A 144179-nucleotide genomic window follows, 5' to 3' on the forward strand; every position below is an offset into this window, starting at 1 on the left:
TTCCAGTCTAATGAACACCCCTTTCATCTCTTTTTGTTTGGTCCAATGAGTGTTCAGAATAGAGAGAGTCCATTGTATATTTAGTGGCTGAGTTTACTTACTTATTGGATTCTCCTTTTATTGTAAAGTAACTTTTAGTCTTATTTAATGGTTTGCTTTGAATTTTAAACATTAAATTTTGAACAACAGCAACATTGATTTTGGCAACTTTTGACATGCAAATGAGTTTTTTTTTTTTTTTTTTTTTTTGTTGACCGAATTAGCGAAACATTTTGACACTAAGAGAATTGTTTCTCGTTTGATTATTTCCCTAAACGTACGGAATACTCTGATTTGGGTTACAGGAATCAAAAATACTCAAAGAACGCCATAAGAAGGACAATATCATTAGAAAAAAATAATAAATGCAAACCAAGATTGCTAAGTTTTATGCCTGGACTAAGTTTAAGCCTGGATTAGGTATATAAATATGCCTAAAGTTTTATGCCTGGATAGGATTGCGCCCATTTGAATCGTCTATTAGAGTTTTTACCCTTGTAATGGGATTTTGTAGACTGTCGAAATTCATGTGTGTGAAAGAGAACTCATTTTTCAAAAATATATCCTTTCACTTTAATACAGTAAAATTTACAAAATCATAACTTCTACAAGATTTATTTGATAAGATGCATTATGAATTTGGGTTAAAAATTACTTATTAATAAAGTTGTTGAACGCATTTTCATCAAGTTCTCTTTTCTTCTGGTGGGAGCGGAAATTTTATATTGTTCTAATTATAATACTATACTATATATAATATAATTGGCAGTGCCAATAATGTTTGAGACCAAAAAAAAATTAGAACATGATGAAACCAAGTGGAAAAGTAAGGAAATGTGATAGAATTAATAGGAAAAATAATTTACGGGCGAGCTGAGTTCGGGAAGGGGGGAGTAGAGGGCTTTATGGGGAGAAAACGGTTTATCACGATTTTCGGCGAAACTACGAGTCATATCGAAAAAAAGTATATGACAAAGTTGTTAGTAATAAAAAGATCTACAACTTTTGTATTAGCACTTTTTTACATAACTTCAAAATCAATGTGAAAAATTCAAAAAACAGACTTTTCCCGAAACTTTGTGAAAAGTTACCTTTTCAAGTCTCAAACACACTGCTTTTTTTTAATTTAAAATATTTATTTTCCTTCTTTTTTTTTTTTTTTTTTTGGTTCAATCGAAAAATCTCACGTCAAAATATCTGATTTAAAAAAAAAATCGGTGTGTGTGATTTTTCTTGGAATCTCTACTTTCTGATGATATAAAGAAATATATACAGTAGCATGAGAAAATTTCGCAAAAAAAAAAAAAGAAAAAAGAAAAAAAAAAACGAAAAAGTTCGAATTTGAAAAAAAAAAGAAAAAATCGTTACGTTCAATTTTAAGCTATTTATTAAAATTTACACTTTAAATGCTCAAAAAAATAAGTTTTCATGTTAAATTCTTAAATTAAAAAATTAAAACTTCATGGAACATAGGGGTTGAAAAAACACTCGAAAATAGTTATAAAACGTTGACATACAAGCAGTATGATAATGCGCTTTTAGTGCAACAAAATCAGGCACATCTCAAACGAGCTACAATGTTTTTATCGAAATCATTCTGTGTTCTGTGTGTTTTGTTTTTGAATATATTATAAACAAATTATCTCTTCTATTGTTATTTTTAAACGATCGTATTTTTTCTTTTGAAATATTTTGAAAAAAAAAAAACATTGAGATTGGAAACTAAACGTGACTTTATTTGTTTCTTTTCCTTCCTTTGATTCTGTCTTAAAGTACAAAATGTTTAGCTATAGCAGTCTCACCAAAATGTTTAGCTATAGCAGTCTTTGGCAAGTTCGTTGAATAAAAGCTGATGTTAAATTCTCAATTTTTTTGTGTTTGTTATCGATCCTTTCCTTTAAGGTGACGTCAGAGCTTTCGATCAGTGATATTTGCTATTCTATATGTGAGGATAACTTATGTACTTGTATAATCTATAGAACATTGTATTCTTCAGAAAATATTTTGTACAGAAGTGGGAAATTGTCTAGAAAGGTCCCGACCTTACTATCTGCTGATTATTTCGTAGCAACTCGTTTGAGCAATGAAAGACATCATATATAAACATACACGTGCAGGCTAAGTTACTTAAAGAAAATCATAACGAATTTACTTGTTTAAGTTAATCTTTTGGAATATACATAGTAAGGTAAGGACTACGTGTATTTTAATTTGAATCAATCAGCAGTAAAATAAAAATAATATTATTTTCTTTCATAATTAAGTATGCCTAATGTGAAATAACCTAAAAAAAAAAAAAAAAACACAGATAAATGGGTGTTTTTTAATCAAAAATTTCTTTCATACTTTTTTTTTTAATATATCAGAACATTGAATATGTGAAGCTGTTAGTTTATTCATGCTACATTTTTTTAATTGTTAAGTTTAATCAGGAAATTCAATTGAAAAAACGATTTACGCAACAATTTGATATTATGGATATCTGTTTATAAATAGGTTTAAAATTTTTTAGAGTTCTGCTAGAAAATATTTTCATAAAACGTCAAAAAATTATAATTTCGTTTCTTTTGCACAAACAAATATTATTTTACTTATGATGAAACTATACGAATATAATTAAAATGATTTCGTCTTTTCAGGTTATCAGTATTGATGAATCTGTTTGCATAATCTGCAATAACGCAGATGTTAAGCAAGTGTGTATGAAGTTTTAAAAAAAGCAGCTTTAAACCGTTTGTTGGGGGTCTCGCAAGAAAAGAGTCGACAATAAATACAAAAAAGTTGAGAATCAAAGATCAACTTTTATTCAAAGAACTTGCCAAAGACGATATAATGATGAGACGGCTGTAGCAATACATTTCGTACTTGAAGACAAGACAAAGAAAAGAAAAGTCAAAGGAAAGAAAAGAAATAAATAAAGATGCTCTCACGTTTAATTTCCAATCTCATTGTTGTTTTTTTTTTTTTTTTGTTTTTTTTCGGGTAATATTTCAAAACAAAAATACGATCGGTTAAGAATAACAAAAGAAGAGATTATATATTAAAATATATTCAAAAACCAACCCACAAAACACAGAATGATTTCGATAAAAACATTATAGCTTGTTTGAGATGTGCCTGATTTAGTTGCACTAAAAGCGCATTATCATATTGCTTGTATGTCGATGTTTTGTAACTATTTTCTCTTTTTTTTTTGCAATCTCTATGTTCCATGAATTTTCAATTTTTTAATTTAAGAAATTAACATGGAAACTTAAATTTTTTAAGCATTTAAAGTGTAAATTTTAATAATTAGCTTAAAATTTTCCGTAATGATGATTTGTGTTTTTTTTTTTTTTTTCAAATTCAAACTTTTTCGTCTTTTCTCATTTTCAGTGAAATTTTCTCATACTACTGCATATTTTTTTACTAGTGGCACCCGCACGACTTTGCCCGTAATAGAAAAATTGAAAGGTCTTTCGGTTCGCCTATATATTTACAAATAATGCATGGTGAATTTTTCTCGCCATTTGGCTTGTGCCTATGTTACGGTTCCACGTTATGATAATTTCGCAATTTACTAGTCCATCTTATAATTTTTTGTTCTTAAAATTGGAACAGAAAAATAACAAAATCAAATTTTCAAAAAATCGCTTCGAGGTGCACACTAACTTTGTGCCAAATTTCATGAAAATCGGCCGAACGGTCTAGGCGCTATGCGCGCCACAGAGATCCAAACATCCATACAGAGAGACTTTTAGGTTTGTTATTTAAAAAGAAAAGAAAAGAAGAAAGATAAAGAAGTAAAGAAAAGAAAGATAAAGAAGGATAATTTTCAGAACAAATTCTTTTCCGTTTTTTTAAATTTCTGTGAAAAATGGGCTTAAAATTGGAATAGAAAAAGAACAAAATCGAAGTTTCGAAAAATCGCTTTGAGGTGCACACCCCCATGCTACAAACTAACTTTGTGCCAAATTTCATGAAAATCGGCAGAAAAGTCTAGGCGCTATGCGCGTCACAGAGATCCAAACATCTATAAGAAAAGAAGAAAGATAAAGAAGTAAAGAAAAGAAAGATAAAGAAAGATAATTTTTAGAACAAAATCTTTCCCATTTTACTAAATTTCTGTGAAAAATTGGCTTAAAATTGGAATAGAAAAAGAACAAAATCGAATTTTCGAAAAATTGCTTCGAGGTGCACACCCTTATACTACAAACTAACTTTGTGCCAAATTTCATGAAAATCGGCCGAACAGTCTAGGCGCTATGCGCGTCACAGAGATCCAGACATCCAGACATCCTACAATCATGATCCGGACAGAGAGACTTTCAGCTTTATTATTAGTAAAGAAGAAGAAGATGTATGGTGAATTTTCTCGTCAATTGGCTTGTACCCATGTTACGGTTCCACGCTATGATAATTTCGTATCTCGCCAATTGGCTTGTGCCCATGTTACGGTTCCACGTTATGATAATTTCGTAATTTACTCGTCCATCTTATGATATTTTTGTTCTTAAAATTGGAATAAAAAAAGAACTATATCGAATTTTCGAAAAATTGCTTCGAGGTGCACACCCCCATGCTACAAACTAACTTTGTGCCAAATTTCATGAAAATCGGCCGAACGGTCTAGGCGCTATGCGCGTCACAGAGATCCTGACACACAGAGATCCGGACAGACAGAGGGACATTCAACTTTATTATTCGTAAAGAAAAAAATAGATACCATCAGAAAGTAGAGATTACAACCAAAATCACACACACCGATTTTTTTAAAAAATCAGATATTTTGACGTGAGATTTTTCAATTGAAAATTATGATGTTTTTTTAATATTAAATCAAAAAAAGAAGGAAATATAAATATTTTAAATTTAAAAAAATGCAGTGTATTTGGGACATGAAAAGGTAACTTTTCACCAAGTTTCGAGGGAAAAAAATATTTTTTTGCATGGGATAAAAATAAAAAACAAAAAAGTCGGTTTTTTGAATTTTTCGCATTGATTTTGAGGTTTTGTAAAAAAAAGTGAAAATACAAAATTGTAGATCTTTTTATTGCCAACAACTTTGCCATTTTTTTTTTCGATACGACTCGTAGTTTTGCCGGAAATCGTGATAAACCGTTTATTGGCAAAACGTGTGCCGTAAACCGGATTGGCAGTGGCCTATAACGCGCTCGTCAATTAAATTCTATTTTTATGGGAGGGGAAGTGGGAATTTCATTTTGCTCCAATCTAAAAACGTATTTTAACCTGATTCTTAATAAAAGACGATATAAATCTTCGCGAACCAAATAATATTGCGAAGCAATCTTTGTGGGGTTGGGGGGGGGGGAGAGTCAGAAACTCCGAGTAGAAGAAAGTAAAAATGTAAGAAATAGAACTTACTTCAAAACAGTTTCACACAGAACTAAACTAACACATAAAAAGGATAAATTGCTGGAAAAAGTTTAAAAAAAAACAAATCATTCTTTAAACAAAATCGGTGACTTTTGAACAATTTTTGAAGTTGGGGCAAAAATGATGAATATAGTTATTTTTAATCATTAATCAAAAATGTGTATTAAAATTGAGACACAATTAACAACAATTCTTTCCTGAGTTGAATCAGTGATAAAAGCTAAATTAACCCCCCACCCCACCCCACCCCCACCCCCCAACGTTTTTCGTTTCCTTTGCTTCTTTACCGAAAATAATAGAAATTCTTCCCGAAAATCTGGAACATTCTGGTATTTTGAACATTAAAAATGCTGTTAATGCTTTATTTATTTTTTTATTTTCAAATTTTCAACTTACCTTTCTTAGGTTGTTTTTTCCCTGGCTTTTGTACTGCGAAGGGCACCACTTTAGGTATTGCTGAAGTAGCTAGATAAAGGAAACCTCAAATTACAATAAAGTTCGTGACCAAGAAGAAGGTTTTTTGTGTTAAACTCCTCGTATGGGGGGGGGGGCGAATGATGAAATGCAATACGAGTCATTCCATTTGAAATCAGGCGTGCAGGTATTAAGAAGGCCATATAAACATCAACGAGATATATTTTTTTTTTCAATTATAGTAGTACAACTAAGAGGCACGTGAAATATCCCAAATGGATTTTGCAAGAAAAAAGTTTTTCTTTAGTCACAGCCTACTAAAATTCTGCACAAAATCGACCATTTAGAATCACCCTGCATTTTTCAGGGATTCTCCACCTTTCAGACTCTACGCCTCCCCCCCTACTCTTTGAACACTAACATGACGTCACGCCCCCCCCCCCCCCCGCCCCCTGTGTACAATAGGAAACTATTTAAAATAACTAAAGCTAGCCTTTGGGTAAAAGTCAAGATAATGTCACACATAAAATTTAACTTCATTTTGAACATATCATTATTAGAATGCATAAAGCCCAATAGAAATGAGATAAATACAATTCGTTTGACGTGATTTAGGATCTAGTTGAGGTTGTCACTTTCACAGCATTAATGAGAGAACTGACACTTACTATTCATAAGGGACCACAAAATTGAGTAACACTTTTTATTTATTTTTTACACACACTTGCTTCTCCTATGAAATTATTCAAGTAATTCCAAGGGGGTACATCCCAAATGTTGAGAAGGAGGCTCAGGCTTCCACGACAACCTTTAACTAATACTCATTGCTTGTATGAAATCCGAACGATGGATCCATAATTGCAGGGGAATGTGAGACAAAGTGAAATCTCTACGTCTACATAGTATAAAATGAAGTCTCCAAAAGGCGTCTGTTTGTTTGAACTCGCAAAACTCGAGAACTACCCGGTCGATTTTGCTGAAATTTTCACAGTTTGTTCCTTTAAGTTCTGAGAAGGTTTGCAGACCAGTTCGAAAACAATTCGAGGAATAGTTCTTTTTTTATTCCGATTTAGGCCCAATTTTCACATAAATTCCCGAATATGGGGGTGAAAAATTACTCGCAAATAGTAATATTATATATCGTTGGAAAGGGAAGAATTTTCCGCGTTCTACGCAATTTGTTCCAATGCTCAAACTTTATTGAGGCGGGAGTTTTTTACGTTTTTAACTCGAATTTGTTTAGGCTTAGCTGAAATTTAGGCACTACTTTCTTCATTAAATGAATCAATAAAAAGTGAAGGAATTGTCCTACAGTTTTCTTTTTGACAGCATTTGAAAAGCGACCTTTTTGATTCCAGATCTAACTCGACCTATGGTCGAAAAAATAAGCTTTTATTTCGAAAGGAAAAAAAGTTACAAGCCTTTTAAAATCAAGTTTAAGAAATCTCGATTCCATTCAAATTGTGAACCATTTTCTTTCGCATTTTAATTCCTTAAACTTATTTTATTTTGTGTTTCCATGGTTACGCATTTTAAATCCATCTTTCTGGATTTAATTTCTTAAAAGTATTTTAATATCCGTCGTCATTGTTTGGAAAGAAATCTTTTTTATTTATTTTTTACGCTTGATTGTTGAATATACGTCACTTGACACAATTTTTATTTTCAAGGTAGACCGGGCAAAGCCGGGCAACGCAGCTAGTCGTTAATATAACTTACCTTTTCAAAATAAACAAATTGAAAATTTGCTTTGAGACTTACAGTACATTAAGAAAAAACAGTGTCTTTTACAATAAAATTTGAATTGAAATAATATTTTTCAATTTTGGCAATAAGGTTGTACCTTTGAAAATTGGAAAAAAATTTCGCATTACTTTTTAATGCTAAGTAAAAAGAAAAATGTTTTTCTAATGAAATATTTTCTATTACATTCTCAAAATTATGTTTCGACAAATGAGTGAATAAAAAGCGAATTTATAAATAAAATAAAAAAAGATAAGGAAGTCAATAAACGAATAAATAAATAAGTTATTTAATTAATCGTATAAGAAAAAAAATGAATGAATAAAATAGCGAATGAATACGAAAATAAGTGAATGAATGAATAAATAAGAGAATTAACAAGTAAATTAAGGTAGATGATAATTGATGGTTATTTAATAGGTGAATGAATAAATAAACGATATGAACTACTTCTAGTACCCCCCATTCCCTTGCCACACTTGACAAATTGTATTAAGCATTTAAAGTAAAAACATTCCTATATCAAACGAATAGGTAATAAGGTGATTCGAAAAAATCGACATTTTCCTTTCGGAATCGCGTTACCTCTCGAAAGTTGTAGTTTGGTATCCTCAATAGCGGAAAAATGATTTTAAAAAATTCGAAGTTGACATCTTTAGTTCGCACATGAGGCTGAAAGTTTGAATAAAATATGCTAAAAAATAAATTTTTCAAAAAATAATAATAAAAAAAAAATTATATTTTTATAACGCAACAGCCATAAATTGTCAGTATATAGCGTAGTTTGAACCTAAAAATATATTTTACAACTTTTATATAAGATCTTTCGTTTGCGCATAAGCCTTAAATTGGGCTAAAAATCTCCTGCCGAATCTAAGGCGCATGAGGGAGCTAAAGATCTTATATAAAAACGATTCGCAACTCCAACAAACTATAGGGGGCACTGCAACCACCGTCTAATGGCGGATGAAAAAGGTAAAACAAACGCAAGCCGTAGCTGTAGAAAATTCTAATAAGCCTAGTAATTTTTGTTTGTATGCATGACTTTTTTGTTTTATTCTCTTTAAATTAATTTTTAAAGTTTTGTGGATATACTGGCTCACGTAGAAAGAAATGAGAATTCAAGAATCATTACTAAACATTAGAAATTAATGCAAATTTCGTAGTTCGTAGTTGCAAGCAGCCATTTCCCCGATGTTGAATTCGATATTTATCAATTCTTGATAGAACTACATTTTCATTGTGGGCATAAGAGTACTATAAATATTTCATGCAACAAAACCTTTGTTTACCAGTGTTATCAAAAGAGGGAAATGATACTACTTTGTCTTGTTTGGCTAGCGCAAATTGTTTTACATTTGTAGCTGAGCTATTTCTCAAATTGCAGATTCGGTTAAATTTAATTCTTTCTGTTTCGTATGTTTCTAATTTCTGAGCTATGATTTAATTCTGTCATGCATCATCAATAAAATTCTCAGGGATACATGGTGGTGGTTTTTTTTTTTTTTAATTGATTTTCCATTATTTCTTTAAAGTTATCGAATTCTGTAATCTTTCTACCATTTTAATCCACAGATGATAAAAATTGAAAATGGTTTACAACTGATACGCGAAATCTCGTCAAGGGTTCTTTGCTCGCACAATACTAAAACTATAACCCTAAACTATAATCACACTATTTTAGCGAGAAAAATCCTCAGAGTTAAATATTTTTCATTTCGTTCTACGATAATATATTCAAGAAAATATTTTGCATACTGCACATTCCAACTAAATGCTACAGTAAAATAAGGTTAGTTAAATTATTTTTAAACTAGGCAGAGATGAAAGCCATTATTCTTCGGCTAATGTCATCAAATCCTTCTTTCGAGCTCAAGATTTTTAAAAAAAAAAAAACCCATATTCTTACAAATTCACACAAAACAATAAAAAAAAATTACCTGGTATAACGTTATTCTCTTTCAAAAAAAAAAAAAAAAAAATGCATCGAATAGACGAGCATATTCGTTAATAATTTCATGTAATGCGTTAATAAATACTCATAACAAACTACCTATGTTTACCAACAGACACACGTGGAACGCAATGCTTTACCCTTTTCTTTAATTTTGTAAATCACCGCAAGGTAGCGTATTCGAGCGCTGGAGTTGCGAATAAAATATTTCTTAGGTTCACAAACTATGCTGCATACTGACATTTTATGGCTGTCGCAAAATGAAAAAGTGCAAAAAAACTTGTTTTATTATTTTTTGAGAAATTTAATTTTTAGCATATTTTTTCAAACTTTCAGCCTAATGCGCGAACTAAAGATGTCAACTTAGAATTTTTTTTATTATTTTTCCTTAATTGAGAATACCAAACTACAACTTTTGAGACGTAACGCGATTCCAAAATTTTAAAAAAAACAAAAAATCGATTTTTTCTAACCACCCTAATAGTACTGCACTAGACATCAGTAGATCTCAATCAATACTTAAAATGTTAGTTGCAAAACTTTTATCATTTTATGATGCCCAACAATATTTGTGTAAAGATTTGAAATTACATTTTTTTCCCTTGATCTTTAGAGCTATTTATTTTTATGTTTGGAATCAACTATATATTTAAGAACATAGCTAAAATATTTCTTGGATAGTATTAGGTAGTCTGACCACCGATTATATGGAAAGTCAAACAGCCGGCTTATTGACGGAAATGGACGCATCTATTGGTTTACATGGGCGGTAGTTTGTTCGTTACAGATGTGCGCTTTTGCCTCTAAATTCTTAGAGGCAGTCTTGTAAAAAATGGCAATTTGTTGACGACAATATTTTGTTTTTCTAAACTATATTCGATCTATATTCTGATACGGCAAGATAATTTGATACAGTCGAGCCCGGTTATTAGAATACCGGTTAAAAGAATATCCCGTTTAAGGGGGTCCGGAACACAAAAATCCTCAAATTTTGCAATTTTTTTTTTTTTTTTTATTTGAAAAATTGCTCCGTTTTTTTCTGCTTAAGAGGACGTTTGAATCTTGTTTCTACCTTAAATAGAACGAAAGTTATAGTTATTTTTGTTGCATGCATCTAACGAATGTGTACATAACTTTAAAACTTTAAACGCGTTTTTCTCCATGATGCAATTTTTCCCGATTTCTTGCATTCAAACTCTTATAAGTCAGGAACCGATAGAGATAAAGTAATGAAACTTGGAGCATATCTTTTTCAAGCAATTTACTTTGATTTTTATTCGGCGAATTTGAAAAAAACGTTTACTGCAAAAATTATGATTTTTTTAAAAAAAAAGTATCTTCGAATTTTTCGAAATTTTTCTTCAAATATTTTTTATTTTTTTATTGAATCAATATTTTTAAAATCGCCGAATAAAAATTAAAGCTTAGATATTTGTGCATACTTTTGTGAAAAAAAATTGAAAATTGACCAACAATATTTTGAGTTATGGCAATTTAAAGCAACCCCATTTTTTTGAAAAAAACTAATTATATTTAAATAAAAAAATAATTCTTTTTCATATTTATGTTATGATTTTGCTTATTAAATAAATGATGAATCAGTTCAAAAAATTTCAAAACGCTAAAGTACATAATGAAAAAAATTTCAAAATGTGTCCCGGACCCCCTTAATATAATACATTTTCTAAGCACCAAACCAATGTTAATGTGTTATTTTGATTCCGGTTAAGGGAATATCCCGCTTATTAGAATATATTTTCGTGGCAAAATGGCTATTCCATTAAGCGGGTTTGACTGTAATATGTTTTGGTAATGTTTAACACGCAGGAAAAGACTTTGTCGTGACAAGGTTGAACTCGATCCCGTAACTAAACTGTTTTAATGGTAAGATTGTGTCAGTTCAGAGGAATGAAAAAACGATAGAATGGTCAACAATGAACGCTACCTACTGGAGTTTAGGGTTAATCCACTGGAGTTGGGGTTACGATTTCAACTATGAAAATATCACCAAACAGGCAATGCACTGTAACAAAATTCCGAAACGTTACTGGTTATTTCCGTGGAACGTTTCGTGATTTCAGAGGTTTTCCCCTATTTCCCCAAAAAATCAAGTATCTTCGCAAAAAAGTTTCCTGAATTCCTGAAAGATGCACGAATGCAGACCTTGCACTGGTGTGAAAAATATTTTTTGCTACCAGTTTAAATATTGACGGAGCGTGTTTATTAAGTGTATCGGCTTTAGATTGTATATGGCCCGTCCGGATTGACTAAGCTTCCAATGGGAGCAAATAAGTCACTGGATAGCTACAGCTTTGCGAGGCAGGAAGTGCAGGCAAGGAATATGCTTGGTTCTTGCTTGCAATTTTCGCTTATCTTGGCCGTGGTTGCTCTAATACTTCTGGAGCTTTCTTGGAAAAGCAGGAAGGTTCTAATTAAATCTATTTAATTTTTCTAGAAGGTTCACGACTGGCTTTAATAGGGGAGATTTCTTAATATCTCAGAAAGGTTACTGACTTTTATCAGAAAACGTTCCTGGTTTTTGTAAGACATGTTACTGACTGAAATTGGGCACATCAGCTGCCTATTATTTTTCAGGAACGTTTCTGAATCGTTTTTACAGTGTGGCTTCGTTCAAATGTAGAAGCAATTTTCACCCGTCATACCTTGACGGGCGACTTTCTAGTAAAGTAATAAGGCACTAGCGACATTAAAAAAAAACGCGTGCATCAAATTCTCATCGCTATTATGCTTTCTCCCCTGCTAGATTCCTTCAGATGGAATCGTCTTAACTTGACCGATTGCCAAATTACACATAATTCGTGGTCAAACTCTATATAATGTTGCAAACTGTGAAAATATTTTACCATTTTACTTTGCTTCACAATTTCCCTTTACTCCACATTTTCTCATTTCTACAAAACTATTGTTTCTTCCTCATATTATAAATTTATAAATTTTAGAATCTTATTGTTAGTTATCATTCAAAAATACTAAGAACTGTCTTGTATTTTTCTCATTAAATGTATCTAATTTGCATGTAAAAAGATATACTCAAAAATAATAGACAAACGCAAAAATACCCCCTTCCCCGAGCAAATAGAACTGCCCGGGAAATAATTGTTTCAAAAAAATTCTAAGCTAAATTTTTTCCGACTTTAACAAATTTCAAAACTATTTAGACTTACCGGCAAAAACTCTAGTGTAGTGCACTTTGCCCCTTTTTCAAATTGTGCTTTTTTTACCCAAAAAATATCTACACAACATTGTAAATAACCACCATTGTAAATATTCCACATTGTAAATAACCACACTGTAAAAAGGAAAATGTTTACGATCATGCAGCAAAATACATGAAACCATAGTAAACTGTGTTTATCCTCTGTTTCATAAATTTAAATTCCGTTCTTAATATTTAAATTGATTTCATTACACCTTTTTCCAAAAATATTATCAGATGCAACATCTGCATCTATAGAATATTATCTCCAAATTCATTAACTTTACAGTTTAAAATCAAATTTTTAAAATACAATGTTTTTTTTTTTTACCGTTCGACCCAGTCTTCAGATCTTTAATTTTTCTTCCAACTGACGTTCCAACTGATTTGGATTTCATGAAATTCGGAATTTTTGCCGACAGACCTAAAATATTTCAAAAATGTACAGTAAAATTACAATTTTTTTCTGCCTTTTCAGCTTCTGAAAGTTTAAAACTTATCATTTATAGAATAACAAGTGGTTAAAGAAGTAATTGAAACGTTAGAGGAAAAAAATCATTTTCAAACTAAAAAAATTATTCAGTACATCTATAATTTCGGGAAAAAAAAATAGAAGGTAAAAAAATATACTACAAAGAAAGATACTTTTAAAAAAGAACAGCCGTTCCATGTAATTTCAAAGAACCTATCTTACCTATAGATATCAAAAACTCATAATTTTGCTTGAGATTAACGCAGCGGGATTTTTCGTAATAACCCATGGAATCCCATTCTTCATTATTAAAATAGGGCTTAATATATTTTTCGTCGATATCCATTAGGTATCTTGAATCTTCAAACTAATAAATCTTAAACCACCGTGAAAGTATCACTGAAAGAAAAAAAGTAAATAAATTTTCCTTAGAACTTGCAAAACGTATTGCAAACGATATTGAACTTAAATACATAAAAATCGTCTGCTAAATAAAAATGATGCGCAATTTTTTTTTTTTCTTCAAATTAAACGCAAACTTAATGGAACTATTTCGTAATAAATGCAATATCATTGCTTTATTTATTAAAAATAGTACTTGAAAATTGCGATAATTATCATATCAAGAAAACAACAAATAAAGCATAGTTTTCCGACTATTCGGAACTCCAGCGCTCGAATATGCTACCTTGCGGTGATTTACAAAACTGCAAATGAAACTTAAACATTGCCGCGTTGCGTTCCACGTTTGTCAGTTGACGTAAACACAAGCAGTTTGTTCTGAGTATTTATTAACGCTATCGATGTGTCTTAGTTTGCTTTCAGCTACAGAAATTAATTCGTCCCTTAGTAGTATTCTCGAGCTTCTCAAAATAATGTTAGTTTTCATTATTTCCTTAATAATTGGTGAAAACGAAAATTCTGGATTAACAAACTTGGATAACGTTATACAAGGTAAAAACATTTATTGTTTTGTATGAATTTGTAAGAATATGGGGTTTTTTTTAATCTGAAATCTATATATATAATTCTCTTACGTGCCGGCAAATGAAGGGGTGAATTTCTAAACCTCTGTTGGCAACACTTCGCCGATAAATCATGTAAACAAACTTCTACGTTGTTTTGAAATCTTGAATCACAGAATACTCAACGAACTTTTTTTTTTTTTGAGATGAGTTTGAGTCGGGCTGTGGCCCATTTCAACCTTAATCAGCAAAGAAAAGCTCAAAGAAGGCAGGAAACCGTTCTTGAATCCAATTTAAGACGAGCCATTTCCAGAGTTGTATTCTCTGATTCGCTGCCGATAATTTTTAGCGGCTGGGGAATTTTCAGTCAGCAGTTCCTTCAACAGATCAGGTGCGTCACACAATGCCGGTAACCGCACCTTTCCGTCATGGCAACATTTAGTATATTTATTTGCAGTATTACGCTCTTTCTGCCAATAAAGAGCACCACAAAATTCGCATTCTTCACACATTGCTCCACAATCATGTTCATCGGCAATGTTGTTTTGAACGCGTAGGCGCTTTGAGCGTCGTCTATTCTCTGCTTCAGTACGACAGTTCAGTTCAAAATGAATAACCGAGAAAGAATTTTACTTTATTCCTTTTATTCTCAGCTGAAAGGTTTCGCCAAATTTGTTTAGGGTTATAGTAGTTTTAGTATTGTGCAAGCAAAGTAGCCTTGGCGAGTTTTCGCGTTTTTAGTTAAACCATTTTTTGTTCGTGACGTGGCAAGGATTCAGAATAACAACAAGAAGGACAAACGTTTGAGAAAATATGTTTGGTGCTCTCTGAGCCTGTTTTTAGTCATGGCCAGCTCTATGTGGCATTATCAAGAACAAGATCTTTTGAAGCAGTGTCAGTTGTGGCTCCCAAACGGGACATTTTTAATTGTGTATATGAGGAAGTTTTCTCAGATTAGAATATATAAGAGTGTAAATATGTAAATATATAAGAGTGTAAATAATGTAAATACATCCCTCGGGGGAGCCTGTAACCCCTAGAGGGCGCGTCCCCAGGTGGCGGATAGGGGAATGCCTTCATTGGTTTTCCAATGGGTGGTAGAAGGGAAATAAAATACCTTCCGCGGACCAACAGGTAGAAGTGCAATCTCTCCAAAGCAATGACAGACACTTTTGTATCTATAATGGTAAAGTTGTGCACATTGCCAAGGCAGTCATCTTACATACAGCAAAGTTAAACTGTCGAAAATCTGGCTAAAGCAGACAAATTAACATTATGAACGTAATTTTCATATTGGTTAAATGGATGGTGACCTAAATGCAATTACCAACTTTAATTTTTACGGAAAATTTTAGCTAGGCTAATGTATTGGCATACAGCGAGCGAGCGAAGCGAGCATGGATCGCGAAGCGATCCACAGGGAACTGCGTAAGCAGTTCCGGGGGTTGGCGAGCGATAGCGAGCAGGGGGCGATAGCCCCCTAGTTAATTAAACTTACCATATTTTACAGCAGCATTTAGTTGGAATGGACAGTGTGCAAAATATTTTCTTGAATATATTATCGTAGAACAAAATGAATAACCGAGAAAGAATTTACTTTATTCCTTTTATTCTCAGCTGAAAGGTTTCGCCAAATTTGTTTAGGGTTATAGTATTAGTATAGTGCGAGCAAAGTAGCCTTGGCGAGATTTCGCGTTTTTAGTTAAACCATTTTTAATTTTTATCATGAGTGGAATAAAATGGTAGTAAGATTACAGAATTCGATAAGTGAAAGGAAATAATGGTCAATCAACTGAAAAGAAAACTACCACCATATATCCGCGAGAATTTTGTTGATGATTTGCATAACATGACACAATTAAATCGTAACTCAGAAATTAGAAGAATCGAAACAGAAAATTTTTAAATGAACCGATTCGGGAATTCGAGAGAAATAACTCAGCTACAAATGGAAAAAAAATAAGCGCTAGCCAAGCAAGGCAAAAAAGTATCATCTTCTTTCGATAACAATTTGTAATGTCACATTGAATTTTCTAGCATTAATTGTTATTCTTGTCAGGTCACAATTATTACTTAGTTTTATCAAGAATTGATAAATATCGAATTCAACATCGTGGAAATAGCTGCTTAGAACTACGAACTACGTAGTTTGCATTAATCTTTGACGTTTAGTAATGCTTCTTGAATTCTCATTTCTTTCTACGTGGGCCAGAATATCCACAAGACTTTTAAAATTAATTTAAAAAGAATAAAGCGAAAAAATCATACGTACGAACAAAAATCACAACACTTTTAGCATTTTCTTCGTTACCATGTGCGTTTGTTTTAGTTTTCAATTCCGCCATTAGACAGTGACTTCAGTGCCCCCTATAGTTCGTTGGAGTTGCGAATTTAGGAAATCATACAAAATTTTCTAATATTTTTTTCGCTACTTAATCTTCTGTATAATAAGACAGACGATATTTTTATCTGTTTCGGTCAGAAGTTGTGTGTTTTAATGAAGTGAAAAAATACGCTTACAGTTCAGGTTAAATTATTTAACCGAATTTTAATTCGCAACTCCAGAGCTGGAATTCGCAACTCCAATCAACTATAGGGGGCGCTGCAGGCTCTGTCTAATGGCGGATGAAAAAGGTAAAACAAACAAATGCCGTAACTTATTCGCAACTCCAACGAACTATAGGGGGCACTGCAGTCAGTCTAATGGCCGACTTAAAAACTAAAACAAATGCATGTGGTAACGAAGAAAATGCTAAAAGTGTTGTGATTTTTGTTCGTATGTATGTTATTTTTCGCTTTATTCTTTTTAAATTAATTTTCAAAGTCTTGTGGATATTCTGGCCCACGTAGAAAGAAATGAGAATTCAAGAAGCATTATTAAACGTCAAAGATTAATGCAAACTACGTAGTTCGTAGTTCTAAGCAGCTATTTCCACGATGTTGAATTCGATATTTATCAATTCTTGATAAAACTAAATAATAATTGTGGCCTGACAAGAACAACAATTAATGCTAGAAAATTCCATATGACATTACAAATTATTATCGAAAGAAGATGATACTTCTTTGCCTTGCTTGGCTAGCGCTTATTGTTTTGCATTTGTTGCTGAGTTATTTCTCTCGAATTCCCGAATCGGTTAATTTAAAATTTTTCTGTTTCGATTTTTCTAATTTCTGAGTTACGATTTAATTATGTCAAGTTATGCAAATCATCTACAGAATTCTTACGGATATATGGTGGTAGTTTTCTTTTCAGTTGATTGACCATTATTTCTTTTTACTTATCGAATTCTGTAATCTTACTACCATTTTATTCCACTCATGATAAAAAATAAAAATGGTTTAACTAAAAACGCGAAATCTCGCCAAGGCTACTTTTCTCGCACAATACTAAAACTATAACCCTAAACAAATTTGGCGAAACCTTTCAGTTGAGAATAAAAGGAATAAAGTAAATTCTTTCTCGTTGAAACATTTTTCATTTTGTTCTACGATAATATATTCAAGAAAATATTTTGCATACCGTCCATTGCAACTAAATGCTGCTGTAAAAGATGGTTAGTTAAATTAATTTAAGATTAAAAAAAACTCATATTCTTACAAATTCATACAAAACAATAAAAAATTTACCTTATATAACGTTATCCAAGTTTGTTAATCCAGTTTTCGCTTTCACCATTTTCAATCAACTCATTTTAGAAGGAAATAAGGAAAACTAACATTATTTTGAGAAGCTCGAGAATACTACTAAGGGACGAATTAATTTCTATAGCTGAAAGCAAACTAAGACTCATTGATTGCGTTCATAAATACTCAGAACAAACTGCCTGTGTTTACGTCAACAGACACACGTGGAACGCAACGTGGCAAAGTTTTAGTTTCATCGGCAGTTTTGTAAATCACCGCAAGGTAGCGTATTCGAGCGCTGGATTTCCGAATAACTCGCTTTGACGCTTAGTGAAGCAATTTTTCATCGTGTTTGTGGGAAGATTTCTTTTTAATTCTTCTGAAATTACATTACACCAGAAACTGTCTGAGGCCCAAAGAAAACACGTCGAATGGAATGTTTTACCTTTTTCGGTAGTGGTGCAAGGAGTAAGGGTAGCGTATTCAATCTCTAGAATTGCGAATACGCTATCTTGTGAAGATTTACAAAATTGCTGAAAAAGATAAAACAATGCGCTCTACGTGTTCCATTTTGGGCAAAAGCAGTTTTTTTTTTTTTTTTTTTTGCGTAATTCATCATTTGAAATTGTCATTCGCAACAGCGTAACATCAAAAAATCTGCTAAAAAATTGTGAGTATACATTTTATTTATCTTGTTCTGAGTGAATTTGAATAAATATTAGTTTTTCATTTCGATGAAAAAAAGCAGACTCAATAACATTCGCAACTCCAACAAACTATAGGGGGCGCTGCAGTCACTGTCTAATGGCGGATGAAAAAACTAAAACAAACGCACGCTGTAACGTATAAATTGCTTCTAAATTTACGAAATGAGAGAAATTTTTGTTCGCATGCATGATTTTTTGTTCTTTATTCATTTGAAAGGATTTTTCAAAGTCTTTTGGCTATTGTGACCCATGTAGAAAGAGATTAGAAATCAAAAAGTATTACGAAAGTAAAAAATTAATGCAGAACACACAGTAAGTTATTCTGAAGCAGCCATTTTCACGATGTTGAATTCGGAATTCATAAATTTTTGGTTCGCTTCGAACAGCATTTTCATTTTGTACCGTTTTTTCTATACATTAGTACATATTATGTCCAGTTTCGTGACATTTCCGGCATTTGTTGACATTTTTGTCATATAGTGCACATACGTGACAGACTGTCAAGAGTAACATTTAACAACTAGATAATTTATTTCTATGACTATATGATTGAATATCAAAAGAAATCATCATGCATTTAATTCTATCGTCATGGAAATTATTTAACTGATATGCGAAATCTTGTCAAGATACATTATTCTTTCACACAATTTTAAAACCATAACCCTATAAACAGATTTTTGGCGAAACTCTTCCACCGATAATGACAGCTTTTGCAGAGCAATAAAGTTAAGTTGGCGCGATATTTTAGCGATAAAAATGCCAAACTTTTATTTTTTATTGTTCAAATTCTTAACGTTCTTTCTGGATTTTTCAATCTGTTCTGCGATAAATATTTTAAAGAAAATTTATTTGCATACTGTCCATTTCAGTTGGATGCTGTAGTAAGAAAGGTTATTTAAATCATTTATGTGGAATTAGGTTAAGGAAAAGAGTAATTTTTCAGCATGGCTCTAGTGTCCAGTCAATGTTGTTAAGTCCGCTTTTTTTCATCGAATTGAAAAACTGATATTTATTCAAATTCACTCAGAACAAGATAAATAAAATGTGTACTCACAGTTTATATCAGATATTTTTGATGTTTCGCTGTTGCGGATGACGATTCCAAATGATGAATTGCACAAATAAAAAAAATACACATAACAAATTGTTTGTTTTGCCCAAAATGAACACGTGGAACGCATTTTAGTTTTTTCGGCAGTTTTGTAAATATCCGCAAGGTAGCGTATTCGAGCGCTGGAGTTGCAAATTGGCTGGACCACGTTGAAACATTACTGCTTTTCCTCAACCTAATTCCCCATAATTGATTTAAATAATCTTGTTACTACAGCATCTAACTGAAATGGATAGTATGCAAATAAATATTCTTGAAAATATTTTTCGCAGAACGGATTGAAAAAACCAGAAAGAACGTTAAGAATTTGAACAATAAAAAATAAAAAATTGGAATTTTTATCGCTAAAATTTTAAATTTACTTTATTGCTCTTCAATAGTTGTCATTATCGGTGGAAGAGTTTCGCAAAAAATCTGTTTAAGGTTATAGTTTTAGTATTGTGTGAAAGAATAATGTATCCTGACAAGATTTCGCTTATCAGTTAAATCATTTCCATGACAAATGAATTAAATGCTTAATGCTTTCAAACAGAATTGCCACTATATATCCGTGAGCATTTTGTAGATGATTCACACAGCATAGCAGGACAGAATTTTATCATTTAGCTGAGAAATAGAAATACATGAAACAGCGAGAATTAAAATAAATCGATTCGAAGTCAAACTCAATTTCAATGATTTCGAACTCAATTACATAAATAAATTAATTCGCGCCAGCTAAATAAAAGAATGAAGTATCATCTTCCTCTTTTGATACTCAATCATATAGTCATAAAAATAAATCATCTAGTATTGAAAGTTGCTCCGACAGTCTTACGGTCAGACAGCGTCCGCACATCATGTTCCGCCACCTTACGTTTTTCGAAAAGGGAGAAGCATTCATGCATTGCGAACGCCAAAAAACCACATGTCAGTACTCTCACCCAATAAAGAGAGCACGCTCATCTCGTTGAGACCAATGAAATGCGACTCCTAACTTTACGGACGTCAGATATATGGATTCTCGTCCCGTCGACGGGTCCCATACAATACGGCTTGCTGTCATGGCAACGCCGATCGAAAACTGGTTTTGGGGCGAAAAAAGCGGAGCTCACGTGCCGTACAGACGCAGTCTGAAGCGTAAAGCGTAATTCTGACACCGTCGGTACATCGCGTTCGCCACGTAAAGCGGACAGACTTACGTTTTCCGAAAAGGGAGAAGCATTCATACATTGCGAACGCGAGAAAAGCACATGTCAGCACTCTCACCCAATAGAGAGAGCGCACTCATCTCGTGGAGACCAATGAAACGCGACTCCCAACTCTACGGACGTCAGATATCTGGCTTCTCGTCCCGTCGACGTGTCCCGTACAATACAGCTTGCTGTCATGGCAACGCCGATAGAAAACTGGTTTTGGGAAGAAAAAAGCCGAGTTCACGGGCCGTACGGACGCAGTGTGACAAAAATGTCAACAAATGCCGGAAATGTCACGAAACTAGACATAATAAGTACTAATGTATGGAAAAAAAAACAGTACAAAATGAAAATGTTGTTCAAAGTGAAACAAAAATTTATGAATATCGAATTGTACATCGTGAAAATAGCTACTTCAGAACTATTTACTGTGTGTTTTGCATTATATTTTTTACTTTCGTAATACTTTTTGATTTCTTATCTTTTTCAGCATGGGTCAGAATAACCAAAAGACTTTGAAAAATCGTTTCAAAAGAATGAAGAACGAAAAAATCATACATACGAACAAAAATTCCTGTCATTTACTAAGCATAGAAACAATTTATACGTTACGGCGTGCGTTTGTTTTATCTTTTTCATCCGCCATCAGACAGTGGCTGCAGTGTCCCCTACAGTTTGTTGTGGATTTGCGAATTAAATATGAACTGTGATTCTGCCAATATTTAAGTAATACAGTCGGAGTTTAGGTTAACGGATGTGTAAGCATTTTAACTAAATAGTAGAGCACTTTTTCCCCTTTATTCTTTTAAACGAGGTTTTCAAGGACTAGTTATTACTCCATTTATATGTCACTATATTTGTTGCAATTCGCAATTCTAGTTTGCATTCTCGTAGAGCAACCGGTTGACCGCGGCTGGTTGATCTAAAGTGCTAAATCCTTCACGTCTTCAGGTTGATCACATAACAGCTAAGGACGTCAGTGGTTATTAACCGGTTGTTAACCAACCGATGCTCCATCGAACGCTTTTGGTTGATAAGCGGTTACTTAAGAAAATAATTTGTTTTAACTGGCCAAAAATGTTACATGGTTCTGTCAACCAGCTTTTAATTGGTCAAAAATGTCACGTGGTTCTATCAACCAACTTAAATTGAGGTCGACGTGTGGATCTACCGGTGGAGCTGTTAGAACAACTTCACCAACAACCAGTTAACAGGTAGCTCTGTTAGAACGCTACTGGTTACTCACCGGTTAAAAACCGGTACCAGCTGCTCATTCCATATGAACACCACGCTAGAACCTGAATACGTCACCTTGCGCTGATTTACAAAATTAGCCTAACTGGCAAAACATTTCAATTTTGCATACAACGATCTAACTTTCCAAAGACTGCAGCGCCTCCTTTAATTAATATTGCCGTATTGCAAAAAAAAAAAAAAAAAAAGAATTACTTTTATAAAAGAATAATCTTGATATTTGTTTCCTTTCTTTTTACTTTATTTTTATTCAAGAAAGTACATAGTAGGGTGGTTCGAAAATATCGATTTTTTTATTTAGGAATTCGTAACTCCACACTGTAAAAACGAGTAACCTTTCTAATATTAGCCTTGCAGCTTTCTGGAGAATTGAGAAATCTCCCCTGTTAAAGCCAGTCATGTCTCGGTATCTTTCTAAAAAAATATTTAAGTAGGTTTACTGTAATTGATTAGAACTTTCCTGATTTCCCAAGAAAGTTCCAGAAGCATTAGAGAAACCCCGACCAAAGCAATACGAGAATTGCTAGTAAGAACCAAGCATATCCTTTGCCTGCAATTCTTGCCTTGCAAAGCTGCAGCTATCCAATGACAAATTCGTTCTAACTAGGAGATTAGTCAATCTGGACGGGCTGTAACCGAACTGAAGCCGATACACTTAATAGACACTCTCGTTAAATCTTTTAAACTGGTAGCTAAAAATATTTTTCACACTAGTAAAAAGTCTGCATTTAAGAAACGTGTAGCAATTCAGGAAACTTTTTTTCGAAATTACTTCATTTTACGGGGAAATAAATAAAAAGCTGTGAAATCCCGAAATAATCCGCGGAAATAATCAGTAACTTTTCGGAAGATTTTTACAGTGCAATAAACTATTCGCAACTCCAGAGCCCGAATACACTCTTTGCGGTGATTCACAACGCTAAAGTAAAAGGTAAAACATTCCATTCCACGTGTTTTCTTGGAGGTAAATTACAGGCTTCAGACAGTTTATGTTGTAATGTAATTTCAGAAGAATAGAAAAGAAAGCATCCCACAAACACGATGAAAAATTACTGTCATTCACTAAGCGTAAAAGCAAATTATAAGTTACGGCATTTGTTTAACTTTTTCACTCGCCATTGGACAGTGGCTGCAGCTCCCATTATAGTTTATTGGAGTTGCGATTAGGGGGAGCTTACCGTTTTGAAATAAGAACAAGTACAAGATAAAGCAAAGAAATTTATTGTACAAAAATATACTAACCTTACGCTATTTTTCGCCATTGCTCTCGTGATTTTCCAGGCATTTGTCACAGCGTGGTTTGTATACCTATTCGTAGAAAGTTCCCGCCTGTGTAGTCAACCATGGGGTGGCATATTTATTCCCTGAGCTCATCATAGATGTTGTGCCATCGACCGCCAAAGAAAGACTTTAGATGCCAAAACAAATAAAGGTTGTTTGGAGTGAGGTCGGGTCAGTCCCCGGAGAATGTTCAAAAACATTCCAGCCAAAGCTCTGCATAAATCCTCATGGTTGACTGCACTAGCGGCAACTTTCTACTAATAGGTATACAAAAACTTGTACCACGCTACGACAAATGTTTGGAAAATCACGGGAGCAATGCCGAAAAATAGCGTAAAGGTAGTAGATTTTTGTGCAATAAATTACTATGCTCTATTTGTACTAGGGCTGGGCGATATCAGATTTTTAATACCGCGATATATCGGTCTCCTAATATTGAAATTTTCAATACATCGATATATTTAGGTCGTTAAATTCAACATTTAATGGAGGGGGAGAGGTTTGAAAAGCGTATAAATGCAATGCCTAATGTCTGCAACAGAGAAAAGTCATCGGCAATCTTGGTAAATAAATTTTTCAGCAATTTATTCTAATAATAATAGCTGCAGAAAGGATGCTCATGTGTGTGTGCGGGAGGGGGGGGGGGGATCATGAGGCAGATTATACTATTGAAACTTTTAGAGGAATTACTTTAGAAGGATTTAAGTCTTTTTATTAGTGGATCGCAATTCTTGGGGGAAAATGCGGGCATGGTAAAATTGAGTTGTGCCATCGCAGTTGGGGGTAATGGGTACCCCTAGTTACATCATCTGCATACCAATATCTGCAACAGGGAAACGCCATTGGACATCTTGATAAGTAAATATTACATCCAGTTTTTCGAATAATAATAGCTAAAGCAGGCGTGCCCATTTGGGGGGGGGGGGGGGGGGATTCATGATGCTGAGTATACCTTTAAAATTATCAGATAAGTTATTTTGAAAGGAGTTTAGTCTCTTCAATAAAAGAAGTTTTGCAGTAAGCGCGATAAAATTGAGGGTGCCATCGCAGTTGGGGGGGGGGGGGAGCAATTATAGCTGTATCATGAGCTTATGGATGAAAAGACATCCTACAAAAACTTTTGTCGGATGTCTTTTCATCCATACGCTCATTACATTTAAGCACAAAGGTATTTATTTATCTTAATTATCATGTGGTTCGCACTATTTCCCATGAAGCAGTTGTTAGGACTTAGGAAGCTTGTTTAAAGTTATTAAACTTGTTTATTTTCCTAGTGGCAAACGAAGAAAAAAATGCTAACCCGTAATCCGGATTCAAGTTTTTATAAAAGCTGAAATTTTTCCTGACTTTGTAAAGTCTGTTTTGAGATGCAGTATGCTTCAATGAAAAAATTTAATTGGCTTCTGAGTTCAAACATAATTTCATATGTTGCATTTTGAGTTGAGGACTTCAAAAAATATATCAAATGTATTTTATAAAATTATTTTTTTTATGTAATTATGTAAATATAAAACACAGTAAAGACACATATGGTACAAAAATATAATTTATTCACAACGAATGTCAATGTTAATAAAAATGTATAAAAAACAAGCTCGATTATTATCATAATTGAATCTTTAAAATGACTGCTTACATTGAAAATTCAGTTGAATATACAATTAAAATATTTACCAGTTTTGATAAAAGTTTGAAACATTATAACTACACTAAAAATTCCACAATTAGCAGTAAAATTGTAGGCACGTGTATCGGAGTTATGGGGAGCTCCCATTCGAATGTCTTCATCCATAGGCAATTTTTTTTAAATTGCAATAGGGGTTTCCTGTAGCCCCGAAACTAGCGTCTGCAATAGGGAAGTTGCAACCTATTAAATGTTCATATTTTGGCTATTGGATATTGTTAATTGACCCTCAAAACTAAAAAATTCACCATCGCCGAATTTTAAAATCACCGCGATTGATTTCTTATGTAATTTTTAAAAATCCACGCGCAAAAGTGCGCTCTTCTGAAACGTCACGAGCCTACGTCACAGGGCGCTAATGGGCAGCCTTCCGCCGAAGATCCTTTGTTTCCGCAAGGGACATTTTGAGCGCGCTGATATTTTTATTTTTTAGAAATTTCAATAATCCTTTTGAACACACTATGGAGGCCGGATTCCTTAAAGCACAATCTGAATAATTTTCCTCAAGTAACATCAATGATGATATTCGAATATTTCTGAGAGGGTAAGAGGTTTAATGTTAAAGAAACGCGAGGAGTTAAATGCGAGGAGATAAGCCTTTTACGGTTTCGTCTTCGAAGTCGAAGGCACATGCTTCGGCTTCTCCCCAATCGGAAGAGCACATGACGTCACTTCCTATGCCATTTGACGTCACAAGCGCTTGAACTTCAAAAATTAATTTTAAAAAAACTACTTATCGTATCGTAAAAATTTATTCACCTATGATGTTCATACATGTTACTCTATCATGTAAAAATACAATTGAAAAATCGAAAATTTCCCTATTACAGCTGCTCGGGCATTTTTAAAGATGTTACAATGTTTTTAATAAATACATCCCAGCAATAGGGTAATTTAACGGTATTTTTGACATTTATGTAGAGTTTCTGCAAGCGTGACCTTTTTTTTGCCATATACTTTTTGATTTACTGTTTGATTTGCAAATTATTTGAATATGAGTTAGAGTGTTGGTAGGAGAAGCTCAAAATAAAATAATATGCTAATCAAACAGTAAATTGAAAAGTTATGGCAAAGGAAGGTCACGTTACGGACTCTACATAAATGTCAAAAATACCGCGAAATGACTCAATACCTTTTGCTGAGTCGATACCATCTAGAAAAACAGAGTGCATTTTTGCAACCAACAAATTCTTAAGTTTAGAGTTAAATTGACCTTTAAAACAGTTATTTTTTTCTTTTCCTCATTTGCTTTGTTGTGAAGAGGGTGATTCACTATTGACCGGCAAGCCAAACAAGTCGAAAATATTAACATCTTGAGCAATCCTCATATACAGGATGGTTATAAAATAAAGTGAAGTGTTCAGAGACGTCTAGCGAGTGAAGTATTGGACGAAACATTGCCAAATTTCATGGGTGTACACAGTGGAACATGGAATTTCGATTTCTGAAATAAAAAAATTAGTACCAAATATCGTCACCAGGGAAAATTTTGGCGTTGTAATAGGTATATTACTGTAAATATTGAAAAATAAAATGTTAACTGACAAAATATTTATCAATTTTTATTCACTAGATATTATTTTTACAAACAAATGATGTTCAATATGACCAACATAGAGGTACTTTCCATTTACTGCATACAATGCAGAATATTTTTCAGACATCCGGTAGGGGGCGGGAGGGATTAATGTCTCCTACCTGTAACGTTATTCGAGTTTTCAAAGTTAGTTAGTTTATTATGGGAACATGTCGTAAATACACAACACCATTAGGAAATCCACATGGCGAAACGTCACAAGGTGAAGATTATGCGGCCATGGTGGCCATACCGTAGGAAATGCATTACTAATAAAACTGCTATCAAAGAAATGTTACCGCCATACCTCAGTACCTAAAGCCTGACGTGGGTAGGTAGCGCACCCTGTTATTCAATTCAAGAAAATATTATTCAAGAAAGAAATCTTTGTTTTCGCGCCGAAATTTCTTCCTGACGACTTTCGGTATTATTCTTCTCTTGTTACAAATTGAAATTTCTTGTTGGTTTTATTGAACCTCATTGGTAAGCAACAATTATTTGTAGTAAAAACCTTGATAAGTACTGCGCTTTTTGGCATTTATTTCTTTAGTATTCGCAAGTAATACGTTTTTGCAGCGCCAAATTTCCCCCTAGTGGTGGGCTTTTTTGGTACTATTTTTATTGCAGAAATCGAAATCTCATGTTCTGCTATGCACGCACATTAAATTTGTCAATGTTTCGTCCACTACTTCACTTGCTAGAGGGCTCTGAACATCTCACGTTATTAACCCTGTAAAACCTATAAAACCACCCTCACGCTCATGATTGCGAAAAACATAATTTGAATTCAAGATGCCAAAAAATTCAAATTTTTATACAAATTTTAAATTTAAATTTCTCAGCAGTTTCACTTTTATGAATCATGACTGATCTAAGTTCCCCCCCCCCCCCCCCCCCGTCAGTGCATTAATTGTGCATCTTTTCAAGAATTCTCCAAGGTTTTATCAGAGACCGCATTATACATTAACTTAAATAAATGTTTTTTTTTTTTTTTTTTTTTTTTTTTTTGAGCAGGAGTTTTTTTCTTTGTTCTGCATTGATATAAACGCCAGGTTTAAGCCACGATTTTTGCTGAATTTTTAAAATGTTGAGCACATTCGCTGAAAGAACTTTTCCATCCCTTTTAGGTTGGGTATCAACTGTTGACGTAAAATGTGTATTGTTTCAAGTTATGAAACAAAATTTTGTACAATCTGCTACATCTACTGGACAAACAAGAAGAAAATCTTCCTCATTTCATTTCAGCATAAATATATAGCTATTTCATTCAACCCAATCGCTAGTTTCATTTAGCAAAAGTGTAGAATGTCGCCAATTACGACATCGTTTGTCCCCAACAGCGATAAAACCATTATATCGCCAATGTGCCACTATTTTATACTCCAGAGCTGCGAGATTATGGACTTTATATGTGTGAATTCAAGTATGACTTTCATGTCAAGGACTTCCCACATTCACCACTGGTAAAAGACAGTATCTTTGGATGATGATTGGTAGCAAACACTTACTGCAGGATAGACTAACCTATAAAAGAAATCTTTAAAAAACATAAAAATTTTAAATAGTAAAACATCAATTAAATGGGGAAAAAAAGCACCTTGTCCTGTTGAGACTTGTGAATTTAAGTTACGCCTGGATCTCTCTCACGAGGTTTCAAAGAAAGTCACAGATCCTGTTATTCTAGAGCCCTTGCTTATGAGACCATAAACACTTTATATCCCGAGCCAAATCGGATCAGAGTTTATACGGATAGCTCCCGTTTACCGGAGAGACCAAACGCAGGTGCAGGAATTTTTTGTCCCCTCTTTTCATTCGCAAGCTCAGCAGGTGTTTATGCAACATCCTTCGACGGTGAGTTGCTGGCTATTAAAATTGCTCTCACTCAATTGACCTGCCACTTGAGTGGTTTTGATCAGGGCTGCGGAGTCGGAAGGAAAATGGCCGACTCCGACCCCGACTCCTGGATTTTGAAACGCCCGACCCCGACTCCAACTCCGACTCCTGATTTTTTATTTTTATTTTTAAATTGTACTTTTTCAATTCTCTCTCTCCCTTTAGGAAAAGGGGAAAAACCTGTAAACAGAGATTTAAATATTAATTCTTTTTTATGAAAATTTCGCATTTTGTTTGTTATTGTAAACCCAAGGCGCATAAAACGTTAGAAATTCAATTTAAAAATCAAATTTTCCAATAGTTACGAGTTTTAAAGTGAGATGACTTAAAAATCCCTTCAAAAAATTGAAAAGGATTAGCTGTAATTTGCCCCTTCCCCCCTTTAATGTTTGACAAATAGATATTGATCAAATCGTGTGCTTTCAATTTTTGAAAGCTGTAACTTGAGAGAAAAAATGCTTTTATTCAAAGTCCAAGTTCTTGAGAGGGGGTGGTTTGACCCGGGTGACACCCGTCTGGTAGGTGACACCCAAAGTTAATTTCAGAGTTTATAAAAAATATAAATATTTTAATTCTGAAAATTTTCCCGAATATATTTTAAATTATATTTCATCAATAAAATTTCAACAAAAATAGGGCACATATACGTAATTTTACACAAAATGTGGCGGTATACAAATTTGTACGAATAGCTTTTACTATACCTAATTTCTTTTCGCTAAATTTTTAATTTAAATTTTATTGGCTGCTTTAGGAAGATGTCTTATGAAGATTTTAAGATTAACTGCAATTATTGGGTGTTGTAATCAAGAAATTATTTACACTTATTTTGTTTCATATTTTTAGTGAGAAGCAAGCTTATAGAAATAGTCTTAATAAAGAAAAAAAAAACAGATTATTTCATCGGATCTTTTGGATTCGTGCTTTCCCGCCAGACCTTATTTGAATTTGCCGATCTCCCTTAAAAGTTTCCACCTGAGTTACGGGCCTCGACTAACTAAATTGTTACGTTCCTTTTACTATTTTATAACTGAGATCGAACAAAACACTATATTTCTATTTTTATTTCTAAGTGAATACTTGAAAATGTTAGGCAATAAAACCGTTTGCTGACAGTTGCTATTAGTTAATTAAAAAAGCAAGCAAACTGAGGGACGGCTACAGAAAGTTCGGTAAGCACTCAAGCTAGCTGATTGCCATAATGGCAGTTATTTTCTTATTAGTAGTTTTTTATACATGTTTTGTTGCCTAACATTTCAATTGGTAGTCAGTTTTTACAAAATGCAAAGAGAGTCAGTGAAAATGAAAGAAAAAAAAATCCCGGAGTCGGAGTCGGCATGCATTATAACGACTCCGACTCCTTTACCCCAAAATCAGTCCGACTCCGACTCCACAGCCCTGGTTTTGATAGAGCTGTATTACTCAGTGATTCAAAGGCGGCCTTGCAAACATTGGGAGCATCATCATGCTCCACGTCATCTGTAGTCCTGGAGTGTCGAGAACTTTTGCAGAGACTAGATAACTGTAACAAGGACATAGTCTTGCAGTGGATCCCAGCGCACTGTGGCGTTGAAGGAAATGAGGTCGCCGACTCTCTGGCAAAAAAGGGTACCATGATCCAGCAAATTGATAGGCATGAAGTACCTTTTGGCACTATTAAACGAATGATTAAAAGCAAGATGTCGGAGGAGTTTTGGAGCAGTCTTTCCTCTAGAACTTCATCAAAACCATGGAGAGACAAACTCCCTCTCCTATCAAATAAACACAGGTATGGAATGGTGCCCGAGTTCAGGCTGGCCACGAGACATGATTGCCTACCCAAACACCTACATCGTTTCAATATCATTTCTAGCCCTCTCTGCACGCTCTCTTATCTGGGATATATTTGGGATAGGGACCACCTCCCCTATTGCCCGGCGTTAATACAGCGAACTCTAGTAGACCGCAACTGGGAGGCGAGGAGCCGTTTGGTTTCATAGGCTTTTTACTGCAGCTGTTTGTTAATTTTTGTACTTGTTCTCTGAGTTTTTTTGTTGTTCTTTTTTCTTTTGTTTTATTTATTCATCGGCTGGAGTGGTCTTGTAAACTTTGCCACTGGAAATAAAAAATAAATAAATAAATAGAAAAAAATATTTAAGCATTTTTATAGATTTTAAATTTCTTTTAACAGCTCTATTGCAAATTTCACTTACTAGTTTTTATTATTGATTAACTTCCGAACAAAAGTTATTTTTAAAAAATATTTATCAATGCATCCACTTACCTAAGCTTTATACTAGGTAAAATGTGCAAACATAAACCAAAAGAAGAAAAGTTGAAATAGAAAAAACGAAAGATAAAAGATTTAAAATATTTTAATGAAAAGTCACTCCCGTAGTTATAAAACAAAACTTGATCAAAGGGTTCAGGAAGCAGAGTATTTTTTTTAAAAAAAGGGGGGGGGAGGGTAAGATATCCCTCCAATTCAGTCCAACATCTTTTTCAAAAAAAAAAAAAAAAAAAACTGAAGCCACAGCCACCTGCATTTTAAACAAATAAAGACTTTGGGAGGATTGTGGAAAACGAAACTAGTGTGGAAGATTTTTAGAAAAGAAAAACTGGTATGGTTTCCCACACTTTCATTGAAAATAAATTTAAAAAAAAATGAGAACGTAGTCCAGGAACGGGGAGGAAAAGGGTCCCCAAACCAACTCCTTTTCTTTTTACGCTATCAACGGTAGTTTAAAATTGTTTTTAGAACTTCAATTCTAGTAAATTTCTGGGTGAGAGTTCCAGAATCCCAGTTCCCTAACATCATCGAAGATCAAATAAAATTGTATGTTTGGAACTTCGATTTCTAAAAATTTCCCGCAAAAAATAAAACGACACATTGGAATTTTTCAATTTCCATTTTAACGGTGACAAAAAATTTAGTTCTTAAACTTTGATTTCGAAAAATTGCCAGAGCCGAGTCCTTGCACCTCGTGCATTTCAAACTTTTCTGAGGGAATGTATCCCGTTCTCTTCAAAATATCGTCTAAAAGTGCACGTTTGGAACTTCAGTTTCGAAACTATCCGGGAGAGATTTTCGAACCCATTCAATAAACACAGGATTCATATAAGGGTGTCAATAAAAAGCACAAAATCGGCCAGGAATAATACACCTATAGGGCAAAATCGTTACTGATTAATTTCATAAGGAATGGAAAAAAGCAGTATTTCAAATGTTAACTTGAATTTTTTTAAATGATTAGGGAAAGGTAGTATGTACACCTTGAGCAGTTTTTTTTTTTTTTTTTTTTTTTTCAATGCTAATTTTTAGCATGTTAACGAAGTGAAAAGCAAATGGTTTTTGATTCTACTGGTTCTCTTGCTTGGTAGCTTTCTATTTGAAATTTTGAAAAATTTTGATTAGGTGATTTTAATTTTTTTTTTTTTTTTTCAAAAAAGCGATTTTCTGCCCAAGGCACAATCAAGAGTTGTACCTTGGGCACCCTTGATTGTACCTTGAGCAACAAACTAGTCAATCACTTTTTGTGATTTTATCTCATATTACATCTAATAAAAAGTGATCCCATCAAAAGTAATGTTAAATTGGATCTCACCTCGCCTGTGGACCAGAAGTTGGGGTAATACTTTTATAACATCTGCAACTCTCACTCTACAAACGTCTTCAATCGAATGTCATATACAAACCTTTTTTCTGGAGTCACACCATCTCATATCCTCATATCAAAGTGGATTTAGGCGTGGCAGATGCACAATAGACAATCTAATGCTTCTCGAAACATCAGTAAGAGAAGCATTTCTTAAACGAAAACATCTCGTGAGCGTATTTTTCGATATAAAAAAAGCATACGACCGTACTTGGAGGTATGGGATCCTCAAAACCCTGCACGAGTATGGGTTGCGAGGTAATTTACCCATCTTTCTCTCCAATTTTCTGAAACATCGTCCTTTTCGTGTACGTGTCAAGTCTGTTCTGTCGGATACCTTCATTCAAGAAGAAGGAGTACCCCAGGGAAGTGTACTAAGCGTAACTCTATTCATTATAGCAATCAATAGCTTAATTGACCAATTGCCTCCCGGTGTAAAAGGTACCATGTTCGTGGATGATTTTCAAATTTCTTTCTCATCAACGAGCATGAGTATCGTTGAAAGACAACTTCAAATTGCAATCAATAAAGTAACCTAATGGGCAGAAGAAAATGGCTTCACTTTCTCTGCTCAAAAAACATTCTGCATTCATTTCTGCCGTAGAAGAGACCTTCACCCTGATCCGAATCTTCTCCTCAATAATCAACCAATAGCTGTAAAAGATCAAGGAAAATTCCTTGGTCTCACACTTGATAATAAACTTAAATTTATACCGCATATACAAGAATTAAAAAAGAAATGTTCATTCAAATTAAATATCCTCAAAGTCTTAGCGAACACTTCTTGGGGTGCTGATACAGAGTCTCTGTTAAGAATATACAGGGCTCCGATACGCTCAAAACTTGACTATGGATGTCAAATTTATGGCTCCGCTGCAAAAACCTATCTGAAAGCTCTTGATCCAATACATAATCAGGCACTGCGCATCTGCACAGGAGCATTTCGAACTTCGCCTATCAACAGTCTTCATATCTTTGCACACGAACAATCTCTGAACGATAGACCCCTCAAACTTTCTTTAAATTTTTACTTCAAAACAAAACCTTACACCAATCACCCCCTACATCTCCATATTTTTAATCCATCTAATATTGCTTTATTTCTACAAAGGCCTTCGATGACCCCAACATTTGGGATCCGAATGCGTCGGGTACTCTCAAACCTGCAGCTATCAAATTTCAAAACTGTCAACACAATCAAACTAACTGAACTATGGTGCGAAGCCAAACTGTCTATAATCAATGATTTCTCAAAATTCCCAAAACAAACTACTGCTGATACAGTTTATCAACAAGTCTTCTATGAGATCAAAAGCAAATATTCTGGTTATAAACACATTTTTACTGACGGATCAAAAGTAAACGATCACGTCGGTTTTTCCACAATAATGAATGATCAAGTTACGGCAGAAAAATTAAACACATCTTGCTCGGTATTTACTACAGAAATAAAAGCTATATTTACATCTCTTCAATTAATAGCCCAATCCGTTTACAAAAAGTGGGTGATATTCACTGACTCAAAGAGTTCAGTGGAAATCATCACTCACTGCAATAATAATAACCATCCTTTAGTCATCCAGTCATATCTTTTATACAAAAACCTTATGCAAAATAATTTTCAAGTTACCTTTTGTTGAATCCCTAGTCATGTGGGCATTGCAGGCAATGAGGCAGCCTATTCAGCTACTAGAGCTGCAAGTATCCTGGTTGATAATAGTGTCCCTTTCGACGATATTAAAAACGCCATCGTTGTAAGCCTCAACACGTATTGGCAGCGGACGTGGAATTCAGAAATCCAAAATAAATTGCATTCAATCCAGCCCTCCACTAGAGGTTTCGGATCATCAAATATCACCAGGAGAGAACAAGTCTTATTAGCTCGACTTCGCATTGGACATACCAGATTCACCCACAAATATCTCTTATGTCATGAACCAGTTCCAACATGCATTACATGTGATGTAAATCAGACAGGGTTGCACATTTTATGCAACTGCCCAAATTTTAATCTAATTCGTTATAAATATTTTAATAATTTTAACCCATCTTTGAAGGAGTTGCTGGGGGAGCCACCCCATCGCAATTTGTACTCCTTCCTCCAGGAGATTGGTTTCTCCTTTTTAATTTGGTATTCGTCTCGTCATTATGTGATTTCGTCCTTTCCTTAATTTTTCAAAATATTATTTCGTCCATTTTGTCTTTATCTTCAAATTGTTTAAACGTTTTTATCGGCTGCACTTTTTAAATACTATTACTTGAAGTTTTATGCTTTCTTCTTCAAAATATACTTTTATTTACTAGACTTTATTCTTGAATGAAGAAATAAATAGCATATAATAAAATATCGTTTCGCGCAGCATAGCCCTCAAGGGCTCTTGCGCCATAAAAATCAAACAAACCAACCAACAACAACCAAACTTTTTTTTTTTTCCTTTCATTAAAATTTCACAGTCGTTCGGTCGTTGTGGTTAACTTCAAGCACCTGGCCCCCGTAAAATTCTGGTACATTTGCCGTCAAGAACAGGGCCGCCGTTTGGGTGGGGATACCGGACCTATAGTACCGGGGCCCGGAACTCTGGAGAGCCCGTCATGAAACTGTTTTTCCAATAATTCAACTCATTTTCTTGCACCGTCCAGGACTATTGAAAGCACCACTCGATCGTTTGTATATAGAACTTGCTTTACAACTAACCGAAAAGGCATTCAATGAAGTACAATACAAGAATGAAAAAAATATTTCAGTTTTTTCAAGAGCATGCTTATGTCTTCCTTTTGATTATGTATTGACAAACGTACCGTAATTATTCTAACACGTGGAATTTCACTGGACGTGGAACTTAATGTTTTAAATGATATCCATAAAGACCTTCAAAAGTGCAAAAGATGTCTGAATGCTGACCCAGATCTAAGTACCGGCAGGATCCGCAGGGCGGGGGGGGATACGTTCGTAAGGGGATAAAACGGCTCAGGAAATTGAAAAAAAAAACTAGCACTAAGACTTATTAACGTTGGAAATATACACTGCTGGTCTCTGAGGAGGGCCGCAACAGATTGTGCTGCAGGGGGGCCGAAACATTATAGATCCGGGCCTGTGTGAATGTCTGTCATCAAAGTATGCAAAAGACTTAAATAATATTCTTATAAATTAGATTATTCACATTAGAAAGATTCATTCGTCAGTGTTTAGTGAAGTAACTGAACTTTTTCCCTTGGCGCTTTTGAATGCGATATATACGACAGGAGGCTTCTAACATGTGCAATAGGGTGGAGTAAAAAAAAATGAACTTGAGAAATATGTAAAGCCTGTATGCGGAAAAGTTGCCTCTTACCAAGTCTATTTATCATACAAAATTTCAGTTGAATCAAATAATATCTTAAGCTGCCCATTTGACTTTGAATTTTAAGTAATTAGACTGATTTTTCACCAAACTGGCGAAAATGGAATGACAAATACATAATTACCTCTTGTTTGAAACTTTGAATGCTTGAAATAAAACTCTTGAAAAATTAATACTTTTTATAAGTACAACTGAATTCCAATCAGTTAAAGTCAAATAGTTGTCTGCATTGAAATTTATTGTAGGAATCTTGAATTCTTAAACATAGTTATCGAGTTCAGCTATTTTTTCCTTTTAACGCTGTTGAAGGCCCAGCTCCCTCGCACGTTTTATATTGTTGGTCAGCAATGAGAATAGAATATTTTCTTGGTATGACTGCATTATTTTATTATACTGTACATTGTAAAAGTATTCACTTCCAATCCAACGTGATAATTTAGATTTAATATTATAGAACTCGTAACAACATATTCTGTTGAAACTTTCACGTTTTCTGGCGGGCATCTTCTCAAAATATATAACCGAAAAGTTCTATTTGTTGTCGTTAACCCTCTGCACTGACTATATTCTATCCATGGAGATATAAGCTTATAGACTCCTTGATTCTATCTCAACAAGAAGAATGAAATATTTTCGTCTGAAATTACATTCCACATTTTGTAGACATACCATTGATCATTGATCTGTACTAAGTTCATCAGGCGCTACCTCTGCCAAAGATACATCTACTTTTTAAAAGTTAACTACAGTCATATTTTCACAGGACTGTAGTTTCAAAACAGTATCTTTTTGGCCCAGCGGTTATTTCCATTCAAATGTTGGAGTAAATGGCGCAATTATAGTTCATTTGTATGAAATTAATAAATAAACCATTGCAAAGAACGTCCAACAGAAATCTCAATTTTCCTTATGACTCCACTTTAAAAGACTGTATTGACAACTGTTTGCACTTAACCTACAGCGCGTTGCTTAGAAATATTAATAATTCTCGTTTAAAAAAAAGACCTATGAACTCAATTTTCCCTAACATCGTCCAAGATACGTTTTTGGAACTTCAGTAACGAAAATTTTGCTAGCGGAGAGTCCCAAAACCCTATCTCTTTACCGAACAAAACTAAAAATAGCTTATCATTACGTTTTATACTTCAATTTCGAAGATTTTAAGGGGAAGGGCTGGTGAGCCTCCTTTCAACTTAAAAGTCCGTCTGAAAATATGTGCAAGGAATCATTTCAAAATATTTCTAAGTTGGCGGGTGAGCTCCGGGAAACCCTTTTCTGAGCTAAAATTAGTTACTAGATTTATAAATCTTTCTTCGCATTTATGACGCTTATCTCCTGACTTTTGTTCTGATATTCCAGTAATAATAAGTAGGATCATATTAGTGAATTGTTCAAATTAGTGTACTATTCCACAGTGAGAGAGAGATCAATACAAGGTCCTCCAGATTAAGTAGTGTTTGGAGACTAGCTAAATCATAAACCGCTACGACCTCCACGGGTTGATGGCTGCGATATGCATGTTGTTCTTTTCAAACACTTTTGCTCTTTAAGCCTCGTTGCCAAGCGCGGATCCATAGGGGGGTCTGACCCCCCCCCCCCCCCCCCCCGAGCGACGAAATATAGCCCAAATCAGTGTTTTTTGGGCCTGTAATTCAAAAACTTTCCCCAGACCCAGTTTTTGCCCGAAAATTGCACTTTGACCCTTTCTTAACCAGAGGCTAGTTCCGCCCTTGATCATTGCTATAATTAAGAAAATAACGCAAGGAATCAAAGAAAATTGGAGAACTACTGTCTGTTCTCGAACTCCGCGACTAGCAGCTGCGAACGGTTCCAATTGAAAAAGGGGTGATGGTTTAAGGAAGCGCACTTCCCGACGCGTTCAGTTTTTGCTTTCTCGTTACTTCCTTCTTGCTATCACCCCTGTTTTGATAAAAGCAGAAGAGACCTGACGCATGCGAAAATTCCAGTAAGGTTTCGAGTTAAAATATCGGACAGTAGTTAGACCCGAGATAGAAACTATGCCAATTAGGTTTCAATATCAGTCACTTTGATAGTTTAGAAAGATCGAACATTCACGTTAAAGATATATAAGGAAATTTTGCGATGTTCACCAGTATTGTTTTTTGGTTGACTCCTTGCATTATTTTTCAAATAAACAATAAGGCTTAACGAGAAAATTGTTCGACTGCACTACGTTCCTTACGATTGCTGTTGAAAAAAATACATTTTTTTTTCTTTTGGTAACAATAACCTCTTTCGAAACAATTTCAAAAAAAAAGAAAGAAAAATAATTCAAGAAATAAAACAATTCTGCATAAGTGAAAAAGAAAAAAAAAATTCAGAAAAAGCAATGAGAACAAAATAGAGTAATAAGAGTATTTAAAACAGGAATGATAGTGGACTCAAGTAAACTGTTCTAGAGACATTGAAATTTTCGGAAACCGAGAGGAAGCCCCCCACCCTTCCCAGTAAAAACTCTTCAATATGCATTAAAAAAAACCCTTGAAATCATTGAAAAAAAAAACTTCTTAAAAGTTTTTTTTTTTTTTTATAAATAATTTTTCAGTTTTAAAATGATTTTCAGAAACGGCAACTCGAAAATTTTCAGTTCACCAACACCCCTAGTATAAAGCAAAAGTTGAGAGTAAAATAAAACAGAATATGAAGGAATAAAGCTTAAGACTCAGAAATTTTCTTAGTGGCCAGTGACCACTAGACTCCAAAAACTTAGTGGCCACTCGCCAAGTTATGAAACACAAATTTTGGGGGGAGGGGGGGGGGAGTTTTTGCAACTTTCATAAAAAAAAAAATAAACTTCGCACATTCTAAAAGAGAATTATTCAATACTTTTTTACACATGGAAAATATAAGTTAAAAAGGAGCTTTGATTTTTGTTCAAAAAAATGAACTGAGAAGTCGGCAAGAAACTGCATTTTAGGTGAAATAGTTTCAGTGAATAGCAAAAATTCCATTTTTGTTGACATGAGTTTCCTTTAGGTTTGTACTCAAGGTGCTTGTTTATGGGGTTGCACCACATTTTAATTAAACATCTTATCATTTTGCAACAGAATCATAAGGTTTTCTTTTTTTTAAAATAATTATAAAAGTTAATAAAAACATTACTGCCGTGTATATTTCAAATGCTACTTTCTAACGAACTGAATTTCCATAAACAAAATTGCTGTAAGTGTTCCTTTGCTGGTCAGACTACTGTAACTCAAATGTTTTCTGCTTCTTTTTGTGAATAAAATCATAATAATAAAAAGAGTTAAATAATCATATTATTCAAGAATATTTACTTTTGCTTTGAAACTTCGTTTCCAAACAGCACTTTTGATTTAGCAGTCTGTTGATTTTCAAAAGATTCTTCTGCTTGCTTTTGTTTTTTACATTAAAAAATTAAACAAATATTCTTCAAACTTTTATAGGTTAGTTTGAGAAACTGCTTAAATGTAAACCTGAACAATATTCATACAGAAAGTTATTGAGTAGTTGAAAATTTGCCTGGCTAACTGCAAATTAAAAAATTAATTATGAAGTGTGACCCTTGGTGAGAAATGAAAAAGACTGTATCCAGCTTCTTGTTTGAGTCATTTTCAGAAATGGGGGGCGGGGATTAAACTACACTCATGACCAAAGATACGGTAACAAACATAAAATATGCAAAAACTGAAACACTTTTCAGTGTTGCCATGAAATTTGGCAGAGATATATTATAATGGGAGAAAGAACAAAGAAAAATAACAACATGGAAAAGATTTTACTTGGAAATTGAGAAACAGGGTTCTTCAAAAACAGTTAAATTATTAATCAGTGATATCGAGAAAAGCCTGTATAACATGGAGTGTGACCACCACACACTGAAATACAAGCATCGCAACAAGCTTCCATGCTGTTTATGAGGGTGTCAATAAATGCTTGGGGCAACAAAGCCCATTCTTCCAAAATCATGCCTTTTCACTCTTGGAGGGTATTATGAGGTCAGTTATGCTGTCTATCCTAGACCAACCCAAACATATTCAGTAAATTACCGCCCATTAGCCAGGGCAAAAATACGTGAAATACACCGCCAGCTCAGTCATTTCCAGCCGAGGACTGCAGTTTCGTGCTTATTAGCACTTATCAGCCTGGCATGGGAAAGTGACTGAGCTGGAGATGGAAAACCTCTTAAGAAAGCCAAGAGTGCGAAACAAACTGGTAGCTAATATAGAATTAGCAGACCAGACGAGTGACCGAAGCAATGGTTCGGTTCAACTCGAAGATTGAACGCAAGGCAAGGTATATTCAGTAAATTACCGCCCATTGGGGCAAAAATACGTGAAATACACCGCCAGCTCAGGGCGGTAAATTACTGAATATACCTTGCCTTGCGTTCAATCTTCGAGTTGAACCGAACCATTGCTTCGGTCACTCGTCTGGTCTGCTAATTCTATATTAGCTACCAGTTTGTTTCGCACTCTTGGCTTTCTTAAGAGGTTTTCCATCTCCAGCTCAGTCACTTTCCTATGCCGGGCTGATGAGTGCTAATAAGCACGAAACTGCAGTCCTCGGCTGGAAATGACTGAGCTGGCGGTGTATTTCAACCCAAACATGTTCAATATTATTGAGATCCAGAGACCTTGAGGGCCAGTCAATACTGTGAATTTCCTCTTCCTCCTTCCTCAGCATGTTTGTGATCTTAATTTCGGACGTGTGTATATTTGGGTGCTCAAGGAGGGTTCTTGAACCGCCCTCAACCCCCCCCCCCCCACTATCTGAATCAATGCTTAGAAGGAGGTCAATTTTTTTTTTTTTTTTGAGAGAGAGAGAGAGAAAGAGTGACATCATCTGTGGACTACCCCAACCATACTTAAGTTAATTGCAATATATAAATGTTTAAACAATTATCAACAAGAAAATACATCAAATAAAAACCAAATATTTATTATGAATACAATGACATGGTTACAGATAATACTATCTCATAAGAAAAAAAAGATACAACTTTACATATAAAAAGAATCATATCATCTCCATATTTATTAAACTGGTTTGAATTCTCATCCTTATATCTTCCTTTCATCATCTTCTTTTCTTTCTTCAGAACTATTCCCAATGATATCAGAACCATCCTTGTTTTCTTCTATAATATCTGAAACTATATTTAATAAATAAATACATAAATTATAAAGATGGAAAGAAAAAAAAATGAAATTTGCAAAAGGTTTTTCATCATACGTTTCCTGCACATCTTTAAAATAATTATAAAAGGGATGAAAGATTTTTTTTTTTTTTTGATAAATAATAATTTAAAGAAACAAATAATAATTATCAATGATAAGCACCCAATTCACAAGATGCAGGCTCTTCCTTGGTATTTGTTGAAACTATGAGCTTGTCAGGTACAGATTCTTCCGTTTTCACATCTAAAATATGCAGAAGAAACATAAAACATTAATATAAAATGATTTCAATCATTTTATTAAAAGCTAAATATATTGTTACCATACATATAATTTCTTTTCATATACACAAAAGTTTTAAGCTTAAAAAATAATAATAAGAGAAAAATTTACCGGCATCAACTTTTGCCAGTTCATTTTTGCAAGTTTCATTTTTTTCACAAACATTTTCTTCTTGAACCTCACACACTTGAACTGCACCTGTAAAAGGAAAAAAAATGGTAAAAATTCATATTTCATTTCATACATCTTAGACACTTCATTTAAAATGACAAGTAATTTTTTTAGCAAACTACTCATACTACTAAATCTGTAGTATTTTATTTCATAAATGATTAGTAAATTCAAAAAAAAATTTTTTTTGCTTACAATATTGAATGAAAAAAATTACAAAATTCTACAGACATGAACTTTAAAAATCATTTACAATATACAAAACATTGAACAGATCTATGAGACTGCCAAGTAAACTAGTACAATACTTGACCAGAAGCTGAATTTACACTTGTACATACACTAGAACCCCCATTACAAGTGAGAAAAACATGCCTTTCACATTATAACATTAGTATTGTAAGTAATCAATATTCTAAAAAATCTAGACAAAACAGATTACAGATTTTAGCTCCATTCTTTTTAACAATTAAATATATATCTTGAGAAAATTTATCATTAAAAAATATGCCAAAAACATCATTTCAAAAACCAAGTGTGAACTAGGGACTGTCAGTCATCCAAATGGATGGAAATTTAAAAAAAAAAAAAAAAAAATTTGCTTCAAAAAGTGGCAACACTACTGTAAAAGAAGCATTTTAGTTGATTTAATCTGACACAAGTTGCATTTTCATGCAATATGCTTACTAGTGACAACTTTACCTTCATTTTTTCAGTTAGTGATTTTATTCCCTGCCATCCGCACAGTTTTTTGAAAACCAGTAAAATGTAAATTAAGATTTGATGATATAAGAGGGGATCCAAAAAGGAGTAGTGGGGCAGGAGGACAATGAGTTGCACTATACACTCCTGGCAGATGTGAGAGAGGAATTTTAACTACACTACAAGATACTTTTGTTTAGTACACATTTCTGCTGCCAGGAGTGTATAGCGCAACTCATTGTCAATTCAGTGCCACCTGTGCTGTTGACCTGACTCGTTCTGCTAACCTGCAGCGATTGTTTTTGCTAGAGCTGTTTTGTTCTTGCTTTGTTTTATATGATGGCAAGCTTAAATAAACTATGTACAGATGTGAAATTTTGCTTTATGTTTGATGAAAATGGTTACCTTAGAGCTTGATTTAGCAAACTTTAACCGAAGATTTAGAAACAAAAGGGTTGCTGCTAAGTTTGTTTCTCGGGCTCAAACTGACAATCAAAAAGATTGCAGAGTTGAAACATGTCGTTCGTGGTAAGGTGCTGCCTCACGAACCTACTCGCCTGACCTGGTTCCGCACAACTTTTTCTTATGTCCATGAAAGGAAAGAGGCATGAAAGGATACCGATTTGACAACATTATTGAAAAGGTCAAGAAAAAAAATAAGAAAAGAGATGTCAGCCATTTCTAAAGATCTTTAAAAATTGTTTCGAAGTGTAGAAGCAAATGTATTAGTTGGAATGGAGATTTTGAGGGGAATACGGTTGTTTTGTAAAAAGTTTAAAAATATATGGCTTTAAGAAAGTAATTCCGGTTTCTTTTGGGTCCCCAAAAATTATTCAGATAGTTTAAATGAAATTAATTTTTTGAAACAAATGCACCGCTAGCTTTCCCGTCTTTGTAGAGTCACCCACATAGAGATTGCACTTGGCTAGAAATGAGTAATGAAAAATGATTTGATGCAAACAAAAAAAAAAAGAAAATGATATTGTTGGCTACTGAAATTTGAAATTGCAACAACTAAAACCAAATGTAATGTGCAAAATAAAAAATAATATACTATAATATGCCATAAAGTGGGGAGAGAAATATTTACACCTCACAATACGCTCAGAACCGATACAGGATTAAATTTTAGAAGTTCATAATGAATATTTTGAAAATGTTTCACATAGATTCTGTGAGAATCTTATTAAATATCACCTAACTGACCCAGGGCTTGATATCATTTTTGGAATTAATAATGTAGGTAAAGATGAGCCATAAAAACTCAGCCATGTTTAAAAAAGACTTTTGGGCTGAAATTTGAGAGACAATTTCAGACCAAATGCAGCACAATTTTGTAAATATTATACTTTCTTCCTACCAAGAAGTAAAGAAAATAGTGAAAGGAATAAACATGGCAGAGCAGCTCATTAAAGAACTTATAGCTATCTTTAAGGACTTTCGAATAGAAATTAGGTCTTTATAAGGACTCTTAAAATCTTCAAAGCAGATGACTGTGCAAGGTTTTCTTAAACCTTGAACAGTAAACCTTAAATACAAGGAGAGTGTTAGTAGACATTGAATCAAATGATGTTTCATTTTATTGAAATTATGCTCTATATTATTAAACCTAGACCATATTGGTAAACTGAATTTAAACAGAAAATATACGCACAAAAGAAAAGTAATTTTAGCCAAGAAAAGCTAATTAAGCAAATACAGACACTATAATATATGAAAAAAGTTGAACAGAAGAGGCTCCATGGATTTTTTGCCGAAAACAAAAGCAAGATTCAAAAGTATATTTCTTAGAATATTAAGAGACATGATGGTATCTGTAGAAAATGGATTCAGTGATATACGGAAGCTTGGTGTAAGGGGGCTCTACAGTAATATCAATAACAATACTTTTTTTTTTTTTTTTGTAAAGGAAAGAAGAAAAAAAGCATATTACAACAGTGCAAAGAAGCAGGTAAGATTAGGTGAGAAAAAATAGTTTTTATCACCAAGATTTTTTGAAAAGAAAAGCTGAAGAGTCAAAAGACATTTATGACAAAATCGTTTTAGATCATATAATTAATTTGTGCAATTACATAGTGAAAACATAAAAAAGAAACATTTTGGTTATATTTGCAAAACATTGAGAGTCCCCCCCCTCCCCCTCTTTTTACATAACTGGTTCACAATTTTATGAAATGGAAATGGGAGAAAAAAAGTAATTGTTACAATATATGGTTCAAAAGACGAGTGTGCAGGAACAAATTTAGACATTTCTAGTTTAAATTTATCACAAGATAATGCTTAGTTCTTTTCTATAATGTTTAATTATACCTGAAAAGTACATGAGTAACGAAATTGAATTCAACAGAAAAAAAAATGCATTTGTTAAGTTTGGGTGATTTAAAAATAAACAGAAACATTGATTAAAAAACGACACTTCATTAAATTTCTAAAATACCAACATAGTGAAAATCATTTTATCTATGTATATACTAGGGTTGAACAAAAAAGATAAAGTCTACAGTCCCCTCTCCTCAAGAAAATGATGAAAAGAAAAAAAGAAAGAAAAAGGTGCCCTTGAGTGAAGCACAAATTTAAATCATGGAAACTTTAATTTTTGTGAGCCATTTTTTTTCAAGGTAGCATGAGTGCTTGCATCGATCATCAATGAGGAACCTGAGTAGCATTAGAATACCCTCGCAGAAAGTAAACCAATAGTAATCTAGATTAATAAAACTTTTGTGCATGAAAATTAAATGTGTCATTAGTAATACATAAGTGTTTGACATGTTTACTTTTTATACTAAAAACGTTTGAATTTTTGTACTGTGATATTTGGTTCTTGTACATATGCTTACAGTAAAAATAAAAAGTATAAGAGTCAGTTAATGGAAAAATAAATGAAATCGAATCAAAAATGTTTACAAAAAAAAGGAAGAAAGAAAAAGTTTAGTTTAAATTAACATTTAATAGGTTATTTAATATATTCATTGAAATACTGTTTCAACGCGTTTCAAGGGGCTGGCCGCAAATTTCGTTTCTTGTAATGGAATACAAGTAATGTATTGGAAATTAAATCGGGACTGAAAATCTATTTCGTTGAAACGGATTTTTTGCTGTATTGATATTCGCTACAATGGAATTTCACTATATTATTATCAAAATCCAATTTTTTATTTGTTCCTAAATTATACATCGTGAAATTTAATATCAGAAGTTACTTTCGTCCACAGTTTAATAGCAAACACATGTAAAATAGTTGCAAACATAATTTTACAAAAATAAAATAAATAAATAAATAAATTTGCATTTTATTCTTTAAAAGTAGCTTTCTAATAACACTTTATGCTTATAGTTTGAATCATTACTTTATAGTAGTGTGAGAAAAAATACAATTACTAAAACTTATTACTTACGTAATGTTACAAACACAATTTTATAAAACAGCAACAAATAGTGAAAGACGGGTTCCTTTAGTTATTAAATTGAAAATATTAAAAGGAAGCTATTGCTAAAGTATTTTTTTGAAAAATAAATGTCTTCTGAAACGAACTTTTTAGCACTATGAAGTAATTCTTCATACATTTGTGTGAACTAATACCTATTTAAAATGTTTTCATTAAAATACCAACTGGAAAAAAAAACTTCCAGAAAAAGCAACTGTTTCAAACAAAATAGAATTGATAAGGGGGAAATAAACTTACTTGATTCAACAATTTCATTTTTTTCTGTCTCTTTCTCAACTTCATTACCTAGATGAAAGAGTTTTCTGTATTACATCTTATTTTCAAGGAAAAATTAACGAAATAGAAAGCAAGATCATTTGATATTGTACACAACATGTTAAGTTAAAAGTAGCCGAAGGAAAAAAGCAATATCAATATGGTTTAACCAATGACATACCTTTAGCTTCATGAACTTGAGACACAGTTTCAGACATGCAGGTTTGGTGGCTTACACTTTCACTTTCTATTATATAAAGTAATAACTGATCAATGCATGGTATTTCATGTACTCTCCAGAAAACAATAAAAGAAAACGGGTGACAAATAAAATGTAACTTGAAATTACAATCAACTAATATTTGTATATGAGGACATTTTGGATGGAGTTTAATTATCATATTTAAAAAGATGGGGGGAGGGGGTTACCTTTAATGTCGATTTTACAACTAAACAAGGTCAAGATTACAAATAAATTAATAAAAATTATTGACTCAATGTCTATATATATTTCGAATATAAAGTAAGTACCTTAAAGTTGGTCGTTCAACACAAATAAAACTTTGTGCAAAAGCAGTTGATTCACAGTTTGATGTAGAGAAACAGTTTAAAGATTATAAAAAGGGAAATTCAGAAGCATAAAATTCCTTGTGAATTAATTTCAGATTTTTTAAAGAATAAAGTAGTTCAAACACTTATATTTGTTTACTTATGTTTAAGTGATTATCAACATAACAATTTACTTTTGAAAGGGAAAAAAATAATATTTTTCACACAAAAAATTGATATTCCTACCTCTAAAAACATTTCCATTCATATTTTGCAAGGATTTTAGGCTTGTTAACAAATTAATATTCAAAACCCCAACTTTTTTTAATACAGACCTTTTTACACTTCAGAAAATTAATAATTAATAAAGGAAAATAATCATAAGAATCATATTTTCGAAGAAAAAAAGTTGGTGAGGGTGGAAGCCGTATTGCGGTTTTCTCAGAAAGAAAATACGAACTGTTAATTGTTATTCAAAGTATAGAATAAGCTAGTTTTCAAAGAGATTTTCATACTAAGTATTTTGTAAAAAGATAAGTCCAATAAATGAAATTTAAAAAATAATAGTAACAATTTTGAGAGTCACGGTAATTTGTGTGCGTGTGTTAATAATGTTTAAGTGCATACAAAGTAGGTTAAAATGGTGAAATATGTGGCAGAAGGTACCAAAGAAACATCAATAAGTAATAATGTAGAGCCCATATAATGACACAAATCAATTAAGTGCAATAATAGAAGCAAAACAATTCACCAATTCATTAATCTCAATTTTTCATAAGCATTCATTCACAAAATACAAAAGGCATATAGAATATTATCCATATTTTTTAATATAAAACATTGGGAAGAAAAACATACATCATGCAAAAACATACTTATATACTTATTTTAATGCTTTTTGTACAACACTATTTGTTTCTTGCAAAAAAGGATCTGATCAACTCCATATTATTACATCAGGATAAAAAGATTTATTGGGAAATTAAAAGAAACTAATGACATAAGATTTTAAAAAACAGCATGTTAATTAATGTCGAAGTTCAATAAAGGAAATTCAAAATTGCACCTGTTCAAATGTTTACTTTTAATTTATACAGCTGAGCATGTTTTAAGAAAGCATTAAAGATATCAAACGACACTTAATGGATGGGCAGCACAAAACTAGGGTTTTACCATTCTGAGAGGTAACATGTAGATTCACATATTGGATTGAATTTTAATTTAAACATGAAACAGCATATCCTTAGACAAAATGGTTGGTTAAATCTGAGATATTTTACTAATTAATTTCTGCAAAAAATGTCCAGAAAGAAAAACAACCATCCATTAAATGTTAAAATGAACAAATAGAGCAAAAGGAAAATTCTTTAAATGTTGAATCACATCTCTCAATTTTACATAGTTTGCAATTAAGAGCCATTTAATTCCGATGCCATTAAAAAAAAATCTAAATAAGTACATCACTCAAAGATAGGTCAAAGAATGATGCTTTATGATAAGTGATGTATTTAAAAAAAAAATTTTTTAAAAATTGAGATATATATTTTAACTGTGTACAAGAGCTTAGAAAACTTCATGGGTAAAAAATAACAAGTCGATGCAAAAACTAAAATATGTGTATATAACATTAAAAGTTAGAAAAAAAAGTACAAAAGCCTAAACCAATCATTACAGAAGAAAACCACGAAAAATAGCATCATTATCTCAAATTTTATGAAAGGCAGACAATTTCTTAAACAAAACTCGAAAGGAAATGGGCATTATGCATAATTGTCTAAATAGGGAAGTTTTCGATTTTTCAATTTTATTTTTATATGATAGAGTAACATGTATGAACATCATAGGTGAAAAAAATTTTTCGATTCGATAAGTAGTTTTTTTTAAATTAATTTTTTAAGTTAAAGCACTTGTGACTTCAAATGGCATAGGAAGTCATGTGCTCTTCCGATAGGGGAGAAGCCGAAGGTCAGGCATTCGACTTCGAAGACGAAACGTAAAAGGCTTATCTCCTCGCGTTTCTGGAACATTAAACTTCTCATCCTCTTGGAAATATTCGAATATCATCATTGATGTTACATGAGGAAAATTATTTAGATTGTGCTTTAACGAATTCGGTCTCCATAGTGTGTTCAAAAGGATTATTGAATTTCTAAAAAATATAAATATCAGCACGCTCAAAATGTCCCTAGCGAAAACAAGGAATCTTCGGCAGAAGGCTGCCCATTCGTGCCCTGTGACGTAGGCTCGTGACGTTTCAGAAGAGCGCACTTTTGAGCGTGGATTTTTAAAAATTCATTAAAAATTAACCACGGTGTTTTAAAATTCGGCGATGGTGAATTTTTTAGTTTTGAGGGTCAATTAACAATATCCAATAGCCAAAATATGAACATTTAATAGGTTGCAACTTCCCTATTAAACATGGTTGAAGTTCCAGCAGTACTTAAATAAGCTGTTGGATTACATATTACCAGAGTATTTCATTTTGAGTTGGGCAAAATTATGTTATTTTGTTTCACAGATCTATTTTTTTGCACACACACATTTATTTATTTATAACTTCTTATAACTGCATGAAATTTTCATTTCACACTATAGTTGGGGTAAACCTAACCTGGCAGTATTATATGAAGGCTATACAAACCCTAATCACAGCATTACAATGCTGCCAGATAAGATTTGTTCCAACTAAAGTGTCTCACATAGTGTAGGTTTCCTTTAAATGTACAGTAGGTGAAAATGCAATTATTTACAAATTGAATACCTGTGTTCAAAAAAATCAGTTTTAATATGTCCCATTACAATCTTTATTCCTTCAATACCAGTATCATTGAGAAAGGAATTGAATGATGAGCGGTACAAGGTTGCAGATTTTTTCATGGTTCCTGTGTTGACATTTTTCCTGGTCTGCAAGTAATACAGCTTTCTTTATCCATGCTCTCCTTTTCTTAAAAGCTAAATGGCATACATTTATGGTTGATTGTACATCAGTGATCTTGTTTGAATACAATCTTCTCCACATTCACCTGTCTCAATTTATGACAACAGCAACTTAAACAGAGTAGTTCTGCTGCTCCTAGGTCTTGATTAGACTTTTGTATTCCAATTGTGCCCGTCGTTTCTAATTTTTCCAAGGGAGGATAAAGGATTGATAACAATAGGTATTATATTGAAAACCAACAAAAACTAGTGTGTAGAGTAGCAAGCCTCCACGTGGTGCAGCCCGAGTAAAGCTAAATCTGCTACAGCCATCAACGAGGAGACTCCCGCCCACATACACGTGATGCATTTGATTTTTTAAGCCAGTAGTGTTAGGAAGGGGGTGGGCAATTGCCCCCTCCTGAGAACCCTAAATGACGGACCTGGTGAGCTCCTGAGCACCCTAAATGACTTCCTATTGATCTTCAATCTCCAGCTCTTCTCATTGGTTCATGAAAAATCTAAATCCACCGAATCAGCACACCTAAGCTTCAGTGCAAATAATTCTACATAAAAGTAAAATTACACACTTTTTACGGAAAAAGGTGAAGATAATTCAGTTACTTTCTTACTTCCAGTGTGAAAAAAAAGAAAAGAAAGAAAACACAAAACTGGAGAGGTAGGTTGTCTTTTTTTTTTTCCAATGACTAATTTTAAAGCTTAGAATATGGGTAGCTCTTGCTACAGATGTCTAATCAACCTAAATTTCAATGTTATGTCACAAGTGTTTCTTAATATCTATTTTTATTCAGTGGTTAATGATAACATAACAAAATAAGAATTTTATAAAAGTATTTAAAAATGACAACTTGTGATTGGAGCAATAAATATATTTAGCAAAAATAATGGTAACCAAATAACTGCTAATGTCTCATATTAATTTAGATTCATAAAACAAAAAGAACGAGATTTACCTTTTTATAACTGTAAAGTGTCTAGTGTGTTAAATTTAATAAAAAAGAGCATGGTACTTCAAAGAAATGAGTGAAGGGTATTTATTACATTTGAATTCACATTAACAAAATGGCATTTTAGGTAGCAAATATATTTTTTTAAACTCATGTAGTTAGTCATTATTTATTCATTTAGTTTAACATTATTTTTACACTTATTTGTTTATTATTATCATTATAATTATTCTTTTTATTTATTTATTTATTTTTTTAAGAAAGGCCTAAGCATTAATACCAACTTCGTTACAAGTTTATGTGAGGTATCTGTCTCACACATGACCATCCAATTTGTGCTTCAAACTATCTTAAAATGCAACATTTTAAAATGTAATGTTAATTTTATTATGTACCTTGTTCATAAAATATATTTATTTATTCTCAGAAAAATTGTGCAAGATATTAGCACAGATCATGTGTTGCTCATTGCATTCAGCAAGGCATAATTTGAGATAAAAAAATTTTAATCCACTGTTCTTGACATTTTTTTTTACATCAATGTCAAACCAATTAATTCCAGGAAACAAAAGGTACAGAGAAATGAAGAAGATGGTGGCGTCGTTAAATTTTAAAATGCATGTTCACTAAAGATGTACTTAACCAAAACGTAATTATAAAATTACATACATGTTAATACAGTAGCTTTAGAGCTGCACTAAAGAAACATATCAAAAGGTGGAGGTAATTGGTTTAATACTGGGACAATCATACAAGTTTATGACACATATCTTCTTTTGTCTCCCTTCAACAGAACGAGGTTTTCTTGAATATTGAGGAATTTGAAAACATTTGTACGATTAAAAACCAATCCAGGCACTTATGGCAGTGATATTGAAAATAATAATAATAATAATGCAAAAGAGTTAATTTCTTGACCTTGATCATGCTACATACAATCCACTCATTTGGTTGAGCCCATGTATATCATCACAATTGATATAATTGATTTAAAAAAAAATTGTTTCTGACAATTACTGCAGCAATCAGTTATTTTATAATAGTTTTATGCAAAATGTTCAAGACACTGATTTTTAAAGGGTTTTTTTGTTTACACCAGTGTACACAGCAAGAGTTTACATTTTTTAAATCTTTCTTAAGCTTTTGAGAAACATATGGTAGTTGAATATTAGCTAACTGATGAGAGTTCTCTTCAACTTAACAGTATTAGCAGTATTGCACAAAAAAATAAATAAATAAATAAATAAATAAATAAATAAATAAATAAAAGAAGTTCCCCTTGCTGACAAAGAGAAAGAAAGCTTCTGAGTGATAAAACTTTTTGTTTTGGACATGAATAATAATTAATGCTAAAAACAACACAATGTTATTGACTCCTATTCACTAACAATATGCCACATAACAAGTGTTTGCACGAACAAAAGAACAGTCCAGTCGAGCTACCAAAAGAAAGAATGTATGCAAATGAGAGAGAAGAGTACTTCCAAAGCACGTAACTCAAATCTATGGCAGACTTTTCGACCATGTTTTTCATTACAAGTTAAACTTACATTTTTGCACACATTACGTAATGTTGGGGGAAAAACGGCTTTACATTTAAAAATCAAAAAAATAAATAAATAAAACTTACAAAAAGCCAGCAAACTAACATAACTGTTTAATGAGCGATCGCATCTCAAAGAAGCTCCAAATGATTGTTATGGTGATTAATATTCAATTGCTTTTTCAGCATTGTTCAAAATACATCTCCAAATAAAATTTTTTGACAATTTTCACTACAGTCAAGATAGGTGAATAAGATTCAGTTCTCCATGGTTCAGTTATCCACTGTTGGTAATTTAGTCGTACCACATTACTGCAAAATTCACGAGACCATAAAAAACTATTTCATGCTTATTCGATAAATTATGAAGCAATAGTTTATTCACTGTACCAAACAAGTATTTCATGTAAAGCAATATTTCGGGTTAAGCAATTTCACATTAACGATTTTTGACTGTATTTTCTACTTCCTGTTCTTCCAAGCCCGTCTCCTGGGGTAGGCAACCTGCGCCACCCACCGCCTTGGGCGGCAGATCTTAAGGGTGGCAAATTTCATGATGGCAAAATGTAAGGAGGTAAAAAAAAGTGGGGAAAAAATAAACACTCAAATTTGTTTCTTAGTTTTTCTTTTTTTGCAGCTCAAATTGCAGCAATATGTGTGAGTATGTTCCATGATTTAAAATTCATATATATATATATATATATATATATATATATATATATATATATATATATATATATATATATATATATATATATATATATATATATATATATGAAAACGTATTAAAGAGGAAAAACTAGAATACCATAAACCATAAGCCTAAAGATGTGCAAAGCAGCCAAACAAATAAGCCAGGTAAATATAAACATCAATAGAACAACATTGATGTTTACATAATATATATATATATATATATATATATATATATATATATATATATATTATTCAATATTGCCTGGGGCAGCAAAACTACTAGAGCTGGCCCTGTGCTCTAAACAAATAGAAAACCAAGGCAAAAAACTGAAAATAACGTATCTAGCGAGGCACAACTTCGTGAGATTGGTAGTTATAAAAGCAATTTGGTTTGAACATCAATGACTGTAGTTTATTCAGCTGTAACTGCTTGTTAAAATAAAATTTCACTAAAAATGAGAATAAAAGGTGATACTGACAAAATAGGATGAAAGAATAATTATTTGTTTTGGTAAGAAGCAAATCCACATGCCCACAACACTCCTTTAAAATGTTCTTATGTGTTATACTGATATACAAGAACTATTTAAGTGCCTTACAAAAAGAAAATTTTGATGCTTTTGCAAAAGAACTTTCAAATCTATAGAATACGTTGACAAAAAGATTACTAGCATTACTGAAAAAGGAAATGCGATCATAAAAGTAAATAGCCTAGAAAATGTCACTCTCTTTAATTCCCTCCCAAACAAAAATGAAACTATTGCTTTCTTCCACATAATCAACTATTGAATGCATTCAAACTGGAACAAGCCATGGAGTTCTTGAGAAGAATCTTGAGCAGAGGCAACTCTTGTTTAAAGAAAAAAAAATCAAGCAACGTCTGACCACAGAATGTACAGAAAGGTAAACATCCGGATTACAGGCGGAAATGGATGCATCTATTAGATTTTAGAGAGCTCAGTGTTTGCACATGTATGTTAGCCTCTAAATTAAGCAGAGTCTTATTCAAATGAGCGGAATGTGTGCATCAAATTCTTACTTTTCCCCCTCATTCAGATAGATTCATAAACTGGATGTCTTAACTGGACGTTTGCCTATTCCATGCAATCCGTGGTTGGACTGTACACAGGTTTTAAAGTTTCATCAGGAAACAAGCATTGTGGAGCAAGATGATGCTCACACATTCCAAATACACCTTTTTTTGCTAAAAGTGTTCATTAACGACTTTATTACGTATCAGCGAGACTGTGAAGAATTTTAACTGCAAAAAAGAACTACAGTATAACTTCGATTTAATGATACTTGATTTTGTGGTTTCCTCAATTTAACTATACATCTCATGCAACATTCACATTGCGTCCGCACATCCGTCACTGACGTATGCTTTTCTCCCGAAAACCAGTTTTCAGCCGGCGTTGCCATGACAGCAAGCCGTATTGTACGGGACCTGTCGACAGGACGAGAATCCAGATTTCTGACGTCCGTAAAGTTAGGAGTCGCATTTCATTGGTCTCAACGAGATGAGCGTGCTCTCTTTATTGAGTGAGAGTACTGACATGTGGTTTTTTGGCGTTCGCAATGCATGAATGCTTCTCCCTTTTCGAAAAACGTAAGGTGGCGGAACGTGATGTGCGGACGCTGTCCGACCGTAAGACTGTCGGAACAACTTTCAATACTAGATGGTTTATTTCTATGACTATATGATTGAATATCAAAAGAGGAAGACACCAGACGGGACAAGAAACCAGATATCTGACGGCTCTGACATCCGTAGAGTTGGGGGTCGCATTTTATTGGTCTCCACGAGATGAGCTTGCTCTACCTATTGGGTGAGACTGACATGTGCCTTTTCTGCGTTCGCTAAGTATGAATGATTCTCCCTTTCCGGAAGACGTTAGTTTGTCCGCTTTACGTGGCGAACGTCATGTGCGGACGCTGTTTGAATTACGCTTTACTAGTCCGGATTTGACTGCATTGAATGTCTATACTCCTCGATAGTGACCTTGATTTAACGAAAACTTTACCGAGTCCCCTGACAATCGTTAAATCGGGGTTATACTGTATTTTGCAAACATAAAGGTATCTTAGTTACTACTGTCTGACCACCAAAGATATGGAAAGGAAAACATCCAGTTTAAGAGGGAAAAGGACCCATCCATTAGTTTGCAGGGATGTCAGCTCTTGCAGATGTTTATTCGACTCTGAATTGAGTAGTCATATTGGAATGAATGAAACTCAAGCAACAATTTTTTCCTTTTCCCCTCTCACCCAGATACACTCATCAGTGGCGGCGATTGGGGCTTATAAGGGGGTGGGGCAGGGAGAGGGGGGCAAAAAGTATTAGACAACTAAAAGACATGGGAGTTTTAGCAGCAGCAAAAAATGAAAAAAAAAAAGGAAAAAAGGATAAAATCTTGTTAGGGCTGCACTTGAGGGTATTGAAGCAGATAAGTGGAAATTGATGTAAGTCTCACAACTTAACTCACATTTTTCTTAAGATTTTGATGAATTTGTATAGAATAACTTTCCCTGACAAAATACTTAAACATGAATTATACTTACATTAGTTACCCTGAAGCATTTAGAGTTGTCACAAACACTTGGCAATAATTTCATTAAACAAGTTGCGTTTGCTTAAGTAAAACAATTGATTTGACTAATATTTAAACAGTGAATGCATAAACTAAAAGATATTGCATGTGTTAAATAATGTTTTGTAACCTTGTTCTAACCCTGTTGAGTTAACCTGAGAGCAATATTTTAAGCCTGTCTGTTACTGGCAGGGTCGAAAATATGTTTTCGAAAATATCCGATATTTTAATATATATCGAATATTTTGATATATATCCGATATTTTCAATTAGCACTAAGTAAAGTCTTTTAAATGCATCCTCAAATCTCTTTTTTTTATATTATAATTAAAATACATAAACTTAAAAATAAGGTTTCTTTCATTATTTATATCTAATATATCGAAAATATGTTTTCGAAACTATCCGATATTTTAATATATATCGAATATTTTGATATATATCCGATATTTTCAATTAATACTAAGTAAAGTCTTTTAAATGCATCCTCAAATCTCTTTTTTTTTTAATATTATAATTAAAATACATAAACTTAAAAATAAGGTTTCTTTCATTATTTATATCTAATATTTCGTTTTACATTTCTATCAATTTTAATGGACTTAACTCAGCATTATTAAATTATTATAATGCTGAGCTATTATTAAACTATTAAATAGCTGTTTTACTCATTTTTCTTCTGTTGGCTACTTTTACAGTTGTATAATTCATCAGAAATAAATTTTATGCATTAGTCAGTGCACAGTCATACGACATTTACTTTTTTTCTGAGCAATGTTTAATATTTAATTAGGCACTTTTAATATGAATTCAAATTGTTACATTACATGATTGTTACATGTTAATTTTATCAATATAAAATACAAGTTAAAAAGAAATATTGTATTACTTTGTTATATTAGTGATGTATTAATACATGTTAACAATCTAGTATATAACTTTTTAGTTATTTTTAATAATAAAATGAACAATAATAATAGTAAATAATTTAATAATAATAGTATTTAATAATAATAGTAAATGAATATTACTATGATTAATACACTTTTTATATTGAAAATACCATTGTTGAAAAAATAAATATCGAAAATATCAAAATATCATATTTTCAAAATAAATATCGGATACATATTGTGATACACAATATCATGATATATATCGACTGATATATATCAGTGAACCCTGGTTACTGGTGCATAGTAAATAAGTACGTAATAAAATTTTAGTAACTCTTGTTTTTAAAACACACAACAGCCCACAGGAGAAAGTACATAGCAACCAGGGCCTGATTAACCTCTAAAGTAAGAAGGAGCTCAGTGTCAATTTCAGGGAACCCTACTTTTTGTTTGGAGATTTCTTTTTCGAACTCTACATACATTGAAAGCAAACTCAATGGTGTTACATATTTACAAAAGTGGTCCAGCAGAATTTAGGTTCAAGATTTATGCCCCCTTCCTTCACCGACATAGAAATTCTGTATACATTGTCTATGGTTGCGTTGTAATTCTACGGTTAGTTGCTGAATCATACGAATGGACAGGAGCAAAGTTGTCGCAATATTTATGTTTTAATGACAGCAAGTCACTGCAGTATTTTTCTCTTGTTTTGACAATCTCTCTCAGGAAAAGAATAAGCATTCAGAAACAGAAAGTGGAATTTTTAATCAAAGTTTTAAAGCCATTTTTGGTCCTTCCAAAAAATTCTGAAAGGAAGCTCAAGTATTTTCACTGATCGTATCACCGTATTCAATTCCTTTCAGTAATTAAGCCTCAACAGCAATCCACCCATTTATTTAAATAAGTAAACTGAAAAAGGAATAAAAAAATCCTGTGCAATAAATACAATGCAAAAGTTCATGTTTTCAAAGTCCCAGAATTTCTGCAGGAATTCTTTCACCCCTATAGTTCTATTCCTTTCTGTTGTCTAGAACTATAGGGGACATAACTTACCATTCAAGTCTTCCAAGGCTGCTTCCCTTTCTCCCACAAAATTTCATAGATAGCAAGGTCCTTCATCATTTTGATTAGTTGAGTGTCCTTAAAGATTATCTCATTGATTTTTGCTGCATGCAATCTGTAGAATTTCACACTAAGATAAAGGAAGACTATCTTTGTTCATGGCTTTCACGAAGCACTTCATTATTCTTCACAGATGGGCAGCGATTGAAGCAGAATGCTCTGCTAGAACAAAGGTCTCCAACTCTGAGCCCAAGGATACCCTAATGCCCATCGATTGTTTTACATGTGCCTGTCACTAAGCCATCATGATAAAAAATAGTTCAGTTTTCAACAAAATGCTTTGAAAAAAATTCTCTCACCCCATCACAAAAGTAGAAACATTGACCAACACAGAGAGAAGCAGAACGGGGTTGCAACCAATCTTCTTGCTCCTTTTGCCAAATCTTTCATCAAGTAAATTCTTATTTTTATAAATAAATGTTTTTGTACGTAATTTGTATGTATTATTATGTGCAACTGTTGATAATACCTTAAAAAATAATGGTACCCCCTGTCCGATTGGTACTCTGAAATGATCTCTTAGATACAGAAAGGTTGAGGGCCCTTGCACTACAGGTGTATTTTTGACATGTCTCTATCAGAAATTCAGATTTCATGAAGGTCATTAAAGCCAGTAAGAAGAAAGGGAAAGAAAGAGAACATTTTCGAGTTTTGAGTAAAATGCATTCAAAGATGCGGTTCTAGGTAGGTTTCCATTGAAAAGTTTTTCTAAATCATGCTATATAGCAGCTTCTACCAGGTCAACTCGTAATAGCTCTTGCCCCAAGGCAGAGGAGAGGTTCGCCCACCATTTGTACTGGTTATCACCAAATTTTTAATTTTGCCACTTCACTTACATCCCTTTGCTTCTCACTGCCTCATTTGTGTTTCATGTAGTGTGTTCGTTCAGTATCTTGAAAGCAAAAGCTAATCTCAACTTTTGTAGTGATATTCATGTTAAGCAAGATAAATTACTTTAAAAACAACCAAAGCATTTTGGTGTGGGTGGTGAAGTTGTTTTATACTCTTTCTTGACTGTATTGGGCTCCAACATAAAAACTGTTGGAAGTATGCCTAGGCCTGGATCAGGTTTAAAAAAAAAAATAATAATAATAATACGAATACAAAAGTGACGACCAGCAACAGGCTCTGGGCCCAGCTAGGCTGGTCCTAGTCAATTTACAATCCCCAGTGAAGATCAATGGCCCTCTTAAAACTATCTACTCCCTTGCTCATTACCACCGCTTCTGGTAAGCTGTTCCAAGGTTCCACTACCCCGCTAGAATTATAATTTTTCCTAATATCCATGTTAGCCTGAGATTTAAATAGCTTAAAACAATGACCCCTTTAGCTCCATCAGGGTTAAAGCTGGGTTCAAAAGTTCATTAGCATAAAAGCTAAAATTTAAGGAAAAATTTTAGCAAAATGCTAAAATGTTACACATACTCATATATTTACATATGCCTCAGTGTGTTTCGTCTTCAGTTGAAAATAAAACTCATATTTTATCTGTGACATCTTTGAAGAAATAAATACAGCACCTATTTTTTTAAACGCAAAATTAAAAAAAGAAAACAACATGATTGGTCTTTAGAAAGTTTCAGTCCCTCCTCCTAATAAAGCAGTTATTGGGGGATATAATGCCGGATGAGACAAAGTCTCATTGAACTTAATAGCTGTTTAATCATCTTTGCTAAGATTTAAAAAGATTAAGTTGATCATGGCCATGCATGCTTCCTCTCTCTAGGATCATACATTTCTTTTTTTTTAATGAATTTTTTATTTCAGCAAAAAAGCAAAAATGCATTGCTTTGTTTTCGCAATTGAGATGGTGTTTTCGCATTCTGCGAAAACTGCGACCATAGCGGAAACTCTGGCCCCATAACATCTTTCATTTTAATAAATTTAAACAACAGAATTGTGTCCCCTCGGTCTCTTCTTTGCTCAAGACTGTACATTTTTAGCATTCTAAGCCTGGAATTGTAGTCTAAATGAGAAAGTCCATTTATGAGAATTGTAGCCCGCCTTTGAACCCTTTCCAATACATTAATATCTTTCTTAAGATAAGGAGACCAAAACTGAACAGCATACTCCAAACGAGGTCTTACCAAACTTCTATATAAGGGCAGAAGAACTTGTTTCGATTAGTTTGAAATAGATCAATTGATAAACCCAAGCATCTTATTGGCTTTGTTACTAGCTATGCTGCACTGTTGACTAAACTTTAAATCCTGCCTTATTAAGATGCCCAGATCAGTAACTTTTTCTGCCTGACTAATGACTGAACCTTGTAAATAATAACTTGTACACTTAATTCCATGCCCTAAATGTAGCACTTGACATTTCCCAACATTAACAGCCATACCCCATTTATCAGCCCACTCCGTAATATGATCTAGATCCTCTTGCAGCTGATTTGCTTGTTCTTCATAACCTACAATCCCCATAACTATGACACCATCAGCAAAACAATTCATGTTCCCAGAAATATTTTTATGAATATTGTTTATAAAAACAATGAACAAAACAGGCCCTAACATTGATCCCTGAGGAACCCCGCTTAAAACCTCACTCCATTTAGAATAATTTCTCCTTACAACTACCCTTTGTTTCCTTCTGGTCAGCCAGTTCTTTACTCAAATGAAAGTTCTCCCTCCTATTCCTATATCAGTTAATTTTCTAAGTAGAGAAACATGCCGTACCTTACCGAAAGCTTTTTGAAAATCAATGTAAACAACATCTACAGGCTTATTATCAATACAGCTAAAATTTCACGTCAAGCTGAGGCAGTGCTCAAAATTTAATTTGTTGTTGAACTGAGTTAATCATTGCATTCAGGAATTAGTTTCATTCACCACATATCTTTGGACAAGAAGGAACTTGTATAGTGAAAAAGTACATGCCCATTTTAAAGATGTGGCTGCATGAACCCTTTCAGTTTATAAACCTTTTATCAAAATACAGTAATCTCTGTTGAATGTGATTTCAATAGAAATAAACAAATCCCAAAATTAGTTAAATTTACTAATTTGATTACCAAAGCTAAATTTACCAGATACTGAGTTTCAAAAGCAAGTGAAACAACTCATCTTACATTTTTGTACTGCATACTGCCATTATAAAATAAAAATTACACATAATTTAACAACACTGCATATTGTCTAAAATGTTTCAGAAAATCATTTATAAATTGCTCACAATCAATATTTTTTAAAGCCATCGGTTTGCTGTTGTACTCCACTCTTCAATGATTTCAATGTATTTCTCATTCATTGGCAGGAGATGGCTCAACATTCTTCATCTGACTTAAACGTTCCATAATCCGTCCATTTTCCAGCAACAATTAACCATCTGACAACTTCACAATTTTATTAATGCAGAAACTACATAGATATTTTGATTAACTTCCCATTCATAACTTGGAACTCTTAAGATGTTATATCAGAAGGATTTTTCATCACTTTTTCAATGCTTTTTTTGAAAAATCTAGAGTAAGCAAAGCAGTTTCTGATCGTTTCAGCAGAAACCCAATGTAATGATCACATAAAGCGATAATTTTAACATACAAATGAATAGACAAAATCAAAACCGAGTGATTTTAATAACAATAAGTGATTGATAACATAACCCACAATCACGTTAAGCAGAGACTACTGTATTGAATTTCTCTTAGAAAGTTCAACTGATTAGAAATGATTTAGTTTAGGGGAAAAAATGTAGAAGTCATTCTGAAAAAAAAAATAAGAGTTGAAAAAAAAAAAACTTACTTGAAAGATCATCTGAAATAGGCTGCAGAAGCAATTTATCATCTGACTTCAGCAAAAGAGAAACAGTTAAATCTTCACTCAATGCACCTTGTTGGGAAACTGAGTTAGCATTTTCAGCAACACCAGGTGCATTGACAACAGCTGGATTACTTATGTTTTCATCAGTCAAGCACCTTTCAGCAACAGTTGTCGCTTCTTTATCAGTGTTACTTAAATCCGTTGGTATGGATTTTATCCCTGATAAATCAACTGAAGAGAGTGCGTTTGGAGTCAAATCAGGGATATTTACAACAGTCTCCGTGCCTGAAATTTGCTCATTAAGTGCAGAGATGGAGGGTGATGAATCAGCCGAGCATTGCATAATATTATCAGTAGATGTTTCATGACTGTACAGCAGGTCTTTTTTATGGTCACTCTCAGACTTCGACTTCTCTTTTAAATTCTGTGATTTTTCCACATTGACCTGCCCTGTAAGAATATGTACATTGTCATTTTGATGCTCATCTTTTTCATTTTCTTGTATGTCCAAGGTTGTAGAGTTTCCATCAGCTGTAGAATTTTCTTGTTTAGAATAATGGTTAGAGCTTGAAGTTATGCAAGCTGAAGACAAAGCACATGCATCATCCAGTACAACTTCAGGAACTTTCAAACTACTTGGTTTTTCACTCACAACTAGGTTTTCGTCATCAATTACACTTTCAGGAGGGCAAGAAAAATTGGCTGAACCTAGACTTTCTTCAAGACTTACAGAACCACAATTGTGAATTTTTTCACCCTGTTTTTCAAGTAAGTTCTCTTCCTGTTCTGGCTCTGTAGCTGCACTTAAATCAGAGCTAGGGTGTTCTGTTTCGTTTTCAGAATGATTAAGGCCTGCACATTGATCCTCATCAGTAGTACCTTTTGATTTATAACTAGATGAAAATTTCTCATCCAAACATTTTGATTCACATAAATTCTTTACATCAGTTGCATGAAGAACAGGGGGAATTAAATGTTGTGATTGAGCTTCATCATTAAGTACTTCTTTTTTATCATCAACTATTTGTTGATCATTAGTTTCAACATCTTTTTTGATAAATGTAACATCTTGGTCTACAGTAACTGGTTCAACTTTTGGTTCAATATCAGAAATGCTAGAAACAAGATTTGTCCTCTGGTCTAAACAACTTGAGGATATATTTGTTTCATTTGAAATTACATCAGAAGAAAGTTCAGATTTAATATCAGACTCTGTAATCAAACTGGATTGACTTGACAAATGTTGAATGTCTAAATTTGAATTGTGCTTTTCATTTTCAATATTGTGAACATCAGGTTTATCAATAGGTTTATCTTCAGAAAGAGAAGGTTTATCAGATGGACTAATGTCTTTCTTATTTTCTTCAGTAACATTCAAACTACAAGATTCATCATTTGCACATGCATCACTCCTTTGACTGATGGTGGTACTTTCACTACTTTGTAAAATTATACCTTCACTTCCTTCAGATGCGTTTACATCAAATTTAACAACAGGCTTATTTTCAGAAAGAGAAGGTTTATCAGATGGATTAATGTCTTTCTTATTTTCTTCAGTAACATTCAAACTACAAGATTCATCACTTGCACATGCATCACTCCTTTGACTGATGGTCGCGCTTTCACTACTTTGTAAAATTACACTTTCAATTCCTTCAGATGTGTTTTCTAAAGAACTGCTAACTCCAGAAAATTTACCATGGTCATGTGACTTTTCAGAAGAATTTACTTCAAGAAGAGAAATATTTTCAGTGTCTGAAGGTTCAACTGTTCTGTTCTGAAAAGAAGCAGACTTTGCATCAGAAGTTATATTTATACTTCCCAAATTATTATCTTCTTTTTGAGCAGATGAACTGTTATCATTTTTGTAAGATGTACTTAAATCTTTCTGTGAGTATGAGTCTTTAGCCTTTTCTTTATCCTCCTTTAGATCACAGAATTTTTGGTCACTGTTTGTATTTTCTCTATTTGCTGAAACTGGAATTTCTGTTCCATCAGTTGTAGTTTTTGACAGACAACTGCTGTCCACAGTTGCTTTAGGAAGGTTACTACCTTCAAGTGATGGTTCAGATGCAGATATATTAGGAGGGTCAATCAAACCATTATCTTTGCCAGGAGATTTAGGCTTATCCGACTGAAATCCACTACTGTTAGTACTCATACTTGACAGTTCACATTTTCCTTTCTCTGCCTCAGAGTTTTGGTTACTGCTCATTTCTTTATTTAGTGAAACTGCAATTTCAGTTCCATCAGTTGTACTTTTTGAGAGACAACTGTCATCCACAATTACTTGAGGAAGGTTACTACCTGCAAGTGATGGTTCAGACTCAGATATGTTAGGAGGATCAAACGAATCATTTTTTCCAGGAAACTCAGGCTTATCCAACTGAACATCACTACTCTTTGTATCAAAACTAGCACTCACACTTAACAGTTCACACTTTCTTTTCTTTGCTTCCGGCACTGAAGAAGACACACTGTTCTTCTCAGCACAAGAAGCATTTTTGATGCACAGCTCTTCGTCAACTTCACTATTTTCATTTTCTACATTCTTTCTCTTTTCTCTTGTCATTGATGACATTGTAAAGAATGCTCCGAAATCCACATCTGTAGAAATTATTTTGTCAGGTTCATCAGAAATTTCAGGACTTGCTTCTTGTATTTCCTTTTCTAAATTATTACCAGTTTCTGTAGGTAAATTACTTAACTCTGAAGAAACTTGAGGTTTCGGGTCAACTGCATTAATTTTCTTTGATTCAGTAGTAGATACAGAACTCCCAGACATTTTGGATTCATCCGTGTTAGCTCCAGGCTTAAAAATTTTTTTGGTAATATTCTCATTCTTTTTGGAGGTATTAGAAGATGTTTGAACACACATATCATGTTTAACTATAGAACTTGGTTCTGATTTACCAGATTTAATGCTATCCTTAGAAGGAGTAATAGCTTTATTGCCTGTTTTTCCATCATTAGCACAATTTTTTGTACTGACATTCACCACTGGCAAATTGCTATGTGAATGATGTTCTGTTTTAGTTGGCGAGCTTTGATCAAAAGAACTTTTAGCATTTGACATAGCATTTAAGGTAGGAGCAAAAGGAACATTTGAAAATTTTTGGGGAGATGTAACAGAATATTGAGAAAGATTGTGTTGGCCTGGACCTGGTAAATGAACATTACTCTGTGCACATTTTAGAATAACATTAGGAGGTGGCACCTGCAGAGGTGGAGGAAAAGGTGGAATAGGCAAAGTGGACTGCACAGCACTCCGACAGGTTTCCGGTGGGGGGTATGAAGGGTTGAATGCTGGCACAGAAGATGATGTATACTGTATCACATGAGGAGCACTTGGGGCAATGTTTACAGGAGACATACCTTGTGCACTGTTAGGAGAAAAAACTTGAGATGGTGCACTAGAAATCCCCTCTGAGTTTTTTTGTGTGATTGCTGACTGCATTGAACTGGTATTTCTTGTTGTGTTGGTATCCCTGGAAGGACTTGCAACATTTTGAATCAAATTAGCTGGTGGCGGTTTTGGAACAGCTAATGGTTCAAAATCATTCCTATTAATGCCCAACATAAGAAAATCCTTCTCTTCTTCGACGGAATGCTTTGCAGGATGGATGTTTGTCTTGGTAGCTTTTGCTTCTTTCTTTGATGACGGTGCAGGTGGAAGTTTAATTTCAGATAACTGAACAGTTGAGTTTGAAGTAGTACCAACATTTTCTGCACTTTTTTTAACAGGTGAGTTATCAGTTTTTATAGATGGTAGTATTTTTGCAGCTTCTTTGGGTTTATTTGTTTCCTTTTGTGATTTTTCATTTTCTAACTGATTGGGGGTTTTAGGTTTGATTACAGCACCAGTTACAATGACTTGAATCTGCTTTCCTTCCTTTTTAGATTCTGCTGCATTTTTTACATCATATGGGGAGCCTTCTGTATGCGATTTGGTTTTTAAACGAGACTTATAATTCGGAGCTCGCCCAATGAAATTAGGTTTGGCATTAGTCTTAACTTGTTTGGAAATTTCTGAATTTTTCTCTTCCACCAAATGCAACTTAATGTTAGATGTTGCATTATCGTTCTTACTGCGCTGATTGCTTACATTATCATCGCATAATTCTGTAACTGTTTTCTCATTTTGTTTTTCAGTCTCGATTTGTGATTTTATTTCTTTAACTTTCTCTTCTGATACCTTTTTACGTTTTATAGCTAAAAGCTGTTTTTCTTCTTCTTCACGTTTCCTTCTTTCCTTTTGAAAATGAGCTTGCTCGAAACTTCTAACTAAAACCTTTATATTTTCATAAACTGGATTTTCTTTTATATGAGTCTAAAAAAAATAAATAAATTTAAAAAAAAACATATTATTTTTTGTACTGACTGAACATTTACAATTATAATGTTATGAAAATTATAAACTGATAATTTGATTTCAAACTTTTTTCAGGCATATTACTAACTTCTAAAATAATATTTAAACTGAAAATTATTGATATAAAAATCATGCAATGGAAAAACTGAAGCAAATATGAGGCAGTGAGAAACAAAGGGGCGTAAGTGCCGAAATTAAAAATTTCAGAGATAATCAGGGCAAATGGTAAGAGAACCTATCTTCTATTTTTGGACAAGAGATAGCACAAGTAGTCTAGGTAGATGCTGCTATACAGCATGAATAAGAAAAAAAATTTCAATGAAAGCCTACCTCGGTTCTAAACTTGCAACGCATTTCACTCAAAACTTTAAAATGCCTACCTACATCCCTTTGCATCTCACAGCCTCATATATGTTACACAGAATATTAATTTAATGCAAAACATAAGCACGAAAGCTTTGTAAAGGGCTCAATCTTTTAAGAGATCACCTGCCTGTAAAGGAGCTATTTCTCTTTCCTGAACGTTTCAAAAATCAGCAAAAGTATCTAATACTTTCAGATAAATATTACTAAAGAGATTAGCAATTATTTCAAGGAACCATAATGAATTATACTGACTTCACACAAAAAACTCTAGATTGACTAGTACCAGCCTGGTTGAGCAGAAAACGTATTGCTAATCTCAATTCTGGGCAGGGGTGAAGTGGGGCCGGAAAAAGCCACAACGCCGTTTGGGTATTTTTTTTACTGGGCAGAACACCAGCCTGGCATACCATTCTGCCTGGGTTTAATTCCAGCCAGTCAAAGACCCATTGCCTTCATTAATGCTGCCTGGGGAACACTAAATATGCTCGTGGTCAAAGTCCTCCAAGTGAACCGATACCTCTGGGGGGTGCTGGATCAGGGATTGCTCCGCTTCTGATCTGGATTATAAAATCAGAGCTGTCTTCAGGGTCCCATCGAACTGGTTAAACCACGAATAGTGGTAGGTACGGGGAACCTTGGAGTGAAAAGCCTGGCAGACCATTTCATGGCATAGATAGTCGAGCCTCGTTAATGTGAAATTCATAGAAATATGCCGCATATTACCCACCTTGTATTAAAATCATTGTCGTGGACCAGAAGCTTGTAAAATTTTAAAATTGTTCTAGATACATGGGAAATAAAAGAAAATTACAAACCAAAAATTGTTATCATTTCTAGATGCTTATTTTCTTTAAAGCTAAGTTTGTATCTGTTTTTAAGAAACTAATGCTTGAGTGTTTGTCTCCAAATCTGCAATGTAATGACAAATCGTGATTTTTGCTTTGTAAGTTGAACAAGCCAACATGCCACACGGATTAGTTTCACGGGCCGAATGTGGCCCACAACCCGTAGGTTGGGCATCACTGCGATAAACTAAGTAACTGTCAATTCAAGGAACCAAACTAGTATTTCGTGTTAACAAGGTTTGACTGTATTTTTATTTCATTTGAAAATCTCAATTTCTCTTCAAAACATACTGACATTACTCAGTTCAGATCTCAAATCTTCCGAAAATGGTCACTTCTAAAGACTTTTTCAAATTATAAGTAATTATTTGAAAAATTAATGCATGCAGAAGAAGAGAGATCACATGTAGCTACTTATCAAATGTTAGGTTTTTTTCATTTCAATATTATTTAGTATCCAATAAATAATGCATGATTTTTTGATGTATCAAATGTTAAAAGTATCGGCAATGTATAGAAATTTTACCTATTTACATTGAAAAGGATTCAATTCTTTTTCCTGAGAATCTCTCGATTCCCCTTACAGTTTGTTGAATAGAGCACATTGGTGGTTTAATTTATATCCCTCATCCATTCTTGCTTTATGGTAAGAAAATTTTTTTAGCATTACAACACTGATAATGGACTCAGTGTTGTAATGCAAAAGTTTCCTTTGAATTTCAAGAACATTTCAGGATACAAGTATTTGTGTAAGGAAATTCAGGGCGTGTTTTTCAAGTAAGGTCCGTTTTGTTTCAGACATCAGTAGTTTCACGCGCGTACCGCAACGAACGCATGCATCGTGTATTGGCATGCCTCAGGAACAACTATGTTCATTTTCAGCTCTGTAGCTAACCTGTACAGTTCTGTTCCACACTTTCATAATGTTTAAGACTATCAACTGGCTCGCCGCATGTGAGGTTCGCTCAGTGATATTTTTTTTGTTAGCAAGGAACCTGTCTGCTGCAGAAATTTGTTCAAAAGATTTCATATCACTGAAGCCATCAAATGGTGTGTAATCAAAGAAGGGTGACCAGAGCACTCCTCATCATGGACGTTGTCACATCCATCTTTGAATTCTTTTACCTGTTTGAGCACTATGCTTTCACTCATAACAGTATCATCGCACACTTTGCAAATCTGTCAATGAATTTTTGCAACAGACAGGTTCCTTGCTGAAAAAAAGCGTATCACTGAGAGAACCTCACATGAGGCGGGCAAGTTGATAGTTTAAACATTATGAAAGCATAGAACAGAACCGTACAGGTTAGCTACATAGCTGAAAATGAACATAGTTGTTCTCAAGGCATACCGGAACACAACGCATGTGTTCGTTGTGGTATGTGTGCGAACTACTGGTGTCTAAAACAAAACAGACCTCACTCACTTAAAAAACACCCCTTGTAGTTTAAAAATTAATATGACATAATAAATTTACCAAACATACCTTTACTAAGTCTATTTATTTCTTTTATTATAATTATTTATCAAATCGCCATTTAACTAAAGAATCTGATTTAAAAATCATTGTTATTTAATAAATCCAGGGACAGTGTTTTCAAACCAAGAAAAATTGTACTCTGACAAAAGATATATGAAAGCAAAAAGTAAATAAACGGAACATTCCTAACAGAATCTGATGCTAAGTCGAAAGACTTGCAGGTATTAAAACCTTTTTCAAACATATTTTTGTTTTATACAGTAAAATTCTGCTACATTGAATACCAATACATTGAAACTTCCGTTTCAACAAAATAAATTTTCAGTCCCGATCGAATTTCCATACATTACTTGAATTCCGTTGCAACGAACAAAATTTGCGTTCCCTTGAAGTTCATTGCAACAGGATTTCACTGTACATGGATATTTTTCTCATATCATATAATGTAAATATAACTTGACAGTTTTAAAAAAGGTTGTCCTTTTGCCTTTTTTTTCTGGCTAAGCAAAGCCATAAGGTTATTGTTTGTTTATTTATTCTGTTCCTGAGCTTTTTGGGGCATTGCAAATTGTATTTTGTTTACTGCTTTTTACAGTTGCAGGACTCAAATTTTATACAGTAATCTTATTTCAACTCGATGTGCATAACAACACACAAGTGTAAGAAATTTCCTGGTCATTATCACCAAAGGGCATCTATGCAGCAAACAAGCATGTAGTCGGTGAAAAGTGACAATTACAAATGAATATGGAATTATTCCTGGTAAGAATAATTCCAAAAACTGATAAAAATGTAAGTGATCACTATCTAATCATTAAAGTCAAAATTTACTGCCCAACATTTTCAAATACCCATTGTAACATTTTCATGCCTAAGAGCTCCTAAAAGCAGTATAGCTTGTGGCTACATAAGTTGATTATTTCATCACCTATTATCGTTTCGTGAAAAATTATTAAATTGAATTTTTCAAACTATTTTTAATGTGTAACATTATTGAACTAAAATAAATTATAAATGTTTTGTGTATGCCAATACAGTTTTTGCTTTTCTTTTAGCCTACTTTACTGCATAAGTTTTTAACAAGAAGCATGACAGTTTAATCATGTTTAGCGTGTTCTAACAATACTGCCAAAACTAAAAGTTTTAAATAAATGTACAAAAATAAAGAGTTGGAAAAGAGAATCTTGAGACAGGAAATTAAGTCTGTAGGTCAGTCTGTCTGCATTCCTCCCCTGAGTCAAACAAAAGAGGCTTTTTCTTTTTTCATTTATAAGATCTTAGCCAAGACAATTCATTCCACTATACCATCTTTCAATCTGAATGTTCAAGTTTGAACAGCTCAATAAAAAGAAAGTATTAAGGTGTAAGGAAAAGTTTAAAAGTATGTATAAATCTCAAACTGCTTCAACAGAAATCTATGGAAAATAAACTTTCTGCATATTACATGTAGAAAAATATATGTTTTGACTTTGTTTTTTCTAAGACATTTCTGAGCAGTTCAAAACAACTGAACATTAGCATCAACAAGGAAAATTTGATTTGTACATAAATCATTTAATAGAAAGTAGATTTGATTTTTTAAAAAGAGGTACAATGAAACCTGTATTAGTTGACCACTCGCGGTGTACTACTTTAGTCGGCGGTCAACAAAAAAAGCGGTCAACTTAGACAGGTGGTCAACTTTACAGGTTTTACTGTATTGAGAAAAGTTTTTGAAATGGTATTTTTTTTGAACATTTCATAAAACAGAAAATTAGTTCCCACAAGAAAGTTTGAAGAGTGTATAAATCTTGAACTAAAAGACAGATTTAAATTATATAAATTGTATAACAAAAAGTTTTTAACATAGAATATTTCAATCAGAATAACTTTTGAAGGTTTAACATGGGGTTCCAAGTAAATTTCACTGAAAGTCGCTGACATTGTCTAGCTGACACTGAATTTAGAATTACACTTTTGACACAACATTTCGTACGATATTGTTAAGTGCATTTCTAAGTCTATTAATTTCCAGATCATTTTTTGTCATTCCTAATTATAGAAGCGGTCTTTTTCAGTACTCAAAAAACTAGATAAAAACAGCAACTGATAGTATGAGACATACCATATCATAGGGTTTTGAGCTCATTTTGGAATTGAGCCTGTGATAATTAGTTAGCTGTGTTTTAGAAATACAGTCTACTCTCGATATCTCGACTTTGCTTAACTCGAATTTCCTCTTATGTCAAAGTTTTCGGATGGTCCCAAAGTTGTGAAATGTTCTACAATGGATTTTTTTTGGGGGGGAGGGAGGTTAGCTCAAAGTTCACTCCCCTTATCTCGAAGTCTCAGACAGCCATCTCTTAACATTCATTGTACTGATTCTTAGTAACGAAACCAACTTCTTCAACCCCTTGAGAGAGGGCTAAACTAGTTAGTGACCCACCAGTTGAACTCAGGACCAGAATATCTTTTCTGTGTGGTCCTGAGTTGAACTCCTCACTTGAAGAAGCTTCGCTGATCTCAGATTTTTAGCACTCCCAGCGTTTAGTGAGTGGTTGCATGCTCAAAGTCTTGAAAAATGAGTAAGAGAAAGCTAAAAACTTTAACTATTGAAAAAAAAATCAATTTAATTAAAGATGTAGAGAGTAATCCTACCGTTAAGAAAAAGGACACGGCCTGAATTGAAATTTCTGAACACAATAGTTTGCCAACAAATGCAGATGTTGGTAACGCAATATCAATTATTCATTGTTCGATTGAAAGTCTGGGAAATACAGTGGGACCTCCATATATCGAATTTCCACATATCGAAATTTTCTATATATCAAAAATTCTAGCACGTTTCCACGTTCATTACATAGAAAAATTGTTTCTATGTATCGAAAAAATCTCAATACATTGAAATTTTTCTCGAGACATTCCACTTTATAATGTTTTTCTCATGAAAAATGAAAGCTAGGGGAGAAAATTACGTTCACTGAAGGTTGCTTAGAATCTCATACGGAATCTGGGGCTAAGAAATGTGTAGATAGCTCGTTGTTCCATTCTGGAGTTCTTAAATTCCGTCAAGTTCATTTCAAATCTTATTTGTGACCAGTAACACTGTAAAATCAGTTTCAAGTTATCCCTTTTATTTGTTGATTATCATTTTTAATCTTTTTAGCTTCAGTAAAAATCATTCAAGTTAAGTAGATTGTGGTTTTTTCTTTTTCTCTCGATTACATTGTCAAAACGAAAATACCCAAATGTTGCGGATCAAGTTGAATTGCCGAAGAATGAAGATGTGTGAAGGCCCAAAAGTGTAATTTCTGTTAATTTTTTAATCCTTAACTTTTTAATCTGATGCTCGTATAAATTAGAAATTGGGTTTCATACACAAAAATCAGCTTTAATTTTAATGTTTTAGGAGATTTTTATGATAAAAACAGATTGTTTCTATGTATCAAAATTTCTATATATTGAATTTTTTTCCGACAATTTGCTACTTCGATATATGGAGGTCCGACTGTATTCCAAAGGATATATTCAATGCCATATCTAAAATTAATACTTCATACATAGGAGAAATATTAACTCAAAAAAAAAAAAAAAAACAAGCAAGCATACAGCAATATTTAGTAAATTTGAAGTAAGAAATATGATTTTTCATTAGTAATACTATCTCTGCTTATGTACTTTAAGTTTTACAACTAATATCACTTTTGTATTTTTTAGAGAAGATAATACAAGTTTTCTCTCCTATATGAGTTTTTGTGGGCTTTTTTGTTTAATTACTGTTACAATTGTCTCAAAAGGGAAGTAAATATGATTAGATCTCCGTGAGAGTGCCTTCAGAGATAAATTCTGATTTGTGCAAAAGGTTCCAGTAACTTCATTCAAGAGAGTTCTCAACAGCTTGTTATATATATATATATATAAGAACTATGTTTCAAATTTGTTTCTGAAGAAACAACTTTATACCGTCCCCATGTCAATCTCATTTAAAAAATCCCACAGCCATTGACAGTAGAAATTTCCAAAAATATAATTCACGAGAGTTTGAAAAAAGGAATTTGATATTTTGATACTAACAGTGCTGGGTTACAGGTTTGGGGCCTCGTAGCGGGACATTTCTGGGAGTCCCTTAAGAAGAACAGTGCACTGTTAAATATTTTTCATATGCCCTTTTGAATTTCATTCAAGGCCAATATGTTGGTGGGGCCCCTTGCAATTGCGACATAGTAAATCCGCCACTGCTAATAGCCTCCTTTTCACATAAAGAGGTATATTTTGTTTTCACAAAAATGTTCTATTGTGAAAAAGGTATATAGCGTGGGACTAAAATTTTGGAATCCCGAAATTTGAAGAAACAAAACCCAAAACTTTTCCCTTGATTTAACAAAAATTTTTTTTTTCTTTTTTTCCCCTCAATATTCAATTTTTAAAATTGTTAGCATTCAGTTGTAACTTGTTGATGCTTTTGAAAATACATCTTATTTTTACATTTTTTTTATGCCATGAGTAATGCTCAATATTAGCCTTCTGCTCTAATTGCGCAGTAATCTTCAAGCATCCGCTTTCAATTTATGCTATTTCTCTCACTTCTATACAGTACAAGCATATTGAGTAAAGATACAAAACTACTTCACAGTAAAAATATGATTTATTTACAGTGTCGATTGGCATGTTGTGTGCTGGATAATAATAAAAAGCAACATCCGAGGATCACAGGCCAATGTCAACTATCTCAGACTTTTTTTTTCCTTCTTTAGCCTACTGAAGCATGCTTTCAATGAGATAAAGAAAAAATTGAAATGCAGCTAACATTGGCAAAATTTAGGAAAAAACATGCCAAATAGCACACTATTTTTCGAGTTGGCATCTAAAATCCGGAAAGGTCATGTTCCCGAGCATTTCAGATTCACCCCTCTAAACCTTAATGTGCCGGAAATCCAGTCATGAGGATATCCTGCAGACATCCAGGAGTAAAAGCGTTAAAATCATCAATCATCACCCATCGCAGGCGGCATTGAGCTACCAAAGCTGCAGGTGGCGAACAGGGTTTGGCGAGTGAAACAAGCAGACAGCAAAACCAACTTGTTAAGTATTATGCATAGGAACTGACAGTATTCGTTAAAGCAGGACTGACAAGCTTGTTCCCGTTCAATCTGCAAGACCTCTATATTCCCAACCATTAGTCCTAGATCAATATTTCCAACTGCGAAAATGGTCAAAATAAGGTGCAGAGTTAAGTTCTTGAAAGTTTAAAGCGAATCAGAAAATTAGTTTAAAACACAAAATTAACTTTTGATATGAATCCTGTGTCCTCTAACTTATATTTAGGGAAATAATCTCCATTGACAAACAAGTCCAACACAAAAAATTTTAAATGTTTTCGACCAAAACTCAAGGAGATACTCGAGTTAAGGGACTGTGCAAAAGATGAAATTAGAAATCATTTCCTTTTCAGAGGAATGACAGGTTGTCGAAGTAAAAAAACAAAATATTTACATTTTTCATTCCTATTAAAAAGTGTAAATGTTATGCTATGATATGTAAAAACACACTACAAAAGTTATACAATTTGAAACACCACACTCAATGCACACATAACTTTCAAGACTTTGTTTTCAGCAGCTATATTTTATCCCAAAAGATATTACTGCTGCCAGTGTAAAGTAGTGTACATTACAAAATGTTGAGTTTCATATCTCTGTGAATATTGGTTGCACTAATGTCAAAGTTATATTTGAATTCATGCTTTTGATTCTCCTTAATTCAGCATAGGAGATTTAGGGGCTATATAAAAAGTTAGATTTCATATCAAAAATATTACTATTTTCTTCCTCTTCACACTTTTCATACCTTAACTTTGCAACTGATTTTGATCATTTTTGCAATTGGAAGTATGTATCTAAGTCTTATGGTTGCAAAAATAGAGGTCTTTTAGGTTAAATGGGGACATGCAGTACATTTAAGGGAAGGTTTAACTACTTTTCTTTATTCTTATCCTATGTACAAGAGATTATATTAAGAATTTCGTAAATGCCAAAGCAGTTCGGGTGAGCAAAGAGATCTTTGTAAAAATACATCTAAATGGTTAAACATGGTTGGAATTCTAACTACTACTTTCAGTTCAGTTAAAGTTTTTATTCCTACTGATCTTGATTTTAGACAAGTTTTTCGTGTTCTCAGGATTTACTTTGATTATGATTCAGCTTCCATTCCATATTTACTTCCAAGTTTGCATTTTTTTTTTAACTTGCTAGTTAATTGCTTATTAAACTGGCAAATTATATGAAGAAAATTTTTCAAAGTTTTTCTTCTTTTTTTTTCTGTTATTTAACTACTTGAAATTTTTTACTTATTTCTTTTTATACTTTTATTTAAGTTCATAAAAAATAATTTTGTATGAACGCTTTTATTTGTTTTTAGCCTCATGTTTGGTTTTAAGGCTTTCTGAAAAGTTTTATATGCATTTCTGGGCAAGTTTTGTAAGTGACTTTGAATCCTATTTCTTGAATTTCATGCTATATTTCAATTTATCTTTGTTCATTTTAAGTGAAGCTTAGTTTTGCTCTCCCCCCTCCCCTTTGTGCTCTTCTTTCTGTTGTACTGTATTTTGAACTCTCTCTCTCTCTCCCTTCTAATTAATCATAATAATTAAATTATTTTTCACTACCAAATCAACATGTCATCTGAATATGTAATAGGCTTTTTTTTTTTGCAATGTTTCTGATTAGTCAATCAACTCTGCTAAATTTTCGACTATCGACTGGCTCTTTTAAGCTGCTAAATTTCTATTCATTCTGGAATTTCTGGCTTTAATCTTTTGCTTTTTCATGCTTCACAGTGACAACTGCTCCAAGTTTTCTGGAGGAAAGAAAGATTTCTTGTCACACAGCAAGATCTGTTTGCAATAAATATATTTAATAATTCTGTGCATTTCTAGCAATGTTTTCCCACATGAAAGTAAAGATTTACACCTTATTTCCCTAACATTTAAAATGCTTTTTAGAAATTAAAATAAATTTTCTTCAAAAATTATTCTCCAAAACGATTGATGGGTTAAAATAAATTAACAGTTGACTCTAAAGTTAACATACCCTATTAATGAATAGTAATTAGTGTAAAAGTAAAGTAATTTCATGCTTATAGCATGATAAAACTAAGTCGGTTCGAACCACAAACATGCATCTCCAGAAGCTTCAGTCAAGTTCTAGAGCTAAGTTATGTTACTCTCTATGGTTGGCTTCAAAATTCACAATGCGCTAAACTTGTTGTTAAAATCAACTTTAAAATCAGAATACCATCACCAGTGTTGTTACTCAAATCTGAGAAATAAATATTCCTTCTAATTCCTTGTTCAATTTATAAACAATAATAATTCAATCACTAAAATTTGTTAAGACCTATTTATATCTTTTAATCAAATATTTCTTCCAGATGCATATAAAAATAATATATTTTGTTTTGGGGAATTTTGAAAACTCAAAATCATTGGTATTCTTTCGATATTTTTGAATAAAGCCTCCAAAAAAATAGAAGAAAAAAATCGAAATTTGAACCTCTTGAAAATTGGTTTTTATTTAGATTCCTCCATTAAAATTTAAAATACTATTAAAGTTAAACATCTAACCCTTTAGACTTAGACTAAATACAACTCTTTCGAACTTGCGAAGACCTCCTCCTTGTTGATTATAATATATCCTAATTTGTTTTATTTATGTGTTTTCTAGTAAACACTTAGATCATCAAAATGTTTCACTTTATTTTTACCTAACTCAGAAGCCCATATTCAGAAGGGGATGGCAGACTCTTGCCAAAATTTCTTAGTTTGTCCCCTTGAAAAGACTGAGAAAAAGACTCCTGTTTAAAGAAGATTCCAAACATTTTCATGAAACTATAGGATGGTTGCTTTCTTTGTCTGTGTGAGTCAGGGCCGGATTTGGAAGTGTGGAGGCCCCGGGGCAACAAAGGAGGGGAGGCCCCCTAATCAGGGTTCGAAAAGATCATCATATTTTCGAAAATATCCGATACTTTGACATATATCCAAACATTTTGATAGATATGTATATATCCGATATTTTCGACGCGTGAAAGTTAGGATAGTTTGAAAATTTTATTGTGGGAGCCCCTTTGTTGTGGAGGTCCCGGGGCAGTAGCCCCGCCTGCCCTCCCCTAAATCCCGCCCTGGTGTGAGTGACAATTTTGTCACATTACTAAAAATACTTTAACCAGAAAATAATTTTGACTCCGAAATGCATCATCAATGATCAATGGCATATATTTTTTCAGTACAAAACCTATTTTCAGTGAAAGAATTTTTCTAATTCAGCCTTTACTAATTCTTTTAATACTTTCATTAAAATTAACAATCTATTCTCACCCTTGGCAGGTATTCAATTCTTTTACGAAGGAAAGTCCTTAAGATGAAAAAATAAAAAAATTAAAAAAAAAAATTACCATTATAATCCACTTGGAAACAATTTTATTTTTTTACATAATCTCCAACAATGTTGAGGCACTAGTCCAGCGTTTTATCAAATCCAGCTTTATAAAATTCTTTGGACTGCTGCCTCATCCACATTAGGACTTCACATTGTCAGTTGTCTTAATGTGGGTGAGACAACAATACAAAAAGTTTTATGCAGCAGAAAATGGGGCTATGGTAAAATGATCGGATAAAAGCATCAACATTGCTGAAGATGATGTGGGAGGAAAAAATTACTTCCAAGTGATATCACCATGGTAAACTTTTTTTTTTCTTTGTTACCTTTTGCCACTTACTTAATGATTTACGGTCTTACTTAACATGCTTTTTTAAAGTGTGGATGAGTGCTTTTGATATTATTTTACTCATCAGTATGAGTGTCCTCAAATAACCATGTTCTGAAAAAATAGTATTCAAGTGCCAATCATTTGTCCATCAATAGAAATGCAAAAATAAAGAGGAACATAGGTTTTTTTGTTTGTTAACAGGGGCAATGGTAGGGGGGAGATAAATGGGCCCGGGCTCCATTTCGAAAAAAAATTTGAACTTCTTGTAAATAAGAATTTTAATCACAAACTTTCATTTGAGAAAGTCTCAGATAATTTGGCGTGGGCTCCTCCTGAAATAAATGTTTATATAACCTACTGAACAGTAGTGCCTCAGAAAGGGAGACAAATAATATGGTATGGAAAACCTAGTCAATAATTAATTCTGCTAGAAGAGAGTGTCAAACATCCTAAGGTGTGATTTGATCAGAATGGACAAAAAGATGCCTTTTATTTGTATAAAATTGCTTTACCATGTCGTAAATGTCACTATTGCAAGGGGACCAACTGACCATGGGGGCCTCGAAGAGGATTTCAAAATTGCGAAAGATTTATGTAGCGAATTATTATGTTTGAGAAAGAATTATGTAAAGCTTGCTTTACATAATTCTTTCGCAATGTTAATTCTGAGATTGACAAAGGGACCCCCAAAAATGCATTGTGATGGGCATCCAAATCTATAAATACGCTTTTGGTTCTATGCCAGGAAAATCCTCTTGGTTGAAAAAAGTTATAAAAGCAGATCTATCTCAAATTCTGCTAGAGCAGAGGTTGACAACATATGGCACATCATCTTATACAAGTGGCACACAAAAACTTGTTAAAAAAATTTTTAAAAAATTTTAACTTCATAAACTTTTAAACACAGATTTTGAAAACATGTCTTTAGCATAAGAATATTTTTCTGCATGCTGATAGTTTTTTTTTTTTTCTTTTTTTTTTTTTTGTACATGTTCAACAAAGACTCAGTGATTTTGATCTTATCTGTTGTCATTTTGCCTATTTTTTCATAAATAAAATTTTTGCAATGTGTTTTAGCACTTATTTTGAGGACTTCCTGCCAACAAAGGATTTGAAATCATTCTCAAGGTTGACATTTATGCCTTGAAATGTTTAATAAATTCAACATGTCATGGCACACAGTCAAGTCTTGCCAATTTGAGATGTTAACAGAATGTAAACAAAGCCCAATGCAAACAAACTAAATTGTGGTTACAGTCAACTTCTCAACAACCCTTCTGATCTTTTTTTTTTCTCAGTAATTAATGTTACTCAAGTAATTTCAAAGTGCTTTTTAAATATATTTAATTTTTTTAGTTTGTCAATTTTATTTTAATTAACAAATAAAGCAATTTTTTCATGTTAAAATTGCAGCACTATGTTAAATTAAGACTAACTGTTAAAATCATGCATATGTTAAGGTCAACAAAGTTATTTGAAAAATAACTTTTTTCAAATAAAATTACTCAAAAAACTGATATGGCTGGTGTCCAAAAAAAAAAAAAACAGATGGAACAGAAAAAAGGAAACATGTTTCTAGCATGGGTAATAAAAAAATATTGTATGCTGGTTCTTCTGTCAATTTTTTAGCAAATGAGTTTGGTTGTGGGGAAAGAAAGAACTACAGGATGCAAACTGAAGTTATTGAAACAAACCTTAAAAAGTAAAAAATAATAATGAGAAAAACCTACAATGTTTCATGCAGAACATAAAATGCAATTTTGGACAACATATTAAACTTAAAAATCCTTTTTAAAACTAAAGATTTTAAAACTAATGTAATAATTACAATATGAAACAAAAAACTTTTCTCTATTGTCCTCAAAGTCTATGGTCCCAATCAGTGAAGATTAGAGACTACTGTATGTATAGCAAAAATAGCATGCAAATGATGCAGCATTGCAAAGAGAGAGAACAAAAATGGAGCTATGCAACAAAAGTTGCAAAATGGCGTTTTCTGTAAACACACAACTCCATTTTCTTGGGATTTGAAAATACATGAATGCATGAATGCATTTGGAAGAAAATGTAATTATCCAATAAAAGTTCCCAAACTGGGTATTTCTAATGTCACATGCAACCATTTCCTGGCAACTCACTATAAAATACATATTTATCCTTTTCATTACAAATTCATGCCTTATCAGTTAAAAGTTCAAAATTAAAAAATAGAAACAAATTGTTTAAGTTTATGTTTAGTGCAGTGGAACAAATCAATGTGATTTTTATAGCAAAATGTGAAAAAATGGGACAGTGAAACAAACAGACAGAATTCCAACTATTGAATTTCAAAACATGTGGGCATTTTTAGAAGAATTTATTACATATTTTTCAAATTATGTTTTTCCTACTATGTACAAAAAAGTGACAAATAAACATTTTAACAATTTCCATTCATTCATAATTTTTGTCATGTCATGAACAATTGGTTTATTTTTTGGCAGGGTTGGATTTTTTCTAAGACAGTGGAAGAAACAGGAAAAAAAACTGAAGAAATGGCAGGAGTCGGACAACCAACACGAACCAAAGCCATTGTAAAAAATTTAAATAGATTAAATTCGCATAAATAAATTTGCATAATAACTGCATCGAATGCGAAGATGGATAACATCCTTAACATTATAAAAAAATTGGGGGGGGGGGGATAAACTACTACTTTTACTACAGCATTTACAGAAAATATTTTTCAGTTTCTTCTCTAAAAAAAACCAAATAATTGTTATAAAAATATATATATTATAATGCTATTATATTGATAATTTACGCTAAAAATTTTGTCCTTAAAAAAAAAATACATATATTTAATCTTGCATTTGCATTGGAATACTAATTTTAAAGTACTATTGTTCTAAAAGTTTAGAATATTTTTCTACCTTATATCAGTATCACCTTATAATGAAGCATGTGTTTTAAGGATAGTAAATGATTTTTAACGAGAAAATATTCTTCATTTTTATAATGAAGTCTTTTTAGTAAACTGGTAAATAACTATGAAAATGTAAAGTTTTTTTAGCAGCAGTCGAGACTTTCACTGTCATCAATACTATCTAGAATTTCGTTCCTCCAACTTTTTTGATCTGCAGACCGGCAGTTGCTTTTGGAAAAAAAAAAAAAAAGTAGGCTGGTGATGTTTTATCCCCCTTATTTGTTCTTTCTTTCATTTTTATGCAAAAAAAACTTGCATTTGTTGACCGTTAACAACATGTGATTTTTTTTAACCGACTGATTGATCTTTTTTTTCTTTTTTCTTCCTTTTGCAAATAAACAAAAAAAAAAAAAAAAACTTTGGACTCTGCGTCCATCAAACATTTTGCAAACGACTTAGGCTTTTTTCTCTTAATAATTAGTTAATAAATAAATAAATAAACTTGACTGGGTATTAATAACTGTTATAAAACATATTTAAATTTAGAAATATAACTAGTAATTATAATAATATACATAAATAATAATATTTCTGAAAAATCATATAAAAGTATGAAAAGTAATTACAAAATTGGAGTTAAAGATGTCATATAGGATATTATTATTGTTGTTATTATGGTGTTTTATTTATTTTTTTGAGTGAGAGAAATTTTTTTAATGCTGAAAAGCAAAAATCTCTGAGGACCAGTCAAGTTTTTCAGTAAGCTGGTACCAGTCCGCCGGACCACCGGTTCAGAACCGCTGATCTAGAACCTCTACTTTTTTTTAAATGAGTTAATTGTCACACACTGTATACTGCTTAATTTGAAGTTAATAGTAGTATAATTTAAGTTAATGACTAATTTATTATGCATGTGTGTAATCAGTGATGGATCTTTAATTTTACTGAGGCGAGGCAAAACCTTAAAACAGCCGCCCTTATCCGTCTTCCTTCAACTCTTTATTTCGAGTTTCAACAAAATACAGAACTAGAGGGAATTTCCCACAACCCTAAAGTTTATGCACAGGCATCTCCCCCCCTCCTTTGGAACTGGAGTTTATGTTTGTAGGTCTAACTAAGAGTACTTAAAATTCCCTGAAAATTATATTTACTTTATCATATATAATTGCAACTTGTATGGAGAATTTTTAAAACAAGTTTCTTCCATTTCCTTTATTTAAATTAAACTTATTTCTTCTGGCCGATTTTTTTCGTGGTTTCTTCCGCGGTTTTTTGCGCTTAGGAAGAAACTTGCCCACCCCATTCATTGGCATACCAACCTTATATTTCAGAAAGTGATCATGGCTCTTTACATGCTTTTCAGCAAAATTGGCATCTGGAAAAGTTTTATGACATAAGGAGCAGTAAAATCCAGAAACAGGAACTAAGAATTCAACTCCTAGAAAATATAAATTAAACAATAGTAAATTTTACGCAAGTTAACAGATTAAAAAAAAAAAACATGCGCAGAAACAAAATATTAATTTCAATATAAGTTGGAACAGAAAAATATTAACATTTTCAGCCAGTAAATTTGAAGGGAACATCTGCTCAAAAAAAAAAAAAAAACTATTACTTAAACTCTTATACAAAAACCTAAAAATTCACTAGTAGAATTTGATTCTCATATTGGATGCAAAGAGATCACATTTTTTTTTTAAAGTGAAGACAACAAAAGTATAAAGACGGCTAATAAAATAATTAATTACTGTAAAATAATTTTAGAAGGGCATTTTAGCAGGTCTACATGAAGAATATTGTTAATAATCCGCGACATACTTACCGAAAATTTGGTGTAAAGAGAACCAAATCGGAGCGAGGAGATAAAAGCATAACAGATAATACGGAACTTCCGGTTTTAACAGACGGAAAAATATGGCAATTGCGGTGTATAACCAAAACAAAATTACTCGTTAGCATAAAAAACTCAAAACCTATGCAATTTTCTCCTAAAATAATGTTAAAACAGGTGGCTAAAAAGTTTAAGGTCATGCCCTGAATGGCAATAATTTTAAAACTGATAAGCTTACCTGAAGCAATCGCATTTAACACCCACCCCTAGCTATGGTTTTTCACTTCTAAGTTCAATTCCCTGATATGCTATTATTTCTATTTTTTGTTTTAATCATGAACAGAGAGGAAAGTCAAGTCTTTCGTTGAAGTTTTGCAGTGCAGGAGAGCAGTGCCTTTTTGGAGAAACCTATCACAACAACATCGCTGCAAGTCATTTTGATTCGGCAATGATAAAAAAAAGAAGCAAAATTATAAAACAAAACAACGGACTTCAGTTGCTAATTTCTTTTAAAGCAAACTAACATCAATAACAAGTCCTATATTTGCCAGTATTAGTGATTTATCGCTTGAGCAAGTACCAAAGAAGCCAACACATTTTTTTTTTGCAAAATAAGCAGTTATGTGTACGAGCTGATCCCCCTAATCTTAACTTCAAAAAAGGTTCCAAAAATTATTGGCTGAAACACGAAAATATGCGTTATTTTGATTTCAGATTAGCTCTTTCAATAAATAATTTGTGAAAGGTCCGTTTTGGTTGATCCGATCTTTATGACCAGGGTTCGGCAACGGACCCAAATATCCTCAAGCCAGACTCAATATGTTTTTTTTAATTTTTCCCACTTTATTTCGTATTTTGATAAAAATTTATCAGTTGTTCACCTTTTACTTTTTTTTTTCTTAAAATCCAGTTTTAGGGTATTTGCCCAGACCTAGTCTAAATATAACCAAAAAATATTAACGAATCACTGGGTATTTACCCGATCCACATCACTGATTGGAACTCTTAGTAATAAAATTTCTTCCACTTTTAATCAATGTTCAAAATAAGGACTTGACTTTTCCTGATGAAATTGACATTATTTCCCGTGCGACTAACATCCACTGCACTAAGACAAGCCTTCTTTATCTTTAAAACAAGACGCTCGCACAAGGGGACAGAGAACATGATCAAATGCTTGCCTTGCATAAAATAAAGTTTTAGTGATTCCCATTTTAAAATTGAAGAGTATAGTTTTGAAGCTGGTTTAGGATGTCTCAGCAAGAACATGGTGGAACAATTTTTGAAAAACCAATGATTTCGAAAAACTCTTGGATGACTTGACATCTAAAAGGTCACATCCTACATTGGTAAAGATATTCTTTAAAACCCTGAAACACGTAGTTGTTAAATTTTCTTTTAACTGCATAAATGTATTTTCTTTACTTCTTAAAAAACAAAAGTCTGAAACATCACAAAAGTATTGAGACATTATACTGAAAATAATATAATATATAATGAACTTACCTTTCACTGATTCTAACTTTGCATCTTTTAATTGGTCAGGATTAGGAGATTCTTTTTCTTTGGAATGCCAAGGTTTTTTCATAAAATCAAAACACTTAAGAGGTAGAAAAGTACAAATTAAAATTAATTGGAATACAAATCAGTAATACTCAAAATACAACAGTTCAATACAGTGAAGAATGATTTGAGGCTGGCTATTTTACTTTTTTTAGGTAACTGGAAAATAGAAAAAAAAACAGCAAAAATAGATGGAATAAAAAATGTATTCTGATTTTAATGCAACAGCGCTGCGGTTCAGAATCCTGTAGTGAGTTCAGATTAATTATATATTCTCGAAAATTTGGATTAAAATCAACTCAACAGAAAAAAAGTCATCCAAAAACGACAAAACCTACAGTAGGAACAAACCCATGCTGATCACGTTTCTAGCACGGCACTCTAACTACTTGAGCCATACACCCCCTTCTTGTGGTGCGCTGTGCATTCAAGAAGTATTTTATAGAAACAGAATTAACCATTTTTACTAAAAGCCACCACAAATGGGAGTTTTCTGCTTTTTTTTTTTTTTTTTTTTTGCGGGAAGCGATGAAAAAATAATCTTTAAAAGGATGCCTTTCATATGAGCGAATGAGAAGCAAAGGGGTGTAAGTGGACAGCCTCACGATTTTCGTTAAATGCACTAAAGTGGTTTCCTTTTTCCTAGGTAAGCTTCGTTGAAAAGTTTTTCTAAAAAGTGCTGTATAGCACCCCCCCCCCCTGCCAAAGACACAGGAGAAATTAACCTACCAATTTGTACCGGTTATCTCCAATTTTTAAATTTTGGCGCTTACATCCCTTTGCTTCTCACTGCCTCATAAGAAGCTTGATGACTTATTAGCAAAGTTTCTGGAGTATCACAAAAAAAAAAACACCTTCGAGAAATAATGTATGTATGATGTAATTGTATAATTGATAGCTCTCAAATTACTGCTGTTTTCATAACATAGCAAAATAGTATTCACTCATTTGCACAGGTTTAAGTTGGGAGTTGGAATATTTTTGGGGAACATTTTTGCAAAACTATAACAAAAGTAGCCCAACTCAAATCAGTATCAATTATCCTTCCCTATTATACGAAACAGAGGTATAAACATTCTCAACTTATCAGTGCCCCACTATACAATAATTAGCAGACCCCGACAGAAAAAAAAATTAAAGATGCTATCCCAACAATCTCATTAGAAATTTTAATGCTAAATTTAATTTTTACAAAAATCTTAACTCACTGCTATATGACTTCAACTTTATACTTGAAGTCAATGGATTATTATGTGACCTCATAAATCTAACTTTGCATCAAATTTTTATTCACTTTTATGTTTTGAGCTACAAGAAACTAATAATGACTATGCTAAGTCATATTTGCTACTTCCCAAATTAGTTTATGAGAATATTTTTATTTATTTTTATCATTATTCCTACTAAATGAAGAAAGCTACTATGATTTGTGAGTTATACACATCATAGAAGCTTCAAATACAATGCAAAACATCAGTTGAACTCTTAAAATTTTAACAGAACCTTACATCTTGCACCCTCAACATAATCAATGGGTGCCTCCTCAGTTTCGCGGACACGAAATTTCCATCCGCCCAGTTTTTCAGTTTCAATCATACCTTTGATATTATTTAAGGTGGGAGGAAATTTTAAATGTCGGCAAAACAGGGGGCAAACCAATCAATGTAGTCCACTCCAGTGGTGTTCCCATAGGGTATACTCACATAGGGTATATACCCATAGGGTATATGCTGTATACCATCAAACATTTTTTAGACATATAGCGTATACCCTCAAGCTTCATAAATTTTCAGATTATGACATACTATGATATGATCACATACAAATTGTGCATAATGGATTATGGGGAGTATATTTTCAGAAAAATGGATGGGAACATCACTGGTCCACTCTCTCAAAAAGTTTGTGCATCACTGATTTGAACAATATTTAAAATATACTTATAGCACAGTTAATGTGACAATGGAAAATTGCTGAAAACCTTGCTTGCAACTCTTGTAAGGTTACGTTTTTCAATCATGAACAATATGATTAATATTTTTAAGGGGGGAAAACCAGTTTCAGAGGCCGGAATTTTAGTGTTTATCGTAACTTTTTTTAACAAGGATGGAATAATCAAAATTTGTTCAAACTTGGAGGATATTTTATTCATGTTTTGAAGTACACTTTGTAATTTTTCCAAGTCATTTCTGTCAGAAATAGTGGAGTTAGAAACTGCTGTCCATGGATGGTCACCATCAAAGCTTGATGCTCAAGGTCATAACGGAAGTCATAACTTTTATCTGTAATGATTACATTTTTTTCGTTAACATATTTTTCAAGAATATGAACCTAAATTTCATCAAAAGGTTGAGAACTGCATGCTTTTGAGGTGATTGATCACAATGTCATGCGTTTCTACCTTTTTTTCTTTTTCCCCTTTTTGCATTAAAAAAAAAGATTTTTAATAATAATATAATCCCAGAGTTAGGTTTATTTAGATTGTAATTCAATAAAGCATATTCACACAAATTTTCATAACCATTGGTCAACAATTTTTTAAGATAGAATGCTCACCAGTTGAAAAAAAGACGTTACAAGAAAAATGTTTGAAAAAAAAGTAGCGAAAACAAGCATAGGAATTAATTGGATTTTGCAATGAAATTTTGGCAACATGTTCTTGAACAGTGCTATTAACATTTTATGACATAAAAAGAGTGGAATTTTAGTCCTGTCTTCACTGGTTTCCTTCCTTAAATGACATTTACACTGCTTGAACATTTCGAGAGAGAAAAAAGGATCAGAAAAAAATGATCTCCGTCACTTATGTTGAATCAAAAAAGTACTAGTCATTTGAGAATAAAACAAAAATATTTACCGGAGGATGACCAGGAATATGAAAGTGCTGCAACAACATTGGAATAGTTGCAAAGGCTTTATTGCAATGTTGACACCAATGATTTCCGGAATCAAAGAAATTGTATACCACAGATGATTCCGGTTCCGACTCCGTAGTCTAAATTTACAAGAAAAAATAAATTACATCAAATAGTAGAAATGAAAGTAAACATAATGTACATTTTACATGAATTGTATGTTCATATTAAGTACTTTTAATACATTGCAACAAAATTTTTTGGGTAATTAGATTAGAATATAGTGATACATTGAATTGTAACAAAAAAATTTGAACAAGTAATTGAAACAAAACTTTTATCAGACTTCACGTGTAACTTAAAACACCTGATCTAGAGAAAGAAATTACCTGGCTGGAAAGAGTTCAAAAGAGATCAACAAGGGTAGTGGAAGTGTGGACTTTTTGATTTAAACTTAAACTACTTAATATGAACTATGTACACTCTACAGAAAAAGAGTCGAAAAAGTTGTGATTTAGTAGCTTGACATTTAAATAAAAAAGGTCTTTATCTGTATTTATTGTAAATGTACACTTAGCAGTGATCATCGACACATTTTTGATTTTAATTTTTAAAAAAAGTTTAAATGCTTACAGTAAAATTATTTTCAGGGTATTTGCTACATTTCAAGTTTTGAAATCCATAACTTTCCCCGACTTTTGCTTGTAACTTTCCATGACTCACGGGATGCAATTTTTCCAGAATTAAACATTGATTTTTCACAAGAATATCAAAATTTGTGAAGTCTGAAATAACAACGTCAAAAAGCAAATTACAGACAATCTGCAATTCGTGCTTTTTGACATTGTTTTTTCTGACTTCACTTTTCAGTACAAGGGTATTTGTTTAGCTTATCTAAATTTGTGCTTTGTGAAAATTAAATTGCAACCATCTGATCTATGCTTTGGTTGTATGTTTATAAAAATTCAAATTAAAGTGAACTAGCTCCAGCTACTATTATAACTAAAATACAATTTATTATGCAACAATGACTAGTGATAGATGCGAAATAATTGAAATTTAAATTTGATGATTTTGCTACCATTTAAAAATCTAAAATTTCTGGAAAAAATTTTTGGATTCCAGTAAATCATACAAAAAAAATTTTATGTAAGAATTTGCATGAAAACATATTTATTATTGTTTCTCAGAAGAATATGATGTGACACACAATAATTTTTCAATCACTAAAAATACCAAAAAAAAGTTCTAGTTGCAAAATGATTTTTCAAAATAAAATAAGCTTCAAACATGCAGCAAAAATGATGTGAAACTACTGGTGAACTGCAAAGCATTTAAGCTTGATTTTTTTTTCTCTCTCTCTTTTGCATTTTTTAAAATAAATATTTTATTTTGAAAACAATTAATGAATTTAAAACTTATTATTCTTTATAAAGTTAGTAGTTTTCTAAAAACATCTGACAAGCAATAAATTAGTAAATACTAAAATTATGTTTACAAGAAATTAAATGAACAAATAATCAGAAAAAAAATAAATATTAAATTAAAGAACTTAATAGTTAACTTTCCAGACATTACCAGACATACTACCGTCAAAGTTTTAGGATAGGCTACAAATATCAAAAAAATTCCCAGTTGAAAATTCCCTGATTTCTGTATTTTATTGATACCCTAAACGTCCTGAATTAATTCTTTAGACCTCAAGTCAATTTTCTAAAACGTTCATTAACTTAAGACACTGCTGAAAATTAATGATGATTTTTATGCTTCTCTTGTATCAACTTGGATGCAAATGACTTAAAATTTTTAGACTCGAATAAGAGTGGAAAAATTAGACATATACCCTCAAAATAAGTCCCCAACTACAAAATTAGACAAATAGGGGTGGTAAAAATAATGCTCAACACAAAATTATAAACGTCCAAACAGTGGAATAACATTGTAAACATAAATGAGCAAGTATTATACCAGAGGATGCAATCGGATTTCGAATTATAAGAAGAATCAGGACTAAAGGGTAAAAGTGTAAAAAATGGCTAACGTAAATTTTGCACTTAATTTGTAGAATTGATAAATATGCATGGTCTTGAACCCAAAATCCATGACCAGAAGTCAGTTTTCATGACTTTTGAGCATTTTTGGCTGAAAATCATGACTTTCCATGACCATTTTCGATCAAAGTCGAAATCCATGACTTTCAATACTCGAGAACACCCTGAATTTTCATTAAAATTAAAATTTTTTTATCTAAATTTCATCCATAACAACATTTGACTTTGTACAAAACAAAATTTCTCTAAACTATGGATTAATTAAATCTTTTAGAAAATCATTCCAATTAAATTGATGAAAATCAAAATATTTTTGTGAAGGTTGTCATTTTCGTGAAAGTGCCTTTCACCGAAAATGGAGACTCGGTGAAAATGCAATTTTTTATAAATGAAATAGTTAAATAAAAGCTGTGATTCTTTTTGGTAGGAATATATGTGAGGTTTTCAACTGATAGATACTGAACTGGGATTTGTATTTTAATGAAAGTGTATTTTCTTCAAAGGGGAGAGGGGGGGGTCTTTTCATTTGTTGTAACTACAACAATCATTTCATTTAAATTTCTTTTGGATAATTAGTAATTTTTATTTTGTTATAACTGCACTAAGTATTTCAATTAAATTCTTTATTCTTTTGGTAGGGAGATTTTCACTCGATTCTGATTTTTTGATTCAAGATTGGTTGTTGTCGTTACTTTGCCCAATGCCTGACGTTTGTCAAAAGCAACTGTCTTTGTGATTAATAGATATGTAGTCACATGATCCTTTGATGTGTAGCCAACAAAATTTCTTTGCTCTACTTAAACATTATCTGCTATTTTTCATGAATAAATTTATTTTTATTGATTTGTTTTGTTTCATTTATTATTAATATTTTTAGACTATGAATCTCAACTTAGTGATATTTTTATATATATATATATTCATTGTTTTTTTTTTTTTTTTTGTTTTATTTTTATCTGCAACATATCTAGAATTGGATAGTTGCAAGCTATTATTTTGTTAAAGCTTAAATGCTTATTACAGAGGATTTGATGGTTTTTTAAAACATATTTAAATTAGATGTTTTTTTTTCCTTTGTAAGAGGATAATTTTAACTGACAGTTGTCATCATTAAATTTGGATTTTTATTACTTTCTGGAATGCGCTTGGAGCTTAAGAAAAATTTTGTGAGTACATTTTAATTAACAAAACAGAATCCTTTTACTTCACTTACATTCCAAGTCCCTTTTTACTTCCTTTTACAAAAAAGGAAGTATTGTATTGGCGAAAAAAATTTCACTCAAAATTTGGCCTTAATTTCCATTTCGCTCACCCATGAATTAATGTTGAGTTTTTTTTCAATCTGACCACATGCAGATACGCGCCTAAGAATGTATAAAAACACGAAGTATCCATTTTGACATTCCCCAAGTTAATTACAACTTTTCTCATGACGTCCGTATATGCATCGCATAACTCGAGAACGGTATGTCCTAGAAAGTTGAAATTTGGTATGTACACTCCTAATAGGGTTGTGCAAACCCCCTTTTGGTTGCGTTCCGGTGTTTCTAAAGGGGTCTTTTGCCCCGTTTTTTTTGGGGAAATCATAGTTAATTTTGATGTATACTCAAGTGGTGTTATAACTTGGCGGACACTTGGCGATATATCAGCCATCTTTTGGCGCCTCTTGGCGCCAAATTTGGCGGGGTTTTTTTTTTAAATCTGGTTTCAATTTGGCCATTGTTGGTGATAGTATTTCTTCTATATGAAAATAACTTGTCTTCTAAATGCACATAAAGGTTTAATAATTTGAAAATAGAATGCTTATGGTAGTAAGAAAACAGCATTCAAAAAAATCCTTTTGTTGAAAAGTAAAAAGTTTAATAAACAATTTTATAAATTCAGAAATTTGTTGCAGACATGTGCTTCTAGAATTCAAGGAACTCTTTTGCAATGAAAAAGTTCCAAGAAACCCTGAAACATGTGCTTGTAATTTTTGCAAATCTGTGCATTTATAAATGTTGTTTATTTAATATTTGATTGTGATAATTTTTAAGGAACTAGTGTCATATATCCCACCCTTGGCGACTTTTTCCTGTCGGCATCAAGAAAGCATCGCCAAGAAAACGATGTATGATGACATATGTCATACATCGTGCTTAGCGATGCTTTTTTAGCATCAACAGGAAAAATTCAGATAAATAAACATGATCAAAGGACTTCAGAACACTATATATATATATACATAAAAACAACAAAAAACATCGCAAATATACACTTTAAAAATACTAGAAACTAGATAGTTTTTGTACAGAGAGAAAAACTACAAGAAAAAATTTAAAATGCTTAAATTAACAAATTATTATAACAGCTCACCAATGAAATATGTACCAATAGAAATAAAAGCTATTTTCCAACGTGCATTTCATAAAACAAAAACTTTTCTCATACTCTGCTAAAAAAGGGCAAAGCGATTCAAATTGCGATGTTTAAAGCGGAAATCATCCCCAAAATCAATAACTATTTCAGCCAAAAAAACGCTTAGTTACTCAAATTTCGATGTAAGAAAAGTAGAAATATCTCAACAGAACATCCCAAACATAAAAAATACAAACAGGGTTCATACTCTATTTGGATGAAAAAATTCCTTGACTTTTCCAAGACTTTTTCATGACTTCAATGAAAATTTTCATGACCTCGTTAAACAAAGAGAATAGCACTATTTAATCTCAAACTTGGTAATATTTGGAAATGAGCATTAGCAAAATGTCTATATGAATGCCACAGCCTCATTGAAGCACTTACTCGTAATGGAAAAAATATATGTGCACACTTAAAACACTAAACTATTCTTATTTGTCTTCATCATATAAATTTAAGTAAAGTAAAAATGCAGTGAAGCGAATATGATGATGCTTAAATGTCTGATATTGAATGGGACAAAGGTTGAATGAGTCATCACTAAGTTTCAATAAATTTGCTTCAAAAGTTACCTTTTAGTGTCAACAGTGCCTTTAATCAACCACATAACTTGACAGTATTTTGATTCTTTGAAGTAAAGCCACATAGTTTAGTTCTTTATGCTTCTAAATCAGATCTTTTTTGAAACAACCATTCAGTAATGAATCAATCTTCTGATTCAAAAGTATATTTGTTTTGTTTATAAATTTGCATATTTTCAAATGCTTGTAAATTAATAGGTTCAGAAATTCCAGAACACGTTTAATTCCCGACATTGAACGCAGCTGTGTGTTGCATGGATTAGTTTTGCGTACCGTATGTTGGGCACTACTGTTTTAGAGCATTAAAATTCCTCTTTTTCAGTATTCTATTGCCTGACTTAAGATCTTTATTTTCTAAAACGTTTCAATTAATTAAAATAAACTTTGATATATTTAATAATAAAGTCCTTACGAATGATGGAATCGAACTCATATGCAATTGAATTGCTTTTTTTTTTTGAGTGGGCGTGGCAAAACTAAGAACGTGAAATTTTGCTACTACAGAATATGAAACGTAAGAAGTGTTGAAAATAACAGAAAATTTGAAATAAGTGATGTCCAGGCAGTAAAATCACATTGCAAAAAATGGCAAGCGGCTGCGACAGAAGTGGATGCAATGAGATTTCAAAATTCAGATTTGATTTTTGGATCGTTCAATTTTCCACTTTTAATAGCTTTTATGAGCTATACTGTTAAATCACTCAAGATTTCTAATGCTCCTTTAGCTACTGTTCCTTTCTCTTTTTCCAGGAAATTTTTCCATGACTTGAAATAAATTTCTATGACTTTCAATAAAGATTTCAATTTTCCATGACTTTTCCAGGTTTGAAATTCTGTTATTTTTTTTCCATGACTTTCCAGGATTTCCATGACCCGTATGAACCCTGTACAAAAATACCATACATTAAATTGCTATCCAGACATGCTTTCAAAATACCTATTATATTTTACATAAAATAACACCTTCATATTTTTATAAAATGCTAGAGTTAACTTATTTTCAGAAATTCAGTACCTGAAGGAGGCACGTTTATAGAATGTCTAAATAATTCATGGCATCAATAAGAATTAACTTTTAGAATAAAATAACCATACTATTTTTGTAAAATTAATTTACATACAGTAAAAATAATGTTAAAAACTACAAGAAACCCTCAAGATTTTGTAAAAACAAAAGAATTTTGGGAGTTTTTTTTTTTTTAATTCTAAAAAAAAGAACTTATTTTTTTATGGTATAAATCCTCACACTCAGTCTGAAACAAAACAACATATGACAATGGCTACCTTACAGATACACACCAAGTTGGAGTTTAGTTTTAATTAACGTTCAAGTTTGAAGAAACAAGCATTTTCTAATATTTATTCATTAAAAGACAACTACTGAATTTAAACTAACACAAAATAAGCTTTCCTGTAAGGTATCTTGCACAAAAAAACAAGAATAACTCCTGCGTGAAACTGATAACAAATAAACAAGTTTGAAGAGATCTAAGATTGCCTTCGGGTTGCCAAACACAGATTAGTTTCAGCAGGGGTGCCATGCTTAAAAAACTATCGCCTCATTGGCGAGAAAAATAATTCAATTTTGTGCAAGAAATTGGATGTCGCCAATTGGGGGGTATATCACATCTGTACCATTTTCATTAAATTAAATGAATTATATGTTAACAAAATTACAAAAACATCATACCTTAACGCTTTCTTGGATTTGGGACAAAAGTTGGGGAGGAATTTTTACTTTTAGCTTTTGTAATTCGCTTGTTACATTTCTTGACATTTCAATAACTCTGGTCAGCTCCAGCTTTGTATTTTCAATCAAACTTTCAAACTGTGAACAGATCTGTCTGTCAAATGTGCTCTTAACTTTCGGACATTTCCTTTCTATATTTGTTTTGGCTGCATCTAAATCAGAAACAGTTTTGTTGTGCATTTTCAATTTTTTCAAAAGTTGATTACGATCTTCCAAGAGTTTTTTGTAATTTTCAATATGAGTATTTATTGCAGCTTTCTCATCTGTGGCAACAGGGTTTTGCTTAGTAGGAGGCTGCTTGCAAGAAATCTGAATTAAACCACTTTTCTTCATTGTTTGGTGTGCAGGTTCTGCTGCTATGTCACTGTTTGTATAATTTCTGGAATCAGTAGTAATATATTCACCAGGATGATTTTGGTTGTAAACTTGCATTTCCGAAAATTTCTCAGGCGATGTAGGGTCATGGGAAACGGCAGAATTTACATCAGAAACTGTTGGTATGTTTTTCAAACTGCACACTCTATGAACAGGTCTTTTCACAATCTTAGGTGTTGGATCTATTTCAGTTGGATAGTAAGGAATGGTGGGAGGAATGGTGGGAGGGAAGCTATATGGCATCATAGGTGGTGCAGGTGGCACTGCTGGATATGGGAAATTACTGGGAGGATAACTACTAGGGACCATTGGTGAATATCCATATTGCTGAAACGGATGAACAGGAGGTTCAACTGAAGGTGGAGAAATTATCGATGGAATTCCCGACACTGGTGCTTCATTTTTAGTTAGTACGCCCAGAGGACTCTCAACTGGATGCGATACTTCAGTGGGCAGTTGCTTCCTATTTATAACAAAGCTTATCTTCTGAATGCTCTGAGCTTTTGAAACTTCACTTACAGCTGCCTCTTCATTCGCATCATTCTCTTCAATACCTAAAATGTTAATATCGTCTACATTACCCTTAACCACTTTTTCTTCCTTTGACGGCAGAGATTTTTCTAAATCACTTTTCTTTGCGCCACTATCTGTAATCATTTTGGCTTTTCTCAACAATGCCAATTTTTTTGTGAGATCATCTTCTCTTTCACTAGGTGAAGTATCCACGCTATCTGATGAGGGTAATTTTGAAGATTTCGATCCTGGGAAGCTACGATTTTTCCCGCTCACAGTCCTCTCTGGACTACTGTGTGAAGACTCCTCTGAACTTTGCTCCAACAATCCTTCATTCAAGTCTCTCTCATGCGAATAGCTCTTGTAAAGATTTTCATCAAGTTGACTTTTGCCAAGAGGATATTCTTTATGGCTTCGGCGAGATTCATGTGCACCATGCTCCCAAGATGGAGGTTTAGCATAAGAGCTTCCAGACCTTCCACGAGACTTGTAATCTTCATACCTTGAATCACTTTCATACCGTTTGGGACTTTTTTCATGTGCATGATGTCTAGGACTTCTTTCATATGAATGATATCTAGGACTTCTTTCCCGCGAATGTCTTCTGGGGCTTTTATCCCGTGGGTAGTGTTTAGGGCTTCTTTCATGTGAGTAGTGTCTAGGACTTCTTTCATATGAGTAGTGTCTAGGGCTTCTTTCATGTGAGTAGTGCCTAGGACTTCTTTCATATGAATGGTGCCTTGGACTTCTTTCATATGAATGGTGCCTAGGACTTCTACTCCTTTCACGTGAATAATGGTCATGATGTCTTCTTTCACGCGAATGATGCCTAGAACTTCTTTCACGTGAATGACGCCTTGGGCTTCTTTCACGTGAATGACGCCTTGGGCTTCTTTCACGTGAATGATGCCTTGGGCTTCTTTCCCGTGAATGCCTTCTTGGACTTCTTTCACGTGAACCATAAGGACTTGCTTCAGCCGCATAGTGAGCAGGGCTTTTCTCACTTGATAGATAATATTTAGCCTTCTTTTGCACCATGGTTTTAGGAAGAGGTTGGGTATCAGTTGGAGAATTTTTTTTAATACTTTTCTCCTTGATATTTGTAGCAACTTTCTTTTCAAGAACATTAACATCCTGCGGTTTTGGTATTGTGAGTTCACTTACATTTTTAACAACCTTAAAATCTTCTTTCCCTACAACTGTTTTGGTCGATTGGGTTTCTTTTGCAGGATTAAGAGCAGTATTGTGTACTACACGTTTCAGAGTAGGACTGTCCGAAACATTTCTCACAGTTCTTTGAGGAACAACACTATACTTTTCTGAAAGACTGAAAGGCAATGTGTCCTTCTGCACAATATTAAACTTAGTTTTATTGGTAGTTTCCTTTTGCATTGAAGGTATTATTTCGCAGTCATCCAAGTCAGGGAATGAATCTGTAGTTTCTTTCACTAATACCGTCCGCTTTTTAGAAAAAGTTTCATCCCGATTTATATTTACATAAATCTTTTCCAGTCTGGAAGGTGAGAGAATTGAAACCTCTTTTTCAGAAAGCAGTTGTTTACTTCTAACCTCTCTTTCAGGATATTTTTGACTTTTTTTATCATCTAACAGCTTCTTTTTCACATTGTCATCTGGTTTTTCTGCTATCATAACCGAACTTTTCTTCCTAAGTTCAGCTGGTACAGAATATTTAGACCTTTTTTCAGAAGGTAGCTCTTTCAGGGGAATCTGAGAAGATTTCTTTTTAACAGACATGGTACTTTTTAATTCAGAAGTTAAATCTTTCAATTTAGTTTCATCAGAATATTTTGCAAAAGAATCGGGTTTCTTTTTTAAAGTTGAAGATAAAATTTGAGGTTTAACATGAGAAGTTTTACCTTTAGTTAATTTATCACTAGGAGGCAATTTATTTTTAGTTTGAACAACATCTAAATTCTGCATAGCACTTCTTTTTTCTTTTGAAATTTGAGACAAAGCCCTCTCAGAGCTGGATGTCGGTTTATAACCTGTTCGCCACTCAGAACTTTCCCATGAGTTTGGAGTTGACCTTCTATGAAGGTCAGACAACTCTTCTTCATCACTCCAAGCACTCTCATTTTTCACAGGTATTTCTTCTGAAGGTTTGGATATTTCTTTGACAGAAAGCTCTGGAATTGAATTAGAATCTCCATACAAATATTCATCTTCATCATCAATGGATTCCAATTTCAAATCACTGATTGGCTGAATATTTGGACGTTCAGCTTTTGTATTTAAGTTTGAACTATGGGAGATATACAAAGAGTCTTCTGAAATGTGATCTTTATGTAACTTGGCAATATTAGTTTTAAATTGTTTTACATCAACCAAGCTTCCCACAGAACTACCAGTTGGAATATTGCTCCAATTTCGAAGGCCTGGGGAGTATAGAGAAGTATGTTGTCCATAGTCTTCTATTAACCCCAACTTAGCTTTTTCATTCATAGATTCTGCAAGAAGGGACTCAGTAAAGCTTCCTATTTTATTCTGCAGGGATGACGAATGAAATTGAATTTCATTATCTGAATATATAGGAGTATTGGCATACAGGGATGAATGTTGCTGAGGCCTACTCCCGAATTCCTATAAAGAAAAATATATATACAATAAATGGAAATCCTAAAATAGATTATTACAAAACAAGCTAATGCTAAACAAGAAATGTTTGCACTCTGAGAGATAAGAAAAGAATGCTGAATCGATGGTTTATTTTTTTTTTCTTTTGCCTTAACTGTGTCCGCAGATATTAATGAAATGTTTATCATAGGACTCTAAAATGCAATTTTAAAGTAATTCAACAAAAATTATTTCTTTTACAAGCCGCTTTTATACTTTTGAACCTTCACTTTGAGAATTGCGATCAAAAATCGCCAAGCAAATCCCGATTGGCGACAACTCACAGTGTACGATAAACAAAGGGTTATCAGCAGGGAATTCCAGTTTTCCCCAACAGCGTCGGTTTTGGTGATTTTATCACCTGCGCTGGCAAAATGGATGGGGGGGGGGGTTTCGGAATCTACAAAACCATAACAAAATTTTATTATTTAAAGACCAATATATAAAAGTCATTCATATGTACTTCATAAATCCTCTATTTTTAATTGCAGAATTTAAAAATAGATAAAATTTTCATTGGAAAAGTTCAAAAACTGTGAAACTTTCATTATGATGATGTCCAAAATCTGTTACCTACTGAACAACTGTATGTCCTCCAAAGCAGAATACTTTACGATGTTCTGCAATGTAAAATCATCTGACCAAAATTGTTCTGCAAGTACTTCAAGCATTGTACGCGAAAAAACATGACATTTTCCACAAATTGGGTGCCAAAAAACGTAGGTGTTTGAAGTTGAAATTCATGTAAAAAAATAATTTTCAATTTTTTTTTAAGTTCATTTATATTGATTTTTTTTTTTTTTTTTTTTTTTTTGGCCTCTTTTTACTCTCACATAGTTAGTTACATTCTTTAGTGATTATTTTGTAACTTTTTCTCGTAGTCAAAATTTTGGACCTGGAACGGAAGGATAAATATATATTTTAAATATTATTTTTAAACTTTTCATTTAAATACACTTGCATTTTGTTTGAGGAACACGATTTGAACTGATTAAAATTTACACCATATCATTCTTAAAAGGGATTTTAGAAAAAGGGCTCCATTTCTCATCGTATATCCACCATTACATCAGTACTGTAACGGAAGATTCATATACGGAGGATGCAAATTCTTATGTTTTGCTATGCACAGTGGTTGGAAGATCTACTTTTTTTTGTAGCGAACTACAACTACTTTATTACAAACAGTTAACTACAACTACTTTTTTTTTAATGTAGCAACTACAAACTACTTTTAAAAAGTAGTCGCTACTTCGCTACTTTTGAAAAAAAAAAGAAATGAAAAGCATATACATACACACCGTTTGGGGATTGAACAAAAAAAATTAAGAACTGGTTTAGATTACTAAATTGGCTCATTTGAAAATGGAATATTACTAAGAATTATTTATTGCTTCACTTTTTTATCAATCTAATTTGTCATTCCAAACATTTTTTACGATTTATAAGAATATTTGCTGCAAGAAAGGATTTAAAAAGATAAAAGAATTCAACCTTCAAGTTTTTAAACCTTTCCTGACAGTTAATATTTCATTCAAGAGCAACTTGGCTAATTGAAAAAAATGTAATTATCGATCCGAACTAACGGAGTCTGAATTTGCAGGGTTCTACTGTAAATGCAGTCAAGATTTGGTTAAGACATACATATATGTAGGGGAGAGGGGGGCACATGTGAACAAAAACGACATTTTTCTATATTTTTCATTATTGATTTGAGATAAAAAAGAAAAAGGAGCTAAATATGATAAATCAAACATTTGCTAATATTTTCATGCAGTTATCCCCCTTTTACAAGAGGAAATTCCAACCTAAAAATTAATTCTAAAATATGTTACATTTTGTTCACATCTGCCCCGGTGGGGGGGGGCAGTTGTAAACACACCTGGGGCACAAGTGAACAGATACATAAATGGTATAAAATGCACCTAAACATATCTTTAAGTACTCTTTATTACACATTAATAAACAGAATGAAAATATAAATATTGTGTACATAATAAATTAACTTGATTTAACGAACATTATAGCCTTCAAGTTTTATAGAAAAAGAAACTGAAGAAGCAGCTCGATATGTGCTACCTAAAATTGTAGGTGGGGGTAATTTTAGCAGAATATCATCAGTGTTTACCATCGATGTATCATCTGTTTCTGGAAATACAAAGGTTTCATTCTTCTGCTTCCTCATGAATTTAACATTTGCTTCATCACTCTCCATTTTCTCGATACGGCCAACATAGTGAATTTTTGTCTTTTTTGTAGTGAATTCTACGAGGACAAAGTCATTCACAGCTAAATTTTCTGGTGCAAGGTTGACTTCAGCACAAATTTCTTGATGGCTACTTCAAAGCTAATGTCGGACTCGGAGTCACTGACTACAACCTTTGACTGCTCTTTTTTCAACAGTTCAGCAAGTTCTAACTTTCTTTTCTTTGCAACTCTTTCACATTTTATCTTCATTTTCTCTGCCTTTTCTTCCATAGCTTTGACAACAATGTCTTTTTCGGGGGTGTCTGTAATAAATTCATAATTTTCTTTTTTGACGCTGCTTACTTTTCCCTAGAGTGGAATCGTGAAATTCTATTCTAGGCAATGGTCTCACACATTCTGGGGTAGGACTTGAATGTGCATTGCAGCAGGTGGAGGCATCCTCAGGATTAACTGGCATTAAGCTTGTTATTTGAGTTGAGATGAAATCAGCGTCAGTAAAAGCAAGCCGAGATAACGGCCCAATTCCTGGTTTTGAAAAACCCGATTTAATACTTTTGGATGTAAAGGCTGCTGTGAAAGCTAGTGATGAACACTGACCAATTTCATATATAGTTATTCTTTTTCCTGGGTGTAATGTCAACCAGTCATTGAAAGAAGTTTTCAGTGCAGGTCTGAAGGGGGCCATAAGCACCTACATCCAAAGGCTGTAAGCGATGTGAACAATGAAGGGGGAATATAAGGAGCACTATTCCATTCTCACGACAAAATAATATTACATCCAAACTGGTATGACTTTCATGATTATCAAGTAGAAGCAAAACAGGATTTGCTGCGGTACAGCGGGAGTACGTTTGGAAGTGTTTTACAACTTCTAGGAAGATATCTGCTGTCATCCATCCAGTTTTGGATACTAACCCTAAGCTTTCTGATGGTGCTCCATTTAAGAAAATATCTTTATATCTTTTTCTTGGGAATACAAAAACAGGAGGTACAGTGTTTCCCATTGCATTAACTATACCACAAAATGATACAAGTTCATCTCTCTCGCCTGAAACATTTTGTCCAACTTGTTTCTTTCCACAAACCGCGATCACTTTTGGAGCCTCCAACACAGTCGCGATACAGCTGATACTAACTTCAATTATTAAAATTTTTAGTTATTCAATGTCTCTTGATTAGCCTAATCAAATAAAAAAATTAAACAATTTTTGAAATTGAAATAACTAAAAAAAAACAGTATGGGGCACATGTAAACAGTTCACATCTGCCCCTACATAGTGTGTTCACATGTGCCCCATATAACAACTTAAGCCTAATCTGATAAAAAACAATATTTCTTTCAAGTTTTTTTTTTTAAATAGAGTACAAAAACTTACTTTATAAATCCCACTTCAAAATGAATAAAGTTCAAATCACAATAAAGATAGTGTTGAATGTGTTTTTACTCTGAGAACTGGAACATGAAAGTTTACTGGCACCTTCCAAAACAGAAGTTATTATGATAACTAAAAAACAAAATTGTTGAGATCTTTGAAATTTCAGGCAGCATACAGTACTACTGCTGCCATCTACATGAATTTTTCTCAGATTTTTTTCCTCATGTTATCTGGGTAAAATATGGTTTGTTCACATGTGCCCCATGTTTACATGTGCCCCCCTCTCCCCTACATAAAATTGATTTAGATGGTGAAAAACATATTTCAAACAAAAGAGAAAAAGTTTAATTTTTGTATAGGAGTTAATTTTACAGGCACTTATATTTTGTAGAAACCAGTTAATTGATTTTGAGTTTGAAGACAGGGGTCCGGACCTGAACACCATCTCCTTTCTTACGTAACTGATAAAATAAAATAAGAGCATTTTTCAATTTTACCAAATGACCTTGAAAACCTACAATATTTAAGAATTCACTTTCATTTTGTTGATATATCGACACTTAATCAGTAAAAAAGAAAAAAATAAGAAATTTTAAAAATATCCTAAAAGATACGAGTATTTATAATCAAATATTAATAAATATCCGAAATATGAAAGCTTACTTTACTTCAACCTGCAAGTGTTGATTTGCACGAAATCAAAGAGAATCTGACTTCAAAGAGAATAGTGCTTAAAATTCTTTCACACTAAGTTATTTAGCTTCACTATGAAGACCCAGAGTTGAAAAAGGCTACTTGTGATTCTAAATCTTTGTAATGAGCTACCAGTACTGCCTCCTATTGGAAATTCTAATACTTAATTAGATCCTGAACGGAGGATACAAGAAAGACGGACAGTGATTCAAAAGATTATGAATGGCTATATATTTTTTATTCAAATTTCAAATTTATTGATTCAAATTTCACTATTAAATCTGTAATATTTTTTTGTATCGGGCAAATAAATGAAAAAGTACATGGGAGGAAATGGATAGGGGCATGTATTGGAGGCATACAAGTATCCCTTTGTTTAGTGAAAAAAACATTTAAAAAATTATAACATTATTAATTTGTATTGATCATTTTCAAAATTTGTTATACGTTTCTAAATCTCATTAAAAAAGTGTTATAGTAAAGGCTATGCAGATCCTTATCATAGCATTACGACGCTGCGAGGTTAGGTTTGCCCAACTATAGTGTATTTTATAATGTATAGCGAAAAACTTATAGCATTGTCTTTGCTTGATTATTTTCTTTGTTTGAGTGACCTAGTAACCATGAGGTCATTTTATGGTTTCGACATTTTATACTACATCTTAACAAATCAAAAGATTAATTATATTTCATAAACAAACCTGTTCTCTTGCGTTCCGGTAGTGATGCAAAGGCAACCATTCAGATTGCTTGCTTGACATAGATCCAGACTCACGTCTAGAATTCTTCATTATGTCAAATTCTAAGGATGAAACATTCAACTGTTCTGAAAAGTTTTTTGGCACAAGGCCTTTGAAACTTTTATTATTACTATACATTTTCAAACATATTTAATACAACATAACAAATTCCCTACATCTCAAAGGTAGGCTTAAATACCGCAACAAAATACATAATTTTCTATACTACCTTTACGTTTAGGTTTAGACAACATATTACATTACATTACATTCCGCACTTAGCACTTATGAGATAGTAGAGTCATGATCAGACTCTAAAAATTGGAGTCTTTCTTCTTCAGCGCAAATTTATAATCAAGAACTCCGCCACAGACCAAACGTAAATGTTTTCACCAAACAGCGTAAAAAGTGCATTTTTTGCACTGGTAATTTTTGGTATCTGTTTTTTCCTTCGAAGCTCAGTGGCTGAGTTGTGGCATTTCACGCTCCCACGCCGCAGGCCCTTATTACTCTTCCCATATCGGGGCTGGGCGTAGTAGGATTTGGCCCCATGGGTTGTCATGCCACTGGATTTGGTTTGGTTAAATAAATTACGCAAAATTTTTGCACAAAGTTTTACACAAAAGATTTCTCGATGTTAAACTTGCCGTGAGCCTTAGTCCAGCCTCCAGTCAGAGGGTCTGACGGGAAGGAGGGAATGATATCCTTTGGCAAATTTTCAAAATTGAAGTCTTATAAGGAAGATATTTAGCGGGAATGTCCACGAGGGAGGCTGCATGATGATGAAGATTGCCGCATTGAATTTTTTAGGGAGGTGTAATTTTAGATGGGTTTTGGTCTCAGCTTTGAATGGGGGAGGGGAAGGTGGGGGGGACTCTGCAGTGTTTGTGGATGGTGCGTCGAAAGTTCAGTCTAAGTCTACTCTCTTCCTGGAATATGTTTAATTGTTAATAGTCTGGTGAATGGGCCATGCTTTGGGGTGTTTATGCATAAACAGGGGCGTTCACAAGGGGGGAGAGAAGGGTCACCTCTGTTGGCCCGGTTCCGAGCCTGAAAGGGGGGCCAGAGATTTTTTAAATGAGGGATGAAATATATGTAGGGACGTAGGGGTAAACAATACGGAGGGGGCCCGTAAAAGTCATTATTGACGGGCCTCAAAATTTCTGTGCACGCCCCTGTACATGAGAATCCTCTGAAAATCAAAAAATTGCCTGAAATGAACAAAGCTTCTCAAGTGATTTTCGTCCAACAGCCAACTTGATACATACAATACAAGAGAAATGAACTGACCCCCCCCCCTCCCGCCCCAATTAGAAACCCCAGCTGAAATGTTGAAATGCTGCATCCGCGCAAAGCTGGGGAGTAAAGAGAAATGAGTTTTTCACAGAGATCCCTTCCTGAGTTCATCTTGGGAAAGGGTGGGGTGGAAGAGTTTCTCGGACGCCTCGGTTGGAATCATACCACAGTGGAAATAAAAATAAATCATAAAAGAATCAGCTGATATAAAAAGTAATCCCCCCCCCACACACACACAAAAAAGCAACAGATGCAGTGGCTTGACCAATATTTTTGCATATCTTGGTAGTCCGAAATCTCTATTCGTTTTCTCTTTTGATCGGGACGAGATTTTCGTAGGAATCTGATGGTGACCCCTTTAACTTCATTCTTTCTTTGTCTTCTTAGCAATCGCCTGAATGAAGGTATTCTGAATTTTATTTTGAGTCACTTTTTTGTTTATTTATCAATGTTGCATTCAATTTGACGAATTGTTAGAAAGCTCGTACCATGAACTAGAGCTGAGTTCTTGCATGGTTGCAAAGTTCAAAAATTAATGAAAAAAATTATAAAACCGGTACAGTAAAGAGGAACGAAAGGGGGAAACGTGAACTGCAGAAAGCTGTAACTGATCCGAACCAAACACGATTATTTCATGAGATTTCAACTCCAAAGAAACCAAAAATAAATTACGCGGCTGGACCATCATCTTTAAACTCCTGCATGCCGCCTACCAAACCATCTCTCCATCAGTCCACTGTGGTTAAGCCTTCATCTTCAAAATCCTACTTATCTTCCTTCGAACACAATCCCTCGTCCGTGACTGAGCCATCATCTTCAAAAGCTATTTTGCCTTCTTCTGAACATAATCACTTCGATTCTGATGGTGATGCAACAAGTACAGGTAAGTGAATTTAATTTACTGGAGTTAAATACCTGCTGTGCTCAATAGAGTCGTCTTTATAGTGTATAACTGCAACAGGGATTACGACTGTATAGCTTCTATTTCAACAGAACTATCTCGGCTGCTCAAAGCTTGAGCGAAATTAAGTTTTCTTTCAATGCCCAAATTTTAGAATTCAACCGTTTTGAGCCATTCCACGAAAAAACCGCAATTTTGTCCTGCATGCGAAAGCTTATCTATTTTATCAAAAAGGAATAGTTTTAAAACGTAATGAACAATTTTTTTTCTTGAGAAATCATCCATACGTTTGCGATTTTGTTCATCACGCCAAAATTTTGTTCATTACCCTTTTAAATTATTATTTTTAATGAAAAACAGTAGACCCTCGTTTTACGCGGGTTTATTTTACGTGGTTTAATATTTGACACCTTTATTTTATTTTACGCGGATGAGTTTCGGTTTTACGCGGATGCGGCAATGCAAACAGATAAAATTTTGCCCTATTTCAAAATCCAAGTCCCTAAAGATTTCAGATTACATGTAATAAACTGCATTCGAGCTTGGGCATCAGGGACATTTTATGCTATCGCTTCTAGAGCTCTTTTCCAGGAGTAAAATTATTAAACTCACACAGTTCAGAACTCACTAGAAGAAGAGCTTTTATGAGTGACGAAGGAGGACAAAAGTAACGAGGGTACCGACATCGCTGGCACAGAACCAAAAACGTTTACATTGAAACTTTTAACAATAAAAATGATATTTCTGATTTGTTAGTGAAGGAAGAATCTATCATGGAAGGAAGATTCTATCATGGATGTGTTAATGCTCTGCAAAGAACTCAGAGAAAAAGTCTGGACGTTCAAAAAAGACTATCATAGCCAGCTCCTTTTCATGAACACTAAATTTATTTGAGTTTTTTTTATGCGTGTTGGCATGTTGTGCATAGAAATCGATTTCAGTACACATTAAACTTATTATACAATTAGTCATCACAAGAATGAAGTTTTTTTTTTTTTTTAATCTACGGAGTCTAACCCCTATTTTAACACTAATATTAAGTTTCAATTTACGCGGCATTTCCGAGGAACGTAACTCCCGCGTAAAATGAGGGTCTACTATGAGCTGTCATCAGTAGCGGATACAAGGGGGGATGGTCATGGGGGTCATGATCCCTCCCCCCAAAACGGGGAGAAATTTTTGAATGTTCGCTTGAAAAAAAAAGTGTCGAAACCATGAGACAAAGTAAATATCTTTTTGAATTCAGTGGATGCAAAGAGAGAGAGGGGGCGGGGTCCATGGGAGTCGTGACCCCCCCCCCCCCCCCGCCCCCATCTGTGACAACTCTTTCATCTGTTACACAAGGAAAGTTCATTGCATTTGAGTAGTGAAAATGACTGCTTGAAAAAGAAAAATAAAACCTGACCGAAACCACAAGAGAGTAAATAATTTTGGAATTCCTTTTTTATGGGGGTATTACATGTCACTTTTCTATTTATATGATTCATGGGCGCCCATATACAACATTTTAAGGGGGGTGGGCACAGATATTTCCCCTATAGAAAACGATTACAGTACAGATTATGGAGTTATTTAAGTTTGACATTTTTAATAAATTATTCATTAATGGCTGAAGAAAAAATGTTTTTACATTTTTGCAAAGAAAAAAGAACTGAAAGCAAGGAAGTTCTAATTTCTAGGGGTGGGGAGGGGCTTGAGTCCCCACTTGCCCCCCTATATGGGCGCTCTTGATATGACATATATGTCGGCAGTAAAATAGCTCTGCTTGAGACAGTCTCTTCTTCGCGGCAGCTGTCTTCAGGCGCCAGTATAATGAAATGTAAGGAAGAAGTGTCTGCCGCCCAATTGAAATTGGAACAAATTTACTTGCCGATAGTTATTGCAATGTCTAAATATTTTTTATGTTAAGTCTCTCTAGATTATTCTTTTCTCTAGTGATTTTTAGATAGTTTCGTTTTTGTTCGTGCCGAGTTTGTTTTTAAATGAGCTGTAACAAGTTAAAGTTTAAATCAATGTTTTGGACTTAGCATCGGGCAAGAAATGTTAAATTTTAGTGTTGCATTTGTCCAAAATCTCGTTATACTAGGGTTCCGGTAAATTAGTTTATCGAATTTGACAGAAACTATGCTGAAAAAATCCGCGTTTGTTAGAAAAAGGACTACCTGTAACAAAAATAATGAAGCATTTGGGTGACAAAACATTGCCTTTTTCGAGAAGTTGAAAAATTGTAATGAACCCAAAACCGATGAAGCATATCCGGAGTTCTTGTATCAGAACTCTGAGACTGCGACGTCTTCCTTCGCCTCAGATTTTTCTACAATTGAAAAGAGTCGGTGAGTATTCATCAATGTCCAACTTATACAGTCGAACCTCGATATAAGGTCACCCTTCATGACTTCACGAAACTGACCTTAAGCGGGGTGACATTATAACCGAGCAATAGATTTTATACCATGTGTTTAAGGAATAAACATGCATATACATTAATTCTTTTTAAAATTTAAAACATTCAAAATTATCAGTAATTAGATTATAATAGTTTAATAGATTTGAACCAATAAAAACTTTTGGAATCGGTAAGAAATTTTCAAATGATTTTTTAGAACTTTCATGTAGAGTAAAACTGCGAAGAAATATGCCTAAGCAGCGAACTGATGTGCAACTTATCTAATTTAAAAATTATCATTAATATTGAACTGATAGATTTTTTCTTTAATTTAAGCACAATGGTTTTCTAAATGTTCTCTGAAAATTTGCAGCTTTGGCTTCTCTTGATTGGTAAAAAAGTACACTGTGAAAGCCCTCGTTATTACTTTATACTTTAGTGTCACTATCGTATTACTCACTTTCTACTGCATTCGGTGCAATACATGCTAAATTAATAGGAATACGGCTGTTCACTTTTTAAGAATTGTATATCGCGGACAATTCTTGGAAGTGACTCTATTAAGCACTGAAATCATTTAAAGAAATCAGACAGAAGTGACCTTATACCTAATGTATTAAGACTTGATCATATATCCGATAAGACATAACATAGAATTCCTATTCAATGAGCTGGGACTTTAGAAAAGTGATCTTATATGCGGGGTGACCTTATATCGAGGTTTGACTGTATTCATAAAATATTTATTTTCAAAGAAGCTTTTCGGCGTATTTTTTACTATTATATTTAGTACATTTTTTACTATTTTATTGTATTTTTCTGCATAGAAGATGGATGTGTGTTCTGTGTCGAGTATTATGCCAATATTTAATCAATATCAGTAGGGGAAAAAGGACAGTTCTGCGACAGCCGGCGCAGCCCACAGCCAGCTGCGCCGTCCATCTCCCCGATTGCGCCTCCCACTCCCCCTCCGACCTTGGGGTTGACCTTGGGGTTGACCCTCCCCACGACCGGGGCCGCCGCGAGAACCCGTAGAAGGTGACGAGGGTTTTTCCCGCGTTTTAGATATTTTTCCCGCGTTTTCGGACTTAGAATATTTTGAACTTGTTGTCATGGTATCCACAAAGTTTTTACTTTTTGGATGGCAACACTTGTTTGAGTTTCGGTTTTGGAATGGCAACACTTGTTGTCATGACAACCAGAGTTTTTAGTTTTCGGTTGGCAACACTTGTTGCTATGTTTTAACTTATGCTATGTTTAACGTCGGTGGCGCCATCTATTGAGAGGTTGATTTTTTATTTCCGGACTTTGAATATTTCTGCGAATTTAATTATTTTTATTTTTACAGAGTGTTGAAGTTGGGAATCGAACACCCAAACTTTGAGTTAGCAAAAACGTATGCTAACCACTATGCTATATTTTTCATTACTCTTTCAGTCTTAATGTGAATCTGTACCATGACAACGAATATTACAATTAAATTAATTTTAAAACCATCAGTTAATTTACTCTTTAGTACTAATCATGGCATATCATTAACTGAATTTCAGCTCATAATTGAAACTATCATCATTATTATTATTTTTCATAATAACAAAGTTTTCACTTAAGTAAAGATTTATTTAAATACAACCCATTCGAGATTTTAGATTTGGTTCAATGCTTTGTGGACTTGAAATATATTTTAAACTTTGATTTTCTTTTTCATGCATTTCAAACTTTATCATTTTTATTTTTTCTAACTTGTTAAATTTTCTTAACTAATTTCATTTTTCTTTGTCAAATTTACAAATATTTTTTCTAACTTGTAAAAATTTCGAAGAAATAATTTTCTTAACTAATTTTTTTTGACTTTCATACAACAAAATATTTTTTCTTACTTGTTAAATTTTCAAAGAAATAATTAACTTAAATATTCTTTCACACATTTTGAACTTTAACGTTTTTTCCTGTCATTTAGCACTTTGATTTTTTTTTTTTTTTCACTATTTTAGCGTTTTTCAATTATTTTCAGTCTTTAACTATTTTCTTAACTTTTTAGTCTTTAACTAATTTCAAGCATTTCAGACTTAGATTATTTTTTCGTGATTTCGATTTTTTTTTTTTAGTATATTTTAGAGTTTGATCATTTTCTCGCTTGTTTTTACTTTATCGTTTTTTTTTTTTTCCCGATATTTTTAAACTTAGAAATTTTTCACAAGTAGTGACAGGAATCGAACCTTCAAATTTTTCAAAACGTTATCATGTCTTCAATTTTTGCAATCATGTCAAACTTGCAATCAATTTACTCGTAGTAGTAATTAACACTTATCATTAACAAATTTTCTCAGATTTTAAAAAAATCAACTTAATTAATTTTTTCCAGTAAGCAAATTGCGCACTCAAGTTACATTCCAACACTGCATATATGTTTCAAGAGTTTCATTGAATTTATCACATTCCATTTAATTAACTCTAATAATTACTTTTTCATTAATACTTAACTTAATCATTTTATCATACATTTATTCCAGTTACAAAATTATGCTTAAAAGTTATTTATTTTTCTTAGCACAAGAGATTTTAACATGTTCCTACTAAAATGCTTTTCACTCTAGTTTGAGTTTACTAAAATAGCAACTCATTTACGATTTAGATTCATTTAATCGTCTTTGATTCTTTTTTCATTGTTAATATTTTAAATTATCACATACGTTATTATTTTTATGCATTTATCCATTTAATTTTCGAAAATCTACAATCAATTTACTTTTCGTATTAATTAACACTTATCACTATCAAATATTTTCATGAATTTTAAAAAATTATCTTCTTAAATAATTTTTTACTGTAACCAAATTTCCCACTCAAGTTATATTTTATCACTACATATGCTTTTCATGAGTTTCACTTAATTTATCGCATTTCATTTAATTAACTCTAATAATTATTTTTTATCATCGATATTTAAGTTAATCATATTTTCCTTTCTTTATTTTTTTTTTTCATGCAAACACTCTTGATGGAATAAAACAAAATTTTCAACTTTCATGAATTAAATCCCCTCTGAATATTTTATTTTACTTTACCATACTTTACTATTTTACTTACTGCGTTTTACTATTTATCATTCATTACAGCTTTTCCAAAATATTACTTTACAACCAACCAATTTCATTAACAGAATTTTCATTACAATTTATAAATTTCACTTTTATTTAATTATTTTTACCTACGGTAAAATAAAACACATAACACAAAAATGTTAAACATCAATGAAGTACCCAAGAAATGTTAAAATTATAAGTCGAGTATCAAAACTTCATGTCAGCAAATTTTAAAAATAGACTTACCGAAAAATAACTTCTACTGAAATTCATTTCAAAACTTGGAATCAATTTACTCTTAGCATTAATAAACACTTATCATTAAGAAATTTTCATGGATTTTAAAAATCAACTTATTTAATTTTTTTCCAGTAAGCAAATTTCGCACTCAAGTTACATTTCATCACTTTATATGCTTTTCAAGAGTTTCATTTAATTTATCACATTTTATTTAATCAACTCTATTAATTATTTTTTTGATTAGTATTTAACTTAGTCATTTTATCGCATAGTGTTTTACTTTATTATTTTTTTTTTCATACAAGCACTCTTGTTAGAATAAAACAAAATTTTCAACCTTCATGAATTAGAATCACTTTGGCTATTTCATTTTCCCAATAATATTTTACTTTAACAACTAATTTCTTTAACAAAATCGATATCATTTATTTTAGTCTTTATCCTTTTCGAACGATACATTCAAATGGACAGCTATACGTTAAATTAAGAAACTTAATCTAAATTTTGACAAATTAAGTTATAGCTAAATACTGACTAAAATTAAGTACAAAAGACTAACCTTTTTGGGGTGAAATCCCTCAAGTACCAGCTATCGCGAAGTTATTTAAAAACAGTGAATGAAATTGTAATAAGTGGATTGTTAATTATAACTCAATCTCACAAAATTACAATTACATGCATGTTTTATTTGAAATCGCTGCATACGGCTGGCTGCCCATCGTCGATTTGCAGAACGCATGCCGTGATATCGCAAATCAACTCGGCTGTTGAAAGAAACTACCGTAATCCCACAGCACTTCGGATCGTCCACACACACGCATCGAGGCGAATTGAGAAAATGACTTTATCAATATTGCTATCTACCCCTTTACCGATAACAGATAACAAACCCCACGTGCTAGTATTATTCACCACCTGGCCTACGTCTTTCAAGTGATGTCACTGTTTCTGACCAATTAAAATTAGTTCACGTTTCTCAAATATCAAGCACATAGATCGGCAATAGCCTGATGTCAGGTTTTTCCAAACAAAATTTTAGATTTTAATTCGTAGTTTCGAATTAATTTCTTTTTCATTTCAAACTTATAAAAAAAATTTCCAGCTTGTAAGAATATTTCTTTCAAAAACAGATTTTTGATTCAAAACAGTATTTTTTCAAACTTGTAATATTTTTCTACTTAGAAAATGAAATCAAAAATTTTTGTTTTCTTTAATCATATAAAATGTTTTTAAGAAATAATTTCTCAAACTTGTAATATTTTTCCACTAATTAAAAAAAAATCAATTTTTTTTTTCAATCATATAAAAATAAATTTTTAATCTTACAACAGTAAATTTTTCCGCAAAAATATTTTTTTCAAATCAAAATAATAATAATATTTTTGTAACATATTGTTTTTTTTCCTTTCAATCTTTTTTTTTTTTTTTCAAAAATTTTCAAACTTACGAAATAAAATTTTTTCAACTGAATCTTCAAACGAAATGCTTTAATTAAATTTAAAACTCAATATCACTTTACTCTTAGTATTAATAACCAATAGCACTTAACCATTTACTCTTTGCACTCTAAGTATTAATTAACACACACGCATTAGAAATAATAATAATAATGTTTAAGATACTTACAAATCACTTACTCAAGCTTTCAAATATCCATCTAGCATGTTATTGTTCATTCGTGTGAGGGAACTTGTAATAAAACTTTACTTATCAACCGAAATTATAAGCGAAAATATCGCATTTTTTAGCACTTAATATAATCCTACAATTAACAAATTGGTTTTAACTTTGAATTTAAGAAAAATAAAAACTATTACACACTTAGTAACATATCTATCGATGTATATTATTTCATGACAAATCACAAATAGGTGAGGATCTTTTATCGATCATGTGACCAACTAAGTTAAGAAAGAGCGTTCTTATCTCATATGAGAATTTATAAGTCTTTAATATTTCTCTTTAATGTAAGTGTATTGATACGTACGAGTTTGTGTATGTGAATATAACTGTGTATTGTTTTCAAACCATTGTCATGTTTAAGCTTTACGGTTCTAATTTTGACTTTCCACTTAGCATTATTTGAAGTCCTTCGCATGCATTAAACTATAGAAATATTACAAAAATTATATTTTCATTCAGTCTTAATTACAAAACCATACAATAAGATGAAGACAACACCGATAGTATAAAGATTACTTACAATAAAGTGCATATAAAAAATATATGTAAGAGTGATTTCAAAGTATAATCCATCAACCATATTCAACAACTCAATCAAAACACAAGTCTCTTTTAAAATGATAAACACAATTTATTCACACACACAGTAAAAGACAATTAAAAAAACTTTCATCTTTAAGTAAAACTCTTCAAAACTTTCAAGCGTATTTTTAACATCGATTGCATCAAATAAATCAGACACATGACATTTTAAACATGGACTATCAACATTCAAAGCAACGAAGTCACGAGTCAAGTTTTCCCAATTAACATTAAAAAGAGCCCGTTCGAAAAAAAGTGTCGAACTTTCGACCCCTTGTTAATGATTCACATTCATGCACTCTCATGTAAAAAATGAATCCATTTTTACAATCCACACATTCTTTTTTAGAAAGGTAGTTTATGTTGCATATGAGCTCATCAAATAGTCACTTACGTAGAGAATCAGCCAGTTTACGAACTTCTTGTGATGTATATGTGCTGATTTTATCACATCGACAATCACAGGGATATTTTTTCTCAATTTCCGAAAGGATGTACTCTTTTAGAGTATAAGTCATAAGTTTGTCTTTGACACTACGTGAGATACAAGGGGATGCGTAGCACAATTTGTCAATCTGGCTTTCCAAAAGTAGAACTCTATCAGGCATCAACTGGAACACTTCTCGTTTCAGTTTGAACAATCTTTGCACACTAACACAGATGTTACCATTCGCACTCGACTCTCCTTTTTTATAACAAAAGCGAAATCACGGTCTTCGATTAATTTTTGATTTACATTTTTACGTAGGCTTGAAATAAGTGATCTCCACACATCTGGTTCTAAGGAAATACCATCCATAGTTGGTCGAAAAATACCATCTTTCCCACACGTATATCTTCTAATATGCACGCGTGTACGTTTCCGAAAAGTATTCACCTAAAGTGAAAATACAATCACCCAAGTGTATCATATCATCAGGCTGTGGAGAAGCCTCAATGTTCATTTTCATGTTCGTTGCATCCCATCTGTTCATCTTCAGGCTTCAAAGTTTCAGAATGATTTTCACCAGCGTTAGTCATTCTTAACTCTCATAGGATTAGGAGTCACAATACTAAAACAACTTCCTGTGAACTTAAAAAATAAATCAAACTAGGTTTTAACACTAGCTGGTGAAGAAAAATCCTAAGTACATAGAATAAAATTTCACGATCTCTTTCAAAGCTCAGAATCACCCTGAAAATGATTCTCCAAACATCCACTATAAACCAATGAATATTCACTTTAACCAATGAGAAGTGTACATAAATCTCTTGCTACTGACGTCATAGAATATCACATGAACTTTTGAGCAGAATTGAGTTGTTTTACACAGTATTCAGATTTTTAGAAAATGCCAACACTTTGACTTCCAAATTCATCCTGACCTACTACGAGTAATTTTAAGATGGTAGCAGGTTTTCACATCACATCGAATGCCGATGACGTTTTCGCATCTCACGCATGACATGATCAATCACGTGTAATTGATCATGTCAATTTGCATGAGATGCGAAACCGTCATCGGCATTCGATGTGATGTGAAAACCTGCTACCATCTTAAAATTACTCGTAGTAGGTCAGGATGAATTTGGAAGTCAAAGTGTTGGCATTTTCTAAAAATCTGAATACTGTGTAAAACAACTCAATTCTGCTCAAAAGTTCATGTGATATTCTATGACGTCAGTAGCAAGAGATTTATGTACACTTCTCATTGGTTAAAGTGAATATTCATTGGTTTATAGTGGATGTTTGGAGAATCATTTTCAGGGTGATTCTGAGCTTTGAAAGAGATCGTGAAATTTTATTCTATGTACTTAGGATTTTTCTTCACCAGCTAGTGTTAAAACCTAGTTTGATTTATTTTTTAAGTTCACAGGAAGTTGTTTTAGTATTGTGACTCCTAATCCTATGAGAGTTAAGAATGACTAACGCTGGTGAAAATCATTCTGAAACTTTGAAGCCTGAAGATGAACAGATGGGATGCAACGAACATGAAAATGAACATTGAGGCTTCTCCACAGCCTGATGATATGATACACTTGGGTGATTGTATTTTCACTTTAGGTGAATACTTTTCGGAAACGTACACGCGTGCATATTAGAAGATATACGTGTGGGAAAGATGGTATTTTTCGACCAACTATGGATGGTATTTCCTTAGAACCAGATGTGTGGAGATCACTTATTTCAAGCCTACGTAAAAATGTAAATCAAAAATTAATCGAAGACCGTGATTTCGCTTTTGTTATAAAAAAGGAGAGTCGAGTGCGAATGGTAACATCTGTGTTAGTGTGCAAAGATTGTTCAAACTGAAACGAGAAGTGTTCCAGTTGATGCCTGATAGAGTTCTACTTTTGGAAAGCCAGATTGACAAATTGTGCTACGCATCCCCTTGTATCTCACGTAGTGTCAAAGACAAACTTATGACTTATACTCTAAAAGAGTACATCCTTTCGGAAATTGAGAAAAAATATCCCTGTGATTGTCGATGTGATAAAATCAGCACATATACATCACAAGAAGTTCGTAAACTGGCTGATTCTCTACGTAAGTGACTATTTGATGAGCTCATATGCAACATAAACTACCTTTCTAAAAAAGAATGTGTGGATTGTAAAAATGGATTCATTTTTTACATGAGAGTGCATGAATGTGAATCATTAACAAGGGGTCGAAAGTTCGACACTTTTTTTCGAACGGGCTCTTTTTAATGTTAATTGGGAAAACTTGACTCGTGACTTCGTTGCTTTGAATGTTGATAGTCCATGTTTAAAATGTCATGTGTCTGATTTATTTGATGCAATCGATGTTAAAAATACGCTTGAAAGTTTTGAAGAGTTTTACTTAAAGATGAAAGTTTTTTTAATTGTCTTTTACTGTGTGTGTGAATAAATTGTGTTTATCATTTTAAAAGAGACTTGTGTTTTGATTGAGTTGTTGAATATGGTTGATGGATTATACTTTGAAATCACTCTTACATATATTTTTTATATGCACTTTATTGTAAGTAATCTTTATACTATCGGTGTTGTCTTCATCTTATTGTATGGTTTTGTAATTAAGACTGAATGAAAATATAATTTTTGTAATATTTCTATAGTTTAATGCATGCGAAGGACTTCAAATAATGCTAAGTGGAAAGTCAAAATTAGAACCGTAAAGCTTAAACATGACAATGGTTTGAAAACAATACACAGTTATATTCACATACACAAACTCGTACGTATCAATACACTTACATTAAAGAGAAATATTAAAGACTTATAAATTCTCATATGAGATAAGAACGCTCTTTCTTAACTTAGTTGGTCACATGATCGATAAAAGATCCTCACCTATTTGTGATTTGTCATGAAATAATATACATCGATAGATATGTTACTAAGTGTGTAATAGTTTTTATTTTTCTTAAATTCAAAGTTAAAACCAATTTGTTAATTGTAGGATTATATTAAGTGCTAAAAAATGCGATATTTTCGCTTATAATTTCGGTTGATAAGTAAAGTTTTATTACAAGTTCCCTCACACGAATGAACAATAACATGCTAGATGGATATTTGAAAGCTTGAGTAAGTGATTTGTAAGTATCTTAAACATTATTATTACAGGCCCGTGTCCAGGATTTCACAAAGGGAGGGGTTTCAAAGATCTTTTAAAAATCATTTCTCGCAGTGGCATGAAAACACCTCTTGTACCAAATAATTCATTCCTGTTTTATGGTTATAATCAAGCAATGGAGTACTTTAGGGGCCAGAGTCATTGATTTTAAAGCGCATTACTATTCCTAGGAAGAGATAACAAGTATAGTATTATATACATGTAGGGATGTTTGTGACCCCTCCCCTATTTCCCCAAATTCCGGCTGCGCTAGTGGATAGAATGTTGTTTTACAGCTTCTTCAGAAACAAGCCTTTTTATCTGTTAACTACACTGCATATTGCAAAAGGTATTAAAAATTTCGCACAAATATTTTTTTTTACATGCTGTATACCAAAAAATATTCCCATTGGATGTTTTGTATTGTCAGTCTATTCAGTGGTTCTTTTGCAACTGGTTTTCTAAAATATAATTTCAGTTGGTGAAGAGTGGGCACTCGTAAATTGCTGAAAAAAAATCAAAGAAAATGACTTAAAAAAAGAGCACTGACATAAACATTAACACTATAACTAAGTTAAATATCATTTTCTTCATATTGCTTTTATCATTATTCTCCCCCAATGGGAGGGGTTTAACCCCTAAAACCCTCCCCTTGGACACGGCCCTGTATTATTATTATTTCTAATGCGTGTGTGTTAATTAATACTTAGAGTGCAAAGAGTAAATGGTTAAGTGCTATTGGTTATTAATACTAAGAGTAAAGTGATATTGAGTTTTAAATTTAATTAAAGCATTTCGTTTGAAGATTCAGTTGAAAAAATTTTATTTCGTAAGTTTGAAAATTTTTGAAAAAAAAAAAAAAGATTGAAAGGAAAAAAAACAATATGTTACAAAAATATTATTATTATTTTGATTTGAAAAAAATATTTTTGCGGAAAAATTTACTGTTGTAAGATTAAAAATTTATTTTTATATGATTGAAAAAAAAAATTGATTTTTTTTTAATTAGTGGAAAAATATTACAAGTTTGAGAAATTATTTCTTAAAAACATTTTATATGATTAAAGAAAACAAAAATTTTTGATTTCATTTTCTAAGTAGAAAAATATTACAAGTTTGAAAAAATACTGTTTTGAATCAAAAATCTGTTTTTGAAAGAAATATTCTTACAAGCTGGAAATTTTTTTTTATAAGTTTGAAATGAAAAAGAAATTAATTCGAAACTACGAATTAAAATCTAAAATTTTGTTTGGAAAAACCTGACATCAGGCTATTGCCGATCTATGTGCTTGATATTTGAGAAACGTGAACTAATTTTAATTGGTCAGAAACAGTGACATCACTTGAAAGACGTAGGCCAGGTGGTGAATAATACTAGCACGTGGGGTTTGTTATCTGTTATCGGTAAAGGGGTAGATAGCAATATTGATAAAGTCATTTTCTCAATTCGCCTCGATGCGTGTGTGTGGACGATCCGAAGTGCTGTGGGATTACGGTAGTTTCTTTCAACAGCCGAGTTGATTTGCGATATCACGGCATGCGTTCTGCAAATCGACGATGGGCAGCCAGCCGTATGCAGCGATTTCAAATAAAACATGCATGTAATTGTAATTTTGTGAGATTGAGTTATAATTAACAATCCACTTATTACAATTTCATTCACTGTTTTTAAATAACTTCGCGATAGCTGGTACTTGAGGGATTTCACCCCAAAAAGGTTAGTCTTTTGTACTTAATTTTAGTCAGTATTTAGCTATAACTTAATTTGTCAAAATTTAGATTAAGTTTCTTAATTTAACGTATAGCTGTCCATTTGAATGTATCGTTCGAAAAGGATAAAGACTAAAATAAATGATATCGATTTTGTTAAAGAAATTAGTTGTTAAAGTAAAATATTATTGGGAAAATGAAATAGCCAAAGTGATTCTAATTCATGAAGGTTGAAAATTTTGTTTTATTCTAACAAGAGTGCTTGTATGAAAAAAAAAAAAATAATAAAGTAAAACACTATGCGATAAAATGACTAAGTTAAATACTAATCAAAAAAATAATTAATAGAGTTGATTAAATAAAATGTGATAAATTAAATGAAACTCTTGAAAAGCATATAAAGTGATGAAATGTAACTTGAGTGCGAAATTTGCTTACTGGAAAAAAATTAAATAAGTTGATTTTTAAAATCCATGAAAATTTCTTAATGATAAGTGTTTATTAATGCTAAGAGTAAATTGATTCCAAGTTTTGAAATGAATTTCAGTAGAAGTTATTTTTCGGTAAGTCTATTTTTAAAATTTGCTGACATGAAGTTTTGATACTCGACTTATAATTTTAACATTTCTTGGGTACTTCATTGATGTTTAACATTTTTGTGTTATGTGTTTTATTTTACCGTAGGTAAAAATAATTAAATAAAAGTGAAATTTATAAATTGTAATGAAAATTCTGTTAATGAAATTGGTTGGTTGTAAAGTAATATTTTGGAAAAGCTGTAATGAATGATAAATAGTAAAACGCAGTAAGTAAAATAGTAAAGTATGGTAAAGTAAAATAAAATATTCAGAGGGGATTTAATTCATGAAAGTTGAAAATTTTGTTTTATTCCATCAAGAGTGTTTGCATGAAAAAAAAAAAAAATAAAGAAAGGAAAATATGATTAACTTAAATATCGATGATAAAAAATAATTATTAGAGTTAATTAAATGAAATGCGATAAATTAAGTGAAACTCGTGAAAAGCATATGTAGTGATAAAATATAACTTGAGTGGGAAATTTCGTTACAGTAAAAAATTATTTAAGAAGATAATTTTTTAAAATTCATGAAAATATTTGATAGTGATAAGTGTTAATTAATACGAAAAGTAAATTGATTGTAGATTTTCGAAAATTAAATGGATAAATGCATAAAAATAATAACGTATGTGATAATTTAAAAATATTAACAATGAAAAAAGAATCAAAGACGATTAAATGAATCTAAATCGTAAATGAGTTGCTATTTTAGTAAACTCAAACTAGAGTGAAAAGCATTTTAGTAGGAACATGTTAAAATCTCTTGTGCTAAGAAAAATAAATAACTTTTAAGCATAATTTTGTAACTGGAATAAATGTATGATAAAATGATTAAGTTAAGTATTAATGAAAAAGTAATTATTAGAGTTAATTAAATGGAATGTGATAAATTCAATGAAACTCTTGAAACATATATGCAGTGTTGGAATGTAACTTGAGTGCGCAATTTGCTTACTGGAAAAAATTAATTAAGTTGATTTTTTTAAAATCTGAGAAAATTTGTTAATGATAAGTGTTAATTACTACTACGAGTAAATTGATTGCAAGTTTGACATGATTGCAAAAATTGAAGACATGATAACGTTTTGAAAAATTTGAAGGTTCGATTCCTGTCACTACTTGTGAAAAATTTCTAAGTTTAAAAATATCGGGAAAAAAAAAAAAACGATAAAGTAAAAACAAGCGAGAAAATGATCAAACTCTAAAATATACTAAAAAAAAAAAATCGAAATCACGAAAAAATAATCTAAGTCTGAAATGCTTGAAATTAGTTAAAGACTAAAAAGTTAAGAAAATAGTTAAAGACTGAAAATAATTGAAAAACGCTAAAATAGTGAAAAAAAAAAAAAAAAAATCAAAGTGCTAAATGACAGGAAAAAACGTTAAAGTTCAAAATGTGTGAAAGAATATTTAAGTTAATTATTTCTTTGAAAATTTAACAAGTAAGAAAAAATATTTTGTTGTATGAAAGTCAAAAAAAATTAGTTAAGAAAATTATTTCTTCGAAATTTTTACAAGTTAGAAAAAATATTTGTAAATTTGACAAAGAAAAATGAAATTAGTTAAGAAAATTTAACAAGTTAGAAAAAATAAAAATGATAAAGTTTGAAATGCATGAAAAAGAAAATCAAAGTTTAAAATATATTTCAAGTCCACAAAGCATTGAACCAAATCTAAAATCTCGAATGGGTTGTATTTAAATAAATCTTTACTTAAGTGAAAACTTTGTTATTATGAAAAATAATAATAATGATGATAGTTTCAATTATGAGCTGAAATTCAGTTAATGATATGCCATGATTAGTACTAAAGAGTAAATTAACTGATGGTTTTAAAATTAATTTAATTGTAATATTCGTTGTCATGGTACAGATTCACATTAAGACTGAAAGAGTAATGAAAAATATAGCATAGTGGTTAGCATACGTTTTTGCTAACTCAAAGTTTGGGTGTTCGATTCCCAACTTCAACACTCTGTAAAAATAAAAATAATTAAATTCGCAGAAATATTCAAAGTCCGGAAATAAAAAATCAACCTCTCAATAGATGGCGCCACCGACGTTAAACATAGCATAAGTTAAAACATAGCAACAAGTGTTGCCAACCGAAAACTAAAAACTCTGGTTGTCATGACAACAAGTGTTGCCATTCCAAAACCGAAACTCAAACAAGTGTTGCCATCCAAAAAGTAAAAACTTTGTGGATACCATGACAACAAGTTCAAAATATTCTAAGTCCGAAAACGCGGGAAAAATATCTAAAACGCGGGAAAAACCCTCGTCACCTTCTACGGGTTCTCGCGGCGGCCCCGGTCGTGGGGAGGGTCAACCCCAAGGTCAACCCCAAGGTCGGAGGGGGAGTGGGAGGCGCAATCGGGGAGATGGACGGCGCAGCTGGCTGCGGGCTGCGCCGGCTGTCGCAGAACTGTCCTTTTTCCCCTACTAATATCTAAATGTATCATGTCCATAAAACATTTAATTTTTATTAGATTTTCACAGTATTTATTTATTGTATTGTTTTGGGTAGTGTGAATACTTATTAATTCAGTTTAATTAATAATAAGTATTTAATTTATAATAGTTAAAATTAATTTAGTTTTCAACCAACTAAAGGCCGATTTTGTGCTTTTGTCGAGACCTAATGAAACCCAAGTTCAAAATAGTGGTATGTAAGACTGCATTTTTGAGCATGACTCTCCCCCCCCCCTAAAATGAAATCCTGTATCCGCCCCTGGCTGTCATGCTCCTGACAAAATGTTCGTTTTTTTCCGTGGAATGATATTATTGCATCAAAAAATAATTTAAACGCAGATTAAAAACTAAGTATTGTTTTTTCTTTTCAATTGTCTTTTTTTTCCAATTTCAGTTCTTATTGCTATGTGTTGTGTCTCTAATCTGTCATAAATATTTAAGCTTTGAAGTATGGTGGGAATAGGGCTTATGCAGTTTTGCTAATATAGAAGCAGTATATATATATTTTTTATCATTCACAATGGTGGGCCAAAATGTGATTTTATCGACTGGGCCAAAGGTAGCTAAGTAGCCCATGGAAGAACATCCGAACCTCCCTTCCTCCTATTAACCCCCCAAAAAGCGTCTAAAAATGCGCTCCTTTCAAAAATCGTTTAGGAAAGCCTGCAAAAACCTACTGATGCGTGAATATTAAATAGCTCAATCAACACACAATCCATACCCATCTTGAAGTTTTATTTACAAGTGCAATTTTTGTATTTCATTATGTTCGGAACAAAAACTGGTAAAAAGAGATACCATCTTGATACTGTAACATTTCTGTTATAAGGAGAAAGTACAATTGAGAGCCTAAATGGCTACTGAAAATACCTCATCAGTCCTCAAACGAATCAAAAGTTGAGGGGTTCTATTTAGATAATGGATCCCAAGTATTAATAGAAATTCTTTTCCCCTCTCCTTTTTTTGTATCAGTTTCCAATTCTTTATTCTTCGTACTCAAAACTTTAACTATCATTCAAATTCTTTACATCAGGGATGAAAACAGCCCAAAGTAAAAAAAAAAAAAAAAAATTGCGCCGCTTAAAATTTGGATTTTTTTAAAAAAAAATATTACGCAAAATTATACATATATATTGATATTATGCTGTCTTTTAAATATTAATAGGAAAAATTGTTTTGTTCTTTTTTACTTGTAGAAATGCTGGCATATATATAAAAAAAAGTTTGCATTTATTTAAGATTTTAACAGGTTTTTCAATTATTTTTATCATTTTCAATTTCTCACAGCCCACAAATTAGATGAAATTAAAACTTTATAATGTGACGTCAAATGCTATAAAACTTCCATATAATTAAACTCAATACAAGCTGAATTATTAGACACCATAATTACAAAATGACATTATCAGTGTTGCCAACCTTGGAGAAACACTTTGAGGAGCACCTGTGGTGATTTTGAGAAGCATTTTGGAGTTTTGTAGAGCAGCTGGGTGTACTGTATAAAAATCAATTAAAAAAAAAAAAACTGAAACAAATCTACAACTGTTTCTGAGCTTTGATGGTCATTTTAAGCATTAGCATAAAAATAATTACTTTAAAATAAATAAAACAGCTTTTAACACTATGTCACGTGCTTGGAGAATATACGCATCTTTAATTTCCTATATTTACATTCCTATCATAATCAAATAGCACAACATAATTAAAATAAATTAGAATTCAGTAAAATCCTCAAGAGCTATATATCTGGTAAGCATTAAAACTAAATATGACAAATGATGTTGGTTTGAAAGGGCGTATCAGTCTTCAGGAAATATATATAAAAGAAGGGTTGAAAATAAAAAATAGTCTACAAAAAGGTATTAATGTCTAAGCCTAAGCAGTGGAATGGCATAGCAGATAAAAATGAGAGAGTGTTAAAGAAGGGGATGCAATCGGATCTCAAAAGCTACATCTAACGATTGCACTGTCACTCTCCAGCATTTCCCCACCAACAGCAAATTATTTCCTTTTCCCTGCTCAAGAAAGAACAATTTTCAGTAAGATACCGCCCCATAGCCAGGGCTAAGGTAGAAATACATGAAATGCACCGCCAGCTCGGTCACTCCAGCCGAGGACTGCAGTTTTGTGCTTATTAGCACTCATCAGCCCAGTATAGGAAGTAGAGACGTACCGAGTACTCGGTAACTACTCGGTACTCGGCCTACTCGGCCAATATGCCGAGTACTCGGTACTCGGCCAAATTTTGATCAGATACTCGGCCAATACCGAGTAGTTGCAAAAAATTGAATATATTAAAATTAACAAAAAAGCTCAAGCATATATAATTTTCTGCAACCATTTACAATTCAAATTTAAATTTTGAGAATAATGAAGTTTGAAATACTTCAATGGAATAAATCTTGGTTCGAATGTCTCGAAAGTTAATAAAACTTTTTTGTTAAAAATTGTGCAAATATGGAATTTTTGCTACAAACTAAAATTAGTTATAAGATATATAAAAATACCTTAGCTTTAAAAATAAAAGGAAATAAAACAACGTTAGAAGCACAGTGCTGGATCACTGCAGACACGTGTTTTGGCGTTACGAGGAATTTCTTTTTCAATGCACAAAATGTGATCTCGTTGATTTAAAGGCATCCGGCAAAAGTCGAATTTTTTGTCGTATGCCTTTACATTCTTTAGTTCACATGTTATGCACTGAAAAGACGATCCTTGTAACACAGAAAAACGTGTCTGCAGTGTTCCTGCACATTTGGTTTTTTTGCTTTTAAAAATTATTTATGTTTAGCGAACTAGACCTATAATGAATAAATTTGTATAATTTGTTTTAATTCCAACTTGATAAGTCATACCTTTTATTTATTCATTTTTAATTTAAAAAATATTATTTTTGCAAAATTTTGTAGTTAAATTTCAGCAGGAATTTAGTTTAAAAACTATTATATGGACAAGGAGGTCTATACTACTATTGCAATAAGTTCAAAATTCATCGGTGTGTGTCGGTGGTTCTTCTTTCAACATAATTGATACTGGGAAACTCGGCCGAGTAGTGAAAGGCCGAGTTACTCGGTAACTCGGTACTCGGCCGAGTAGTAAAATGCCGAGTACTCGGTACTCGGCCAAAGTGCTACTCGGTACGTCTCTAATAGAAAGTGACTGAGCCTGACGTGGAAAACTTCTTAAGGGAGCCAGGAGTGCCAAACAAACTGGTAGCTAATATAAAATTAGCACTGACAAGACGAGTGACCGAAGCAATGGTTCCGTTCAACTCTAAGATTGAAGGCAAGGCATGGTATTTTCAGTAAGATATCGCCCCATAGCCAGGGCTAAGGCAGAAACACAAGAAATGCACCACCAGCTCGGTCACTCCAGCCGAGGACTGCAGTTTTGTGCTTATTAGCACTCATCAGCCCAGCATAGTAAGTGACTAAGCCTGACGTGGAAAACTTCTTAAGGAAGTCAGGAGTGCCAAACAAACTGGTAGCTAATATAGAATTAGCACTGACAAGACGAGTGACCGAAGCAATGGTTCAGTTCAACTCTAAGATTGAAGGCAAGGCATGGTATTTTCAGTAAGATATTGCCCCATAGCAAGGGCTAAGGCAGAAACACAAGAAATGCACCACCAGCTCAGTCATTCCAGCAGAGGACTGCATTTCGTGCTTATTAGCACTCAATCGCCCAGCATAGGACTGAGCCTGAGGTGGAAAACCTCTTAAGGAAGCCAAGAATGATAAACAAACTTGTAGTAGCTAATATAGAATTAGCATTGACCAGATGAGTGATCGAAGCAATGGTTCGGTTTAAATGGAAGATTGAAGGCAAGGTATGGTATTTTTAGGTAAGACCCCCCCATAGCCAGGGCTAAGGCAGCAATACAATCCTGATGGGAAGGTCGGGGAAGAAGTGAGGTCGTTGGTATTTGCGCGATTGCTTGAAAGTGACTGTGAAATGGGCGTGGCAAAACAATAAGCGTACATCTTCAGCAAAAAATAAAATACAAGAAGGGTTGAAAATAATAGTCTACAAAAAGTTGTAAAGGTCTGAGTGGTAGGATGGCATAGTAGACAGAAATGAGCGAGTGTTATGGAAGTGGATGCAATCATGTTTCGAAAATGCGTAAACGCTGAATTGCTACGTCATTCTCAAGCCTTTCCCTCGCTCCACTTAAGAAACTGAGTTCCTCTCTTCTATTTACCTTAGAAAGAACACCTGAGTCAGCAAAAATCATAGCGGGGGTAGGCGGGAGATCAATCGCTTGAAAACACTCAGCCAGGGGAGAAAAAAAAAGGAAAATCACGAATCCGCCGAAGATTTTCATCCCTGGTAACAACGATGTAAACGATACTGTGCTGTTATTGTTTAACACCGATATTTTCTCATATTGATTTCGCAGCATTGTGACGAATATCGTATGTACGCCATATTATGACGATTCCTGCTTTTTGAATCGTAAACGACATAGTGTCGTCATCGTTTAATCAACATTTCTGATATCTCTCTATATCGTTTCATGTTGTCTCACCGATGAAGCAACCGATGTATGCCGTCTTTTTGAAAATTGGTTTTTAAAACCTAAAAAACGCGAAAATAAAAAAAAATACAAAAAGCGGAAAATTTCTGATCCGCGAAAGATTTTCATCCCCGTTGAATCAATAATATACATTAAAAAAAAAACATGCTTCAGTTCTTAATTTGCTTTTAATTTAATTTTTTAGTCCCCTCCCCCCTCCTCCCCACAATGTATTAGTAATTCACCCCTCCCAAAAGGATCGTCTGGATCCGCCACTGGTAGCATTATGGTTTAAGTCCAATCAATAGGTGCTTGGTTGATCAGCAATAAGTTATCCAGAAGAGAGATGTCACACACACTATTTTGGATATAACTGGATCTATACTGTATTATGAATAAATCATGCTTCATTCCGACATCAAACCACTACCTAACCGAAATACATATTTAATATTGTAGAGCAACAATTTACAAATATTGATCACGCCGTAGGAAATCTAACATAAATACCAAAATTAAACAAATTCTAAAACATGTTTTTGTGAAGGAGATAGATACAGCATTCATTTTTAATTTTAATTTCCATACTTAGTTACACAAAATATTATTTGCAACACATAAAAAAAAGTGACTAAAGACATGTTTTTCGTGCCTAAAATTAGTTAATATAAAACAGCACAAATGAGGAATCATCTAAGAATATAAGACCAGAAAGAAATTATAATTTATATTTATTTCTTGTTTAATTACATACCAATACAGAGAAATATTTGCACTTTTAAAAATTTGTTTATACAACACAGTTTGTAGCTCCATATTCAGACGACCACAGAAGATCCCAACTGCTATCGGATCCGCCACTGGCATACTGCTCGCCACTGCACGTTGAATCGGCCAGAGAAGGCTGAAGAAAATATTTTTTAAGTAGTTACTACATGAGGAATAATCTATAAAAAGGGAACATATCCAGTTTTTACAAAAATTAATTTTTTGTGGTCTTAATCGAAACCCCTTATCTCCAGAAGTTCAAATGGAACAAACACATCATAGTTTATTAAAGGGTAAAGTTTCACTTTTGGATCAAATAGTAACAAATCTCACCCCAACAATTTTTATTCAAAAAAAAAAAAAGGAGGAGGTTACATATCTTGATTAAATCTGTTGAATAAAAACTTTTTTTTTCTCAAAAGAGCATGTGCAAAAATCTCCAAATTTTAATCGACAAGTTTTAGATTCAAGTACTTTAATATGAGGATTTAAGGTGGTGATATATTAGGGTTTTGGTGAAATTTGAGCTATAAACATTGAGATTTTAATTCAAAAAGGCAGATATCCAAAATTAAAACACAAATTTCTCCTTGATTCTTTTAACAAAAATTTCTAACTCTGGGATGCAATCTGTAATGCCTTTTTTCTCAATTCTGAGCCCAGAAAATATGATAGAACTATTTTGCTGTTAGCCTTTTTCCACCTATTAAACATTTTTGGAAAATGGATACATTAATTAGTGTTATCGTCAAATTCAGCAAACGTAGCTGGGGTCTAGGTGGGTCCGGATCTCCTAAAATTTTTATTGAAAATTACAATATTTCGCATTTTTTTTCTGCACACAAAAACTATATTTGAGCTAATCAGTTGTATTTATTTACCCATCACACTAAATTACAGAGACATTTTATACAACATTAAGTCTAATAAACTGTAAGTATTTATAAAGAGAACTTTTAATTTAACTTAAACACAATTTTATTTAAACAAATACACCAATGATGTTCCAATCTATGCTTAAATCTTTTCAACAGCTTTACTTCAAATGTTTAAAATAAATAAATGCTGCATTTTGTTGCCAATGATGCACATTACAACTAGAGTTTCCAGTCTCGCAGGATTTCGGGATCGTAAGGGGCCAATCCCCTAGATTGACTTTATTTTTCTAAAAATTTATTTATTTTTAACAAATAAAAAAAAGTCTGCTTTTTAGGAAGAACTGCCTTAGTTACAAGAATTAGTAGTTTTCCCGAATTCCGTACACCAGTGGCAGAGCACTACTAAGTCAGATCCCAATTAGCAATTATCATTTTGTACGCAAAGTGAGTCCTGAAAATGTTCAATGCATCTTAACAAAGCATTGCTCACAATACATTGCTCGTATGGAATGAGAAAGGATTTTTGCTCACAAAATAATGCTCTGGCTCCAGTGCAGTTGGACAAGTGCTGTGGCTCCAGTGCAGTTGGTTTTACTGAGATTAAATTACTTTTGACATTTAGCAAAAGATTACCATTAACTTCATCACCTTCTGAAGTAGATTTGTCTTTTCTTATGCTTGGCTTTTGCTTAAGAACTGCAAATTTCGGAAAAACCTATGTTTATTGGATATGTGCTTTGCTGTGTCCAATTTAACTTGCATCACCAAGTCGCAGTCTAAGGAAAAAGTTTTTGTATAACTTCGCTAATTTCACCTCTCACTTTAAAGAGACATTCAAAAACTTGATAGGGTTTCCAATCCCGAATCCCGCGGGATTCGGGATTGGAAACCCTAACTACAACTACTTGCCCCAAGCAATATTTTACAATACATAATTAAATATACAAATGTATTTTCATCCAAGATGCTTTATAATATGTACTATTTAGAAATCAATGAAAATAAATTAATTTTCTTATAAATTATTTGCCGAGTATAAATCTTAGCAGCAAATAATACGTACCTCAGAAATTTCAACTCTTTTTAATGGAATATTTACGGATTTAAGTACAGAAAAGAACTAATTGAATGTATTAGTAAAGTAAGAAGTAAAACCAAGGGAAAAATAACTGGTTGACATTAATTCTTATTCATGCCGTTAGCCAAAAAGTTTAGGTATATACAGAACTACCGACTGTATTCACCTAAAATCTACAGAACATATTTTTTTACAACAATTTGGCAGTGTACATACATTTCCTTAGCATTTAGGCTTCATTAAAAAATTAAAAAACTAGGTTTAAATATCATAGAAGAAATATTCCTACTATTTTCTCAGTGATACAGGGTCTGTAAAAAAGTGTTGAGACTGAGCTGTGTTCTAAGAATTTTTTGCAGATATTAATACTCACGTCTCAAATTCTTTAAAATAAGACCCTTGGCCTAGCACACACTTATCCCAGTGAGTCTTCTAAGTTTCGAAGGCTGCTTTGTAGTCTGCTTCCGGAATATCCTTTAAAAGTCTTGTACCAGCGCTTTCACGGCCTCCATAGTTCTATGGGGATGCCTTTTTAGTGATGCTTTTATAAACGGGAAGAGAAAGAAGTCGGCTGGATCTAAATTGTGGCTGTTGGCAGGTTGGGGAAGCATAGAGATACCATTTTGACCAGGAAGTCTTAGAGGATGAAGCAGGTGTTTCCAGCATTTCTCAAGTTTTCAGTGATGATGCTGTGAACTGTCAGTTTATCAAGTCCAATTTCTTCTGCAATCATTCTCACACTTAACCGGTAGTCCAAATTTAGCAGAACATGCACACGTGCTCATTTGCCTATGTTCTGCTGGTAGACTGACACCCTGTTTGAGATTCAGCCTCAACGCTATACCGGCCATCTTTAAAACACTTGTGCTACCGAAACACATGTGCCTTTAACAGACAATTATCTCCAAACACTTGCTTACACATTTCAAAAGCCTCTGAGGTTGATTTACCAAGTTCCACAAAAAACTTAATCGCCTTACGCTGCTCAAATGTTCACTGCATTTTGGAGCTGGAACCCACGTTTGCAATGATGCCCGAACAAAGATTCCCAGGCGACTGCAGACCGGAGTGAGTCTCACCAGTAACCCCCACCACCGACTTAACCAGTTTTTGAGCACTTGAGAGGCACAGTTGCATCAGGAAAAAATGAGTTTCATTACCTATTACACAGACCCTGTAGATTATTTTGAATTTGGACATTATTTATTAGTTTACTTTGAAGTTCTAGATCTTAAAGCAGAAGAAGTTTAAGTATTAAAATTTGAAAAAATTCAGTTTAAGTGCATAACACCAGAAAAATTCCTTACCGCATCATCTGCATCAATGTTTTGGACCTCTCTAGTTTGATAGTATCTGCATAAGTGATGGAAAATCTCAGACCTAGCAGATGAAAGTTCACACTGAAGGCTTCCAACTTTATTCTAGGGGAAAAAAGAAAATATCATTGTGTCAACAAACATGACATTTTTAAAAAGATTCCTCTAGAATTCATTAATTTATCGAACTTGGAATAAATACTCCATCAAAACTAATTTAATATAACTCTGTAAACGAATAGTCCAAAAGCCTCTTTTCGGATACTTCCCTATTTTAAGAGTTTCATTGTGATATATAAACTCCAAATAACAAATAACAAAGTGCTTTCCCTGTTTGATTTTGTTTTCTTGTAAATTAAAAAAACATTCTTCATTTCTGCCCCATTTCAGAGTGCTCGGTTGAATAATGCATGTTTTTTGCCACAAAAGTACTTTTGGAACCAGTTAGTCATCATTTTTTTAAAATATTACCAACTTGTCTTGGGAGATATGCTCGAGAAAACAGTTTTGATTTGTGCTGAGGTAGATAGAGGTGAGGGGGGAAAAGATATTGCTTCAAAATTTGGTATCACCCAACAGTTTATCAAATATAATAACAAAATTGTCATAACATATATAATGGCTCATCAAATTCTTCATGATTAAAAGGTTTCTTAGTTACAAATATATTTTTTTTTAATTATGTTGAACTTTAAATCTCAGAATAGCCAACTGAATTAGAAATCTTAGACAATGTTAAACATAAAGAGAGTACAGCAATGGATTGTGATAATGATGAGGATCACAATCCATTGCACTTATAGGAATAGGATAAATGAGGTAGTGAAAAGCAAACGGATGTAAGTGGACATTTTCAAGTTTCGAGTAAAATGCATTTTAAAATATTGTTCTAGGTAGGGTTTCTTTGAATTTTTTTTTTCAAAACCATGCTGTACAGCAGCACTTACCAAGGCTACTGGTACTATCATCTCTTGCCCCAAGATAGAGGAGAGGTTCCCCTACTACTTATACGATTATCTCCAAATTTTTAATTTTGCCATTTACATCCCTTTGCTTCTCATTGCCTTAAATAGGCTTTAAAAAAATCATTGTGTTTTTTACAGTAGACATTATTTCTCTTGATTTAATGTGTTTAGTAATACAATTTCTTTTTTAAAAAAAATATTTGAATCCCTCAAATAAAAAGACAAGTTCTGAAGTTTTTTTCCCCAATCTTAAACGTATTCCCTATTTTTTACAATACAAATCCAAATGATGAAACTATTCTTTTAATGTGTCTAAATAATAAAGACATTTTACTATTAAAAAATAAGGTTTATTTATTCTTCTATCATTTATACATCGTCCTTTTACTATATTGGGATGAAAAAAGTTCTTTAAAAGGCTTTTATAAAAATTTGTTATCTGAGCACAGAGTTACAATTTTTTTTTTCTTGCTCCCACTGCATCCTCTATTGTGGACGTCAAAAAGTGTGAGAAATTTCTGTTTTTTTTTCTTGTCACTTAAATATTCTACGGAGTTTAGATTTATATATACAACAGATTGCTTAAATGATACATGATTTATCTCTATAAAACTTAAGTGATGAAGCAAACTAGGTATTGCAATGAAGTAATGGTTGAAATATGCTTTCTGGGCTATTTTGAAATGTAAAAAATAAATGAAAGAAAAATAAATGAATAGATAAAAACAATAAATTACTTGGATTTTTTTCTATCTAATTTTAGAAAAACATAGTTGGTCTGCTTTATATTTATGTACCTAATAACAAAAGTTGCATTGATTTAAGAAAGAAAAGAAAAACTATTGAGCCAATTTAAATTACATTAAAAAAAAAGTTTGCATATAACAATTATTAATATGTAATTATCTCTAAAGCTTTGCTAGTTACTTTACATTAATTGGATTTTACATTTTCCAATCATATGTAAAATTTATGGAAACATTTGGGGGAAAACAATTTAGTTTTCAAAAAAAAAAAACATGTTTTTTTTAAACCACTTGGTTTAAACCAAACAACCCTGTGCTTATGAAAAAAAGAGTATTATACATTGTTTCTATTTAGCAAACTTGTTTGCTGGAAGTTAAGATCTAGTTAAAGAGGTTCAACTATATTTGGCATGGACATTTTGGAAGTCAAAAAAAAAAAAAAAAAATAATAATAAATAAATAAATAAAATAATAATAATAATAATATCATAATTTGAAAAATTCAAAAAAGCTGATATTTCATAAGTAAAAATATTTTTCATTGTAAAGCCCATCATGTTTTAAAATTCAACAGTACTTTTCATTATTGAAATAGCTTATTGATGACACAAAACAAGTATTTTCAACTTAAAGAAAATTCCCAACTTCACAAAAGAACCAAATGAGTAACATGATTCTAAACAAAAGAAGATAAAATTTGTAGAAGATGGGTTACAGTTACTCACCTTATAATGCAGTATTAACTTCTTGATTCTTTCCTGAACAGCATTAGGTACAATGTTCAAGCCGTCAATGTCTAGAATCTGGTGAGTTGCGCTGCTCTTGAGCACTGGCATGTCACCAGGGTCATCACATGGCGTGGCTGGGAAACCGGAACTCGGCGTACGAGAGTGGTTGGGAGTCGTGTAACTGCAACTGCAGGAGTTGGAGGAATCACTGTTTCGCTTGTTAAAAACGTAAGCACCGATGGCACTTTGACACCAGATCGGCAGATGGCGATCCACATGGTTAATATTTTGCGTGACAGACTGCAACACGCCGACATCGGCCAGAAGCAGATCGGTCGTACTGGTACCGATAGACGAGAAGAGTTTGGAACCAAAACACAAGTCATCACTGTTATTGGCTTCGTTCACATTCGATTCATTTATTGCTCCCATTTCATTGACTAGTGTATCAGTAGACCCATCTATGGTTGGTTCCCTCAAAAATAAGCGTGAAGGTGAAACAGTATTAGTCCTCATATTAATATCATTTTCAGCTGTATTAGTCAAACAAGTATCACCTTTGATATGACGATTATTAGGAGTTGAAGAAGTTTTAGACATATTTTTCACATCTGCTTCTGAAAACTGGGAATAATTTTTATCACTAAAAGAATTTTCTAAGAGACTAGGGTCACTGTTCCGTCTCTGCAGGCTGGGAGAATGTCCGACACAGGGGATGTTATCACATGACTTTGTTTTGACAAGATTCGTTTTGGGGCAAGTATCTTCTGGTATGGGTTCAGGAACATAGGCAGGAGCAGGTTTCCCAACATTGGAAAAATTATTAGGCAAGTAAACATCACTCCAGATTTTCAAGCTTCGAATTTGAAACGATGGCCTCAAAACCTTTGAAAAAATATATTTTGAAAAGTTAGTACATTATCAACATTTTAGTAAAGTCTATGCATTAATATGTCAGCAAACAATTTCTACTCCAAATGTAGCAGATTTTTCCCTTCTATGAGGTGTTGTAATTAATGTAAATAAATATATATATACACTGCTGTGGGCAGGTAAAGGACAGTAATTTCAAATTTTTTATTTTTCTGCATTTTTGTCACCCATCGTATGGTAGCTTTATTGTAAAAACTGACTTTATTGGTTTCTTCAGGAAAAAAAAGTGCAAAAAAAGTCTAATTCCAAAACTTTCCCATTGTTAGTATTGAATCCAAAACATGTTTCTACAAATGCTCTTGCAAAACTTAGTAGAGAGTTCTAACATGTCACATACAAGAGTTTATTAAATTGAGTCTTAAAATACATGCACAATGCACTTTTCTTTATCTCTATAATTTTAGCAAATAGATAATGATTAAAACTATCATAGCACGATATAAACCATTGAATTGCTCATGCTCAGAATTAGAGTGTACTTTACAGTATAGCATAATACAGGCTAGGAAATTTTAATACAATTGTATTTCATTCAAATTAGCAAAGTAGGAAAATGATTGGAAGGGGGAAAAAATCTTAAAAAACAGCATGCATACGAAACCATATAAGCTAACTACTTTTTATAGAAAAAGAAGTTGTCACACATGACTGGATATGAATTAAGACTCTCTTCAACAACTTTGATTGCAGTAATAAGTCAACAAATGACTAACTGAAAGCTAAATGGTGAACAAGTGACAGCAGTCACTTTAACTCTTAACAGGGGAGGTGAAAAAGCAAGGTATAACAGGGGATGTGAGGTCTCAGAAATGGTGTTACTTTAAATTTTTTTAAAAAAATGTTTAATTAAGATACATTTTGGTCATGTCCCTCCGATGTTTTTTGAACTTTTCTGTGAAAGGATTAAAAAAAAAAAATGAATTTTAAATTGAAAAATACCTATTGTGAGAACTTTTTACTGGATTTTTAACATTTTTCAAGAAAAATCGTATGCTGCAATAAATATTTTACATATTAATAATAAAAATGGATCTATTATTTATTAATGATTTTATTTCAGTTACTTAATATGTACATAAAAAAAAATTAATTCAGAAAATTGAATATAGCACATTATGGTAAAATTTGATAGCCTATCTTACATCATATTTAAAGCATAATTCAATTCTCAACAACTAAATGTGGGAGCCATGAGCACTGCTGTCAAAAAATATAACACTGAAGGGGAGATGGGGTCTCACAGACCGCTATTGAAGAATGCGATGAAATTTCAACCAGATGCACAAGCCGAAAGGTGTGGTTGGGAGAGGATGTATTAAAACAAGAAGCTATTGGGAAAAAAATTCAATCGGACTAAGCATGTATTAGGATTAGTAAGGTGAACATTTGATCAATCTGTGAGACCGAACGTCCCATTACGGGTTAAACTGACTAAGAATGGAAAATGCCATAAAGTGAAAAATTTTAAGATAGCAAGAAGTGATACATACCTGATTGCTGTGATTGTAAATATAATTATGGAATTGACTTTTTTCGTTCAACACAGGCCAAACAGAAAATGTTCTTTTAGAAACACTGAGGACCTTTCGAGCTTGGTTTGTATTACATAAAAAAGTACCAAATAAACAGGAATAGGTATGCAGTGCAAGTCGGGCCTGTAGAATAAAAAAAAAAAAAATGTAATTAAAATGCAATTACAAATGGTGTTTTGAACACTTGACACATTTATGCATCAACCTTTCAACTACAACACCTTCTTCCACCCTGACTAGGAAATATGTAAATACACAATTAGGGGGGAGTTGGGGCACATTGGTCTGCTTTTCTACTTTTAAAATTTTATTGCATCAAAAAACTGAATGAGCAGTTTGAGTTTCCACCATGAGTTTCATTAAACATTTCTTACCATCTCAGGTATTTTTTCAAATGCTCAATTCATCAACTGTTTTTAGATTAATTTTTTAACAGAACCTTGTAAAGTGGATCAATGTGCCCCAGGTTTGTTGGTGTGCAATATGAAAAGAGCTTCTGTTAAAATTTTTAGGATAAATATTATTAAATATTGTTTTTTTATGCTCTTTTGTGCATAATGAAAAAAAAAAGTTTAAAGATTAATATAGCCCATTAAATTAAATCAAATATTAAACAAAACAACTTCTATGGCTTAAAGTAAAAAAATTTGAAAGCTGGGGTGCCTTCATCCCTGGAGAGATGGTGCACCCCCCTTTAATGCTATGGAGCCCCCAAAATTTACACTAAAACCCTCTTAAATTACCTCCCCTCTAAAACATATTATTGAAAGTACAGTTGACTCCGGATAATTGGACCACATTAGGATAGTATCATTTTGGTCCAATATCCAGCTGATTCGATTAAGTGAACAGGAGCTGAAGTGCATGACCAAACATGCTATGCTATTTGGTCATGTCTAATTTAGATATCTATTTTAGATTAAAATGCTATTATGATTACTGTGAGGCCCACAAGTTTGTCAAGCGTCCAAAGATGAAATATTGCTGTATCAGAAATTTGTTTCCTTGAAAAATTAAAATAAAACAAAACTTATACCCTCGTTCAATGCGTTCAGATTGATATTGTCACAAGTTAAGCCACTTCAAGAAATTCTTTAAATGACAACACAAAATTCTACAACTTTCTCATATTTTCTTTTTATTTCATTCACAAATCTTATCATTCAGAAATGAGGGGACCGTATACTTCAGTCGAATGTTAGGGGGTTGTATGTACATTACAAGAAACTTTGGAGAAATTAATACTTTATTAATTAAGCTAATACATCAATGATTTTATTGTACAGGCCTAACTAAATTAAATAAATTTGAAATTTTACTGAATTTTAGGCTTTTGCTTAAACAGTATCGTCATACAGCAAGAGTTTTGTTTAACATTTACCCTGTAAATACTGCTGGGGTGGAAAGTTACAGAAATCGCAATAAATTTTTAATGCACTAATTTTTTAAGTCTGCCAATCTACTTGAAACCTGCTTCAAGGGGACGATTAATAGTTTTTTTCCCATTTGTTCTCATGTTCCTTGGTCCCATTAAGCGGATTTTTGGTCCCAATAAGTGAATAATACTAGGCCTATGTAACGAGATTTGTTTCAGTTTAATATTTTGACCAAATAAGCGGTTGGTCTGATTAACCGGGAATCCAATTAAGCAGATTCCACTGTATATACTTTGGTTTAAAAGTTAAAATTGTCAAACTGAATATAAATAGAAAAAGAGAAGCTGCTTTGAGAAAGTTCAAAAAGTACAAATTTTGGCATAGGTGTCAAAATAAAGGTATGTTTTGAAAATGTCATTACCAAGTACTGCTGGTTGAATTCAAAATGGCATTGAAACTGTTCTAGGAGCTGATAAACACAATCCAGCCACTGTAGAAAGACGGGACACCTTTCATTTCTGTCATCGTTTGCATCTGGATGGCCGCATCGGTCAGCAAATTTGTGGCCGAAATCTAACCACTCTCTCTCAACTAAAACTTGAAATCCCTGCAATAAATAAAATTACTCATTTGTTGCTTAATTCAAATCAAGAATATTTCTCAGGCATGACAAATACAAGATCTTTGCAACTAAATTTATAGCTTAAAATGGTGTGGAAAGGAAAACGACAAGACCAAATATTATCAAACTTTTCAAGTTTACATGAAATCACAGGGCATTAGTTTCCAAAGAAGTTAACCACCTTTGTAAGTCGACAATCAGTTTAGATTCGTGGTATTTGTCAGGTACAGAATTATCCTTAAATTATAATGTCAAGCTTATAAGTTAACTACTTTTCAAAGTTGACCACTAAATACTGCACTGCAAGTGATAAACTTACACAGGCTTTCTGTACCACATTTTTTAATAACTTTGAACGCATTGCACCCTCCCTCCCTCAAAAAACGTTATGCATGTTTTTTCTTCTATTCTCTTAAAAGAAAATTAAGAGCAATTCCTTAGAGTGCTTGTCAATAAAATAGATGTTTAATATTACAAAATTTCTATGTTCACCTATTTACAAGTTTTTATGCAGAAGAAAGATGTAACGGGTGAAGATAAGGCTTGATTATTAATTATGAATTTGTGGGCATGAATTAAGACTTACAACCACTAACATTGAGCTCTTACTGCCATTGCCTCACCTCCCCCTGACCTCTTCAATTCAAATTTTTTGAAAATCCTCATACAAACGTATTGGTAAGTAAAAAATATAACATGAAGATTTAATATTTTGTAAAATTAAATCAAAAACTAAAAAATAAGTCGAGAAATGGGAATTAATAAGCAACAAGGACTTCAACAAAAACTTATACATTGAAAACTTTTCACTCAGGTGGTTATGAGATGGTGTGCTGTTGAACTGGGACTAAAAATATTGAAAATTTTAAGATATTTAGCAGAAAGTTCAAAATGTTTGGACATATTTTTGAAAAATTGAAGACAAACCCGACGCTTGAACCTATTTTGATGCAAAAACATTTAAAAGGAATACTTACTTTTTTTGTCCTGTAATATGGATCCAACATTAATTCAGCTAAAGAAACTATTTGTGGAGTTCGATCCCATCCATCAGAACAATGAACAAGAACAGGTCTCCTCTCAATGTCAACAGCATTCACTACCAACAAAGCTGCCCGAAGGAGGCCGGAAATATGATGAAGCCATTTTGTTGTTTCCAGATTAGAGAGCCAACTGAAATATACATATCATTTTGAATCTAAGCTCAGATTGCTCACAAAAAAAAAAAAAAAAATCACACTAAACAAAGAATGTGAAAAAAATATATCAAGGGGGAAAATGAATGAATGATAAAATTAAAACGTGCAGGTCATAATAAAATAGGATGTCCAATTAGGTTTCAGCAATAGGCTATTAAATATTCCACACTATAGAAAAACTGAAAGCTGGATTGTGCCAAAAATCATTAACAAAACAGACATTTGGAAAAATGTGCCAGAAAACGGAACTTAAATACAATTATATTCAGTTTTAAGATTACAGTAAGAAATAACTTTTAAAAACAAAATAAAACATCGCTGTAAAAAAAGAAAAAAAAAATGTTCACATTGTGTTCAATATAATTCAACATAACCCCATTCATAACAAGTAACTAAAATTAAAAACCCCAAGGACTGAGTTGCAAACTGCAGAATCAAGAGGGAAAATTGAAAATCCTTTTAAAAGCCTTATGCTATTAAAAATCAGTTACAAGTATTTTATTTGTTAACAAATAAGAACTGGCAGCAGATAAAAATTTTAAATCATTGGTTTTAATTTCCTTGTCGTCTAATAATGAATTTGGTTACAAATTGTGCGAATAAAGGTTTAGCCGTATTTAAAATCCGCTTTAAAAAGTATTATAATTCGAATTCTGAATCATGGAAGTGTGTATGGAAGTTCCTAACACATTCTATCAGAAACAGAAAAAAACTCTTTATTTTGGTACTAAATTTTAAAATTTTTCAATATGTTTTCACTGTAAAAATCATAAAAACCTTGTTGAGGTTTCTAATTAATATCTTCATTAATTAATGTTATTGGAAGACGTAACCTAGCTAAGAAGACTCTCCATAGGTGGATTTATGGGGGTGAAAGGAGTGAGCCGCACCCCCCAACATTTTTGGTTGGATTTTCAATTTAAAAAAATCATGGAATATATTTTACCAGAAAAAAAATTTTTTTTTTCATCAGGAAGTTTGCAAAACTTCTACTTTTCTACAACTACAAAGCAAGTTAATTTACTTAATTAACCCAAACTCAAAAATATAAAAATATGCAGTTTTATTGTGTGATTCGCTCTCCACACATTACCAGTGCAAGAGAGTTGTGCTATGTATTAAGAAGTATTTTTATCCATTTAAAAAAAGAAAGATAATAAATAGTAATTGCATGTATCAAATAATCACATTTTCTTAAATTATTATTATTCAGTGTCATATTATAGAATAATTGTATACTCTGTAACTAAGATATTTAAAGGGTATATCATTACAGGTTTTTTTCTTTGAAACAATCATGGGTAATAACGTCAAAATATATGACTATTGTAACATACTTCCTCAAAAACAATATAAACTGTGTGAAGTCCTTACACAACATTCCAGTAAACAGTGCTATTAAACCGATCTGAAATCAACTAAAAACCAGCATTTTAACTGTAATTTTTCAAAAATTTTCAAAGGAAGGCCCTTGAAGACCAAATGTTTGTCCTGATGAATACTTGCAGGGCTGCCCACTGAGTTCCGCTACTAAAAATTGTTGCTTTAGAGTGCCACAGACAGATACACAGACATGCCAAACTGATAACCCCCTTCCTTTGTGTGTCGGGGGTAAAAATATATTTTAGGGACTTGAAACTGTAATCAATACAAACACTACCTAAGCGATGTGGCTGAATTAAACTGAGTTAACTTACAAAACAAAAACTATTTCTGAACATTTTAGAGATTAATATAAAAATCCTGGAAAGAAACAATTATACTTTCTGTTGAAGATGCAAAAATGTTGCATTTTTACTCCAATTCGTGTTTCAAAAATATAATAAAGGTTTTTTTTTTTAATCAAAAACGTTTTTTTTCCATTTTCAAGACACTCAATTAATAATAGATAACTACATTTTATGTACAAAAAATGTTTCCTTTTTTAAATGACATTGTAGCTTTACAACTTAATCAAAAAAGTGGATTTCCTCATTTCCAGGGAAGTGCCTTCCCCAAGATCAAGGACGCACTCCCCACCCTGCCGAAATATAGATAATTTACGCGGTTTAAACGGAAAGTCGAAAGGCTAAGTTCCGTAAGTCAGTCAGCAATATTACGTGCTGATACAAGCAGAAATGATACTAAAACTGAAACTTTACATGTGCTGAAAGAGTTGAGAAGTTAATCTCATTTAAATGAACACGATTTTACATTACATTAGAATGAGAATGTGGCTGAATATTGTTTACCGATGTCTATCAAATATCACTAAGCCCCGCTAAAAGCAAGAGTCCCACCCTAAAAATTTGAAAAATACCCCTTAAAAAATTTTAATGCCGCAGTCTGCACAAGGACCATTCCCCTCCCCTAGGTGGCCAATGCATTGCCCACAGTGCCCACGCTGACCAGGGACATAATACCTGTATTATGGCAATTTAGGCTGATGAGCTCATAACATGGGCAAAACTGCAGCTCCGGTAGCTATCCCGAGCCGTTCAGTATCTGATTGCAATTCTGCCTTAGCAGCAGGAATGAGGTGGTAATGTAGCTTTACATAAGATATATTGAGTTTCCCGAAAATGAGAAATATATTTGTAAATAATTAATGAGCTACAAAAATACATGCCTGATTTACCTTTGAAGCAGATCATCAATGTTTATTGGCACTCAAAAATTTGCAGAAGTAGGCTGTTGTTAATTTTTTTAAATTAATGAGGCCTGATAAACAGGATTAAAGGAATGGTACGGTATTTCATTCAAAAATTTTTTATATTGAAAGTGTTTCGAGAACAGAATTATAATTTATGTTTCCAAGAAGACTGCATTGAACTTTAAATTGATTCACATGTATAAAATGCAATATCTCTTTGCAGCATAAAAGCTTTGATGACACATATTACACAAAGCCTTGATGACATCATTTCAATCTGGAACCCAACAAACAAATTCGGAGCTTTGTGAACCCGATCTAATGCTCCTTTTTCAATTGCTCTTTTGGTTAAACGGTTTTTAAGCACTTCCCATAAGGGAGATTTAATGTAGCTGTTGTTTTTAGCTACAATGTTTAAGACAACACAACTCTCAATGTCAATAAAAAAACAATCAAAATAGTAATTAATGTTCCATTTAAGTAATTAATTAATCCCTTTTTCATGACTATATGTCAGAGGGCATTTTGTAGCTGGGGTTATTCATTTTACAAAGGTTCGAGTTAGAAACATTAAGAGAACATTCAAGGTCATTCACAATTTTCTCATCTATCGTAAAATAAATAGCAATTGAGCAAGCTGCCAGTAACATAAGAGAAAACCAGTCAGTTTGTGTTGGTTTTGTTGATTTTCAAGGAAAATTTGCATTGAGTTTGCACCCCTCCTACTCCACACACACACACATCGGAAAACTTTAAATGACGCCATGTGTAAGAGGAAAAACAAAACTTACTTTATGTCATCTTGACTAGAACACAGAGTTCGCAAACTCATAAAGCTGTTACGGATTGCGTGTATATTTGCAAGGCCCATGTATTGCACTTCGCAATTTGAATAATAGCCATCACATTCATAGCCACCTCCTTTCGCACGATTTGTCATCGCTGCAGCATAAGAACGTGCATCAATGATAAGAAGCTTCTTTTGGCAAGGTTTTTCTTCTTTGTTTTGACCTAATTTAACAAAATAGCTTTCATTAGAATGTACCTTTTCGAAAGACTTTGTATGGAAAAGTAACATAATCTCAGTCAAACTAGATGCAAATAAACATGGCAACATATGAACAGAACCGCATACTTAAGAATCCTTAATTTTCTCAGCAAGGCTGTGATGTTTTGAGATACTTCGTAACCAATTTAAAACTATTGTTAACATTGGCAGTTGGTTGCTCAGTATAGCCACTTAACATATTTGCTCAATTGTGCCTCAACCAAGTGCACTTGTATCTTATGTCACTTATTGCTAATGCCAACCTAAGTTCCATTTCAGTAAAAATATACAGGTTTCACATTATAAGTTAAAAACTTATTTACCATAGACAGCGCCATTATGAAGCACTTTTCTTGCAAACTACATAGTGCATTTTGGTTTAAATATAAGTTTGAAGGAAATCTTCGCTATAAAATAGTTATTTGGTCTAGGAAAGGTAATCTATTCATTTCATTGAATTTTTAACCATTCTTACACTTGTAAGTGTAACAGTTTGTTTCAATTTCGTTTTAATAATTTAAAATTAAAAAAAAGCAAACAAATCAATCACATTTAGTTTGCATAGTAATTTTTTTTAATGATTTTTGTTCTGGCTCCGCCCCCCCCCCCCCCCCCCCCTGCATCTCCCTGCTCGCCAACCATAAACTTTGTTTTTAAAAGGCTCTTGGGAAAAATAAAATATCATGTATAGCAAGTAAATTATGACAACATGTATACCAGTTCAAATAAAGGTGATTAGAAAGAGTTAAGAACTCAGCAAGCAGCTGTTTCAAGGCTTTAAAAATAAATTTCTTCATTGGTTCATAAAAGAATTGTTCACAAAGTCCAAACGAATGGACAAGCAAATGAGAAATAGACTTATTTTTCTTTTCTGTCTTTCGCATTTTCATCAGTTTGAACTTCGTGAACCATTTTTTCTTTTATACAATGACTTTTGTTTTCCAAACAGCTGTTTGCTGAGGTTTTCAACTCTTTGTAAATGCTTTTATTACGAAGTTTTTACGACTGCTTTTTTACATCATGTATAGTTTCACAACAAAAATCTTAAGGGTTAAGGTTTGTGAGGGAGACACTTCTTTTTGAAAATTAAACATGAAAAATTTCAACGACCAAAATGGTGAGTTGTTTTCAATTTAGTGTCTCTTTTTTCATTGCAGTTGAACCTGGGTTCTGTTTACTAAAGCTCTGTTTTATAATGTTCCTTTAACTTCTCCCCTTAGTGAATTGTTGATTGTATCCTCATGTATTTTTAAATTTTCTAGGGATTTGCTCCTCTTTTAATCATAAGAACAATATACTAACTCACATTCTTAAATTTGTTTGCATGACATAAACATTACCAGGGGGTTTTGTACCACTGCCGTCTTCCACCAAATTATTTCCAGCAGGAAAAATGTTTCTAAAATGGTTCTCACTTAACTTTCATGTTTAAATATTTTTGTGGGTTTTTTATTAATTCCCAATGCAATGTTTAATTTAATTAACGCTCTACCATCACAGTGTACTAAATCAATAATTAAATGTTAAAAGAAAAAAAAAAGGAATCAACCCAATAACATAAGATAATAGTATTGCATGCGTACCATAAAAAATTGATATTTCTCCATCAACATCACTCTTGAGAGAGAAGGATTCTTCTTTTCCATTGATTTTGACTTCATAACCAGGATCACTAATGCATGCATCCAAGATAGCTTGAATTAGTTTTCTCATCATTGAGGTTGCGCCAACTCAAGATACCCATTCTTGGCTGACTACTACGAGCTATGATGCAACCATTTTGCTGATGCCTGAAAAAAAAAATGATAACATATGTTATGCATGTTTATAAATATGAAAATATGTATACATACACAGATTACGCACACATACATAATAGAGGCTAAAACTAAAAGTGAAAAAGGGGATTCTGGCCAAAATATCTCACAGAAAATTATGTGGGTAGGAATGCAAACAGCTAAAAGGAGAACTCCCCGCCCCCCTCTCCCCCATCCAAAAAATATATAAATTTGAATTTTAGCCCCAATATAACATAATTCAAAGGAGAAGAGGGGGGGGGGGGTGGGAACCATCATAAACAAGGGAATAGCCGCAATATATAGAGGGGGGGGGGGAACAAGATTTTAAAATCCATAAATAAGAAAAATCTATTAATAGGAAAAAAAACCTTCCAGCACTCATATAGAGAAAAATAAGACAATTATAAATAAAAAAATACTGAACATCATTGAAAAGAATATATTAAAAATTTAACCTCCAAACAACAGCAGGTATTCGCCTTGAGTATCGAAAGTTAGCCAAATCCTTTAGTTCATCATCTTGTAAAGATGTAGGAACTATGATATAAGGAGGGTAACTAGAACATAGCCTAAAAATTAAAACAGAAAAATACATTAGTACCAAATAAAACACCAAAACATTTTAAGAATACATTTAAACTCTTAATTGTTCCCCTTGTTGCTTTTCACTGATATCTTGACACACACTGCTACATACTGGGTGGAAAATGCATTCCAGTAAAAACACTTGACCAGCGTCTTGTCTTATTTTCATAGCCCCCCCCTCCCCCCTCTCCCCCCTTTCATCTAGCTCAACTAATTTAAACTTGACAAACTACCTATCCGAGGAGTAGCTAAAATCTTCAGCACCCTGAGACAACTGATGATTTTGCCCCTCCTCCCATCTGTCAAAATGAGAAAGTTTTTGTCTTTTATGTTCCTACAGTGATGTTAGGAAGAGGGGTGCTCCCCCGTTATTTTCCGAAATTGAAGTCCAAACCAGCATAGGGGAAAGCCTTAGACAACATTAGTGGAAAGAATGAGGTTTTCGACTCACAACGGAAATTTTTCAAAAACAAAGTTTTAAATATGCAATAGTAAGCCAGCTTAGGTGACATTAGAAGAGTTGGGATCCAGCAACTTTCTCCTGGAAATTGTTCGATATTAGAGTCTGAAAAGAGTCATTTCATGTATCCGCAATAAGTTGTTCCCGTGTGACCATCTAGAATTTGGATGAAATTTTATGGAAGTGTAGAAATGCCTTTGAAACTAATCCATGCAAATTTTCAGCTTCCGAGATCCAAATCTTGAGGATCTAGGATCTGCCAAAAAAAAAAAAAAATAAATAAATAAATAAAATTAGCTTTTTGTGACAAATTACATTATTGCTATGGTTGCATAAAATTTTCTCCCACTGGAAGCATGAAATTTTGGAAACTTAAAGTATGTTTCGCTACTAATACACACAAGTACTTTTGTAAGTTTGAGCTTATTAGATTTTGCATAGCACACATGTAAACTTGTGAAAAAACGCACTTGGAAATTTTATTTCCTGGATTTTAGGTTGTCATAATTCTGAACAAAAAGTATTCAAAAGCTCATACTTCCTGATTCTATCGTCAAAATACTTGTTTTTCATGGATTACAGTTGCAAAGCTTTAGTTCAGTTTTTACTTTCTAAAAGATATTCTCATTCAAAGTGGTTATCAAAATCGTTTTGTCAAGACTTAGTTGCTATCCCATAACTACATTATTGAAATTCATAACAAAAAAAGTCTCAAAATCAAAAAAAAAAAAAAAAAATTAACATGCTTCTTAACGAGCAATTCAATGTGCAATAATGAGTCCATACATACTGGTAATCTTCGTTAACTCGGCTGATTTTCCAAACACTTTTTAAATCAAACCCCATCCTTTCAGCCTCTTCAGTGATGGTAACAAATGAGTCTTTTGGATGACATGATGCTAATAGAAATAATTGTAAATTAACTTCAATACACTGAACTGAATTTCTATTTAACAAAATTTTTTTTAAAGAAAGTTGATTTCATCTGGCTGTAGCATTTGAACTCAATGAATAAAATACACTGTAAAAATTATAACTAAACAAAAAAGAATAGAAGAATGTCTTATTGCAAATACATCTATGAAAAAAGTTCACTCATACAATTTTTATGTTTAAGTTCAATTCAACCTTCTATTTCATGAGCAAATTTTTCTTCAAGCAGATCAGTAAAAACGCACATTTTGTAAAAATACCTGTTATTTAAAAGTTTTCTGAAAGTGTCGATTTTATTATATTACAAGCCGCGAAGGAGGCTAGATTAGCCACCTTCAGCAGCCACCTCATGCATATAACAATAAAAATACATAAGTTTTATAATTAAAAAAATAGCCATTAGCTTTCTAAGTTCAAAACACCAAAATTATTTAAATTAAAACAAATCATCAATCAACCATTACTTCTAAGCAAGATGCAATTCTGTAAGTAGTAAAATTAAATATTTGATAGAAATGTGCTTTTTTCTTTGGAAATTGAGATTTTAAACGAAAGGTAGCTTTTCAAAAAAGTTTGTTACATACAATTTTTATATACTTCTGTGCACATATACACCCATCCACACAAAATAAAAATAGAATAAAATTTTATTTAAATAGCTACACTGATATTGATATATTAGTTAGTAAAACATAATGGTGTGAAACTTCTTAAACATTTTGAGTTATCAATTTGACAACTCT

At 32.7% G+C, this 144179-nt stretch overlaps 2 protein-coding genes across 2 annotated transcripts in view; both read right to left on the bottom strand.

Moving 5' to 3' along the window:
- Window positions 1-40374: 40374 nt before the first annotated feature.
- LOC129227471 (uncharacterized) lies at window positions 40375-101072 on the bottom strand. Its single transcript, XM_054862039.1, has 11 exons — window positions 100772-101072; window positions 92212-95760; window positions 85492-85629; window positions 82578-82671; window positions 80560-80678; window positions 60513-64860; window positions 45667-45732; window positions 45468-45515; window positions 41023-41109; window positions 40792-40872; window positions 40375-40604 (listed from the first exon to the last, which is right to left on the bottom strand). The coding sequence occupies exons 1-11, from the start codon at window positions 100946-100948 to the stop codon at window positions 40513-40515; spliced, it is 8799 nt and encodes a 2932-aa protein (XP_054718014.1). The 5' UTR covers window positions 100949-101072; the 3' UTR covers window positions 40375-40512.
- A 23480-nt stretch (window positions 101073-124552) lies between these two features.
- The window catches only part of LOC129227265 (myotubularin-related protein 3-like), a gene marked incomplete at its 5' end in the record, with an annotated part of 23052 nt that continues 3425 nt past the window's right edge, over window positions 124553-144179 (bottom strand). Inside the window, 11 exon segments of the mRNA XM_054861783.1 lie at window positions 124553-124742; window positions 127870-127983; window positions 130315-131202; window positions 132741-132905; window positions 134580-134765; window positions 135758-135953; window positions 139403-139622; window positions 141243-141366; window positions 141368-141449; window positions 141914-142027; window positions 143294-143402. Of these exon segments, the coding sequence (XP_054717758.1) occupies window positions 124629-124742; window positions 127870-127983; window positions 130315-131202; window positions 132741-132905; window positions 134580-134765; window positions 135758-135953; window positions 139403-139622; window positions 141243-141366; window positions 141368-141449; window positions 141914-142027; window positions 143294-143402 (2312 nt within the window). The 3' untranslated portion in view covers window positions 124553-124628.

The sequence above is a fragment of the Uloborus diversus genome, chromosome 8, assembly GCF_026930045.1.
Source record: "Uloborus diversus isolate 005 chromosome 8, Udiv.v.3.1, whole genome shotgun sequence".
NCBI lineage: Eukaryota > Metazoa > Arthropoda > Arachnida > Araneae > Uloboridae > Uloborus > Uloborus diversus.

What these genes read in the sequence shown, in the direction of transcription:
- LOC129227471 (XM_054862039.1), bottom strand. Translation starts at nt 100,948, where the DNA reads ATGTATAGTAATAATAAAAGTTTCAAAGGCCTTGTGCCAAAAAACTTT. An exon ending in ATCACTTTCTGAAATATAAG is followed by an intron (nt 64,861 to 80,559) that starts GTTGGTATGCCA and finishes TATTTTTTTTAG; the next exon opens with ACTCATATAAAAGAAAATCC. An exon ending in AAATGAAATTGTTGAATCAA is followed by an intron (nt 41,110 to 45,467) that starts GTAAGTTTATTT and finishes TTCCTTTTACAG; the next exon opens with GTGCAGTTCAAGTGTGTGAG.